Here is a 105,055-nt window from a genome sequence, read left to right as displayed (position 1 = left end):
AATCATACTATGAACATGCGCCTTTATCATTTTATCCACTAGTCCTCATTCTAACCTCCTGGAAAGCCTTCCCAGATATTGGCAGAAACCCAGTTCATTTTTCTAAGTGATTCTGTAATAAATAGTCCATAAAACTGGGCAAGGAATCTAAATAAGCACTTCTGCAAGAAGACACACATGCAAACTGATATTCCTCACTTATGAGGGAAATGCCAGTCAAAACCACACAGCTGTAATCTCCACCTTTGAGCACAGCAATTTTCAAGGAAAAGTCTGTGTGGAAATCTTCGGAGTAGCAAATACCTAAGACATACTGGATGAGAGCCGAATCAAGCAATCAAGCACAGGCAGACTCAACTGAGACAAGGTTGGAGATACTGACTCATCTACTAGATGCGCCAAATCAGAAGCTGATGTGGAGAACTGCTGGCAGAGACAAGCTATCCCAGGAAAGAGGGAGCCTGGCCCGCAAATAAGTATCAGCAGGTGTCTCCTATCTCCACAGAGATGAGTGCACGAGCAACTCAGGCCTTGCTCGGAATTCACGCTCACCAAGTAACCAGCTGATCATAACCTGCTTTCCCAAGAATAGTTGCCTACAGGAAGAGAATGAGTGATATACTCCTCATTGAAAATTAAAATATTTAAGTTTAAAAATATCAGTTACGGGGTTGGAGTGATAGCACAGCGGGGAGGGCATTTGCCTTGCATGCGGCCGACCCGGGTTCGATTTCCAGCATCCCATATGGTCTCCCGAGCACTGCCATGAGTAATTCCTGAGTGCACGAGCCAAGAGTAACCCCTGTGCATCGCCAGGTGTGACCCAAAAAAGCAAAAAAAAAAAAATCAGTTACTGTGACTTGCCTCGAAATGGCATCATTTAAGAGTGCTAACATTCTAGATGTGTGAGGTGTTCTTTATTTTTTTAAAGCATGTTTTTTTCATTGTGTTTCTTTGACCACGACTGATGGTGCATAGGACTTACTCCTGGCTCTGCTTGGGGGACCATGTGCAGTGTTACGAACTTGAACCAGGGTCAGCTATGTGCAAGCCAAGAGCCTTAGTCTGTGAGCTTTAAAGAGCCTTACCAAAATCTGGTAAGTCATTGCAACATTGAGAAACCCTCATTTAAGTGGCCACTGGATGACCTTCTGCAGGTTACACTCAGTTCTGGTACTCTCAGATTTCTGGCTATGGTCCCCGCTAGCCATCTGTGTACTGGGCACACTTGGAATCAGTCCACATTGTGATATACTTTAAGTATAAACAAAACCCACCCACAAAGACTCAGTGCCAAAAAAATGAAGCACCCTTATATATATCTATATATATTTTCTGTACTATTGCTCCAGTCCTCAATAATTATTTTTCATAATGAACACCCTGAAATAATATTTAGGATATGCTGGAGTCAATTTTATTGACATCAGTCCCATCCTTCCCCTTTACATAGAGTGGATATTAGAAAATGGAAATTCACTTTAACAGTGGCTGCGATTATATTTCGATGGGACATGACTCTTTTGTGCAAATAGTATTTCAGCAGTGAAAATAACTGGACTTGGGAAGACACAGAGCACTAAAATCAATCAAGCAGAATTAAGTGACTGTTAATATCTTACTTAAGTAGGTCACTCTGACCAGTACTTGCAAGAGGAGGTGCTGTCCTCTGCAGATCCCAGCAGTGGGGACAACAGGCAGTGGAGTCCAGAGGTCAGAGCTCGACACGGACCTGTACATTAGTCAGGACTCAGCTGGAAGCACGGAGAACTGTGGGTTTTGCCAGAGAACTTCTTGTGCGTACAGTTCAGCCTGAATAAACCTGCTGAGTGAATGCGAGAGCCAAGTTCAGTCTCTGATTTCCTACTAAGTTAGCATTGTGATGTCCGAAGGATTGAGGTGCAATGTAAATACCAAAGATAAAAACGTGAAAAGACAGATCTTTATTCATCAAAAGTTAACAGCAACAGGCACATATTAAAATGAGTATGGCAAAGCCTTTTACAAATGGCTTTACACTCAAGCTTTCTCCCAAGAAAATGGCTGTTGCAACAAACTGTAAACATAATTAATAAACAGTCTTTTACAGTAACAAGGGAAATACAATTGAACTAAAAAGAAAGCACCGGTTTCTCTCAAAACTAGATTACAGTTGTGCTTACTATACATAACACAAATTTAAAACAAATTACAAAAGTGGAATGTTTGAAGTTTAAAATTAGTCCTTAGATTTTTTTTTTTCCTAGAAAATCTGTTCACATCAAAAATCCCATCAAAGGGTAACGTTTCAGCAAAGGGAGGGACAAGAAAACAATGCACTTTTTTTTTTTCAAATCAAAACAAGAAGTTTGGTCACTTAGCTTTGTGCATAGTTTAAGGCAACTGGAGCGATCTGTTACAGCTTACCTACCTTCCCCTCCCCCAGAGTGGCTGCTCATTACGTCACATTCGAAAATAATAAATAAAAGCTTACATTTCAGATCCTTTCCCACGAGGATAAATAGAACACATGCACAGTCATCCATGCGCCAGCATGCACGCAAACACACATCCACACATCCACACAACATCATCTCGCACGCACTGCAGTGAAGGGGCCCGAGACCCCTTTGCTGTGAAGGACACCCTTCCCCATCCCGCTTTATTTCAGATTGGCAAATACCCTGAGCTGATTATGGTGTGTTAAACATTCCACCTTTTCTTGCATGTGCAGGTCAAGTGTACAGTAGTGAAAACAACATGCAATGTCTTCACTGCAGAATCATAATACAGCTAGGACACTGGTATTCTTCCCCTCCCGCCCTGAAATAAACATCTAACAGTTTTTTAAAAATTGCATTGCCCAACAGCACTGGATGAAAGCGTGTGGGATTCTGTGATCAATGCTCAGTTTCCAGTGCACGAAAAAAAACTATAGCGAAGGGGAGGCTTTGGTGGCATCCAAAGTAGAGAAAAGGCAAACCAGGGGAAAGAGCTGCGGTTTAAAAGTTTGATCTTTAAAATTCTCAGTGGTTCCTTCACAATCATGCTCCAAGGCTAATTTAGAACCAAGATTTCAGAGTTGATTTGTAAACATCGGGTCTTGCCAGAGGTGGCAGAGGCTGGGCACTTCACATTTCAGTTTACTCAGAGAGAACTTAGTGGAAGGTACAGAGAGATACGTGGCTGTGTCATCAGACTAGTTAAATTCCAAGAGATTTCTGCTGAGATTCAGTTCAAGTTTCATGGTCTGAAGAGTAAATGCTTTGAGAAGCATGCGGCACACTGCGAAACTTCCTTGGTTCCGCCTTTCCATTCCCTTCTGCTGGGGCTTGCAGAGTCAAGGTTTCACACAAAAGCCAAGCACATATTGCTCTATGTTCACGTCTCAAAATTCTGAAAGCAAGTTCCAATGCTCTGACAGAGCAAATCTTGGAAGAAGTAATGCTGGCCTCATTCACCTGGAAACCTCGGCAGCCAAGACTGAAGCTCTCACCTCAAGACCCCATTTCACATTTCTCGGAACCTCCAGGAGGCAGTCTATCCCACTAACTCGGGGTTATGATAACCGATTTTCCTGAGGTAATAACTGTGAGTTCAACGCAAATGTGGCATCGGTGTCTTCCCGGCTGCGCTGTTCTCTCTGCAGTCCCTTCCAGCTGGCTTTGTTCAGCCCCACGTGTCCGAGCATTGTCTGGGATAGTCTGGTGTTGGAAAACCGGGCCCATTCTGTGAATAGTGGCTCCACTAGGTAAGTCATAAAACCTTCCGAAAAAAAGAGGGCAAAAGAGTATTAATCCATGTTCTGAAATTTTTGAACATTTACAAAATTGCATGGTACTCAAACAACAGGAGACTCAGGTCAATGGAAGGCTTGAGGGACCAGAGGTGAAACCTTAAATGTGTGGCCAGTTACTTTATGACAAAGGGGCTCAGTTCCTGAAGTGACACAAGGAGAGAAGGAGAGCCACTCAACAAATGGCACTGTGAGGGGCCAGAGCGATAGTACAGTGGGTAGGATGCTTGCCACATGGCCAATCTGGATTTGATCCTCAGCATCTCAGATGGTGTCCCCGAGTACTGCCAGGAGTAATTCTTGAGTGCAGGTCCAGGAGTAACCCCTGAGTATCACTGGGTGTGACCCCAAACCCAACAAAACAAAGAAAAAAACCCAACCCCCCAAAAAACCTATGAATACAGGTTAGCCACATGCAAAAAAAAAAATTAAATTAGACCCCTATGTCACATCATACACAAAGATTAATGCAAAATGAATTCAAACCTTGATATCAAACTTATTTCTATAAAACAGAGTGAGGGAAACATAGGTTGAACTGTAAGATTTTGATTTCAATGAGATGACCTTGCTGGTAAAAAGCAGAAATAAACAAATGGAACTACATCAGACTAAAGGGCAATGCAAAAGACATGAAGCCTTATAAGACACCCTCCTGAGAGAAAATACTTGCACATCACACACCAAAAGGGTGATGTTCAAGAGGTAAAATGTCATGCTCAAAGCTGACAACACAAATAACAATCCTATTAAAAAATGGGGAGAGGGGCTGGAGCGATAGCATAGCGGGTAGGGCGTTTGCCTTGCACGCGGCCAACCCGGGTTCGAATCCCAGCATCCCATATGGTCCCCTGAGCACCGCCAGGAGTAATTCCTGAGTGCAAAGCCAGGAGTAACCCCTGTGCATCGCCGGGTGTGATCCAAAAAAAAAAAAAAGCAAAAAAAAAAATGGGGAGAGAAGATGAACAGTGTACTCTTCAAAGATGACATAAAGACTGCCACCTGCATATGAAAAAATGTTCATCATCACTGAGTATCAAGCAAATGCAAATTAAAAAGACAACAGACAACAAGTTATCACCTCACACTAGTAAGGAGGCTCTCAATCAAAAAATCCACAAAACAGTAAGTACTTGCGGGGATGCACTAAAAAAGCAACTTTCACACACTGCTGGTGGGACATTTTCTTGATTCAGCCTCTCTGGAGAATGGTTTGGAAGCTTTTCAAAAAATTAAGAGCTTTCATATGACACTGCAGTTCCACTCCTAGGGATCTCCCCCAAAGAAAGCACAGGAACATTAATCTAAAAAGTCACATGCACATTTATGTTCCGTGCAGCACTATTTACATTAGCCAAGATCTGAAAACAGTCCAAATGCCCAACAACAGCCTGGGGATAAAGAAGCTGTGGGATATATACACCAGAGAATAATACTACACGAGATGGGATGGAATACAACTATGAGCTATGAGAAAAGATGAAATCTTGCAGTTTGCTGCAATGTGGATGAAAGTGGAGGAAGTCATGCTAAGTGAGTGTGTCAGAAAGATAAAGACAAACACCAGATGGTCTTGCTCATATGTTGAGTAAAGCAAAGGATTGGATAGTTCCCAATGGAAACAACCACAAGACAGTCAATAGAACTGTGATCTAAGGGTCCTGGGAAAGGAGTAGGATGGAAGGATTTGGGGAAAAAGGTGGATGAATCCTGGTACTCTGGTGGTCAGCAGTGTGTAGCAATACTGCAAGAAAAAATAATAATATTGTTGGCATTGTAAATAATAATAATAATAAAGAATGAGTTTTACCGGTGGTACTATAAAAGATAAAATAATGACAGTATCAAAACTAAGCAAAAAGAATTTTCCACAAAGGTCAATAATGTATTCTTATAGTCCTAGTTCAGAAAATTAGTGTTACTGATTCTATGAAATCATGTTTTTTATGACCTCTGATGAAATTAAAACGTAAGAAATTTAAAAAAAGAAAGGGTAAAATTTCTTAAGCTAAAAAGTAGCGCTGTAGCACTGTTGTCCTGTTGTTCATCAATTTGCTCTAGCGGGCACCAGTAATGTCTCCATTGTGAGACATCTTGTTACTGTTTTTAGCATATCGAATATGCCATGGGTAGCTTGCCAGGCTTAGTTATGCAAGATACTCTCGGTAGCATGCTGGGCTCTCTGAGAGGACAGAGGAATCGAACCCGGGTCGGCCGCGTGCTAGGCAAACGCCCTACCCGCTGTGCTATCGCTCTAGTCCTAAAAAGTAGCACTGCACTGTCGTAGCACTGTCGTCGATTTTGCTTGAGCGGGCACCAGTAATGTCTCCATTGTGATGTTAAAATGTCATTTTAAAAAGTAGGAATGAAAATAATGTTAATATTTTATTATAAAAATATTTATCTCTTTATCTTACAGATTTATCATTGGTTTATTTTTTTAATTAATAACTTATTATTGTATATACCTTTTCTCAACAAAATTAAAACCAGCAACTTTTCTTTTGTTTTGGGGCCACACCTGGCGATGCTCAGGAGTTACTGCTGATCTGCACTCAGGACTTACTCCTAGCGGTTCTCAGGGAACCATATGGGATGCCAGCAAATGCCCTACTCACTGGACTATTGCTCTGGCCCCAGCAATAATTTCCTAACAAGCTGCCTTTAATTTAATATATAGTTACCAATCTGGATGTTGGCAATAGACTCAGTCTGACGATCACAAAGTGGACTCACGCCCAAATGGTATTTTTTTTCAATATCGCCTAGAAATTAAAAAGACAAGAATTACTAACAAGAATTACTAACATTCCAATTTGGTTCTATAATCAAAGCTTTCTCCAACCTATAAATTCCTTAGTAAAAAACAAACATAACATTACTTTACAGTTACACAGCTACAGTTGTCAAGCTGATAACCTATTTTATCTTACTTACTTGTGTTTTAGGGTCATACCCACTGGTGCTCAGGGATCACTACTGGTGGTGTCAGGGGGACCACGTGCAGTGCAGGGATCACACCAGGGTCAGGAGCTGCAAGGGAACACCCGCTAACCTATCTCTCCAGCCCCTGCTAACCCATTTTATTTATTTGGGGGGCCACACCCAACAGTGCTCAAGGAACACTCCTGTGGGTTCAGGGGACTCTATGGAGTGCTGGGGATGAAACCAGGTGGGGGCATGCAAGGTTAAGTTACCCTAGCTGTATTATCTCTCTGGCCTCCTGATAACCTATTTTAAAAATGGAGGAGGAAATTTTTTTATCAGTTGTACCCCAAGTTTGCAATTTTGTCAACATTTTATTTTTTGATTTGTGGGTCACCTCAAGGTACTCAGGGCTTTCTCCTGGCTCTCTACTCAAGAATCACTCCTGGTAGGGCTTTGGGGACTGTATGGTATGCCAGGGTTAGAACCCAGATCAGCCACGTGCAAGGCAAGCATCCTATCCATGATACTATCTCGCTGGCTCTCTGCCAACATTTTAATTCATTCTCTCTCTGTCTCTGTTTCTATCTCTCTCTCACTCTCTCCCTTCCTTTCGTTTTGGAGTGCTCAGAGGTTACTCCTGGCTCTGAACTCAGGGAATCATATGAGGAGCTGGGGACTGAACCTCTGTGTAAGGCAAATACTCTACCTATTTTACTGTCTCTCCGAACCCCAATTTGATACCAAAAAAAACACATTAAAAACATGAAAGCACAAAAAAACCCCACAAAAAACATAAAAGCACAAAATAGCTGGCAAGTTCCTTGACTCCAATCTTGTTGATTTCTTAAATCAAACATCAGAAGCAAAGGTAACAACAACAATAACTAAAATGGAACCACAACAGACTAAAACCTTCTATGTACAATAAAAAAAAAAAAAAAGAAGAAGAAGCCTGAGAGAGAGTACTGTCTTTGATGTGGCTGACCGCAGTTTGACCCCAGCACCATATATGGTCCTGGAACAGTGCCAAGGGTCACTTCTGAGCACAGACAGGAGTAAGCTATGAGCACTACTGAGTATGGTCCAAAATCAGAAAAGGAAAGCTAGCAAATGGGAGAAGATATCTGCCAACTGTCTACCTGATAAAGGATTAATATTCAAAATATACACAGAACTCAGACAACTCAATATCCAAAAACAAAAATCTGAAAAAATGGCAGATGTAAACAGATTTTTTTAAAAGAAAATATAGAGATGGACACCAATATATAAAAAGGTGTTTATCATCACAAGTGAAAAATGTAAATCCAAACCATAATAAGATACCGTACCATAGCCACAGAATGGAAATTAATGTGGCACATACACACTGTCATCCCGTTGCTCATCGATTTGTTCGAGCGGGCACCAGTAACGTCTCTCATTGAGAGACTTATTGTTACTGTTTTTGGCATATCCTATACGCAAAGGTAGCTTGCCAGGCTCTGCCGTGCGGGCTCCATACTCTCGGTAGCTTGGCACATACACAAATTTTATTTAATTATAAAAAAGAACCTGGCCATCGTTGATAACTCAAATGAACTGCAAGAGAATGATACCAATAAAAAGAACTCTGTCAGACAGGAAAAGAAAGACAGACAGATGCTATACTACATGTGAACAACAATCATTGTCATCCTGGTGCTCATTGATTTGTTTGAGCGGGCACCAGTAACGTCTCTCACTGTGAGACTTATTTGTTACTGTTTTTGGCATATCAAATATGCCACAGGTAGCTTGCCAGGCTCTGCCATGCGGGCTCGATACTCTCGGTAGCTTGCTGGGCTCTCCGAGAGGGGCAGAGGAATTGAACACGGGTCGGCTGCATGAAAGGCGAACACCCTACTGCTGTGTACCACTCCAGCAACAAAAAAAATCAAACTCATAAACAGAGAAATTTTTTCTCTGTTGACATGGTGGTTGACGTAGGCACAGGATGAGGAGTGAATAAAAATGGGTGAAGATGGCTGAAATGTACAAACTTCCAGTTATATCCAATGCAATGTCTAGTATGGTAATAGTTAATACTGTGGTATCATATAGTTAACATTGCTAACTGAGTAGATCTTAAAAGCTTTCCTCAAGGGAAAGAACTGTCAGTCTTGGAGCCAGATAGTATAGAGGTTTAGGCACTTGCCCTGAACATGGCTGACCCAGGCACTACACATGGTCCCTGAACACTGCCAGGAATCAATCCTGAGCAAAGAGCCAAGATCAGGGCCTGAGCACTGCCTCATGTGGTCCAAATCAATACCCCCCCCCCCCAAAAAAAAAACTGCAACTACATGAGATGATTCTTGTTAGCTAGAATTATTGGAAGAATCATTTCCTAATACACAAAGAAATCACTATGTAACATACTGGAAACTCATGCTATATATCCATTACATCTCTAGAAAATGTCTTATAAGTTCATGGGAATGCCTTACATATCTAACAAAGGTGGATCAAGTTCAGGGTGATCTTTTTGTGCAGCAGAATTCTCAGCCTCATCTGTCTATTCATAAATGCATAAAAAGCCGATCATTTCAAAAGAGAATTATTAATATTAATAAACGAGTGCTCAGTTTGTACACTGGTTAAATGAAACATCACTTAAAAATATCAAACTTTACTTAAAAATACCGAACCAACTTTAATGCCAGATTCCTGTAGTGGCTATTTTATTCATATAGTGCTAAAAACGAACAGACGAACAGACGTTCACTTAACACTGTTCACTTGCCTTGATGGAAGAATTCCTCTGTTACTTTTTCACTCCACTGCTTGCTTAATTCCCAGGTCCGACAGGGGTTACAAATATCAGCACATTTCAAAGCCATCTAACAAGGAAAATATGTATTGAGAAAAAAAGGGAAAATCTCAATCACAATTAAATTTTAAAATACTTGTAGTAGTGTTGAAAAAGAACACCATAAAATAATTTACCACCCTTATATTTGTTTTGTGATGCGACTGGTTCTACCAGAGATACCTGCAGAAATGTTAATAAAGAGGCTCTCATACCTACCGGATGTGACTGAGAATGCCAAAGCGGCAACTACACAACTGGAACAGTCCTAACAAAGACATGCAGTTCCTCTCTTTTTTTAAAGAAGACCATATTAAAAAGAAAATGCTTTCTAAAAAATGCAACCACCATGTGATACACAGTTACAGAGATGTTCATGATTGCGTTTCAGTTGTACAATGTTTGAGCTCCCCTCCCCTTCACCAGTGTCCACACCCATCCACCAATGTCCCCAGTTTCCTCCCGATGCCCTGAAATGCTGTTTGTTGACTGCCAGTCTAATGGCATAAAGATTGTTTCCTGTCACAAAACTGGAGTACAAAAAACAACACTGCTGGTGCTCTCCTAGGGAGCAGATTCACAAGAGACAGCTTCTATAAAATGGTTCACCAAGTGAAAGGAAATGGCTCTTTTCCTTTACCTTCTCCTAAAATTATACTATAATATTTCATGTTTATATGAATAGTGCCAAGATTCCCTCTAGAAGTAGGCCCTGTTTTACCTGTAAAACCAAATGCCGGTGTCTGGCATCATCTAGGTGTAAATCACCTTTATCCAAATGGGTCCTAAACAATGACAGATACTCATTCTGGCGACTGATGTCGGTGGCTAATATCAAAGCACCTATCTGAGTTTCCATTTGTTGCCTGGAATGAGAAATAATAGAGAGAAAATAAAAGACTTTCACTTAAATTGCTACTTCTAAATTTTTTCTTTATGTCCAGAAAGTTTTAGAGTTTTAAGACATTCATATTGGCGAGCAACCTTTTAACCTGGCACCAAAATGAATTTTAAAAGAACAAATCAAAATCCCACAAAACTAAAAACAAAACCAATAGGGTTTGTAAGAAACCACCAATAGGCAAACATTATAAAAAAGTGTTTTATCCTCTCCATGACATTGAAGCATCTTTAAGGACAAAACAGCACTGACCATGCAAGTGGAAACAAACATAAACAAATGGGACTACGTCAAACTAAGAAACTTGTGCACTTCAAAAGAAACAGTGACCAAAATACAGAAAGAACCCACAGAATGGGAAAGAATATTTACCCAATACCCATCTGGTAAGGGATTAATATCCAGGATATACAAGACACTTGTAGAATTGTATAAGAAAGAAACCTCCAACCCCATCAAAAAATGGGGAGAAGAAATGAACCAGTTTCCTCAAAAAAGAAATACAAATGGCCCAAAGGCACATGAAAAGATGCTCCACATCCCTAGTCATCAGGGAGATGCAAATCAAAACAACAATGAGATATCATCTCACACCACAGAGACTGGCACACAGTCAAAAGAACAAAAGCAACCAGTGCTGGTGTGGATGCGTGGAAAAAGGGACGTTCCTTCACTGTTGGTAGGAATGCCGACTGGTCCAGCCTTTCTGGAAAACAATATGGACAGCTCTTCCAAAACTAGAAACTGAGCTTCCATATGACCCTGCAATACCACTTCTGGGAATATATCCCGAGGATGCAAAAGAGCACAGTAGAAATGACATCTGTACCTATATATTCATTGCAGCACTGTTCACAACAGTCAAAATATGGAAACAACCCAAGTGCCCTAAAACAGATGACTGGTTAAAGAAAGTTTGGTACATCTACACAATGGAATACTACGCAGCTGTCAGGAGAGATGAAGTCAGAAAATTTGCTTATAAATGGATAAACATGGAGAGTATCATGCTAAGTGAAATGAGTAAGAAAGAGAGGGACAGACATAGAGGGACTACACTCATTTGTGGAGTGTAGGGTAGCATCACATGAGGCTGACACCCAAGGACAGTAGATACAAGGGCCACGGGAATTGCCCCCATAGCTGGAAGCCTACTCCATGAGTGGAGGGGAGAAGGCAGATGGAATAGAGAAGGGATCACTAAGAAAATGATGGCTGGAGGAACCATTTGGGATGGGTGATGCATGCCGAAAGTAGATAATGGACCAAACATAATGACCTCTCAGTGTCTGTGTTGCAAGCCATAATGCCCAAAAGTAGAGAGAGAGTATGGGGAATACTGTCTGCCATAGAGGCAGGGGGAAGGTGGGAAAGGGGAGGGGGCATAACCGGGATATCGGTGGTGGGGAATGTGCACTGGTGGAGGGATGGGTGTTTGATCATTGTGAGATTGTAACCCAAACATGAAAGCTTGTAACTATCTCACAGTGATTCAATAAAATTAAAAAAAAAAAAGTGTTTTATCTTGCCAGGGTAGAATTACTTGCTCAAGAAACAAACAAACAAACAAACAAACATTAGGGATGTGCAGATAGCTCAAGTATTAGAGCGTGAGCCCTTGAGCTGGGTCCCTGCCAGCATACTGCCCTCTGCCCTTCTGCAGCAAATCTATGTATAACGGTGGCAGCCCCCAAGCGTAAAGCCATCAGGCCCTCACAGCTGAGTATCCCGGGGAATGGCGCTGAGCTCCACAGGCATCGCTGGGTGTAGCTAATAAATAACAAAAAATAGGTGTGTAGGGGCTGGAGAGATAGTACAGTGGGTAAGGTGCTCGCCCGGCACAAGAGCGACCTGCATTCAGTTCTCTGCAACTCGTAAGGAATCCTGAGCACCGCCGGGAGTGCTGCTGGGTGCAGAGCCAGGACAGCCCCGAACACCATTGGGTGGGAATTTGGTTTCTTTATTTCCTGACTGAGATTTGAAAAGAGGAAAGGTCAAATGGTGAGACTAACCCACTCAACAAAGAAATCCTAGAGATTTTCTTTTCAAGTGCCAGGGGCTGAAACCAGGGTCCCAGGTTTGGAGAGCATACACCCTCCAAACTGATCTAAAAGACTCCTGACAAAACTCCCCCCCCAAATCTAGCAAAACTTAAACTATATTTTCAATGTCCAAATAAAAAATTATACAAATGTTCGATTTGGGGGAGTGAAAATAACATGTTAATATAATAACAATTAGCATCTTTTAAGTCAATACCAAGTCAAATGAAAAAATTCTTCACTTTTGTTTCAACAGGGCAATAGCAAACAGTATCTTTTATAATATCAATAAGAACTATACCATCAGATTAAAAAGCTCACAATACTTAATATGAATTAAATGAAAAAACAGAAAAGAAAATTCTTGTAGTAATGTTCTTTACTTTCTGTTTTCCTTTTTATCAAATCTAGTAAGACACCAAGGCTAATCCATCCAATACAAAACATCAAAAAAGAATGTATCAAAAAGCATTTCAGTTTGCCTTAATCAAGAAAAGGTAGATTATATATACAAACACTGGTTTAAGCAATATCTATATGTGTACTACAACAATAAACAATTTTACTCATCAGAAGCATTGCCATAACCCCAAACTTTATCCTTGAATAAAGATTTTTAAGAACATATAATAAAGTCTAATGCTCATTATACAAACACAAAAGGCTTTTTATAATTTTTTAATTATGAAAGGGAAAAATGAAAGAATAAGTTAAATTTTAATACCCAAACATATTTTGTGCTTCATCATTTTTCTAATTACAGCTAAATTACATCTAAACAAATTACATAATTTCTAAATTACATTTTCTAAATTACAGTGTTTTTCTTTTATTAGAACACTGATTTACAAAGTTATCCATAATATAGTTGGTTTCAGGTGTTCAATGTTCCAACACCAATCCCACCACCAGTGTGACCCTGCCGCCATGACCTTTCCTCAGCCAACTCACCAACCCAGCAACATCCTCATCCCGCCCCCAGCCTGCCTCTATAGCAGGCTTAAACAAATATACCCCATACTGCTTGTTACAACAAATGGAAAATGTAATTATCAGAAAATAGATCAATAAAATTAAATTTGTAATGACATATTTCACGATGCTGTTACAAATGTCACGGAGGGTTTACTGAGCTGGGCTGGGGCTGGTTGAGCTTCCTGTGCTTTCACTCACTAAGCTTGGTGGGCTTCAACTACACAATTTTTCAAGTTGCTGTGGACTGGGCCGCTTATATGGTGGAGAGGGTCAGGGGCTATCGGGAGGGAGGGAAATATGCCACCTCCGTTCTGAGAACATGGCAATGTTCAGCCTGGAGATCATTCTACCTGGACAATATGGCAGCTTGGTGGCTTTTGGAGGTTCAGTTCTCACAGCTTTCTTAAATACATGCATCTTCTCTTAGTGAGGCAGTAAGAAAAACTTTCCGGACCAGGGACTTCAACTTTTAAAAACAACCACCAGCCTACTGGGCTCATTTACATCAATATTTATGGGCCACTCCTGTGGCTAAGGGCTTACTCAGGATCCCTCTTGGCGGGGCCCAGGGGACTGGGTATGTGGTGCTGGGAATCAAACCCAGACTGTCACCAAGGAAGGCAAGCATCTTATCAGCTACAAAATCTATCTAGTCCTTTCACTGTTTCCTATTACGCTTTCAAATGACCCGCGCAATTTCAAATAGTAAGTCATTTTATCTAATAATTAGTATTTTCTGTTCTTTCCATCCATCATCTTATCCCGACTCCAGGATGATGCTATGGAGGATATAAAGTGTTCTTTCTAATTTCTATATTTGAGAATTTCCAAAAACAGATTTTTAAAAACCTATTACTAATATGAAATAAATATAAAATAAATGTCATATTACTAATATGAAATAAATAAAAGAGAGGGAACTGAGAGGGAACCTGGGCACACTGGAAGGAGGGAGACATTGGGGGAAATCACAGTGTCTTAATAAAAATTAAAAGAAAAAACCTATTACTATACAAAATGTTTGCTTTCTATCCAACTTACCTTTTCATGTAGAAACTAAAGTTTTGGCTGAACATAAATTGAAAATATGTAACACCTACTTATATAAACAGGCAGGATTTTACATTCTGCATTTGAAGTGAATTTATTATTGTTTTGTTCTGGGGTCACACCGAGCGGTGCTCAGGGTTTACTCCAGGCTCTATATTTAGGAATAATCCCTGGCTGTCAGGGGAGCATAATAAAAAACTAAGATGCAAACTAGAGTTGGGGACATGCTAGGCAAGTGCCTTAATCCCTTAATCCCTAAACAATCTCTCCAGACCCTTGTAAAAATTCACTAGAAAGGTAGTGACTATACCGCATGTTTAAATTTCCAATATTTTGATATAAGCTTGTTCTGTATTTCAAAATACCTGGATATAGTAACGTAATTTTAATTTTATTTTATGGGTTTTATTCCGCTGGGTAGAATGGGATAACTCCACACCCATCTTTGCTTGGAGGGATCACATGTGGTGGTGGGGACAGAACCTGTATTGGTTACATGTGCAAGGCAAGTGCCCTACCTATTGTCAATCTCTCTAGCCCTGTGACAATTTTTAAGTTTTAACAATTTCTTTGGGTTTTTTTTTTCTTTTCTTTTTTGGGTCACACCTGGCAATGCTCAGGGATTACTCCTGACTTTGCACTCAGAAATTACCCCTGGTGGTTCTCAGGAGACCATATAGGATGCTGGGAACCAAACCCGGGTTGGCCGAATGCAAGGCAAACACCCATCCACTGTGCTATTGCTCCAGCCCCTGACAATTTCTTTGAGGGCTTAAATTTCCATTGTTTATAACAGCTGAAAGTCTGTTTTTTTTTTTTTTTTTTTTTTTGCTTTTTGGGTCACACCCAGCGATGCTCAGGGGTTACTCCTGGTTCTGCACTCAGGAATTACTCCTGGCAGTGCTTGGGGACCATTTGGGATGCCGGGGATCGAACCCAGGTCGGCCGCGTGCAAGGCAAACGCCCTACCCGCTGTGTGCTATCGCTCCAGCCCCTGAAAGTCTGTTTTAAACAACTTACCTTCTTTCTATCGGCATGTGTGAGAATAAACCAGATTCTCTCAATAATCCCACTGCAGATCTCCAGTGGTGATTCTCCAGTACTGAGGTATTCTATCAAAACAGAAAAAAAACAGTATTTCTAATTATTCAGTAGTCAGTTTCTTTCTGCACATACAGTTATTATTTGTAAGTAATAATCTGGTTAAAATTCTAGTACTCATGGAGAATTTTGTTAATACTCCTACTCAGATTTTTTTTTTGTGGCCAAAAGTCACTTATTCTGAAAGATTAATGGACATAGAAATAGATGTGATAAATGGTATGAGTTAACAATCACTTAGATTTCTTTTAAACAAGAAACATTTTCTAGAATGAAGCATCACATTCTGGGAAGATTTCACTAACCTTGTATAAAGTTGCCAGGTAATGGTTAGTTTTAATAAGAAAAGGTTGATTGACACCTGGGTGGTCCAGATCATGAGTGGCAGCTGCAATCAAGCTCAGCAAGACATCCCAAGGAGTCACTGAATTGGCAAGCTGGAGTGAAAAAGAGTGAGTCTGAAATAAACTCTGTGCCAACACAGTACCAACACAACATTGCATTAGCCCTAAATGGCAGCAGCTACAGTGTCTCTCCTCTTTGTATTTCGGGGAATTATCCTTCCTCCTTCCCTCTCTCCCTCCCTTCCTTTTGATTTTTGTACCACACCCAGCAGCCATGATGCCCAGGGGTTACTCCTGTCTCTGTACTCAGGGTGCTTGGGGACCATATAGGACGCTGGGGATCGAACAGTATACAAGGCCGGCCACTACCTGCTGTGCTCTCTCTGTCTGACCTCAGCTTGCTTTCTAGCTTCACATCTGGCCAAAACTAATATTCTAGTAGAGAAGAGTTTAGACCATTTTCTGCAATTCTCTATGAGACATCTGTATTTCAATGTCATGCAAATGCATTAACTTATACATACAAAATGAAACTTTAGTAACCAGCTCAACATCCCCAAATTGCTCATTTTTCTACATTGCTCCTCTCGTGGACAACTTTTCTCAGTAGTCCAGTTCAATCTTCATGAACTGTTTTATCTACCTCAGTTCCCCAATACACTCAGACACCACATCCTCCTCATTCACATTCTCAGGAGATCTTATTCACCATCCATTTCTCTCCTTCCCCAAGGGGACCTGCCTAGCTTACGCTCTTAATACTTTCATGGAGTACTGACATAGCTCCTGATAGATAATCAAATTTCTGAACTTGTCTGATTTACTCTTATCCATGACCCACAGGCTCCACCTGGCTGTGCTAAGGGCTTACTCTCCTAGTGGGATTGGGGGGGACCATATTGTGGTGCTGGGAACTGAACCTGGCATTGCTGCATGCAAGACAAGCATCTTACCTGCTATACTATCATTCTGGCTTCTACTAGAATTTTATTTTCTTGTCACTTACTCCCCTTCCATAGAGCCTTCTGAGGCTCCAAGAGCTCACCAGGGCTCACATGGAGCCCAGTGAAATGCCTAACACAATATTTAAAATTTCTATCAGGTTTTTGCTTGGACTCCTACGACCTCTGTCATTGATCACTCCAATTTTCCAGTCGGGGCACTTACAAACATAGCCACATCTGGAAACCTGATCCAGCTAGATCTCATTCTTAGGAAGAAAGCCTCTGATTGTGAGTCAAATCAGACTCAAACCTAAAGAAACATATTTAAAAGAAAATCCAAGGACTCTTCCTAAGATGTCAACATCTTACCTTAGGTTCTTTTAAGTAACAATGCATGGCCTGAGTAACGTCTGCAGCATGGACTGCATTGTGGTAAGGGTTCTGGCTGTGATAATCTTCTTGAATCATAACTGCAGCAAAGAAAAAAAAAGACCTTAAAGTAAACTACAAATAGGAGACATGCGTAAGCATGAAAACTGGGGTAGTTATGAGTTCTCCACTCATACCTTTCACACGGCAATTATATTCACACTGCTCAGACTCAAAGATACGCTCTATCTTCTAATCTACATGCAAATCTCTCCAGATTCCTCCCTACCCCTCTAGTCAGGGCTCTGAGCCTTTGCAGCTTTCCCGCCAAGGGGTGCTGCTCATGCCCGACTGCCTGGCTCTGCCATGGGTGAGCAGCAGCAGCAGCGATGCTATGCTAAGCCCATGCTGAGCCCACGCGCCAGGGCACCCTACTTCACGTTTATAACCTAGGCACCACTTTTTTTTTAATCTTGTTTTTTTTTTTTTTTAAAAATTATTTATTAGTGAATCTCAGTGAGGTACAGTTACAGACTTACAACCTTTCATGCTTGCATTTCAGTCACACAATGATCGAGTACCCATCCCTCGACCAGCTAGGCACCACTCTTGGAGCAAAGTCAGAATATTTGGTTCCGCCTTGGGAGGCTGTGTTGCAAGCCATAATGCCCCAAAAGTAGAGAGAGAGAGAATGGGAAATATTGTCTGCCATGGAGGCAGGGGGAGGGTGGGAAAGGGGGATATACCAGGGATATTGGTGGTGGGGAATGTGCACTGGTGGAGAAATGGGTGTTTGATCATTGTGTGATTGTAACCCAAACATGGAAGCTTGTAACTATCTCATGGTGATTCAATAAAATTAAGGAAAAAAAAAAGTCAGAATATTTTTCTCTCTCTGGATCCTAATTACTATGGTACCAACATGCGCTGCCTCCTTTGGATTTAATAAAAGGCAGGCAGAGACGAGCCAGCTGAGGTCCCCACCAAGGCCACTGTGCTGCTATTCTTCGCCTGTTAGCAAATGCTGGTGCACAAACAGGCTCAGACAGACAGACACAGCATTCAGCAACGGCACACACTCAGAAGCTGAACAGTTACGTGCTATTTAAGTCATTCAATCTGGGAATGATAGGTTGTTGAGCTTAATGATATAAAATCTAAATATACAAGTTTTTACATAAAATGTTATTACTATTAGATGCATTCGAACTACTTACCTAAAAATCTGCGAAGTTTCATCATATCTAAATGGAAGTATTCAATTAATCCATGAAGACTAAATAAGTGAAAGGTTAAACTTACTAGACTATTTCCTAAAAAGAAAGAAGGAATATCAGTACAAAATACAAGCTAACATTGCACTATACTTTCAAATACGGACTCTGAAAATAGAGAGCTAATTTTTACTTTTAAATCTATCTAAAAATGTGCATATTCTCAGGCTGGGAATGTGGCTCAATAATGAAGAATATGTCTTGCATGTATGAAACCTGGGTTTGATTCCAGGTACCATCTCGTCTCTTTTTTTTTCCCATTCTAAAAAAACAAAAAAGCTTTCATTGCTATAGCCAATGAACTAGGACACAAGCAGTTTTTAATAGAGCAAATCTTTTAAATGACACCAAAAAATCATTTAAAATATGTTAATAGAAAATCTTGAAAACTGTCTCCCATGGATAAGTTAATTCAGCTTTCCAAAGAAGCAAAGACAAGTTTGTACTTAACTTTCTCTTATCCTCGCCTTTACCACTTTACTTTGAATAATAAAGGCTATGGGTTCAGATAGTACAATGGGTAAAGTTGACCTGGGCTCAATCCTTGGCCCCCAACACTGTCCCCTGAGTTCTGCCTGGAGTGATCCCTGAGTGCAGAGCCAGAAATAACCTCTGAGCACTTCCAGGTGTGGCCAAAAAACAAAACAAACAAACAAACAAATAAAATAATAACCACGGTTAGCAAAGAGCAAATGTTCTTGGCTAAAACCTTCTTAGGTAGAGGTTATTTATGCAGGGTTGGGAGGGTTGCTTTTAGATCAAAAATCAGAAATCAACTACTTGCATCTCCTATACTTAGAGCAGAAAACTTGGTAAACACGGGAAGCACAGAATCCATACATCAGCCGACTAGATAATTTACCAACGCTCCAATCCCGAGTCAAAATTATTTCTTCCTCCCCTATATTGTTCCAATACACACCAGCATCAGATGTGTTCTAGTTTCCCTCATTTTTGAGCAACCATGAACCCTTGACTCTCCTAGTTCCTTTAGTTGTAACTCCTGTCAGTTCCCTTACATAGCTAAGTCTTCTGAAAGAGCTGCCATTATTATCCTCATCTTCCTGTCCTCTGCTAAAACTGGATTGGAAAAACTACCATTTTCATGTTATAAAGTCTCAAAGTTTTGTACACTTCCTCTATAGAACACAGTAACAGTTAAATTATTTATTCATTTATTTTCCTATTCATTTCTTTTTATTTTGTTTTGGGACCACTCCCAGTGTTGCTCAGGGGTTACTCCTTGCCTTGTGCTCAGGGATCACTCTTGGCAGTGCTCAGGGTCAGACCTGGATTGGCTGCATGCAAGGCAAGTGTGTTCCCCACTGCACTATCACTCTGATCCCTGACTGCGTTTTACAAGTGTGAGCTCATAAGTCCTCACAGTATGCAGACCTTCACAAAACACGAACATGAGTCTAGAATTCTCTAAAGATTCTCCAAAGAGTTCTCTATGATTCTTAACATGTACAAAATACTTGCACAACCTAAACATGGCAGAAAGAAATCGACAAATATTGGATTATTTCACCCATGTGCATAATATAAAGAAATAAAATTGATGAGCAAATGAAACAATATAGGATATTAGTCAGTGAATTATCCACAAATAACAGAACTTCAATTATTTGAGGGGAAGAGAAGTAAAAGAAAGAGTGGAGGGGCTGGAAATAAAAATAGTGGGCTTTATTGGTTTTTATTTTCTAAAAGCAAAAAATCTCCACTTGATGTAGAACACCAAGCAGGGTGTTTGTCTTGCATGCAGCAGGCCTGGGTTTCATCCCCAGCCTCCCACATGGTACTCCGAGCACTGAAAAAAAAAAAAACCAAAAAACCAACCCCCTCCCCTTACTGGGAATATACATATTCAGAAAATGGAGAGTATGGAGGTCCTCTAATAACATCAGTCCAGTCAATGTTATTCACTGTAATACTGATGAGAAAAATTCCTGTCTGATAATGGATTAAACCATCTTACCAGAAGACCTGCCTTTTCACTGCCTTTGCATTTAAAGTAAAAAAGAAAAAGTGAAAAATGTTTTCCATAAGGAATTCTATTCCTTAAGAGAATAAAGAAACATGAACTCTCACCCCTCAAAAAACTGAAAAGGGGCTACAACAGTTAGAATCGTGTATAGCATTTTTCCACACCATCCGAGCTCTATAGATTCTGAAAAGCCATTTGGAATGGACTAGGAAGTTCTTCCCCACCTCACTATGGAGAAGCGTGCTGGAAAGAATCACTGTTGTTGATTAGAACACGCTGAACCTCAAGTGTTCGGAGAAAGAGTAAATGCCAATACAATGCTGGATGAAAGAATATCTCTCAAAGGACTGTTCATCTGCTATATACCGGTAGCTAACAAAACTGGATTAGAATGTTACTCTGAATGGCCACATACTTTTAAACAATGACAAATCAGTTGCATACCTTTGACTTACTGTCTATAATAACATTAATCAGGGGAGGCTAAATTGCTAAGAGTCATAATCAAAAACCAAAATTCTAAGAATGATCTAGACTTTAGATCAGTCACTAAAGAAGAGGCAAAGATGCGGCTCCGCCAGCAGAGGGCTCATAAGCTAAGCAAATGAAAGCGAGGCGCCTCTGCTGGTTGTGCACAAAGGCAGAATATACCAAGAATACAGTAACTTGGAGTAAGTCAAATTCTTCACTTACCATTTGTTAGTCTATCAAATAGAAAGATATCAAAATTCCAATTTCCAACTTTTTCCAGCATACACTGCAATAAAAATCAAATATATCTACTGTAATTTAATTTCAATAATATTGTCTTTTATAAAGAATCCACAAAGAAGTTAATAAAAATGGATTGTGATTTACTTTAAGAAGCATCACTTGCCTTATAATCAAGATCTTTCAAAAAAAAAAAGTCCAAAGGGATAAGCTGTATTTAAAAAGCAAATAATTTATTTTTCAATTAATCCAGGTGTTTCAAGTCATACTTAGAATTCCATGAAACTTCAAGAATTCTAACACAAGTTAATGTCACTGAAGTACGGTTCATACTCTGTACAGTCTAGATTTTTTAAATCTAGTAAAAATAAATTATGGATCAGTTATGCAGCCCAGTAGCATGAGACCTGGGTCCAATCCTGGTACCACAAACAAAGAAAAAGGTTATGGACAAGAAAAATAGTACAGAGGATAAGGTGCTTGCCTTGTAGGGTTTGACCTGGGTTCAATTCCCCACAGCAATCGGGCTCAGTGTGACCCCCAAATGAAAGCAACCAAACGTTACAAGAGTCAAACAGTATTGGGGCTGGAATGATAGCACAGCAGGTAGGGCATGTGCCTTGCACGCAGTGGCTGACCCGGTTTCGATTCCCAGCATCCCATATGATCCCCCGAGCACCGCCAGGAGTAATTCCTGAGTGTATGAGCCAGGAGTAACCCCTGTGCACCTCCGGGTGTGACCCAAAAAGGAAAAAAAAAAAGAGTCAAACAGTATCTTCTAGGAATTGTTGAAAGTGCTATTTTCACTCACACGACAATATCAGGCAAAGAATTTCTTTCTTAATTACTTGTACAGCAGAGGAAAATCAAACCAGGGTGGAAGATCAAACTTGGGTTGGTGACATGCAAGGTAAGTAACTTCCTGCTGTATTTCCTGGCCCCTCAAAGATTTGATTTCAAACCTCTTACTGATAGGGAAACAGACAAAAAGTTACGAATCTCGCTCAAAAAAATTATAGTGCTGTGGGGTCATCTAGTTTGATTCTGACAGCAAAGCACTTGACATCTAAACTATCTAGTCTATTTTATATTACTTAAAATATACTCATTTCATTGAAAAAAATATGCATCCACTTAAAATTTAGTCCCAACTTGTACTTTTTAATTCATAAAGTATTCTTACAAAATAATAGCTGTACTACATTAACTTTAGGTGTGTGTATTTATGTCAGCAAATAAACCCCAGTGACCCTTAACACAAAGAGATTACATATATGCACCATATATTCATAACTTGAAATATCTGTATACTTTACTTCCAATAAAAAATATTTTGTATCCAAAAATTCACTGCTGCATACATTTATAAACTGACATGAACAATACTAAGATACAGATTAATTATAATACTAACAGTGATGTACAGATCAATATTCTCAGTCTAAAGAACAGACTTGTGGACCTTCTTTAAATTTAAAGCAAGCATAAACACTTTTCTATTGATTTCTTTGACCAGTCAGGAAAGCAAACTTTTTGGCTTAATATAATCATAAAGGCACCATAGTCCAATCTACACAGACCTACAAAGTCTGGCAATCTTTATTCTTAAATAAAAGAATAATAGTCAAGATTATTACAAATTCTTCTCCCCCCCCCACGTGGCATGCCTACAAATTATTTGGTCAAAAACAAGGTTTTCTTAAACTTCACCTTCATTAAGACATTTCTTTAATACTATATTTAAAAACAATGCTCACATTCACCAGGACTAAATCTTTGAACTATCTCCTTGATACAAGAGACAATGAGACAATGATTTGACTGCAAATCAGACTAAATTCCTGTGCTGGCTTTACTGCTAATAAACAAACAGGGAAAGCTCAAATAAACTATACTCTCAGGCCATACTTCCCTTATTTGCAGAACATAAAAATTAGAATTTACCCATCTTTAGAACTCTAAAGATATAAATTACTTTATTTTGGGTAGCAAATGTACATTATCTTTAAATTCCAGAAGACAGAAATATGGAATACAGGGTTTTAGACTAGCCAGAAATAACTAGTGAATTATCTGAAATCATACTTTTTCTAGAATTATTTGCCACCATAGTTTTTTTTTTTTTTTTAATATCATTGTATCACTGCATCACTGTCATCCCGTTGCTCATCGATTTGCTCGAGCGGGCACCAGTAGCATCTCCATTGTGAGATTTGTTGTTACTATTTTTGGCATATCAAATATGCCATGGGTAGCTTGCCAGGCTCTGCCGTGCAGGTGGGATACTCTTGGTAGCTTGCCGGGCTCTCTGAGAGGGGCGGAGGAATCGAACCCAGGTCGGCCGTGTGCAAGGCAAATGCCCTACCTGCTGTGCTATATTTTTTTAATATAATCTTTTTTTAAAATAAAAAGTTGTCTGAAAAGGCATGTTGCTGTTATTCTTGTCTTTTGTCCCACCATTATCTTAGCTAATGGAAACAGAAGAATGTCTTGGATAAAATATCAATTCAGCAGGTTACTCCAATTTTGACAGCCCAAACTTTTTTTTTTGTTTTGGGGCCATCCTTGGTGCTCCAAGATTCCTCCTGGCCCTGCACTCAAGGATCACTCCTGGCAGGCTCGACAGAGGTGCTGGGGACTGAACCTAGGTCGGCTACTTGCAAGGCAAGCACCTTTTCCTCTGTGCTATGAGCTGACCCCAGACCATCAATACTCATTTCACTGTTCAGATTTTCTGAACTATCTCATTGTTGAAATCCTCTATACTGACCTACCTATTATCTGATGTTAAAACAAAAACATTTTCATTAGTCACTTCATAACTGATCCTTTCTAATACCTAATTATTCTAGTTATTCTAAAGGAAAAACTAGAAAAGTGGGCCAACTGATTTTCACACAAAGTAAAAAGGTTCTATAAATCAAGTATGAAAAAAGGCTTTAATAAGGTCATGAAAATAAGAAAAATTTTGAGCAAACTCTACACACCTTAGCTTGTCCATTATAATCATCATCTAAGATGTTTAGAGAACTTGAAACTGTGGTGCCACGAAAAAAGCGTGAAGATCTAAGATACCGCTGGAAGCTTAGTAACCTTCTTATATTCCGAGCAGACACAGAAACTTCAATTTCAGATTGAGCTGAAATAAAAGAAAAGATGAGTATAGTAAATTAAAACTGCAGTTTTATAGCAAATTAAACAATCTTTGTAATACTGCTTCTATTCTATACAGTGAATCATAATACCACATTTCTAAGAGGTAAGGGATATTTTATTTTAATTGTATTTATTGACTGACTGATTTTTGGCTTTTGGGGTCACAGCTAGCAATGATCAGGGGTTGCTCCTGGCTCTGCACTCAGGAATCACTCCTGGCAGTGCTCAGAGGGTCATATGGGATGACAGGGATTGAACCTGGGTTGTCTGCATGCATGGCAAATATCCTATCTGCTATATTATCACTCAGGCCCCTTTACTTTTATTTTTAACTAAATAACAAGAATAAAGGGGTACATGGCCAATTTTGACAACATTTAGAAAGTTAATGAACACAGCTGAATAATCAGGCTTGTTAACTTAAAATAGTATTAACTTTTGGGGCTGGAGCAATAATACAGTGGACAGGGCATTTGCCTTGCACATGGTGAACCAAGTTCAATTCCCGGCATTTCAGATGGTCCCCTGAGCCTCCCAGGAGTGATCCCTGAGAGCACAGCCTGGAGTAAGCCCCGAGCACTGCCAGGTGTACCCCATGACCCAAAAAAGAGAAATCACCACCTATCATCCTGTTATTCCAAGACACCATTATAAACATCATGAAGTAGAAAGACAACATTTCGATGCCAATTACCTGTCATATTGAGAAGCCAGATGTACGAGCTTTAATAATTATTCAACTGAAATACCTCTAAATCCTCACAGACTTTTGAGGACAGTGATAGTACACTAGGCAGGGCACTTGCCCTGTATGTGGCTGACACCAAGGTCAATCCCCAGCACCCCATAGGATCCCCTGAGTACCATCAGAAATGATAACTGAGCACAGAGCCGGGAGCAAGCCTTGAGCATGGCCAGGTGAGGCCCCCCAAACATAAGTGAACTAATGAGGACGTTAATGAGATGCCCACATGTCGAAAGCAGGGCGGGGGTGCTCTGCCGTCCGGAATCCCGGCAGCGCAGCAACATGGTGACCTCTGGAGGACTGCAGTCGGGTGTGTGTGACACTCCCCACCCCCGTGACCCGGCACCTAAAGACATCTGAGCACCAAGGCATGACCCCCAGCAAGCCATCCAGCCAGAAAGCGCACAAGCACCACCATCAAGGAAGTCACCACGGCTGAGCACGCGTGCAAGCAGAAGAAAGTATGCAGACCCTGACCCCCAGCAAGCACTGTGCCATGCAATGAGCACCCCGCTTTTCAGAAGAGCAACACGGGGCAGAGAAACTTTAAAGAGTTATTATAATTGAATGGTCTGAATTCTCCAATTAAGTTTGATAAAGTTGTTTAAAGGACCCAGGTTACCTTTGAGTATAGAATGTATGGGGGCTGGAGCGATAGCACAGCAGGTAGGGCTTTTGCTTTGCATGTGGCCAACCCGGGTTCGAATCCCAGCATCCCATATGGTCCCCTGAGCACCGCCAAGGGTAATTCCTGAGTGCAGAGCCAGGAGTAACCCCTGTGCATTGCCGGGTGTGACCCAAAAAGAAAAAAAGAATGTACATTTATTTCTCAGTTAAAAAAAAAACCAAAAAACGGGGACCAGAGAGATAGTACACAGTACAACAGATAGGGCGTTTGCCTTGCAAAGGGCCAATCCGGGTTTGATCCCTGGCATCCCATACGGTTCTCCAAGCACCGTCAGGATTAATTCCTGAGTACAGAACCAAGAGTAACCTCTGAGCATTGGTGGGTGTGTGTGGCCCAAAAAGCAAAAGCAAACAAACAAAAAAAAACCCAAAGAAACAAAACAAAAAACAAAAAAAGTCAAAGAAACTGAAAAGTATGGTGCAAACATATAAAAAATTGAAGAACTTTACAGAAACCATTCCTGGTGGATAAAACAAGAATATATAATATCAAGCACCTGTAAGACTCATGTGAAGCCCCAGGTTTGATTTGCAATACTACCAAAAAAAAAAATTGAAAATTAAGGTTCACTAAGTTCTTTTTTTTCTTTCTTTATTTTTTAATAAGTGAGTCACCATGAGGGTACAGTTACAAATTTACCCAACTTCGTGCTTGTTTCCCTCATACAATGTTCGAGAACCCATCCCTCCACCAGTGTCCATTCTCCACCACCAATGTACCCAGTATCCCTCCCACCCTCCAATCCCATCCCCTCCCCCACCCTCCCCCGCCTCTGTGACAGGGTATTCCATTTTGTTCTCTCTCCTTTTGGGTGTTGTGATTTGCGATAGGGGTATTGAGTGGCCATCGTGTTCAGTCTCTAGTCTACTTTCAGTATGCTTCTCTCTTCTCGCGCGGGGTCCCCAACCACATTTTACTTGGTGTTCCCTTCTCTATCCAGGATGCCTTTTCCCCAGCATGTGAGGCCAGCTTCCAAGACATGGAGCCAACCTCCTGGTATTATATACTGCTATTCTCGGGTGTTAGTCTCCTACTCTGTTATTCTATATTCCACAGATGAGTGCAATCTTTCTATGTCCCTCTCTTTCTGACTCATTTCACTTAGCATGATATTTTCCATGTTGATCCACTTATATGCAAAGTTCATCACTTCATCTTTTCTAACAGCTGCATAGTATTCCATTGTATTGATGTACCAAAGTTTCTTTAACCAGTCATCTGTTCTCGGGCACTCGGGTTTTTTCCAGATTCTGTCTATCGTAAACAGTGCCACGATGAACATATAAGTGCAGATGTCATTTAGACTATACCTTTTTGTTTCTCCAGGATATATTCCCAGAAGTGTTATTGCTGGATGAAATGGAAGCTCAATTTCTAATTTTTTGAGAAGTGTCCATATTTTTTTCCAAAAGGGCTGACGGTTCACTAAGTTCTTGATGGGGCGAGGTCTTGGGGAAGGCAGGGAGCTTGTGAGCTCACCTGCAAATGGCTCCTCCTGCTTCTCCCAAACATACCTACAGCTGCTCTACGCCAGCCCATTCAGGGCTGCGCCCGATCCCACCCAACCCCAACCACCAGCCAAGCCTTGTGCTAAGGCTAACTAAGGCTCACTGAGAGTTTGAGAATTGAGTTAGGATCAAGAATACTTGACCTAGGAGATTAAGGGTCAATAATACTTATAATTAATAGCACTGTAGCACTGTAGTCCTGTTGTTCATCAACTTGCTTGAGCGGGCACCAGTAACATCTCCATTGTGAGATTTGTCGTTACTGCTTTTAGCATATCGAATATGCCACGGGTAGCTTTCCAGGCTCTACCATGCAGGTGGGATACTCTCGGTAGCTTGCCGGGCAAGGTAAACGCCGTATCCGCTATGCTATCGCTCCAGTCCTAAAAAGTATCACTGCAGTATAGCACTGTCGTCCTGTTGTTCATCAATTTTGCTCAAGTGGGCACCAGTAATGTCTCCATTGTTACTTGTAATTAATAGCAATTATAATTCATTGAGATTCCTGGATCAATTATACTTGTAACTAATATCTTCTTGCCAAATTGAACCTTTTATCAATGCAAAATGTCTTCTGTTGTCTCTTGTAACTTTCTCACTGAAAGTCTCCTTTGTCTGACACTACAGACACCCTATCTCTCTCTCCTGACTATTAAGTGTGCAGAGTATCAACCTCGTCCTATTACTTTTTTAACTTTTACCATCCCATTGCTTTCAACCTCTTTGTATTCATATATCTAAAGCGAGTCTCTTTATACTGTATATGAAGAGATTGTTTTTCAAAGTCCAGTCTGCCAATCTTGGCCATTTAATGTGATTATTAAGAGCCAGGACTATGGCTCTGTGGCAGAGCACTTGTATGGCATGTGGGAAGCCCTGGGTTTGATCCAAAGCACCACCAAGGAAAGAAAAAAAAAAAAAGCTTCTCTAGTTTTTGTATATGTCATATGATTTTTGTTCCTTTTTTGCTTCTCAGACGACCTTCAATGCTCTTACCTTCCTGTTTACCAATCCTTTCCTCTGCCTGCTGGAGTGTGCTTCTAGAGAATGCTTCACTTCAGTAATTACTGTATCATTATTGCTCCAGAACTTCTTCAGTTTTCTTTTATAATTTCTTTACCTACTGAAATTGAGTATGTATAACAATCCCCCTGGTTTCCTTTAGCTCTCTGGCCATTGTTTTCTTTCAATCTATAAGCCTTTAAAAAAAAATGACAACTGGTTTAACATTTTTGACTAGTTCCACTAAAGTCTGGGATCCCCAAGAAATTGTATCTATGATATTGTTCTATATTTTACGTGTATGGGTTATATTTTCCAGTTTCTTTTGACTGTTTTTTCGTCAAATGAGAAATGTACATCCCATATTCACAGGGGACCTGGGGAATTTAAATTTTACCTCCTCGAGGAGGTTTTGTTTTTTGATTCATTTGAGTTGATTCAAGGAATAAATCCAAGGCACCATTTTTTTTTCCTTTTTGGGTCACATCCGGCAGTGCACAGGGGTAATACTCCTGGCGCATGCACTCAGGAATTACTCCTGGTGGTGCTCAGGGAACCATATGGGATGCTGGGAATCGAACTCAGGTTGGGTGCATGCAAGGCAAATGCCCTACCTGCTGTGCTATCGCTCCAGTGCCACAAAGCATCATTTTCAAGGCTATCTGGAGCGATAGCAGAGCAAGTAGGGCATTTGCCTTGCATGCAGCTGACCTGAGTGTGATTCCTCCACCTCTCACAGAGCCCAGCAAGCTACCGAAAGTGTCTCGCCTGCACAAGAGAGCCTGGCAAGCTACCCGTTGAGTATTCGAGATGCCAAAAACAGTAACAAGTCTCACAATAGAGACGTTACTGGTGCCTGCTCAAGCAAATCGATGAGCAATGGGATGACAGTGATGCATGCTATCGCTGAGATACTCAGCTAGCCTAAAGAGAGTTTAACTCTTTTTGTTTGCTTGCTTTTTTTTTTTTTTTTTGCTTTTTGGGTAATACCCGGCCATGTTCAGGGATTACTCCTGGCTCTGCACTCAGGAACCACTGGCAGTCCTGGGGGACCATATGGTATGCTGTGGATTGAACCCCGGATCGGCTGTGTGTAAGGCAAAAGCCCTACCCACTGTACTATCACTCCAGCCCTGAGAGTTTAACTCTTTAATTTTTAAATTTTATTTTCATAAAGTTGTTCACAATAATTGATTACATTATTTCAACACCAATCCAACGACCATAACTTCGAATTTTCCCACCACCACTCAATCTTGCCCCAACGGCAAATGCTACATAATTTATTTTGTATTGCTTATTAGGAATAGTATGAAGTGTCTGTAAGGGTGTATCTCAGTGATACAACAACAACAAAAGGTATGCGACGTCTGCTCCTGGAATTCTAAATAACTGTGGTCTGGGGCCATCTCTGCAGCGAGCTGCTCAGTTCCAAGATTCATTTGTGAGTCTCTGGGTCCTGGAGGCAGTTCATGGGTGTGACAGCCAGGACCCCGAAGGGTGGGGAGATGGAAAGGGGAAACCCAGTCCCTTGAGGCCTGGCATTTTCAGGTACCGGTCCTGCATACTTGGTTTTTTCAGCAGATTTATTCTCTTGCTTGGGGGGCCCAGGAGGAGCCTGTGAACATCGGCTGTAAGGGTGGTGGTGACTGGGTTCTGGAGGTTTGCGGCTGCCGGGATTCAGAGTTTAATTCCTATTATTGTTGGCCAGAGACATCAGTTTTCTAAATTTCCTAGTTTGCCTCTGTGTGTCTGCCTTTGTTTACTGTGTGTTGTCTCAGGAGCACTCAAGTTCCTGTTCCATCATCTCACTTGTCAGCCAGTGACCTGACACAGATTTCCTTGAATACCCTGGGCCTAAGTAGGGTGTAGTAAGACGAGGTAGGACAATGGAAAAAGGTACCATGTCTAATACAAATCTCCAGACAGGACTTGAGGATAGGGTACAAGTGGCAGAGCACGTAGCATGCACATGTGAGGTCCTGGGTTTGATCCCCATTACCATATGGCTCTCCGAGCACTGATCACCTAGTGTGGTTCCCTAGAAAAAGTATCTGATAAATGCCACAGGTTAATCATTTGGATCTGAAAACAAAACAAACAACTGTGCCTATCTTTCAGGAATCTGCTACGCTGCAGCCTTAAACTTTTGCAAGACAGGGCCCACAAAGATTAGTGTACCCTAAATTCAACAAGACATGCCCTGAACCCAAGGGCCGAGGAATGGAAATGAGCACTGTTTTTTGTTTGTTTTTTCACTTTTTGGGTCATACCCGGTGATGCTCAGGGCTGATTCCTGGCTCTGCACTCTGGAATTACCCCTGGCGGTGCTAGGGGACCATATGGGATGCTGGGAATCGAATCCAGATCGGCCATGTGCAAGGCAAACACTCTACCTGCTGTACTATCGCTCCAGCCCAAATGAGCACTGTTTTAGTTGCCAATTAGCAACAGCCTCTTTCTTCACCATGGTGTGCCCTCCTCATAAGTATCCAATCAGGGTTCAGAGTTCTGAAATACGGGGCAGAGAGAGTCAGAAGGTAGAGCACTTCTCTCGCATGTCACTGACCTGGGCTCAATACCTGAGCACAGAGCCAGGGTTAAGCTTTGAGCACTGACAGGTGTGGCCCCCAAATCAACCCCCTCCCCCAGCCCCCGTGCAAACAAATAATGCACAAGAGTTCTGAACTGGCTGATGCTGGTCTTCCCCACGCACACCAAATAATTTTATTTTGGTGAAAAGTTCTTGCTACTCTTGTCAGTTAAGAAAAGCAACATCTGCCCCCTTCCTCTAAAAGATTAGTTTGGGGAGTAGCTTCCATGAGTTTACTTCCTGCTCAATTTAGGTTCAAGAACTGAGAAAAGCTAAACAGGAGCACTTGTTTGGACAATTACCAGTTAGCACCAGACACTCTAGATATTTTTTAATGAATTTTTTTTTTCTAGGCATGCACATACATATAGGATTTCTTTATCCAAGAGACTGCATAGTATAGTCTTTTTTTTTCTTTAAAGAATTAATGTGCATGTTTTCAAGTTAATAAACATACATATCTGGGCCACATTCTAGTGGCCAAGTTTCACCCCACAAGTCTTCAGGAAAACGAAGGCAGTGTCCCAACCAACGGGCAGCAGTGTTAAAATTCTTTCTTCTCCTGCCACGAGCTTCCTCCCCTCCCTTCCCTCTGCTGCTGCTGGTGTGCTGCCTGCTGGCTGGACACTGGGCCGTGGAGCGCTTACTCCCGGAGCACGGTGCTAGCTGGTGCTGCAGATCTGGTTGTGGTGCTCACTGGGGGCTGTGACCCAGGAGAGGGGATCTCAATGGCAGTGCCAACCGGATCGACCGTCGCACGTGAGGCGGTGCTGGGGATCAAAAGCACAGCCGAATGTAATGACTGCGAGGCAGGTACTCTACCTCGGAATCACATCCTTGACATCTCGTCATAGCCACTCGTTTTTTTTTTTTAATTTGAAATAATTTTTATTGGGATATACAGTTACAAAGTTGTTCATGATTTCGTTGCAGTCACCGAATGTTCCAATACCCATCCCTTCCCCAGTGTACACTTCCCGCCTTTCCCTCCCCAGCCTGTCTCCATGGCAGGCGCCTTCCTGCCCTCTGTCTCTCCCTTTGGGGGCATTATGGTTAGCAATACAGGTACTGACGAGTTACCATGTATGTCCCTTTACCTACTTTCAGCACTCAGTTCAGAGACCATAATACACTTTTTTTTTGCTTTTTGGGGTCACACCTGGCGATGCACAGGGGTCACTCCTGGCTTTGCACTCAGGCATAATATATATTCTTACACTAGAAATCTTTGCACATATCCTAATTGATACTTTGATAGTAAATTCTCAGAAGCAGACAAGCACACAGGAATATGCTTTCTTAAAATTAGAGGTGTTTTCAGAACGGTCTTAAAAAAACCTCCAAAGTATGACCTAAGAAAAAGAGATCAGTAACTCTTTCAAGAACAAGTTGTGCTGGGAATGTTATTTTTATTATTTAATTTGTTTTAGTATGGTGGGGCTGGAGTGAGAGCACAGCCGGTAGGGCATTTGCCTTGCACACAGCTGACCCGGGTTCGATTCCTCCTCCCTCTTGGAGAGCCCGGCAAGCTACCAAGAGTATCCCACCCACACGGCAGAGCCTGGCAAGCTACTCGTGGCGTATTCGATATGCCAAAAACAGTAACAAATTATCTCACAATGGAGATGTTACTGGTGCCCACTTGAGCAAATTGATGAGCAAAGGGATGACAGTGATGATGAGGATATTAAGATGGAAATTTTCATTTTCCCAAGTTTGCTCTTCCTTTACTCTTCTTTCCTCAAGCACACACTAATGCCCTATTGTGAGCAGAAGTAAAAACTTTATAATTGATGGGGCTGAAGTGATAGCACAGAGGGTAGGACGTTTGCCTTGCACACGGCCAACCCGGGTTCGATTCCCAGCATCCCATATGGTCCCCTGAGCACCGCCAGGGGTAATTCCTGAGTGCAGAGCCAGGAGTGACCCCTGTGCATCGCCGGGTGTGACCCAAAAAGCCAAAAAAAAAAAAAACCCAACAACAAACATCTTTATAACTGAAACAAGCAGATGGAATTCACTACGATACTGACTTAAAAAAACCACATCTTTGAAGACTACATAAAAAGTGATACAGGGGGTATGAACAGGAAAGGATAATAATCAGAATTCAACAAGTACTTTTATTAAATCATTAAAATTTCCATCCTTTGAGCATATTACATAAAAATCTGAATCCATTACCAACATTCTCATGAGCTCATCCTGTAACATGAGACACAACATTATTTATTTCACAGCATAGTAAACAATAAGGTTGTGTTTAATATTAAAGTTCAGGTTCCTCTGGGCTAGGACTATTTATTTTAAATCCCGGCTTGTTCTAGTTTACATGGTTACCTACATTCTGATTCAGCTTAGAGAGCTGATAAACTGTGAATTAATCATGTTACTATCATAAAGAACTGTTGACTGTCAAACTCTCCTGGTTCTCTTCCGGAGGAAAAAAAAAACAAACAACCCATCTTCCCTCAAATTAAAGGTATTTTTTTTTCCTCAATGATCTTGATTACTTCCAGTCATCTGTTCTTCATTCCACTGAGTCACACACACACACAAAAAAAATTAAGAAATTAAGAGAGATAGAGAGAGAAGCTGGACTCGAAGTAACCTCAGAAGCTGTGTTTATCTCCACAGGAAATAAACAGGCCATCCACGAGGGAGAGGAGAGCGAGCAGCAGATAATGAACACAACTGCAGAGCCTCTACTGCCGGCTCTCAAGCAAACTGCCATGCAGATGGCACAATAAACGATTCCGCTGCTATTTAGTTTTTAGATAAACGAGGTTAAATTTTTAAAAAATTGGGTGTTTGATCATTGTGTGATTGTAACTCAAACATGAAAGCTTGTAACTATCTCATGGTGATTCAATCAAAAAAAAATTTTTTTTGAAAGTTGGGACATGACCGCCACTTGCTTTAAAAGACCACAAGAGGGAGCCCTACAGCCACAACATTTGTCATCATTCCCCATAAAAATCAAGTCAACGCACATAGTCACAAATTACCTTTAGTTTTTCCCTTAAAATTTTTATTTATCATAAGTTTGGTTCCAAATTTGATTCTATTCTAGGGAAATGTCAGGGGGTATAATAACTACAAAAGCAATAGCAGTTATTAATATAGAATAGGACATCCTATATTCTAACCTTTCCTTTCTTTTTTATTAGTTACCCTGCCGAAAGTATAGCTGAAAAGCGGACAGTTAACAGAAAATAATTACCTTCACCTATGAGACATTCATCAATGAACCAAGTTTCCTTATTAGAATTTTTCTGTTGGGCATGCACAGACGAAAGGTGGTGTGCTGAGGACAATGGCCATTTTGCATTTCTCCCTTCCCTTTGCTACTGCTGTTTTGTGATGACCCGGGGGTGCACTCTCAGACAGGAGAACTGCTGAGACCTGCTCAGTGCAGGTGGGAGCACTGAGGGGCAAACATGGCTTCATGTTTGCAGTCAACCTTGTGGCCACTGGCCAGCCACCAGGGCACTGGCCTTTGTCAGGAGCAGAGCACTGTTAAGTAACACAAGAAAGTTGTATGAGGACTCTGGCACTGTCTCATCCACAAAGTGGGCTTCACAGGGCTGCTGTAAAAATCAATGAGGGTCAGAGTGATGGTACAGTGGGGAGGGCACTTGCCTTGCATGCTGCCAACCCACACCAGCCCAAAATCAAAGCCAAAAAAAAAATTAAATGAGATAATACATATGTCTTTTGGCAAAAGAAATGGCATTTGCGACCAAATGTAGGGTACTTGCCTTGCTTGTGGCCAACCTGGGTTCGTCCCTGGCACCTCGTAAGAGACCCACTAGGAGTGATCCCTGAGTACAGAGCCAGGAGTAACCCCTGAGCATTTTGGGTATAGTCCCCAAACTAAAAATAATAATAATAATAATAACAACAATAAATAAAATTAAATCAAATAAAAATAAATGACAATGGTTAGTTATTCTCATGATCAAATATTTTAAAACACAGTTTACATTATTTTAACAAAGCCAGTTTTATTCTCCATGATGACATCATTATACACTGAATAGCATTATATACTTTTGGGTCAAGACAAACAGATTCTGTAGAGATAAATTTAAATAAAAATTAAACAAGCTATACGTAGAGTATCATCACCTTAAAGTGAATAGATAAAGCTTTATTACATAAATAAATAAGTCAGCTATTCTTAAATCTAAAATTAGATCAACGTTAATGTGAGAATAAAAGGTGTAATACTAGTTCCCTTAAGCAATTCTTTTGTTTTAGTCTTTGGGCCACACCTGCTCTGCTCACAGCTCTGAGGACTGAACTTGGGCCAGTGCCTTACCCACTGGACTATCCTTCTGGCCCCTCCTTAAGCAATTCTTATCTTAGTTTGAAAAATTCAGCGTTCACTTTGTAAAGTAAGATAAAAAAAAATCTGAAATATCACTCTTATATTAAGGGGGAAAAACAAGCCAAAATAAGCAAATGATATTATCACAAACTAAAAAGCTCCTGCACAGTGAAAGAAACGATCATTAAAGCCAAAAAGGGCCAGGGGAGAAGGCGCGGCAGAAGTGCCTCCTGCAGACTCGAGGCCATGTGTTCAGCCTCTGGTGCCACCAACTCGCCGGAGGCACCAGCCCAGCAAGAGCTGGCCTTCTCTGGCACCGTAACGGAGAGAGGTCGAGGCACACAGCTGAGTGTGCACGTACCGTCCGCGGTGCAAGCCCGTGACTGCAGCAGCAGCAGCAACAAGGGAAAGGAGAACAAACTAATTTTTAAAAACTCCTAATGAATGGATGAAAATGCCATGCAGCCCATAACAGGCTAACAGAAAAGAAACTTATGTGTATGTGTTTTAATGTTTAAAAAAATCTCACAAACTCAATAACAATAAATAACTTCATTAAAAAATTTGGGAGGAACAGAGATGCCTCTATACCCCGCACCAGGCTGAGTCTCCTCCGGGGGCACCCCAGAGGGAGGCGGGTGAGCCCCCCCACCCGCCCCAACAGAGCCCTGGCAGCCGAAGACCTCCAGAACCCGACTGCCATTATGCTCACGGCACATCTCCAAAGGCTCGGGATGAGCCTCACCCATGAGAATGAATCTGCTGAAAAACTCAGGAATGCGGGTTTGTGATAGAAATTTCCAGGCTCTCACAAAGTCAGGAATGGGTGACTGCCCCCCCATTTCCCTGTTCTTCTGGGAGTCTGGTGGTCACACCCACGAACTGTCTCGAACTGTCTCTGATACCATAATAAGCTCATTAACGGCCATGGTCCAGAGACACAAATAAATCTCTCAGAAGAGAGCAAAGAGGCACATTCCATCCAGCTAAAATTTTAACTCCAGCTGTATCAACCTATTTAAAATTTTAGAATTCTTGGAGCATGCAGATGCATTTGCAGCCATGTGACATCTCATACCCTACACCACTGATATACTAAAAGTAGCACACATTTGATGGGATGTAAAGTAGAAGACAACCAATCTTGATCACACATATACACACAAAAAACCCAGCACACAAGGCTCAACCTGTAACAACATGTTAGTAATCTCTTATGGAAGGGCTAAATAGCTCCAGGGTGAGATAAAACAATCTTCACACACTTTCCTCTAAGGAAACTTTTTCAGATCACTTTTAGATTATTCACAACAAGAATACAAAATAAATTATTTAGGACCTGCTTCTGGGAAGGCCTGGGTGGTGGTGGGAAAATTCAAAATAATGGTGGTGGGAAGGTGTGTAATGGTGATGAGACTGGTGTTGGAATATTGAATATGATAATTATTGTGAACACCTTTATAAAAATAAAATTTTTTAAAAATTGGGAAGAGCAGGATACTTCACCAAATAATACAGACAGCCCAAACAGACAAGTACAAATATGCTTATTCCCACTTAAACCCAGATCAAAATAAAATGACAATGAGAAATCACACACACTTGTGAGAATGGGCTGTATCAAATAAAGCTAGAAACAAGTAATGGTGAGAGTGTGGGGGAAAAGATACAGATAGCTATCTAGAAAAATGAAAAAAGATATCATATCTAATAGTTCTACTCCCAAGTATCTATTCAAAGAGCACAAAAACAATAAATCCAAAGAGATACAAGCACACCTATGCTCACTGTAGCACTAATCACAATAGTTTTGATCAGGAAGCAACTCGGAAGTGCTTCTAAATACCAAGTCTAGAAAAGAGAAAAAAAGAAACAGTCAGGGGTGGTGTGTTTTGGGAGGGCAAAGAGACGGTGGGATAATGGTGGTTTCCTGAAACACTGCTGGAGGGAGTGGTGTGGTAGCATTACCACTGCAAAACAGCTTCAATAGTACTGCAGACCACAATATCGCAATTAAAAATTAATTAAAACAAACACGTAGCCCTCTATATTACTTAATCAATACTTAATTCACATTCTATCTGACTCTGCAGCTTCGTTTGCCACACTCAGAACACCAAAAGTTGATTTTTTTTTCCACATAATGTGAACAGACACTCAAGAATAACTCCCCACACGAGAATATCTAACAGATTTATCACCACTTGTTTATTTAACTTTTACTACTATGTAACACCACTGGTTTACAGTCTTATGGAACTTCAGGGGTTTGGCTTTAGCTGTGTGTCCCGCCTCCCAGCCCCCCAGGCTCACCCTCTGCCCCCCTCCACTCTCCTTCCAGAGCCACCAGAATCTAATTTACTGTTTCCTGACAGCTTATTTGCTTAGTCATTCATATTCCATATGAATGAAATCATTTGATGCCTATCTTCCATTTCCTTATTTCACAGAGCATAATCTTTTACGTGCCATCCATTTTATACCAAAAGTAATGTGCGTGCACAGGCACGCGTGTGTGAGTGTGTGTGTCCTTGTGTGTGTGCATATGGGTAAGGCAATGCTCAAGAGCTTGTAAGACCATATGGTGCTAGGGATCAAGCCTGAGATTCCAGCATACAAAGCATGGGCGCCTAGTGCCAAGTTCACCTTTTGTAAAAGCAGGATCGTTTTCCACTGAGAATATACCACAGCTGAAGACTCAGAAGCAACTTCATTATCCAATCACGTGTTGGGAGCATTTAGATTAATTCCACACTTTGGCTACACTGTAGTACCATTGATTTAAAATACCTTCTCCACTACTGTATACTACCATTTGTTGCAAATCTAATATGCATAGGTGTGGGGATAATTGGAACTTACAATAATATTTATGTATTTGTTGATCCTTAAACCAGTAATAAACTAGCTTAGTTATTATAGTTTAAAATGTATATAACACTGTAGCACTGTCATCCCTTTGTTCATATATCTAGCAGGAGTAACTTCCATAATGTGTTCCTTTTTTTTTTTTTAAATTAACTTCACTCTTTTTGACGTTTTCAATAATGGGCATTTTATTTTTATTTTATTTTGATTTTTGAGCCACACCTAGCAGTGCTTAGGGCTTACTCCTAACTGTGCTCAGGGATCACTCCTGGTGGGGGTCAGGGGACCATGTAGGGTGCTGGGGATCCAACCCGGGTTAGCTGAATGCAAGGCAAGCACCCCAACTGCTGTACTGTCACTCTGGCCCTGACTGTAAGTTTTAGAATCAATCTGCTGACTCCCCCAAAGAGTGGCGAATTTGCTGCAATTTTTGATGTGGTCTCGTCAACCTGGGAACACTAAAATCTACAAAATACTGGATATTCCATCAATGAACAATAGTATAGACTTTCACTTATTTAGATATTTAATTTTTCTCTTTAATGTCTTATGGGTTTCCTTTCTCTTTTTGGAGTGCTGGGAATCTAACCCAGGGCCTCACGGAGATGAAGCAAGTGCCCTACTACTACATAATACATATCCCTGGGTCCATACAGCTTTCTCTTTAATGTCATATGTATCTTTCATTAGAGCTAGCCCTACATCTTTAGTTGATAAACATTTTAATTATATGCTATTTCAATTTTGTCAATGCTGCTTTATAGAAACAGAACTCTGTGCTGGGTGCCAGAGCAATAGTCGAGTGGGAAGGACATTTATTTGCCCTTCACATGCCAACCCAGGTAGGATCCCCGCATCTCACGTGGCCCCCAAACATCACCAGGAGTAACCCGTGAGCACAGCCAGTAGGGCCCCAAACCAAAACAAACAGAATCCCCCCAAAAGAGGTACATGTTGACTTTGTACCCAAAAAACTTACTAAACTCATTTAATAATCCTACTGATTTTCAAAATACATCATGGTATCCAGAAAAAATGACTTTTGTACTTATTATTTTTCATACTTACCCTTTTTTCCTCTTGAACCACTGTATTAGTCAGATTCCCCAAAACAATATTGTATAGAAAATAAAGGGTGCACCTTGATTTTCATTCCAGAAAGTCTCAAAATCATGAAATATTTTTTCTTCTAGGTTGATTCCTCTTTCAAACATGTGCTTTTCTGGTTCTTAACTTGATACAGAATTATAAACAAAGAGTACTGAAATGTATTCATGATATTTTCCTCATTCTGTTAATGTGGTGGACCACAGGAATTGTTTTATTAATGTAAATCAATTTACATTTCTTTTCTCTTTTTTTTTAACTTTTTTGTTTGTTGTATGTTTTTTGGCCATAACCAAAGATGCTCAGGGGTTACTCTTGGCAATGCTTGGGGGACCATATGGGATGCTTGGGATTGAACCCAGATCGGCTGCATGCAAGGCAAACACCCTACCTGCTGTACTACTGCTTTGACCCCAAGTTACATTTCTTAAAGAATATAAGTGGGAGGCTAGAGAGACAGTACAGCAGATAGGGTGCTTGCCTTGCACATGGGTAACCTAGGATTAATCCCTTGTCACCCCATATACATGGTCTGCTGAACCTGCCAGGAGTAATCCCTGAGCACTGCCAGCTGTGCCCCCTTTTAACCAATAAATAAATAAATAATTAAAGGTAACAGAGCATCCACCCCCAAATAACCTACCAACATATAGAAGAATATTCTCCTATTCTCTAGCAGAGCCTTTCTCCTATTCTCTATAAGAGTTTGTGGGTCTCAATTTATCACTTCTTCTTTTGTCATCCTTTAAAGCTATTCTTTCCTCTGTCTTCTAGCTTCTTGTTTTCTGGAGAAAATGAGCCCATTTCTGGCAGCATTATAATTGCTTTTTTTTTTAAATGTAGGAGCACTACCATTTATTCAGCTATTGATTAAGCTGATTGACATAACTGCTCTCTTGAAGGCTGCAACTGTCTTTCCCCTGCTATACTTAGTAGTTTGGTTTTTTTTAATAATGTAGAAGTATTGTTATTTATTCAGTCATTGATTTAGCTGCTTGAATTGGGCATGAACTCCACAACTTAGTAGTTTTTAGGTCATTTTGTATTGCAGTTATACTCTGCCCCATGGGACCATGTTACAGATTCAGGCTGCTTCATTTCATCTGCATCCTAATGGTTTCCAACAAGCTTCAGCGTTCTCGGCCACACTCTCTCCCAAGATAGCTTCTGCTGTAGTATGCCTCTCCTGGCACCTGCATGACCTCTACATCACTTTTTGTGGCAGACTGAAGAGAGAAGATAAATCCTTTTAAACTTTATTCCCATTGTCGCCCGGGGTCTTTAGGTGAGGTGAGACCCAACAGATCAGCACCTTATGGAAAGGTGATAATGTAGCAGTGTCAACGCCCCGAACACCAGAGACCAGAAGCTCCTCTATGTCCTCTCTCGGAATGCTTGCTCGAGAGGGAGGCAACTGCCCTGTGAGAAGGAGTCTAAGGCTCTGGGGCTGCCAGTTATGGCATTTATGGAGAGAAAGAAAGAAAGGCTGGCCAGCCCCAGAAACTCTAGCCTTCCTGCCTGGCATCAGATATGAGGGGGGAAGTCATCCTGAATGATCCCACTCCAGGAAATGACATGCAGAGAAGAACGAAGGCTCCAAACACATGGTCCTAGTCGGGAGGCTGTTTGAAGCCACTTGGTTGCAGATTAAAAAAAAGAAAAAATACTGTGGAGGACAGGGAGATGGAACCTGATATACCCTGACAGAATTCCTAATTCTCAGAATCATAAGGAATAAAAAAGTTATTATTTTCTGTAGATAAAGCTCACTTTTTATTACTGGGGGAGTTTTACAAAGGGGGCAGGTATCCCTATCCATTCCTGCTGAGTGTGACAAACATGCCATGCTGCCGTCTGCCCTTACTAAGCCATTTCTCAGCGCCGTGTTTAGCAGCCCCGAGAGGATGCTTCAAGACACAATGCGGTCCAGGGGAGGCACTCGCCGCCTGGCAGCACCACGAAGCTGAATCTCAACCCTTTACCCTTCCTAAGAGGCACGACTGACAGAAAATCAGAACGTATCCTATCTTTTCTGTAGTTTTACCTTTTTGCCTCCTTGTGTTTCATTCTAAGTGACTTCTGACCAAAGGTCCAAAACACCAATCCTTTATTCATTTCTTCTTATTTACTGTTAAAATCTTCTCTGAGTGTTCTAATTTAAGGCATGGCACTTTTCAGTCTTCATATTTCTATTTGCTTCTTCAGAAAACCCAGCTGCTCAGGGCTGTGATGCGTTGCTGCTGACTCAGCAGTGCCCAGGGGTCACCAGGCCACACACAATGGCACTCAGGGGGCCACGTTGCGAGGGACTCAGGCCTTTCACACGCTGAGCATGTGCTTCACCGCACTCTGCTCTTCAGCACAGTGTTCAGTTCTCTCTCAAAATCCCTTTTCCGTTTTTGTAGTTGTTTGCTATTTGTGTTTTGGGGGGAAGGGGGCACACGTGGTGGTACTCAGGCTACTCCCAACTCCTTTCACAGGGGTAGCTTCTGGCGATGCTCAGGGGACCAAGTAGTGTCAGGGAACAAATCCAGGTCACTGGCTCAAAAAGTAGTGCACCTGCCCCTCAAGCCATCTCCAGCCCTCTCCTGAAATTTTTCACTTTTATTTTCCCCCTCCATCAACAAAATTATAATTGTCTAGTTATTTTTTTTTGGGGGGGGGGCTTGAGGACCACACCAGGGGGTTCTGGCTCTGTGCTCAGGAGTCATCCTAGATGGAGTTCAGGGGACCATATGTGGTGCCAGGGATGGTACCTCGCTTGGAGGCATGCAAGGCACTGCCTTATCCCCTGTGTACTCTCTCTCCCCCTCCCCCTCTACACACACACACACACACACACACACACACACACACACACACACAGTTACATAAAAGCTTGTACTATAATGTCTATTGTCTGCTGTTGTTCTTCATTTTTGGTCACACTTATTCTTTGATTTTTAATAAAATATACGTTTAAAATTTTAACTTAGTGCTTGATACAAGCATATAAAATTTTAGAAATACTAAAAATGGAATTATAGTACAAGGGCTTTTATGTAATCAAATGTAGGGAAGGGGGGAGGGAGGAAAGCAAAGAGAGAGAGCGCGTGAGTGAGAGGGAGAGAGAGAGGGAGAGGGGGAGAGAGGGGGAGAGAGAGAGAGAGAGAGAGAGAGAGAGAGAGAGAGAGAGAGAGAGAGAGAGAGAGAGAGAGAGAAAATGGACACTGCCTTGCATGCCTCCAAACTAGGTACCATGCCTGGTACCACATATGGTGCCCTGAACTTAGGAAAATAACTTAAGCAAAGATGGAAGACCAGGACCGATATGACAACTGTGGCAGATATAAACACCCAGTTGTGTTTTTTTTTTTGAGGTTTATGAAAAAAATTTACTGTCATCGATTATGAGGAAAATGCAAATCAAAACAACAATGAAGTATTCCCTCACACCAATGAGAGTTGTCTGTACCAAAAAGTCCAGAAACAAAAAGTGCTGGTAGGATTGTGGCAGAAAAGAACTCTTGCCTGTTAGTCTTAAGATTAAAACTTAAATATGGTCCGTATGAAACTCTTAAAGCACAGAATATATAGGCCAGATTAAAATAACTTGAGAAAGTAGTTATCAAATACTGGTTCAATTTACACTTTTTTTAAAAAATATAACTTCACCCATGGAGCACCAGCTTTTGTTTCCTTCTTTTTTTTTTGGGGGGGGGGTGTCACACCCAGCAATGCTCAGGGGTTACTCCTGGCTCTGCACTCAGGAATTACTCCTGGTGGTTCTCAGGGGACCATATGAGATGCTGGGAATCAAATATAGGTTGGCCGAGTGCAAGGCCCTACCCACTGTGCTATCGCTCCAGCCCCCCAGTTGTTGTTTTTTAAGGGTAAAGTGTCTATCAAAATTTTAGCTCAGTTTCTCATCCTCCTTTCACACAGTCAGTGCTTTTATGGGGAAGTAGTCTGAAATGACAGGCTAATCTTTTTGGCTTAGAGCCTTCTAACGAACTTTATATTTTATCTAGTATTCCCTATTTTTTAAAATGGACTGATAATCAAAATAATTTATCCAACGTTACTAAAAGTGGAACTCCTCCAAAAACAGACAGAACATATTTAAGAACTGCATTTCTTTTTACTTTTTTTCCTTTTCCTATCATGGGCCAGATCTAGACAGAATGGACTTTCAAAAACAGTCTCTTTGCCAAACATCTGCAAAGGGTAGATGCATTTTTTTCAATACATCAAAAGAAAACTTTTTTTCCACTTGTCTCTTTTTGCTGAGGCACCATGGTTTATAATCCTGTTCGTGATAATGTTACAGGCCTACAACATTCCAACACCACACGAACCCTTCATGAGAGAAGAACCCCTTTTGAACTCTGAAGTTCCTTTACAAAATGTCACTTCCATGGAAATACTTTATCTGAAGCAATGAAAATAAACCAACTGGAATAAAACAAATTTCTAGTGTCCAGGTGTGGCTCAGCAGCAAATGCACCTGCCATGCCAGGTGACTGTAGGTCTGCACTACATGCAAATCCTGGGACCACTGGTTCCGCATAGGAGTGTGTGACCTCTGTCCCACCATACTCAGGGGTGTGAGCACTGCAGCTGAAGTGCGTCAGCTCTGGCACGCACCACAATTGAAGATGGGTGAGTGCTGTGCCAGGAATGCCACCAGTGAGCATGCATGCAAGGAGCACAGCTAACGAGTGTGACTTCCAGTGGGCACCTCAGCTGAGTGCATGAACATCAAACCAAGACAGTGTGACCCCTGATCATGGCAACAACAAAAAAAAGGGGGGGGGGAGTTAAGCAATAAAAGAAAGTGTTTAAGTATTTTAAGTGCTATAGAGATAGCAGAACAGAAAGGGTACTTGCCCTATGGCATATGGTCTCCTGAGCACTTCCAGAAGTAAGCCCTGAGTGCAGAGTTGGGTGTGGTCCAAAAACAAAAACAATTTTTTTTTGCTTTTTTTTTGAGGGGGTCACACCCAGCGATGCACAGAGGTTACTTCTGGCTCATGAACTCAGGAATTACTCCTGGCGGTGCTCGGAGGACCAAATGTGATGCTGGGAATCGAACCTGGGTCGGCCGTGTGCAAGGCAAATGCCCTACCCACAATGCTATCGCTCCAGCCCCACAAAAATTTTTTTTAAGTATGTTGAAAGAAAAAAGTGTGCCAAAGGAATTTTTTTTTTTTTTTTTTTTGCTTTTTGGGTCACACCCGGCGATGCACAGGGGTTGCTCCTGGCTCTGCACTCAGGAATTACCCCTGGCGGTGCTTGGGGGACCATATGGGATGCTGGGAATCAAACCCGGGTCGGCCGCGTGCAAGGCAAACGCCCTACCCGCTGTGCTATCGCTCCAGCCCCACAAAAAATTTTTTAAAGTACGTTGAAAGAAAAAAGTGTGCCAAAGGAATTTTATACTTAAATCAGAAAGGAGAAAAAAAAACTATCACCTTTTGTATTCTAATACTTTCCAATTTTATTTTGCTTTAAACATTCACTAATACTATATACAAACAAAGCATCACCTGTCATGACCCAGAGTTTTTAAAACACTCCGAATGTTAGCTTCTAAAATTTCTGTAATTTTATGAAAACTTAAGAGTTTATTGAATATCTAACAGAAATGCTGTCTGCCAAGACTTACCATGAAAAATACGGAAATCAATATACGGATGAGACCCTCTTCTCTCTGATTCAAATCCGGCACGACTCCTTACACGTACATCTCCTGGACAGGATCAAGAGTGGAATCTCGGTTGGAAAGGCTGTCATTTGGAAAGATGCTCCCACATGCAACAAAGGCCCACCAGTATCATTTCCCTCTGGCTCACAACATTGTATAAGAAATAAGTATGTAAGGCTTGCTCTTCAAGCCCGTGTGCTCCCTTGAACACGTGTCTTGCTTGCTTGTCTCTATGTTTCTTTGCTTGCATCTCTGGCTAGCAAAGAAATTTCCTCTCTGGCAACACCTGTGTTCTCTTGAACACACATTTCTCCCTTTTTCTTCTCCCCTCACATATTTCTAAGTCAGTTTTAATAAAACCTATTTTGCTTTACAAAAGAAAAATAGGCAATTAAAAGTTGATTTTATTTTTGCTTTTAGGTAGGAGTGAGATTTCTGGGGCACAGATCGTGGTGCTCCGGAGTTACTCCTGGCTCAATTCTCAGGTGACCCTGCAGTGCTCTGAATACAACGCAGGGTCCCAGCATGCAAACCGGGCACTCCGCTCCAGCCCTTTGCGCCATCTCCCTGGCCCACAAGAGCGTATTTATTTAAAGAGGTTTCTAAAACTTCAGTACTGACATTAAGGGTGCATGAATTTTAAGAAATTACATCTACACAATAACTTAATTATCAAATTATTATCCAATTTAATGTTAGCTTTCTGAAAGAGGACTCCATGTGTGGGCTAATCAGGCCCAATATCTTTTTACTAGCTCCATATTACTGGCTCCATACAGGAAGCGCAGGGAGGAATTCTGAGCATAATGAGGAGGATTCACAAACTATCCCTCTAAGAAATGAGGAGTAAATTTGCGTATTGGAGTCTCATAGCATGAATTAAAGTTCAAGAGATCAAGGAGAGTGTGGGTAAAGAGACAAATCTAGCAAAGAGAGGAAGAGAATAAGAATACTACACAAATATTCAACTTGAGTAACAGCTTAAAAATTTAAGAAACAGGACTAGAAAGATAACTGATTTTCAGCATAAGCCAACTAGGAGGAAAACACACCCAGTGAGAGCACTGATGAGGTAATTCAGAGCCTTATATTTGTCCGTATCAGCACAGACAATGCTTAGGCATTCAGCAACTCTACAAATCTATGATTTTTGTGAATAAACACTGAGGGTGCAATTTTACACCATGCACTATGATAATCCCAGTTACCAGGAGAATGTAAAATGCCTCCTTCCTTTATTCATATCATGTTCAGTATTTAGCATATAGTCTCTAAACCTCAATGTAATAAATGATTTCTGCAGCAGTGATGAAAAATATCTAATGAAAGATACCTCATTCTCAAATAATAGATAAAATATTAAATATTGCTCACCTAGCATACGAATGTACAATGCAGTCTGATCAGAACTGTCATAGGAAATAGCTCCACGTCTCTGGAAAAAAAAACACATATTTTAATGCATGACAATAAGTAAATGTGATATAAATTTAATTCAGCAACTATACTTAGTATGTATAAAGCACAATATAAAAGAACCTGGAGATTAAAAAAGAAAGTGGACAAACAGCATCTGCTCTTAAAACCTTTAGATGTGAGGAAAACAATTAACTATGATGTAGCTAAGCATTACCACAGGAGAGGAGTACACAGCAGTCAGGCAATTATCCTGCTGGATAAGTCGAACAAATCCACTTGGGGAAAAACCCACTCGCAAGAAATAAAACAAACAAAATGGCCCAGAGGCTACAAAGAAGTAAGATTAACATTTTAAAAAAGAAGTATACTTAAAGATTTCTGAGAAGACATTGAATCTATTAAATAAAAACACATGATGCCATTGAGAGATTTAAATACACATTTTGAAATTAAAAACAGATACGGGGGCTAGGAGAGGGCTCCCTGACTAAGCGCGAGGCCCAGAGTCCCATGCCTGAGCATGCTGCTGGTGGCCCTGAGCTTATGCTCAGCTGCCCTGTGAGCCCTGCATGTGATTTCTGGCTGCAGCACAGCCAGGAGTGTGAGTTCCACCACTAAAGGGCTGCAATCCCGCGGACCCACAGTGAAGAAGAACATTCGAAACTGTTGCCAGGAATGTGACTCCTGGTGAAAATGTGTGCACGTCACCACAACTGGAGGAATGTGGGCAACCATTCATGAAAGTGAACAAAAATGTCCCACAAAAATAAAATTCTGATTTCCAATACTGGTTATGCGCATAGAGGAGTAGCAGAGAATTCTTCAATGTTTACCTTCCGAACTTCGGCAGCATGTGTCTATTACATATTCATAAAATAAAAAGTCAAATAAGAATCTATGACAAACAAATGTACAAGAAAGCAAGATCTCGACTACCCAGAGATGAAATGTCTTGTGTAAACTTTATTCTGGAGCAGTCACTATAACCAGCAGGTATAAAAAGGCACCACTCACACCTGTTGTTCTAACCCCACCAGGAGATAGTTTATTAGATTACAGGACTCCCCTAAAAGGAAAAGAACTCGGGAGAGCATGCATATGGAAATAAAGATTTTTAAAATCTGTTTTGTTTTGAGCCACACTTGGTGATGCTCAGGGCTTATTACTCCTGGATCTGCTCAGGGATTACTCCTGGTGCTTGGGGAACAATATGGGAACAATATGGGGTCACAACTGGGACAGCTGCATGCAATGCAAGCATCCTACCCGCTGCACTATCTCTCCAGCTCAGAAATAAATATTTCTATGAACCAAGTACTAATTAAATTTAAGACATCCACTACCCATTATGGTCAATACCTACTATCTGCTAGTTGTCCAATAAAAACTTGGATAAAATAATGGTAAAACACATATTCACCTGCTATTTCTGACAATCTTCTTTTGGAACTGGGGGTTGGGGGAGCTGGGCCACACTCAGCTGTGCTCGGGGCTTACTCCGGGCTCTGTGCTTGGGGGACCATAAGCTGTGCCACGGACTGAGCCCGAGAGAGCCCCGTGCAAGGCAAGCACCTCACTCACTGCACTACCTCTCCAGCCACCTGGAACAACACTTTTATGTTACAAGACTCTGTATGGGGCCACAACCCATAATTTTAAGAAATTGGGGCAATTATCCTGAATATATGACATACTGAATTTATTTTTAAGATAACCATTGTAAACTTACTTATAGAGGCATTAATTTAGATATTTAGGTAGTAAGATTTGTATTAATCACAGAACTTGGCATTTACATTTCTTTGTTTCTGGGTCACACCCAGCTGGGCTTGGGGCTTACTCCTGCCTCTGAAATCAGGAGTCACTTATGGAGGTGCTCAGGGAATCATATGTGATGCTGGGGATCCACCCTGGGTCGGCTGCATGCAAGGCAAATGCCCTACCTACTGTGTTATGGCTCTGGCCCCTCACTTACATTTAAGGATGCACAAACTAGTGAAGTCATTCTATTCATTACTAAGTAAATAGCTCTTTGTTTGTTTTTACTTTGGAGTAACTGAATCCCCATAAGTAAGCACTAATGGTGACCATGCAGGGCTGGCCACTGAATCCAGGACCTCACCCAAGGCGAGAGCTCTACTATCTATGTCCCGGCCTGGAATTTAGATACGTATCTTAAATGTCACACTAAACCATAAGACACAGTTCTTATAAAATAGACCCAAATGAGATTTTAAAAGAACAAACTGTAAAATATGTCTTGTGTCTGAAGAGAGGGGTGGGGAGGGAGGGAGAGAGAGAGAGGGAGGGAGGGAAAGAGAGAGAGGAAGGGAGAGAGAGAAAGTTCCCGCCATAGAGGCAGGCAGGGGGTGGGTTTGGGGTGATGGGAGGGAAACTGGGGACACTGGTGCTGGAAATGTACATTGGTGACTGGTATTGGAACACTGTATGACTGAAACCTAATTATGAACAGCTTTGCAAAGATCTACCTCACAGTGATTCAATAATAAAATCTTAAAAAATAAAAATAAATATAAAAATGTGATCACACCAATCACAAAATATATTTAAATGATCCTTTAACACTCCCACTGAGCAATTTTGGTAAAATTGTCAAAAGATACCTACAATATCTTGTTTTGGAAAAATACAAAAGTTATAAACCAACATCAAAATATTCATTTACATGTTAGAATCATGCTATTAAAAAAAGCATCTGAGCTTTACACAGCCTGCTATTCAGAAGACTCATTTGAAAAATCAAATATGATTAAAATTCTAGTTTTGATAGAGACAGTACGAACAAAAGAAATCTCAAAGACTGTGTCACAATGTCAGTCATAAAACACTCTGAACTATCTCATTTCCACCTCACAAGCGAATGGAAACAACCGAGAAGCTGCGACTCGTGACTCTTCTAATTTAGCCATCCTGGGAACAGCTTGTAAAGCAAACTAGTATAGGTCAAAACATGGGCGAGGCTGAGCTAATCAGAAACCGACAGTCACGGCACAAACAAGTTAAATTGTAAGGCTCCCGAGGATCGGCGACCGCAGACAGGTCGCAGTGCCCCGCGAAGGCACTCCCCCTGAATCAGCGAGGATTACTCCTCCCCAACACTGGACTCACTAGGGAAAGCAGGTGTACCCCATAGTAGTTAATACATAATTCTTAAAGGCATGTTTTAAACTGAACAGAGATCATTTAAGAGTCATTATTTTTACATTGAATCTTGTTCAAGTTTTCCTCTGAAATAACCTATTCTGCAATAAGTTTATTTCCCTTACATGGTGAAAGTAATAATATATTATTAGCTAGCACTAGCTGAGCTCCTACTTTGTGCCAAAAAATGTTCTAGGTGCTGTCATACGAAACTTCACAAGACCATTGATTGGACAAGGCAGGTTTTATCTGCACTGTTTTGTAGATCAGTGAACTGATGGTCAACTCAAGTTAAACTCTTCACAGTAGCACTAAATCCTTACACAGTAGCACTAAAAGTTTTTGGTAATGATACTAAAAAACAGTAGCATGCTATTCCAACAATGTGTTGACCCAATGAATAGTATCCTTTCTATTTTCCTTTCCTACTCAAACAATATTCTTTATTGGTCTGGTTCCATCTTTGGTTTTCGGCCACACCCAGCTTTACTCAAGGACACTCCTGGGGGTGTCTGAGGACCATGGGGTACCAGAGATCAAATTTTAGTCTCTTCCATACAAAGCACACACCTTAGGCCTTTCTTTTGGTTCAAAAACAATTTAAATATTTTGGTGATTACTAAAAAAGTGCAAAGCCATTGAAAACATCTACAATTCAACTAGCACAGTAGTAATATTAACTTGACCTTAATTCAATAATTTGGCAAATTCTTAAAAACAAAACAGTTAAGAAGTGTCAAAATAATTCCTAACTTATAAAATACTGAGATTTTAAAAATTTGAGTGCAGTTTTCTTAAGACATTTCTTCAAGCACATTCACTAAGAAAACAGGAATGCTTCAAATTAGAGATAATTAGGCTTTTAAAAAAAGTTATGCTCAAATGTCAAACAGTCCCTATAAGGGTCTAAAAATCTCACTTGAAAAGAAAAACTTAACTTAGTGAAAGCTGTGCGTAGCATACCAAATAGTGATAGCTTTCCTTATAAATTTTAACTTAATTTCTTAATAGAAAAAGGAAGCTGAAGAGTAGGTGACAGATGTAATCATTTTATATAACAAATAAAATAATAATCTTATTTGCTTCTCAATATATAAAGTAAAGCAAACATTTTAGCAGTAGCTAGGTTTTAAGAGATATGATAGAGGGTGGTGTTTAATTTTTTAAAAGCTTATAATTTAGAAATCTGTTAATAAACTTAAAAGATGTAAATTTTCATAGTCTTTATTTCCAAAGAATGTTTAAAATAAATACCCCACATCTACATTGTTTAATAATTGTGTCATTTTAAAAGCAACTTTTTAATAATTAAGACCTGCTTAAGGAAATAATACTGAGCAATCATACTTCAAAACTGAGAAGTGATACCAAGAAAAGGGGAAAAATAATGTGGGAAAAGAAAAATTAGATACCATGACTCTTTGAATCAGAGAAATAAGCAAAAGGAGAAGAAACTCAACTAGCTATTTCATTCCTACCAAATACATAACTAATGATTAAGGTCACAGCCCTAAAAATAAAGCGGGCCTACCTTGGAGGTGATCCACTTGATAAGAACCAGAGCCAGACACCAGATCAATGTCATTCCCATTAGGTCCGTCAAAGGCCCACTACATAATCTCCGGCGTCTCCGAGCGTAAGGAGCACAGAAGCCTAGTTAGGAGTGTGATAAGCACCAGCTGTCCACGGCAGTCGGGGGGACACGGACTGCCTTGAACCTCAGGCAGCTGCCCTCAAAGCAGGATCACCTGACTGTCCCGAGAAAGCGCTGCCAACAGGCCTGCTCCTGGCGTGCGCTTAACGTCACAGCCCTGGGCTGGGGTAGAATGGTGCAAGTAATCTTGTTAAAGAAAGGGCAAGACTCCGGCCAGGGCTGACCTAACATTGTCGCTGAATGGAGCTAAAACACAGTCTAGGCATAACCAGTGTTTTAAAAGAACTCAAAAAAAAAAAAAAAGACTTGGCTGTACTAAAAGTTTCTTAAAGTCTTGCACACAGATCTTCTTCCCTGACATTTGAAAATATTAATGCATTTTACTCTACCTTTTCAACTTTTAACTCAGGATTTGTTTAACTTTTTATTTCCTTTAGAGCTAGAATGACTTTTGAGTATTAGAGGCTTTCAGGAGTTTTATCTGTGTCATTGAACATAATTCACTCATTTAGACCTACTGAGAAGGGTAATCTAGCTAGCATTTTCAAGCAATTCAAAGTTGATTATTTCTCAGCCTCGCTTACATCAAGTTAGCTGAAGCTCCCCAGCACAGCTCTGGACCCAGGGGCCAAACCTGGCTGTGCTTGGGAAGGGGGAGGGGCATGCAGTGCCAGGTACTAAAGTTGAGGTTCTGTGCATTCTGCAGTATTTTTAATGCATGTCCCATTCTTCTCTTGACTGTGAATGAGCTCCTCAAATTCATTTATTTTCATGACCCCTCACAGCAACTAGCTGCCTGTAAGAAGTACTGCTGAGAAATAGCGCTGCATGAAACTTCTTTCAAGTATTCAGAAGGATGTATTAAACACTAAGGACCAGGTCCTGTGCCACACGGCAGGGACATATCCAGACACGGCTCCTGTCCTTATGAAGCTTACCGGTTTCCACCAACGTGTTAAGCAAAGCATGCCACTGCAAGTGTAACTGTGTAATATAAAGTGCAATATAAAACCGAAACTGGAATACCATCTAGCTTGAATCTAACCTAGTTAAAAGGCTTTTACTCAGAGACCCTGAAATTACCCGGAGCTGAAGTGAAGCTGCAAGAACATGAATACTGGAAGAAGGGTCTTACCAACCCAGTCACACAGTGTGGGAGAAGAGAAGAGCAGGGGGGAGCGGACAGGGATGAGGGGGAGCCCAGGAAGGATCTGTTTTTATCCTGAAGCCTGTTGCTACCCTGCAAGTCGAGACTGCAGAGTGAGGTTGGGGAGGGGCTGCGTGGACAGTTAGGAGGCCAATGCAGAAGCCCAGAAGAGAAAAGGCAACGACCACTCTGTGTGGTGGGGATCAGAGGCGTCCACCTGCTGGAAGATCACTCAGGACACCACAGTGTCATGAAACCACGGATCACAAGGAGATATTCACCTGCAGATCAAAAGCACACACCTGATTCTTCTTTAAGCCAGAAAAGAGCCCAAATACTTCAAGTAGGAACTGCCATCACCCATCCACAAAATAAAAGTTCAAGTAGAAGAAAAGTTCATTATAAATCAGTCAAAGGGGCAGGTCAAAATTCATTGGCCTAAATCGAAGATGTTTATAATTCATAAAATTCCCACTGTACCTTATACACTACATTTCACCCTCTCTTTTGGTACTGAACTAGTATTGTATTGTACTAGGTATTGATTTGTCATATCAATCCTTGTACAAAATGAGATAACTTTTTTCTTGGATCAAGAATGTAGGTGTGGGGCTAGAGCAACAGCACAGTGGGTAAGGCGTCTGCCTTACACTCGGCTGACCCGAGTTCGATTCCCAGCATCCCATATGGTCCCTCAAGCACCGCCAGGAGTAAGTCCCGAGTGCAAAGCCAGGAGTAACACCAGTGCATTGCCAGGTGTGACCCAAAAACCAAATCAAACCAAACAAAAAGAATCTAGGTGTGACACGAGATTGTCAGGGTCTTTGGTAACTTGTTCCATTCCTATAAGACTCTAATAACCAAACTCACAGGATGCCCAGCAAAGGGGCAGAGCAGCAAAGTGTGTTCTAGCCCAACTCTCAGAGAGACAATGGTGGCCCTGGAAAGGAGTTCTACCAACGGTTAAAAGAGCTGCATAATCCAAAAAAAACTCCAGTCCAGGAATTCTTTATACTTTCCCCCTCCACTCACCTGCCTATACCCAAGTTTTTATTTTATTTTTTTTTAACAGTCAAGTTTTGAGAAGCAAATACAATGCTGCTATTTTGGTGCAATACCTAGTATTTTAATGAAAGTCTTTTGCATAGTGGCCAGCTCAAAATCTGCACTTCTCTTACTCTTAGGAAGTTGAAAAAAGGACAAGAAGAAATCAAAATTGAGAGACACAAGTAGAAAAAAAAAAAAGGCAGTCCTGGAAGTTCTCTCATTCAAATGCATTTAGGTGAGATTATTTTTCCAGTCTCAAAACTCTACTGGATCTGGAGACAAGGGTCCAGATTCATTTTCCAGATTTACAGCCCAGAGTTAAGTGACCATGTAGAGCCTATCACCTCCTGGATCTTATCTTCCTACCCTGCAAAAGAGCTAAGTAACACGTATAGAAAGAACACCTAGATCATTCTAGGCTCTCCAATTTTTGCAGAATCAAATACTTAAGATCTAAAACTGATAATCTAACCAGATGCTCAGAATGCCAAGGCCTGACTCCTCCAGCTCCCCCTCGCCGGCAGGCCGCACTGAAATCACAGGCTCCACAGGGGAGTCTGCACTAGTGCCCCGAGCGAGAAACTCCCCGAGCCCGGGAAAGGCTGGGGTCTTGGCTTCCACTTTTCACTTAAGGAGCAACTTCTAAAGCACAAATAGTTCTTAAATATTGCTCCCCAGCATCTACTTTTTAAATTGCTAACTGTATGTCTGACACAATGCTCCCAAATAAAAAAAATTTCCTACTTGAATAAAAATAAACATCGAATAATCAAGACTGTATCTACAAATAATAGGTCCTTCATTGCTAATGATGTGTTTATATGATTCTTCTTTTAATTCTTTTTTACCACCAGCGATGGGGATCAAACCCAGAGCCTCATACATGCAAAGCAGTGCACTCTTATTTTGACATATATTTATTAACTTATCTTAATAAATTACAAGCCCTAATATAAAGTTTTCAATGAGAAACAACAAAAGCTGTTACTGAATTAGGATGATCACAAACTTATAGCATTACTCTAATATATTTTGAAAATCCACTAAAAATAATCTTTCTAGAATCACATAATATATAATCCTGTGCATAAAGATTAATAATTATTATATAATTATATAATATATGATAAAACACAATAAACACCATTATAACACATTATAATAAATTATATATTCTATAATCATATAGTATAATGACATATAATTATGTTCTATGTAATAATTATATAATAATAATATGTAATCATGTGCATAAAAATTTATGCACATAAAGGGGTGGGGAGATAGCTGGGGGTATAGTGTTTGCTTTGCCTATATGAGGTCATGGGGTCTATCCTTGGCACTCAAATAAAGGAAAAACTACCTATTTCACATTAACAACAAATGTATTTATTTACATTAGCTCCTTATAGCTATTTCATCGTCTCAAAGAACAAGGCAAAAGGAATAATAACAAAAAAATCACTAGATAATGCTAGAAAAAAATTAATACCTTATACAGTATTATGCAGTTTAGTATGCAGCTAAACTTTTGAAAATGGAATTTGACACTAAAAGAAAATGAAACATTTTACCTTCAGGAAATTCATAAGACCAGTACCTAAAAAATTTAAAGTTCTAACACGAAGACATCATGATATTAAGGAGTATTGCTGATAGCAAGAAAAGTTAAGACTTTGATCATTGTGTCTTAATAAAGTAATTCAAGTGCAAAGTTTTATCCCTGGGGCTCTCTGCTTCTCACAGAACACCTGTCAATCTTGGCAATAAACTTCTCGCTCCATATAGAGACTCAGCATGACCCTCTCTTAGCCAAATTAGGCTAACCTCATCTGCATTGACATCAGTGTCCATTATTTTCTCATGGACAGAAATAGCCTGACAGTTCCTTATACAAACGCTGTGTCAAAAGAAAAGTAGAACCAAATTTATAATAGAAAAAAAATGTGAACATTAAATACCCTCCAGTCATGCTTTTAGCATTTTGCATTTCAGTCAAATGTAATAACAAACCAGGGAATGCTTTTGCTTGTTTCTTTATATAGCAGGGTTATTATTCTTCAAAGGTATGAATTTCAAGAGATACTAAACTAGCCAAAAGATTAAGTGTTTTTTTAATTTTTTTAATTGAATCACCATGTGAAAAGTTACAAAGCTTTCAGTTTCAAGTCTCAGTCATACAATGTTCAAACACTCATCCCTTCACCAGTGCACATGTTCCACCACCAAGAACCCCGGTATACCTCCTATCCCACCCCCCCCACTCCTGCCTGTGTAGCTGATGATTTTCACTTTACTTTCTCTTTCCTTTGATTACATTCAATATTTCAACAGAAAACTCACTATTATTATTTGAAATTTTCTCCCAACAATCAGACCTGCCAAAAAGACATCATTTGATAATTTGTTTTCCATTGCTGAAAATGAAGAGCCTATGAGGTTTTGGATTTTTGGTATTTTAGTAATTAAGTCCAGAGAAATTTCTGCCAGAGTCGCATCACTGTAAGCTCGTGCCTCTGTTTAGTGGGCCTTAGAAGATGGTGGTTGCCACGCCGCCGCCAAAAGGAAAGGCCGAGAGAGAAAAACCTTTCTCCTCCCGAGGCGGCATGGGGCCGTAGCTTAGTTCACAGTCTAGAGGCATTTCTGCAAGAAGCCACTGGGTGCTGAAAGTAGTTAGTGGACCTCCGAGGTCATGGGCGTTCAGGAACGAAGGAGCCGTTCGTGTGCGTGTGGCCGCTAGGGTCACATCTCAAAAATTAAGCTTTTATAACCAAAACTATTTCAAACCTGCACTAAACCTGGAGGTTTTACCAGTCAAGTAAGAACTTTGTGGGTGAGGGAGGGGGACTGTGTGTCAGACTGACTTAAGTTCTGAATAAAGTTTTTGTTAATATTGTTATCCAGGTTGTTGATAGCCTGCAGGGTATGAGAGTAATTCAATCAAAATTGAAGTACTAAAAGCATCATGATATTTCTAAATAGTGATGTTTTCTGGTCCAGAAAACTATGTCTCATGATATTAAAAGAAACTGAAGGTCTTGCAGGCACCATGACTGGAAAAAGATGTTTGAGCACACACGCCTGGAGTTCCACAACTAGGCACATATGCCACCCCCAGTTCCTGCAACATCAACAGACGGGAGGGAAAGGGGAAAACGAAAAATTTAAGACCATAAAGATCTCTGCCTGTGGGACTGGGAAATGGCTCTGTGGTAAGTGCTCACAACTCACATGCTGGGCCATGGAAGAGAAGGAGAGGCGGAGAGAGGGAGATGGAGAGAGACAAAGAGTTGCTTACTGAAACACTATTCACAGCATTTCCTGAAATTTTGGAAAAATGAAAGTGGTCACAGTTTCAATGATGAAATAAGACCAGTGGTGTAAGATTCCACAGCTGTAGACTTGGAAACCATATAACAGGTCTTCGGGAAGTGTCAGGCTGCTATTCGATTAGATTTGGAGACGTCACAGACACAGAACAGCTCAACAGCTCCTTCAGCAAGGCCGCAGCAGTGTCCGGAGGCATCTCAAAGCAATGTAAGCCCCAAACTGGAGTTCGGCAAACACCTCCACCTCCAGGTGCAAATACCCGGAAAAGAAGTACTTGAAACTAGTGAAGGAATTCAAGAGGTTGCTAACAGAACTCAGCATTTTACCCCGTCTCATTTTCAATAATAGAACTCTGTATGTGATCTTGTCCTGTTCTGTATTTTCTGTATTGAGGTGGAGAACAGACAAATTCTGATCAAAATCGAAATCTGTATGTGAACCACTAGGCTTAATTTGATAAATAACAAATATAAAAGAAAAGTCTGCCTTTTTATGTAAAATAAACTACATGCAGAACAAAAGAAATGGAGTTTTCTTAGATGCCTTAAAAAAAAAATTGACTGTTTAAGCTTAAATAGGAATTCTTCAGAGGCACTGAAAGTCAGAAAGTACCCAAGTCAGGGATGTGTCATTCTTCTCAATTCAGGCTATTTACATGAGCGAATTCGGTCCTGAATACCACACTGCATGGTGTAAATACATGGCATTTTAAATGCAAAGACAGATTATATATAAGAACTAAGATACCTATGCAAAAAAAAGAGAGAAAGGTGTCAATCCCATATAACATAAATGGGCCTATGGAATTTATCTATATCCCATATGGTCATAGAAGGCAGAAACAGAACCAATGGGCAGAAATTTGTGGAAAATAGAATTTAAGTCTCTGTCTTGGAAATCTAGGCTGATCAGAGCAGAAAGAAGTCCTCAGCTCTAAGACTGGGGGCAAGAGAATGAAGCCTGTGTATGGAGGGTGACTCCAGTGACAGACAGCGGCACCTCAGGTCTCACCAGGTGCCCGGGCCAGCATCAACGCCCACCTCCAGCCCACACTCTTCCTGCCGCTCTCAACACTGACATATGAGGGCCCAGGGAGAGGCTCATAGCCCGCAGATTCTGTAGCTGGGAGAAGCCTTGAATTCAGGGCACCGCTGAGGGGTGCTGAGACCGTGGCAGGAATACCCATCAGTCACCGGAATTCTCAGAGAATGAGTGCCTGCCCCACTCTCATCAAAGTCATGCATTCCATCGAGCAAAATAACCGTGGGCTTCCCAGTGGTCAGGAAGGGAATCCAGGCCGATCAGAGGCTCCACTGCACCTTCATCTTGCTCAGTGATGGGCCTGACAAGGTGGCTGAAGTGGTGCATTTCCTGAGTGGCAGGTACAAACCAAAGCAGCTGTCACAAATGCAGACAAAAATGCTTGGAAAAGTGTCAACAAGAAGGGGCATCCACTGCCCTGGGGCTCGAAAACTCTGAGTGCATGAAGGTGGTCTTTGGCACTGACACGAATCCAACCAACCACTTCTCTGTGCGTGTCCAACAATAGACCTTCCCTTCTATGGGATGCCAAGGGTGCCACTGGCATGCCACACACTGGCCTCCTGACACACCAAGCATTTATTTATGCAGGACAATGACAACAGCACCCCTGAGCCAAGAGTCTGGAAAGTGCTGAATATGACCTGAATATATGCGGGGGGAAATATTTTATCTCTAGTAAGTCCAGGAAGTTTACCACCAGAAATTTCATGCAGAAAAACAACCTGGAGTACCACAGGTATTCAAACGTGATACTATGAATTATTTTGGGGCTTCATGGCTTCCACTGGACCCAGCAAAGGCTAAAGTCTGCAATTTTTCCCCAAAAATAGTGGAACTGACCCCACTTTCTTTCCACCCTGTATGACAGACACTTGAAGAAACGAGCGAGAAAGAGAGAGAGAGAGAGAGATTGAGAGATTGAGCTGGGCCTAGGTGAGAGAGAGAGAGAGAGAGAGAGAGAGAGAGAGAGAGAGATTGAGCGAGAGATTGAGCCCAGGTTCGAATTTCACCCTTAAATACTCTAGTCCTAATCAGTAAACTTCTAGTGGCACATGCACAGGTTCCTTGCACTGGAGTCTCACGGAGATTCTTCCCTCATTGAGGAAGACAATCAAGGTTCTAAATAATGGACAACTTTAATAATACATCGAATTTTTCTTCGTTCTCTTTAGTATTCTTCAAATGTTCTTCCTCTGAAGAGTTTACTAATTTCATATCATACATTCATGAATGACACTGGACTATGCTCATTGCTGCTTATTGAATTTAAGAATATAAATTTTGCTATTCTGCAAAACAAATGAAATGGTTACTGGATTTTTAATCATACAAAATATTTCCCTCTTCCCTTTTGATGGCTGTTGTCAAGGCTGGGGGTCACACACTTTAGCTAGGAGGATTCCTCAAAGGGCCCTACCATGTACACTGCATGTGGGAGTTCAGGTTCAGACCTGCCTCCCCAGCCCCACCCCGTGAGCCCCTCCCCACCAATAAAAAACAAAGGACCAACAGAGACTCAGAAGAATAGCTCAGTTACTTCCAGTGCCTGCTTCTCTGGCATATGGTTGCAGGTTCAAGCCCAGGTGCCCAGCTCAATCGCAGAAACTCTGCTGTCTGATTCCTGGTGCATAACACATGAAAGCCAAAATCTGGTCCCAACTCGAAAGAGATCTTAAGTTGGAACAAGATTTATTGTAGGAACGGGAAGTAAATGGCTACAACCCTATCTGCACACCAGGTTCCTGTCTTTGTTAAGAAAAAAAAAAACAACTCAAGGAGAAAGCAAAAGATTTATTAAGGTAAAAGCACATCCTCAAGGCGTAGATACAGGCTCTCTTTGTACCCACTGGGTTTGGAGATAAGGATTTTAATAAGCTGCATTAATTAAGGCAGGAAATATTCGTGATGTTGCGGTGGGTACTGGAATTAGAGGCTTGCTCATACATCACATGTATAATTAACATCTCATTATATAGCTAGGAAAAGAGTCTTAATGAAGTTGACAAAGGTGAAATCAGAGTCGGGGTCTCACTGTTGATCACACATTGGGAAGTGGTCAATTCTGAGTGTTTTCATCTTCTCTTAGGTTGTTTCTACCTTTCTACACTTCCTCTTCTACCCTCACACACATAAAAGATACTGTGTTTAATCATCAGAGAAACATAAAAAGTTATCACTATATGCCCAAGGGAATGACTAAAATTAAGACTGACAATACCTAGTTTTGGCAAAGGTGTGGAGCAGTTAGAACACTTCATGGGTTAGAACACTCATGAAAATATAACCAAAAAGTGACCTAAATATGAATGTTTACAGAAGTCTGGTTTGTAATGGTCAAAGCTGGAAATAACAAAAGTATCCACCAACTGGTAAATGGAAAAATACACTGTGGCGTACCTGCACAATGCACCTGAGTAAAACAATTAAACTAATCATATACCAAAGTGGGATAATCTCAAAATATACTGTACTAAAGTGAGGGAAATCCCAAAAAAGTGGGTGGCTTATATCATTAAGATTTTGGGAGAGATGAAGCTAACAATACAAGTTATCTGAGGCCGGGCTGAGGGGCAACTACTGCAAAGGAGACCAAGGGAAGATTTTTGGGCGAATGAACCGTAACATACCTTGATTAGGGGATTTGTTAGATGAGTTTAGAGATTTATTAAAACTTAAGCTGTTTAAAGTACACCTCATTAAAGTTGAATTTCGAAAAGAGAGGGCCCAAATTTATCTCATTCCTCTCCCTCCCTCACCCCAAAACTTAATTTAATGCAGTCAGAGTGTCCCAAGACTGTGGAAGCAACAGAAACTCTGTGAGCCATTATTAAGAGTCTGAATGGGAGATGGAAAGCAAAGGGAAGCCACAGAAAACCTTCAGCTAGGAAAGTGAAGCCTGCTTGTATTTTGGAAAACATACATTTGTTCTCACTTTGGGGAATGGATTAGCACAATGGAATGGCTCTGAGGGAGATTTCTAAGAAGCCTGGTGCTTTAGTCCACAATGAGCTGATGGAGACAGGGTAAGTGATTTTGAAAACGGGGATGGGAGAGGAGGTTTAAGAGACAGCGTTCAGTGTTTCAGGAAGGGTTATACACCCCACAGATGACTATTCTGGAAGCCTCATGTCTCCAGGCCTTAAAGGAAAGTTGTGCTAGGGCAAGAGATTTGGGTTTAATCCTCCATTGACTGAGAACACGTGACGAATAAATTATTAAAGCAGAAAAGATGGTTAAACCCTAATCTTTAGGATCACAGGAGGAACTCGGGGAGGACAAAAGACTGAAACTCCAACATTAACTATTCGAACCTAAGTAGCATTCCCCGTGTTACTGGTTTCTCTCACTCATACGTGTGTGTAGCATTCCTTTCCTGCTCAATTCCATTAATGTGAAAGCCAGTAACAAATATCTTCCCGTGCAAATCAAAAAGCAAAGGCACAATGTGGCCACTGCCTTCTCAAATTAAATGTCCTTTCAGCAATTAAAGTTTCTTCCAAAGTGGGCTACAAAAAAAAAGACTTCAATTCCGCCTCTCAATCTAAACACTTTTAATTCCTTTAGATTTTGGCCTATTAACCTCTTTTCAGGGAAAAAAAAAAAATCATTCCGCAACCCCCTGGAAACCTATCTTCTTGAAGTGAGCAAACAGAAGGTACCCCCCAGCCCCCGCCTGCCCACCAGTTATATCTGAGGCTACCACTGTCCCCTGGTCCACCCCAGCTCATGTGTCCACTTTGGGAAACACTGCTTTAGACGATGAAAGCAACACAATGAAACTAACATTAAAAATCCGTTCACTGAGTTCTGTTAAAGCACACAAAATGAAAGGAATAAATTTAGCCAGCCAAGACAAAAACCTGTGTTCCTATTCCTGCCGCTCCTGGGTCAGGGATGTGGGTCAGCAGGAGGGAATTTGCGTAGGTGATGGTTAAAATTTCTGGCCTCATCCACGCCAAAAAAGAAACCTCTCCTTTTCGCATTGTTATTACTTAAAAGGTGGGGGAAAATTTGATGTGAATGCCACTGCATTTTGCAGAATGATGAACTTGCAGAACTGACTTTACTAACTCAAAACAAATGAAAATACTGGAAAATTTGGAATAGACTGAAATGAACCATGAACTGGTTAAAAAAAAAAAAGAGGAAAACTTGAGGAAAATCAAGTAAAGACAGGAATGTACAAAGCTAAGCAAAGTTCTGAAACTAGATTTCTTTAACTTCAAGATCAAAGTAAAATGAGGTTTTGGGTTTTCTCTGACCTCATGGGTATATGGAACAAAAAAAGACCGAAGTTCAGAGCCTGACCAAAGTAGAGCTCCTCCCAGTAACTAACAAGACTGCAATAAGCAATAACTATTAATTTATACACATTAAAAAATAACTTGAATCAAATCATGTGCAATTTGACAACAATCATCTAGGAGAACATGATACAAAATTTACAGGAGCTCTCAGAAAGACTGTTTCCTTCGGATTTGCTGCCACTTTGATGACCTTAATTGCAAAGAGCAATTAAGACTAATTAATGCTACCTACAGGCTGCCGAACTAGAGTAATTATGTTTAAAAGGCACTTTAGAAAGGTCAGGAGGAAAAAAAATTTTTTTCTCTGAAACTAATATTTTGTTTACATTTAATGAAAGAATTTTGAAAACTTCTGTACTTAGCATATATTACGCTTTAAGATAGGAGAATTAAAAAGGCCAAAATAACTCACTTTGCAGTGAAGTCTGAGACACTTCATGTTCAAAACAAATGCATTTATGATCAACACTACAGAGAAATTTAAAAAATTTGTATCTAACACCGATGAAACGCTCACTGAAAAAATATATTTTCTTCAAGGAGACAGAAAGTAGAACAGACACTCTCTGGGGCTGAACAAAGAGGGAAAGAGCAAGCCACTGTCCCGTGGGCCCCCAGTCTCTGCGGCAGGATTCCAAACCCCAGGGAGTGGAGAGCCCTGTAGAGCACGCAGCACCCAGAATGCATGAATGACCACTGAATTAGACACTTTCAGAAGATTAAAAGTGGTACACTTCAAGTTGGGTGTATGTTAGAATAAATTTAAAAAATACTTATGCAGGCAAGATATTTTCTTCTAATTTATCTCTGGAACTCTCTTAAGACTGAAATCCACAAAGTTTTTTTTTAATCTGGGGTCCTGTGTTAGGCTGTTCTTCCCAGGTTCTCATGTGCATGAGCAACCATCAGGGTGCAAGACACAAGAATTGGGGAGCAGGAGGCAATTTTACCGGCAGCAAAAAAGCAAGAAACTGAGAACGCAGACGATGCTCAGACGGGCCAGTGGGTAGTCGCTTGGGACCTGACTGGCCTTTCTTTCACTGGGTTTCTTTACTGTAGGCCTGGTTTCCCAAATGAGATTAGGATTTATCTAGCAGCTGTTAAAAGGAAACCTGGAGTTTGGGGGGATGGGCAGGCTCCTTTCTGGGTCAGCATTTTCTGACACACGCAGCAAGGGCATGTGCCTTGCATGTGGCCTACCAGGGTTGGACCCCGAGCATCTCATACGATCCCCAAGCACTGCCAGGAGTAAGCTTCGAACACTGCTGGGTGTGCCCCACCCCACACACATTGTTTCAAAAATACAAAAGCCACCAACCAAAACAATAAGGGAGATAAAATCCTATATGGATCAAGGTTAAAGAAGAGGCATGCCAAAGAGCACAAAATATTTAACCCTCTCATTAAACCCTGCATACACAAGGCACATTCCCAGTTCTGCAGCATATTTTCTATTACCGACTCTGAAAACCACTTAATATTTCTCTTATGGCATAAATCTAACCCTATTATCTCATTTTTGCCCTGTAAGTGCCCCAATTCCAAGCACTTTACTCTCAATTTACTGAACACAGCCTGCCATTACCACTTGTACCCTAACTTATGTCGTCAAACTAGAAAGAATTCCCTCCCATTTGGGAAAATCGTGCCCATTTAAAGACCTCTATCAGATAAAGAGAAAAGCAAAATTCAGTCATTTTGGTCATCAGAATGATTTATTTCAAGATCTAGAGGGAAAATGTAATTTGATACACAGGAAGTTTACAATTGATAGATTTCATTTAAAATTCCTCAAGTGTTGTGCGGAAAAATATTTTCAAAATTTTTCAAGTACATGTTTAATTGGTAGCTATCATTCAATAGTATATACAAAAATAAACTTTTTTCTATATTACATTAGTATCACTTTCTTTTATTATTATACTTCACCACTCAACCGAGTTTCTCTTATATCACTATTTCAGTATATAAACTGATACTAGCACTCTGGAAAGCTACTTGGGAATGTTTACCAAAAACCTTAAAACTGGGGCTAGGGGTACATAGCTCAGTGGCAGAGCACGTGATGAGGCATATTCCCAGGCACTGTAAGAACAAAATTCTAAAGTATGTAATGTCTTAACTAACCAAAGCACTTTTAGGAAATTATCATAGTTGATCACACAAATTGAATTGTGGGGTCAGGAAGAAAACTCCAAGGATTGGAGCACAAGCTCTGCATGTAGGAGTCCCGGGTTCAATTCCTAACACTCTGAGGCTCTCCAGGAAATGCAGGAAGCTGGGAAAAGCCGGGAAAGTTCCCACCCCCAAAAAGTTGGAACATGAAATATTTACCACACTTTAGATGTTTAGGCATATTCCCATTCCTTTCTTTTACTTTATGGGATTTCCTCCTCTTCTTGCTCTCATCTCTCCTAAATAAAACTATTTTACTTAAGACACCGCCCGCACCCCAGTTAAACTGCTTTTTTGAATGGCTGGAGAGATAGGACAGCAAGTAAGCAGAGAAGGGAACTGTGTTGCAGGAGGCAATCTCAGTTCAATCCCCAACCCCCAGCACCTCTATGTATCCCAGGGAGTACCAGAAGTGATCCCGGTGCAAAGAGCCACGAATAAGCCCCCAGCAGTCATGTACTGCTCCAAAACAAAAAACAGAAACGAAACACACTCTGGAAGTGATCATAATTTCATTCTTGGGTACTGTTACTTATCAAAATCTTGTAGTAAAAATAATACGGATATTCAATGTGTAAAAAATCAAGTAGAGTTCTAGTTGCTGAGCTGAGGAAGAGTTAGCTGGAAGTGAGTGTAAACGGTAATTTCTATATTAGGAAATCAAGGGATTCTGAAACCATATAGCTGCAACGATGTGAAATACCGCATTTCTGAAAGTCCACTTATAGATGATTTATGTTCTTTGCTTTGTTTTGTTTTTTTAAACCATTTAGGTGCCTTCTCGCCCCTCTCCCCGCAGTTTTTTAAGCCACACCCAGCAATGCTCAGGGTAACTCCTGGCTCTGAACTCAATAATTATACCTGGCAGTGTTCAGGGTGCCATATGAGGTGCCACGGATCACTGCCATGTGCAAGGCAAGCACTCTACCTGCCATATTAGTGCTCTGCCCCTTGCCTTAGCTTCTTTATTATCTTGGTGTCAGGAATCAAACTTGAGGGGGTACAGTGTTGCCCAGCAGTCAATGCACTGTGGACCAAGTGCATCAGCTACCTGATGGTGCCTTCTGGCGTCCTGATACCCGCGAATTGCCACTGTGCCTCTGGCCAGACCCCAACAACATGGGACCAAGTTTCCCAAGAAATTAAATGGCCAAAAGTTAGGTATGTGGGAATCACGCCCGGCTCAGCAATACAAGCTCATATATAGGCCTTGCTTCAGAGACCCATAAATAAACCTCAAAAGTGATCAAAAGTCGGCCATTTAAGCACATTAATGGTCATGATTCAGAGACTCACAAACAAATCTTGGAAGAGAGCAGCATGCTGCAGAGATGCCTCCAGACCCTAAATACTAATAAATTTTAGAATTCTGTAAGCACGTGGCCACTTTTATGGGGCATATACTATTCATGGCAAGCAATACAAAATAAATTATTTAGCATCTGCCTAAGGGGCAGGCTGGGGTGGTGGTGGGAAGATTCAAAGTGATGGTGTTAGGAAGGTGCAATAGTGGTGGGGTTGGTGTTGGGGTTGGTGTTGAAATCACTGTCACTGTCATTGTCATCCTGTTGCTCATCGATTTGCTTTAGTGGGCATCAGTAATGTCTCCATTGTGAGACTTGTTACTGTTTTTAGCATATCGAATATGCCACGGGTAGCTTGCCAGGCTCTGCCGTACAGCCAAGGCAGTCTCGGTAGCTTGCTGGTATCTCCAAGAGGGGTGGAGGAATTGAACCTGGGTCGGCCGCGTGCAAGGCGAATGCCCTACATGCTGTGCTATATTGAATCTAAATAATCACTGTGAACAACTTTATGAAAAGTTAAAAATTTTCTTTTTTTATTTTAAAAAGTAATGTGGAGTTCATGCCTTTTTCAATCAGCTGAATCAGCAGCTGAATAAATAGCAGTACTCATACATTAAAAAAGAAAAAGAATCAAACTTCAGTCTTCATATATGGGAAACATGTGCTCTACCATTGAACTTCATCCCAGACACAGATTTATTTTATATACTGTTGGATTTGGTTTGCTAGAATTTTGTTTCTATAGATTTTCACAATGAGAGAGAGACGTTACTGGTGCCCGCTTGAACAACTCGAACAACTATGTGCCTATAGTCTCAAGAAATATTCATCTGCAGTCTTTCTTCTGTGATATTTTTGTCAAGGTTTTGGAATGAGGTAATAATGGCCCTGGAATGACTTGGGAAGAACATCATTAATACTTGTAGTTAGGGAGCGTGAATATTCTACTACAAAACTACCAGGAAAATTAATTAGTAAAAGTAATAATAAAACGGAAGTGCTATCTGTGCAGCAGACATTGTTGATTGTATTATTCACCACTCCTTTCCATTCTAAAAAAATCACTGCATCACTATCACTGTCATCCCTTCTTTCATCGATTTACTCTAGTGGGCACCAGTAACGTCTCCATTTGTCCCAGCCCTGAGATTTTAGCAGCCTCTTTTTTCTCATCTTTCATTATGATTAAAGACTCTTTCAGGGTCAGGGGAATGAGACAGTTATTATTACTGTATTTGGCATATGGAATATGCCATGGGGAACTTCCTAGGCTCTAAAAAATAAATATATAAAAACCAAAATATATAGGCAGCCATTTGCTTTAGCGGAATGTGGCTACATATAGCCTCAGTTCTGAAGAGTGGCCCCTGACTGGTCCAAATCAATCATAGCAGCTCCATGGCCCTTGCCAGACACTGGGTTAGACATAATGACACAAAACAACTGGGGCAGGAAGTCAGCGGGGGAACTGCCTAGGATAAACTGCATTTGAGACCACCCTTCTCTTCCTTTGCTCGCTGTCATGTCTGAATACATGGAACTATTAAACAGAAGCCAGCATGAGGGCAACTCCAATATAACGAAGTAAATAAGAAAAGAAACAAAGGAGTGGATCAATAGTGATGATACCAGGGCTACTGAATTAACCATAATCATTAAATCTGGATCACATGAGATCTTCCTGGTAAGTATTTTGCTGAAGGAAACTATGATGGTTTTTGATAACTTGTCACTAAAAACATTTCAGTTGACAGAACCAGTTTTGTTTTGTGGTAAGTCTGTGCAGGCAGAATCCATTCTGCACATCTCTTCCCAACAAGTCATTCAGTGGCATTATAGTCACAATTTAAAACCAGCAGTCTGAGTAAGTACATGAATAACAAACACCAGAAAGCGTGATATTTTTCACTTAGAAATCCAGTTGCTATGAACACTAACCATCACACGACTGACACAACTTTATTTTAATTTTGTTAAACCAAGCTTTTAATTCCTGTAATAATAACACAAAATTATTAATACATATATTTTATTTCCTAATGAAACTTATAAATATTATCTGACATGTGTTTTAATATGAAAAGTTACTAACAATATACTGAAAAAAATTTCTATTGCTATAAAACATTACAGCAAGCAAGAGAGAGAACAAGAAAATACACTTAAGTGTCAGAAAAGATGCTAGGACTGTTAAGCTAAACAACAATATTGATACACAGTTATCTCTGGGTAGTGATATTATGGATGAGTTTTTCATTTTCACCTGATGACCTGCCCACTAAGTTTTTCATTATGAACATGCTTTACCTTCACATAAGGATAAAAGTCTTAATTTAAAAAAAATCTTTTTCTTGTTCACAAGCAAAATAAGACAGTACATTTGCTTCCCTTACCAAACAAGACCCTACACAATCTTTTTCAGGTGGTAATACAGCTCAGCTTTTAAAGGAGGTGATTCTGCACTACCATCTATAATACAGAGTCATAAACCTGATCTCTTCAAGACCCTCCTTCCTTAAGTAAATTGAAAGGGTGAATTCTTCATACAGTAATGCTTAAAAGGTTCTCCTATGTGAAATTTGCATGAGATCTGAATTGTGAAATTACATAAATCCTACTCATAAAGATAATGAAGTAAGGGAGCACTGACTATCCATCATTAAATTTGACTTCTAGGACTAGAGATAAACCTTTTCAGCCATATAACCTTGGCAAAGCAACAATCAGTCTCCCAGTATCTGAACCTTCACATTTGTTAAATGTGAAGGATGACATAAAGTACATGAAAGAATCAAGTCAAAGATGGCATTGTATACCATTACCATTACAGATACATCCTACTTTAGGAACAATTGTAATTGGTCCCATTTTGATACAAAAGTGCTATATAACTAGCAGTACTTGATGTCTCCCTGGTAACAAGTTAACTTCCTCTCAGCTCTAAGAATCTCTATAGATGGATCATTTAAAGAAAAACTTTGATGCTTTACTTTCAGTCTCATGGGCCACACCCTGCAACGCTCAGAAGACATTCCTGGACCCTAGTGCTCCTCTCCCTCTACCTCCCAGGACCACCACTGGGCTGGCCCTGGTGGTCTCTGTACCAGTAGATAGAACTAAGCAGCACTTTATTGCTGGGCCCTAGTATCAAACTGTCCAGCCCAGTTAGCCACGTCTCTCTGAGAATGGATGCCAGACCCCCTGAGCACAGTTTGGGTGCCCCCACCACCATCAAATGAAGTTATCTGAGATAGTTTACCAAATTATTAGATCAAAGGTGAAAATCTTATAAGCATTTTAATAGATAACATAAAATTGCATGTGAATAAAATACACTGCATTTGAATAAAAGAAAAACTAATGAAATAAAAGACAGTTTATTATTTGCAAGTGACACATTACCTGCACATGATTATAAAATAAAGGTGGTACTGATAAACCATTAGAAATAATAAAATTCAGGGGGCCAAAGCGATAGTCCAGCTGGCAGGCTGTTTGCCTTGTACGTGGCTGACCAGGTTCAATACCGGGCATTCCATATGGTCCCCTGAGCACTGCCAGGAGTAATTCATGAGTGCAGAGTCAGGAGTAACCCCTGAACATCGCCAGTATGACAAAAAAAGAAAAAGGAAGGAAGGAAGGAAGGAAGGAAGGAAGGAAGGAAGGAAGGAAGGAAGGAAGGAAGGAAGGAAGGAAGGAAGGAAGGAAGGAAGGAAGGAAGGAAGGGGGGGAGGGAGGGAGGGAGGGAGGAAGGGAGGAAGGGAGGAAGGGAGGAAAGGAGGGAGACAGAGAAAGAAAGAAAGAAAGAAAGAAAGAGAGAGAGAGAGAAAGAAAGAAAGAAAGAAAGAAAGAAAGAAAGAAAGAAAGAAAGAAAGAAAGAAAGAAAGAAAGAAAGAAAGAAAGAAAAAAAGAAAGAAAGAAAGAAAGAAAGAAAGAAAGAAAGAAAGAAAGAAAGAAAGAAAGAAAGAAAGAAAGAAAGAAAGAAAGAAAAAAAGAAAGAAAGAAAGAAAGAAAGAGAAAGAGGAAGGAAAGAAAGATTCAGGATGAGGCTGATTAAAAAATTAGCACGCCCAAATCAATAGTCTACACACATACACAATTAACTAGAAAGCATCATGAATGAGACAAAAAGATTCCAGTTATGACTGTAAAAGTAAGCCCAGAGACATAAACAACACAAATGGTTTATTTAAAACAACAAGGGGGGGAACCTCTCTGAAGAAAAATTTAAATCTCTATTGAGGGATCTCAAAAAAGCCTGGATTAGGAAAATTCCTAATTAGCAGTTCCAGCTTTATCAGTCAGGCTCCCAGCGGGAAGCTGAAGGCACACTCAAAGGAGTAAAGAAAGGAACTTCACAAGGAACTATTTAGTGAAGTCGGAGAGGGAAAAGTACACAGAGACTAGCAACAGCATGAAGCTGTTACCTCTGGGAATACCGAACCCAGCCTGGAGGACTCCCACTCTGAGGCAGTCTGAGGCGAGGTCTTGGAGACAAAGAGCCCCTGGAGAAGGCCCTGAGAAAGCACCCTGGCCTCTTCCTGCCAAGCTCACATCGCCTCCAAGTCTGCCCATGGTCGTATCGAACAAAAATTCAGTCAAGAAAAGCCAGTCTCCTTAAACTTTGAAAGAGATGGAATTGAGAAAAAAGTTTTAAAAATTGAAAAAATTTCAGCACGACAGCTAGTCTCTTTTGACTGATAATGCCAAAGTATTCCAAATGACAAGTAATTCCAGTGAAAAAAATACCAACTGAAATTTGTGTTTTGTTTGGGTACTGGGAGGGGAGCATCCCAGGCAGAGTTGAGAAGAACCCCACAGTGCTCCTCTGCCACCTAGGCCTATGGCTGACTGTGAGGGCCCGAATACGGGGTCCTGCTCAGGCTGCATGGGCCTCCCGGAGCTGGGAGGGGGGTGAGAGGCGGGAAGGCAGCTCCAGGCCACACTGACCGGCACGGACTTCTGGGGAGTGAGAGCATGCAGAGGAGGGTGGTTGGACTCACGACAACATCTTCAAGAGTAACAAAACACATATGCAAGGTGTAGATGAACGAATAGGGGAGAATGAATAGTCCTATCAAATATTCAATTATCAATCTAAAATAATTTAAGGTGTTTAATTCCAGCATACAAATAGCATGATCAATGAAATAGGATAGAGCCCAGAAAAAGACCAAAAGTTGCACATATAAGAGATGGCATTTCAAATAGTGGGCATAAGAAGCATTATTTAATGCTTTTTAAAAGTATTAACAAATTTAAAGTAGTAACAAATACTTTAGAGCAAACTGAAGGAAAAAACGGTTTAGATTTTTGCCTTAGTCCCTGTATCTCAAATTCTTTGGAGCAAAGACCCAAATACACAATAAACTACAAACAGAATCACGATAATATGAAAGAATATAAAATAGAAAAAAAAATATGTGGAAACATAGAGCAAAATATTCCTTGTATTGAAAGAGACCCAGAAACCTTAAAAGGTCATAAACTTACTGAAAATAAAACTAGTACAAAATTTTTTCATTAAAAGTTCAAAACAGTCCTTCTGCTTGAGGGCCCCCTGCCCCCCCCCCAAAAAAAAAAGTTCAAAGACATCTTTGGGCTGCAACTCCACCACCACTTCATGACTAATCTCTGCAGAGAGACCCCAAGCTGCAAAAATTTCAGGCACAGTAGTTTTACAGGCTAAGAACTTGGGGGGTCTTCTCTGAGTTGGGGCCAGCAGGCCCCTTCCCCTCCCCCCCATCCTGGACCTTGTGAAGCCTTGGCAGTCATACTCACATCCCACAGTCGCTGCTATGGCAACTCGTCAGCTCAATTCTACAGATCATGAAGTTTCTGGACCACACAGCCTCCAAATTCCACAACACTGACATCCCAGTCATAGCACACCAAATTAGATGGAAAAGTAACATAGAAGTCAACTAAACTCAACAAACAAAAATAATAACACATGAGACTCAACTAGCAACAAGCAGTTTAGTAAATTCTCAGACTAGGATTAAACCCATGGTGAGCTTTAACAATTCCCACAAATTTTCTCTTACGGAAGTATTGTTGATAACTCCACCAGCCAGTTAGTTGTAACAAGCAATATATATTAATAACTTTGTAAACCACAATACTTAAACAGAGAAAAAATATTGTTTTAAATGTGGGGCTGGAGTACAGAGGGTAGGGTGCTTGCCTGACATATGGCCAATCCAGGTTTGATTCCAGGCATTCCATCTGGTCTCCTAAACCCTGCCAGGGGTAACTCATGAGTGCAGAGCCAGGAGTTACCCCTGAGCACCATCAGGTGTGTAGCCCAAAACCAAAACCAAAAAAGCACAAGTGATGATAGCAATCTATGCTTCCAATATCCTGCTTACACTAAGTCCTAATTTATATGCTATATTCAATTTAGAAATTGCACACAATAATTCAAAAGTCACTTCAAAATTTTTTATGTAACACTGAATTGCACTCAGGTCTTTTTTAAAACCAAATGTAATTATTTCAGGGCTGGAGCAGTAGCACAGCGGGGAGGGCGCTTGCCTTGCACGTGGCCGACCCAGGCTGACCCAGGTTCGATTCCCAGCATCCCATATGGTCCCCTGAGCACCGCCAGGGGTAATTCCTGAGTGCAGAGCCAGGAGTAACCCCTGTGCATCGCTGGGTGTGACCCAAAAAGCAAAAAAAAAAAAAAAATGTAATTATTTCAGACATTTTTTTTTGTTTACCCTATCCTTGACAGATAAACAGGAACAGTGAATTTTAACATAAAGTATACTGCTTAATGCAACAGAATAAAAATGGTCATAGTGGGTTCAGGAAGATGGTTTAAGGGGCTGGGGTGCATGATTTGCATGAGGGATCCCTGTGTTTAATTCCGAGCACAGCAAGGTCCCCTGAGCACTGCACCGGGAGTGGTTCCAGAGCACTTTACTGGAAACAGTCTGGCTCAATGCCACTCAAAAAAATTTACCGATGTGTTTCAGATTCCACTAACCTTTACTACTACTTCTTGAGTTTCTGGCATCATACCAAAGAAAAATATACACAATTATATTCTTCACTTTTCCAACTACTTCAGAGTATGTTCAATTTTTTTCTTGTATTTCAACCAAAGTAACTTATTTAACCTAACAAGTTTGGTACATGAGCTGTCTCCTATCAAAGTTACGCACTAATGACATTTGAGCATGTACACAAATGCCCTACCCTTAATCAATCTATTGGCTTCAAAAAAAGTATCTCCCCTTCCACCACACACACAACACACACTGACACACTTTTTCTTATATACAGGGGTCCTGGTAGCACTCATGCCAATGCCTGGCCTATATGTGGGGACCTAACTATTGAAGGCTCAGACCCAGCAACACCTGCTGCTCGGCTTGAGAGTCCTAAGGGCTACCAAGGTCAGATGGGGCAATCTGTGGCAGGATGTGAAGTACCAAGGCCAAAACTCAGGGCCTAAAGCATGCAAGGCATGTGCTCTATCCCTAAAAGTTCCCTCCCCAGTCTCTCCCAAAACCTGCCTCTCACGCTAACATTTATTCACTTATTTATTTATTTTAATTGAGTCACCATGATACACAATTACAAAGTTGTACATGATCAGGTTTCAGTCATACAATGTTCCAACACCATCCCTTTACCAGTGCACATTTCCCACCACTAATGTCCCCAGTTTTTCTCCCACTCATGTTCACATTTAATCTGGATTACTGTTTTAATGAATGATTTTTATAATACAATAAATATCAACACACAAACCCCATATATATATACCCAAAAGCTTTTTGAAAAATTCTATAGTTTAAGTGTGAAAAGTAGTCCTGAAATTAAAATCTTGATTTGTTTTTGTTTTTGGACTATACTTAGCTGTGCTCAGGAGTTACTCCTGGCAGTGCTCAGGGAAACATATGCAATGCTGAAGATCGAACCGCTGTCAGTCACTTGCAAGGCAGGCACCTTACTTGCTGTACTATCGCTTCAGCCCTGCAATTAAAATTTTGTGACTTCACATATCAAAAACCAAACTGCTAGGAATGATTTGTTTACAGCTAGAATGAAGGTACTAGAACATAGGGAGGAGTGAGGTGAGAAAAGAAACACTACAGATGCTAAGTTTATTTTTAGGGTTGGAAAGATAGCTTAAGGGGTTGGAGCACATTGCATGCAGGAGGCCCAGGTTCTACTGCCAACACCACTTGGCCCCCTCAAGCACTGTCAGAAGTGACTGTCCAAGACAGAAAGAAAAGTGCCTGCCATAGAGGCACGCTGTGGGTGGGGTTGGGGTGATGAGAGGGAAACTGGGGACACATGGGTGCTGGGAAATGTACATTGGTGGAAGGATGGGTGCTGGAACACTGTATGACTGAGACCTAATCATGAACAGCTTTGTAAGGGTCTATCTCACAGTGATTCCATAAAAAAAATCGGGGGGTGGAAGGGAAGTGACTGTCCAAGTACTGAGCCAAGAATAGTCTCTAGCATTACCCAGTATGGCACAAAAGCAAAAACAAAAAATTCTTTTTACATAGAATTCAATGTTGTAATGATATCAAGACATGAGAAAAATATAGTTTTTATATCACTTACTTACATATTTGTATTTCCAATATACTTCTATCTACCCATTAGTTAGTTATCCTCAAGTGTCATTTCTTGACAACTTAAGGACTTCTTTTTAGCCATTTCTCACAAGATAGGTCTGCTTGCTCCAAATTCTGTCCTTGAATAGGAATGCAATTATTTTACCTTCATTTTTGAAGATAGTTTTGCTAACTATCAATTTATTAATCAACCAGGTTTTTCTTTCAGAACTTTTCTTCCTTATCATGCTACTGCCTCCAACTTCCAGTATTTCTGATTAAAAACAACAAAAAAAGCAGCAATTAACAATACTAATTACTCCCATCTATGTGCCATTTTTCTCTAACTGCTTTTAAGATCTTGCCTTTCAAAGGACCATGCCTGTGCCTAGACACATCTCTGAAGTCATCCCATTGATGCTCACAAACTTCCAAGGTGTGCAGTTTTTAAGTTACTTATCAAAGTAAACATTTTCATGTGAAAAAACTTAGATAAAGACATTTTCCTATACTTTTCTCTTTTTGGAACTCATGTTGCATGTGTGTTGTATACTTAAATGTTTTTCACATATTTCTGAGGTCGTCTGCTTTTATTCAATCATTCTTGTTTTTGAAAGTAAATCACATTACTTATTAGTTCTTGATCACTGGCAAGAATTATTGGGAAATTCTCCTGTAGAATTCTTGTACTGCATTTTTTCACTTCAGGTATTGTGTTCTCCCATTTCCATCTGACTTTTCAAACCTTTTTTTTTTTTTTTTTAATCAGGTGCCATGGAGATAGCACAGGGCTTATTCAGCGCTTGTTACACTTATAGCACAGCTGACACCAGTCTGATCCCTGACATAATGCTGGGTTTACTAAGCACCACCAGCAGTGATTCCCCAAGTGCAGAGTCAGGAGTAAATCTTGAATACCACCAGGTGTGGCCCAAAAATCAAAACCAAAAAATCTTCTCATTGTGGAGTAAGTTTAGAATTATAAGATGAAAGACTCTACCATTTGATATGTTTCACTTCTCTAAATGCTAATATCTTACATAATCACAGTACATTTTTCAAAAGAAACTAACACTCCTAAAACTATAAAACCTTTGACTTTTTACAGATTCCACAGGTTTTTCCACAATTTTTCCACTTCTGCCTTGTTTTTTCATGACCAAGACAGTTCCAAAAAGCACAGGTCAAGTGTTCTTTAAAAATGATCCTCAAATTTCACTTGGTTTTTCTAATGACCAGGCTTCAGTTAGAGGGCTTTGGAAAAAAAATGTACTACAAAGGCAAAGTTTCCTCTCATCGCACCGTATCATATCAGAGTCATAGTGCAAGGCCAGAATACCCTACTTACAGCCAACAGTGGAGAGGAAGGCAGAAACTGCTGTATTGGCTAAAGACGTGGTATCAATGGAAATCTACTCAGCTATGAAAAAAAAAAAAACACCAAGAAGTCATGCCTTGCCAGACAACATGAATGGGACCTGAAGTGATTATGCTAAGCAAAATAGGAAGTTAAATGCAATTACTAGATGGTTTCACTCATATGTAAAATATAAATAAGCAAAGAAAACAAAGTGGCAAAACACTGACCAAATAAAACTCTCCCGCTCTGAAATACATGTGGCTGATTACCAGAGGGAGAAGGGAAGGGAGGATAGAGAGACTGAAGACACAGGGTCAATCACATAGCAGGGAGCAATGAAACTTTGGGAGCAGATCCGGTGAAACTTTCACAAGGACAGAGGTGTAAAACTGCAATCCTTAACTCATCAGAAAGCAAAGCAGGTAAGGCTCTTGCCTTGTTGAGAGCCAACCTGGGTCGATCCCTGGGCACCACGTATGGTCCCCACCGCTACCTGCCCACCAGCAACACCAAGTATCACCCCTAGGGGCAGAATTAAGAGTAAGCTCCAAGCATAGCCAAGTGTGGCCCCCAAACCAAAAATAAATAAATAGGCCTTACAGTATTGTAAGCCACAGTGAATCAATAAAATAAATTAAATTATACATATTCAATTTCAAGCCTGGCTTCCTAGAGGTTACCCCTCTGCATTAAGTAACCAATCTTTGATTAAGAGAAGTGATACTCAAACACTTATGAAAGGAAGGCTCTCCACTCCCATCAATGAATTGTTTGTGTGTTGAGGGAGGGGCAGGGGATGAGAGGAACTCACTAAGAATACTGTCATATTTCCCTCAGGTTTATCTTTTAAGTTAAGTTGCCTCAATACATTCATGCAACTTCAAGATCAGTAGAAAGCATGTGAATACTTCGGGCTATTTAGAACTTTCCTCTACTTATATGCAGTCTCATCCCCTGCAGCGAAAGGTTCTCCAGTCTCAGACTCAGGAGACTGTAGCTTCTTGCTGGCGATTCTCCGTGACATCCAAACTAAGACAGAGTGGAGTGGAACGTGAACAATCCTGAATTAAAATGTCACAGGTCACCATTTTTATTTCAAGAAAAACAGCAAAATATTTCAATTTTTTTTGTACAACTGACATTTGCTCAATCTCTCAAGTATGAAATGACTGCATTAGAAATAAAATGTAAAAATAATAGGGGCTAGAGAAACAGTAGAGCACGTAAGGTACCTGTCTTCCATGCAGTCGACCCAGGTTTCATGTCTAGCATCGAATAATAAGGTTTCCTGAGTATCATCAGGAGTAATTCCTGAGTGCAGGGCCAGGAGTAATCCCTAAGTATTGCTGAGTGTGGCCCAAAAATTACAAAACGAAACAAAAGCTATATATGGAATGTTAAAATAAAAATTCTATAAAAAATGTTCATATTAATTTGGACTATAATCTCAATTACAGAATCATTCTATGGAAATAACTCAAAATATGGAGTAAACTTCGTGTATAGCATCTTCTTCCTGTATATTATTTTTCTCTTACAAATTGATGTAGCATGTTACTAAGGTCCTAACAATGCGAGGTGAGTAGGATACTATTTAGCTCACCTCTTCAAAGGTAAACTTCCCTGAACTGCTTCCATTCACCCAGGATGAAGTATGAATCGATAGCAATTTACAGACAGCAAACATGAATGAATACCAATATTCTACAAACAATGTAATCATTCAATCAGTTGTATCAATCCCAGGAATTGCATGGTAACAAAATAAAGTTTTACTACTAACAGTAACATATAAATCTGTATTTAAAAGAGTAGTATATTCCAAAGCTACAAAATTAAATGTACCAAACTGATTCATTACTATCTGAAAAATGCAGCTCTCTCCTTCCTTCCTTCCTTCCCCTCCTTCTCTGTTTCTGTTTCTGTCTTTCTCCCTTTATTTCTTTCTAGACCAGACATGGCTGTGCTCACACTTTATTCTTGGTTCTGCACTCAGGTATCACTCATAGCAGGACTTAGGAGACAGTATGAGGTGCCAGGGATGGAACAGACTGCATATATAAATATGGCAAATAAAAATGTGATGGCATTAGTATTATAATTCCCATTCAAAAATTTATATCAATGTTTAAGAATTAATGCTTAAATAGTAATGCTTAAATTAATATTTGTGCTTGGAAATAAAAATAAATCAAATGATCATTTTAAGGTTGAAATTGTTGAATTAAACCATGGAGGCTGCAATTCTTAATACAGAAGTGAAAAAACATATACAAACAAATTAAAGGAATCCTACCCATTTCCATGGTGGTCTAAGTATGAATTCTCTGGCCAGCGGTCTGAATCCTAAGTACCTACCTCATCTGTAATCCAATTGCGTTCATTTCTAAATAAGTGAAGAATTATCCATTCATGGTTCTCAGGGCACTATCTAGCAAATTAGTCTTAATCAAATAAGATTGGCTTATATAACCAAATAATTTATGCTATTAAATAAATGTCCTCAGTCACAAATAACTTTTTTGCTTCATTGTTCTTATCTGTGTTTCTTAAACTAAGGTATCTGCTAGAACCTGACCTAATAAAAAAGCTAACTATATTAACCAGCAGTTTCTCTCACCCAAAAATCTCAAATAAGACAAAAGCTAGACCCAAGTATGTCAAGGATAGCTTTTAAGGTAAAAAATCTTACCTCACCCCCTACAAAAGAAATCAAAAGGGTCTAGGCCCAAAAAAAGTTGCTAAAAGCTTTGCTTTCCTTTCTTATTTAAAATAAACAACCTCTTAAAAAAATGCAGCAAATTTAGAGAGAACCTTGCTATTTCCAAGCCTAATAATTAAGCTTAAGATTTAAATAAGGGAAATGTACAGAACCCCTTAATACACCACTAGAAAATTTCCAATTATAGAAGAAAAAAAAGGATGCCTGAATCTCTGGAACAAGATGTATCTTAAGATATTATTTCTAGAACTGCACGATCCAATGAATCACTTCTAACTATAGAGACATTGAAATGGCACAAGCTGAAGTTGAGATGTATTCTTCAAAAAATATATATATATATATCATTTATAAGTTTAAATTTTGATTACTTTTAAAATATTACTTTGGGATTGGGGGCTAAATAAAATGTCTAAAAATAAATTTTGCTTTATTTAAATCTATTGTTTAAACTATGGCTATAGGGAAAATTTTAATTCCATTTGCTCCACTATTTTTCTACTGGATATCACTAATGATGTACCTGAACAAACTGGTCTGATTTCTAATAGGCAAACCTGCGAGAATGCACAGGTTTCCTTAAAACAGAAGTACAAGGTTAGAAGCAGCGGCACTCTGGAAAGGGGGAAGTAGGGAGGAGTGTGAAAAGCTAGAATTGTTAGTAAGACTGGGTCACTGTTAGAACTTCACTGGGGTTTCTGATACTTTATATATTTACTGAGTATCTACTTCGAGTGAATTACTGGGCTGAACAAAGTAATAAGCTAAGCATGATCTACTCTATGGAACTCACAGTCTACTCAAACACACTTAAAGCAGGACAGAGGTCAATGCTTTCAAGAGCTAATCCTGTGCTGTAATCTTAAAGACTGACATCAAACTTGGCTTAAAAAAAAAAAAAGAAGGTCAGGGGAATCAATAGACAATCAGTGGCAGCAAAGAAAACTCATGAGGCAAGAAAGTTAGGGATATGTGGGAATTCAACTATTTTATAAGTATGATAAACAGGCTCTAAGAACCCTTTGAACTATTATATATTGTTTTGCAATGGCTTGTGTGTACCTATAATAACCTGGAGGCATCAACAGATTATTATTTTTTTTCCATCAGAAGATTCTCTGAGGTGGTGGCCCCCAAACTTTCAATTCATTTATTTATGTATTACATACCTATACTTTCATGCATTCTCTAAAGCAAAACAAAGATCTTAGTAAGGTTAAAAAGTTCTAAAATGGTGATGCTCAGGGGACACACGCAGTGCAGGGACTGAACCTGGATTGGCAGTGTCCAAGGCAAGTGCTTTAACCCCTGTACCATCTCTCTAGCCCCCAAAGTCTGAAGTTCCTATAACAGATTGTTTTTATAACAGATAATGGCGATCACCAAGCTACATTTAGAGTGCAGTTTCTCAGTTGCCATGGGCACGACCTTAAAGAATGTTTCCCACAGGTCTGTCATCTCCTACACCATGCCAGACTCCCACCTACCGAGCACCCTGTTTTTACTGCTCATTGCTCAGGACAGCACTATTCTGTCTAAACACAACACACACACAAATCTGTTTCTTCAGTGGTTCTTGCAAGGCCCACTTAAAAATCCTGCCCTAAGCTGCCCAAACGTAACCTTAAAAGACACTACTGATGGGGAAATGGAGGTGAAAAACTCCAACTAGGTTTTAAAAGCTTTACCTCAAATGGAAATGAGTAGAATCCAATCCCCAAAATCCTTTTTTAATAAAGTAATTCTCTGAAAATAAATTTGGAATACTTTTATTGTGGAACAAAGGGACCTTGAGACTCTGCACTTGCATTAATTTTTTGTTTTTATCTTCAAATTGTCCTCAGATTGTCCTATTAGCCACTAAAAATTTTAAATGTTGGTATTATAAAATTTTTCTAAACATGTATGACTTTAAAGCCACCATCTCAAAGGGCTAAAGCACCTTCTTTTTACACAAGACCCCCATATTTGATCCCCAACACTACAAGCACTACCCAGTAGAAACAAACAATTTTCACCCTCACTTCAAAATGTTTTTAAAAATCTGTATCAAATAGGACCTATACTCCCTGTTCTTACTATAAAATTTAATACTACTTAGTAGATTTTGTAGTTTATTGTTTTAAAAATATTTTGGATTTGGGGATTATACCCTGGGTGCTTAGGGATCCTTAGGTGGTACATGGAATCAAACCAGGACCAGTGGCATGCAAAACAAGTGCCTGACTTCCTATACTATCTCCCAGTCTCCAGGTATAACAAAAATTTTAAATGCTTGCTGCTTAAGAGGGGAAATGTGTGCCAGCTAATTACAAGAGGACAACCGTGCATTCACAGATTTTCAAGTTATTAATATGGGGAGGATGGCATCCCAAGCAGTATTCGGGGGTCCAGGGCCCCCTTCCAGCAATTCTTGACCCTGTGTTGCAAGGACAGACCCAGGGGATGCAGTGTTGGAGACTGATTATTTAAGCCACCTCTGCAGAGAGTTTAGGAGACCTCCAGGGCCACACCAGCAGTGCTCAGGGCCTTCAGGGCTGCATCAAGGTAAGACTATGTGGTGTCAGGAATCAAGTTAAGGGTCAGCTGCACGCAAGGAATGTGCATCACCCTCTGAAATTACTATCTATGCAGCAATCAAATTACTAATATACTTTCAAAGCAAGTTACTAATATACATTTCCAAGAATAAAATCATTGCTCCAATTTCATTCTCAGTGCTGGAAAAGTTTTATTCTGCCTTTTTTCTCTATTAAAAATGTAGAGATAACTAGCAATGTGTTGCTGACATGTCTCTTCAACTTATTAAAATGAATCACTATTATCAAATTAGCATGTTAAAGACAAAAAGTGTACATGTGAAGAAGTTAAAAATAATAAAACAATACATTTACAAGGACTGATAACAAAATCCAAAAACCCTCTCAAAAAAAAAACGGGGATTGCAAATGAACAGAAACTTTTCTGAGAAAGACAAATAGTCGGCCAACAGGTATGTGAAAGATGTTCTTCATCACTTATTAGAGAAATCCAAATCAAGAAAACAGTAAGATACCATCACACACCAGTGAGAATGGCGTGCATCAAAAATATTGGGAACAATCTGTGTTCGTGGGGGTGTTTGACAAAGGACTCAATCCCTCCTGGTGGAAATGTTGTCTGAGTATCTACTACCCCCAGGACTCAAAAACGCTCTAAAGGACATATGCACCCCATTATTCACTAAAGCACTTAGTACAATAGCTAAGATATGGAACCAAATTCAATATCCAACAGCAGATAAGTGGATCATGAAGATGTGGCATACATGCACAATGAAATATTAAGCAGACATAAGTAACAATGAAATCATGCAATTTGCTGCAACATTGATGGAACTGGACAATAGCAGACTGAGTGAAATAAATCATAAGAGCAAACAGAAGGATGATCTCACTTATATAATCTCACATATACAGAATAACTGGATGAGGGAATACAATGTTTAAAGAAGGGACACTTAGATCACTCCTGGTCCCAAAGTATAGGCAGAAGGACAGAGAAGGTAAGAAATTGAGGGGGTGGGAGAGAGAAGAGACAGACAGAGAAAGCAATGGGGAGCAAGAGCCAAGGGAATCTGAACAGATCAGTGATGTAAAGGAGTAAATATGATGTAAAAAAGCTAAATATCCAAATCACAGACTCAACAACACTGAAAACAGAGATTCAAACTTTAACAACCAGACTTGAAAATGTGTGTGTCAAGGTAGCAGGCTAGGGAAGATGGGTGGGATGAGGGGAACCTGGGGACTCTGGTGGAGGGAAGATGACACTAGTGGTAAAACTGGTGCTAGAACATACTATGTCTAAACTCAAACTGTGAATAACTTTGTAAATCATGGTGCTTTAATAAAATTTTTTAAAACACTGAAAACCAGGCAATGGAGAGTCAAGCTATATAAGATAATTTATAAACATAAACTTCAATTTTAATATCAACAATGGAACACCAAAATAGGAAACTAAAAATACTGGCAAGTATAAAAAAAAGCAAGGTCACTTCTTCACTGCTGGTGGGAATGCCGACTGGTTCAGCCCTTCTGGAAAACAATTTGGACGACTCTCAAAAAATTAGATATTGAATTCCCATTTGACCCAGCAATACCACTGCTGGGAATATATCCCAGAGAGGCAAAAAAGTACAATCGAAACAACATCTGCACATGTATGTTCATCGCAGCACTGTTTACAATAGCCAGAATCTGGAAAAAACCCGAATGCCCCAGAACGGATGACTGGTTGAGGAAACTTTGGTACATCTATACAATGGAATACTATGCAGCTGTTAGAAAAAAGGAGGTCAAGAATTTTGTAGTCAAGTGGATGGGCATGAAAAGTTTCATGCTGAGTGAAATGAGTCAGAAAGAGAGAGACAGACATAGAAAGATTGCACTCATCTATGGTATATAGAATAACAGAGTGGGAGACTAACACCCAAGAACTGTAGAAATAAGTACCAGGAGGTTGACTCCATGGCTTCGAGGCTGGCCTCACGTTCCGGGGAAAGGTCAACTCAGAGAAGCGATCACCAACTACATTGTAGTCGAAGGCCATGTGGGGGAAGGGAGTTGCGGGCTGAATGAGGGCTAGAGACTGAGCACAGCGGCCACTCAACACCTTTATTGCAAACCACAACAGCTAATTAGAGAGAGAAAACAGAAGGGAATGCCTTGCCACAGTGGCAGGGTGGGGTGGGGGGGAGATGGGATTGGGGAGGGTGGGAGGGACACTGGGTTTACGGGTGGTGGAGAATGGGCACTGGTGAAGGGATGGGTTCCCAAACTTTGTATGAGGGAAGTATAAGCACAAAAGTGTATAAATCTGTAACTGTACCCTCACGGTGATTCTCTAATTAAAAATAAATAAATTAAAAAAAAAAAAAAGCAAGGTCAGAGAGATAAAAGAGATTAATACACTTGCCTTCACAGATTCCAATTTTATCCCTGGAAAGGCCTTTGGTCCTCAGAGCACTGCCAGAATGAGCACAGAGACAGAAGTAAGCCCTGAGAACTGCTGGATGTGTCTCCTCCCCACAGGGAAGGAAGGAAGGAAGGAAGGAAGGAAGGAAGGAAGGAAGGAAGGAAGGAAGGAAGGAAGGAAGGAAGGAAGGAAGGAAGGAAGGAAGGAAGAAGGGAGTGAGGGAGGGAGGGAAAAAGACTTAATTGGGGAATATTGATTTCCCCAATTGATTTAATTGGGGAATATTCTCAGAATTCAGAAAAAAGTTTGCGTAGGAAAATAAGTTATTTATTTTAGTACCAAAAAAGAAGAAAAACCTGGATAAAAATGTCCTAAAGTATTAATAGTGGTTATTTCTGGGTAGCGATACTATGGATGGTATTTATTTTCTATTTTTTGCATTTTGTAACACGCACACATTAATTTTATCACAAAAATATCTATTTTTTTTTAGGAACCATCTTAATAAATGCCACCCAACTCTTCTTATAGAAACAAATAATAAGTTTGCTATTTTCATCCCAAATGAACAGAGTTCCTATCCTAATTCTGGAATTTCACCTCCCACTCATCAAAAACATCAGCCCCCACAACCAGCACAGTACAGAACTCTCATCACAGAGAGCTACATGCAGATCCTAGAAAAACTATTTACAACCACGCTGCTCTGGACAATTCTGTTTAAACTTCAGTATATCTTTAAGTACAATTACCTAAATCCGGATATTCAGAGTTCCAATTATCACCAAGAGCAGTTTACAAAGCAGTTTATATCAGCAAAGGTACAACTTTTAGAGGGAGTTGAAGGGCCTAAAATTTGGGGTTCAATCTGAAGCATTTACAGTGACAGATAATCGGACATAAAGTGAGACATGTCTTCATTTCAGTACATTTTTTCTTATTCTTTTGTACTAAACACTTCCCTTGTGTATTACTCTAGGGGCACCACTGTGGAAAGGGTAAACAATATCTGCTTCCCAGCCACACTCTACGGTGGCAGAACAGAACTTAAGGTAGAAGCCAGGCAGAGATGGACAAACTGAGTTAATGGCAGTGACATACATAAAGTAACCTAAAAAAATTAACAGGGTGAGAATGCTTTTACAATAGGATGACTAGGGAAGGATCCGCTGCAAAAAGGGAGCATACCTTGAAAGCTGTGAACCCATGGAAAGGTCTGGAGTCTGAGGGCAGAACAAGAGCAAAGAAAAAGATGGGAATGCACTTGGCATGTTCAGAGAAAGCACTGTGACAACTGTGAAAGACGAGAACATGGAAAACTGAGTAGGGATAAGATTATATGGGGCTACATCATGAAAAGGAGTTTGGATTTTATTTTCACCATGCTAAGAACCCACTAATATTTTCAAGCGGAGAAGCTTAGGTGCATTTGAAGGATGACTTTGATCTATGGAGAGGGAATTCTAGCTACAGGAGATCAAAAATACCTTGATCTAGGATCCGTAACACTAATGGTGACAGAAGAAGTAGCAGAATTCCCACAGAGGTTATTTCAGCTTGTCTCTCGAATCAGGCAAAAAGTTTCTTCGTGAAAACACTCCCAGGTCCTCTGGACTCCACTGTACCATCTGTGAAATTCACAAAGTACCCTAAGGAGACCAGGTGTGTTGTATCCTGAAATTATGTATTTCCTTTTCTACTGGACCAAGCCCCCAGAATTAAGGCAGGAGAAGTTTTATCTTCCACAGATAATTAGCAGAGCTCCTAACACATAAAACCGCTCAGCAGTTTCAACCAGTATGTATCTGCTGAATGAATGAATACATTTTAAACAATCAACACCTTTCTGTTACTTCTGTGGAGCTGTTGTAGCAAAATACCACAGTGTGGCTTGAAACAACAGATCTGTAGTCTCAGTTCTAAAGCCCCAAGTCCAAAACCACAGTTGTCTACCAGCGGGAAAACTCCCTCTGAGGGCTCCAGGGCCAGTGGGAGGAGGGGGTCCTCTTCCTTTTCAAAGTCGTTTCTCATATGTCCCAAAGCCTTGTGTTCTTGACTTGCAGCTGCATTACCCCAATTTTCACTCCACCTGCTTAGGGCCTTTCCCCCTCTGTGTCCTCTCTCCTGCAAACTGGTATCCATCTTGAGACTCTGAGCCAGCCCCAATTCCACATGACATCATCTGCGAAGATCCTTGTTCCAAATAAAGGCATGTTCTGAGGTTCCAAGGGAACATGACTTTTTGGTGGGCAGTATTCAATCCTCTGCACAATTAGATGCCACAATGAACCGCCTAACTTCTCAGTCCAAAAATACTCAAGCAAAGGCTGAGTGGCCAAGAGATTTCTGTACTGCCTCTTGTGCTCTTTAATTTCTTTGGTTTCAGTTTACTCATCTGGATGTTGAAAAAAACTGATTTTCATAGTCTAACACTAATGAGTTCCATGAGTCAAATTTTCTTGAGGGCTTTCACATTTTACAGATATGCAATGTTAATACAGAAACCTCTACACTTGAGTAAATTAAAGAAGAAAGCTTACCTTCTTAGCTCAAAAAAAGGGAGAATATTTTTGCAAACTATCAACAGACCTCACGTCAGTTTTCACCCTTACGTTAAAAAATGCAGTGTGTTGGGACCAGAGAGATAGTACAGCAGGTAGGGTGTTTGCCTTGCACGCTGCCTACCTGGATTTCATTCCCGGCATCCCATATGGTTCTCCTGGAATCACCAGGACTAATTCTTGAGTGCAGAGCTGGGAGGAAGCCCTGAGCATCACTGAGTGTGGCCCAAAAAACAAAATCAAAACATGCAGAGTATTAATACATATATTAAACCTCTATACTTCCATCTTGAAGAATCACATGAATACCTGTATGTGTAATCACTAACACACTCTGACCCAGGTAATTATACTTAGAGTTCAGTCTCTTTATAATTTAAAATTCTAATTAAAAGATACTTAACCTATGGGGCTGGAGGAACAGTAGAACGGGAAGACAATGTGCTTGCCTTGCACTTGCCAACCAAATCCTCGGTACCACATACGTGTGAAACTATTAAGACAAATACAAGATACTACACATCTGTCCAAACTCAATGTACATACCAAAGAGGATTTAGAGTAAAGCCAAATGTGAAAGTATGGACTGTGGGTGATTGTAGGTTCATCAGCCCTCCCGTGGGAAAGCCAGTAATAACGGAGACTGTGTATACAGGAGCAGGCAGGTAGCGGGCGGGGGCGGGGGAGGGTGGCATATAAAGAATGAAGGGCTCTACATTTCTCTTCATTTTGCAAAATTCATTTCAGCGAAAGTGAAAGTCTCTCCCATTCCCCAAAACACACACAGACACACACACAAAACCACACACACACACAAAACAAAAATACTGGGCCAGAAGACAGAAAAGGAAGTCAGACTTACTAGCAGCCCACCCTGGTTTGATCCCCAGCACTGCACCTGGTCCCCCAGGCATAGGGAGGAGTGATTTCTGAGTACAGACAGCAAGGTGTGGCCCCAAAATTAAACCATAAAATAACTTCATCATTTTTCTTAAAATATATGTTCATTATAAAGAATTCAAATGAAAAATAAAGTAAAAAACACCTTCAAAAAAAACTTCCAACACTTCCACACCCCACCTCATTCCCATCCACCTTCTTTTTTCAACCAAATGTCTCCAATTTCTCCAGTCACATATCAGTGTGTTTCTGAATCAACTCAACGACCCTGGTCACCAACTTCTGAGTATAAATGGGTTTTAGTCATCCCGACCGAGACATCAATAACAAAATACTCCAAATATAACCCAATGCGATCAAAGTGAAGTCATTAATTAAAATAATCACCTCAAACCATCAAATTTGCTTTCCAGATCCACAAGCCAACAAAATCTAGAGCTCATTTAGAAGACTGTATCCTATTTAATTCCACCAATGAGAGAAGCCAGCTTAAAAATGAGGATGTGAAACATGACAGAATCTTCTCAAAGTTCTTGTTTCGAGGAACTGACTTAATGTCTCTTGACAAAAACTGGAGTAATATCGCTTATCCCAGAGTTTCTGTAAAGGTTAAAAATACCTGATATGTAAATGATATTCAATAAAGGGAATTATAATTATTACAGAAGACTGCTGCAGTACTTTATAAGATCCTGTCAGTATAAACTACTCAGAAAGGCTTTATTAAAATTATTTATCTGAGCAACAAATAATTTTCTTACCCAAAGTCTACCTTACCCTGACTTACCCTCTTCTTTTCCTTATAACCATCTTCGTAAAAAAGAACCATCCCTACCAGCAGGTGGAGGCATGGAGCAGTAATCAAAATCACAACATACTTTTTGATAAAGCATATTTATTAGAAGTATTTATAATTTTGTGTAGGACTTATAATCAAAATTATAAGTCCTACTCAAAATTATAATACAAGAAGCTTCTGATGTCAACCACAAGTCAATGGCATAGTCCCTTAGAAAGCACACTTAAGAAAAGTCATCAAAAAATGTAGTTTCTGTTCCTTTGCTCATGCTGAGTATAAGAACACTTACTCCTAAGTGCAAATATTTAAAAGTACTTATATGTAAATCAGCTTATGATATATTTATTAGTATTTGAAATATTTCTACTTAAAATAAAACTTTAATAAATTTTAATAAAATTCTTCATCCAGACCCCCCACTTTTCAGTAGCTTGGCAGCCACACTCACAAAATGCCCCCAGCGCCATGTAATCCCACCAACGGCCAACAGCCAGAGACTATAAAACCAAGCACCCAGTAGGGAGCGACGCAGAGTCTCTTGCCCCCCCCCCCCTCCCCGAGCCCCTCAGAGGGGACGGGTTGCCTTTCCCTTCCCGCCCCAAGCAGAGCCTTGACAGTTGAAGACCTCCGGAACCCAGCCATGCTCAAGGCCACTCTCCATACGTTTGGACGAGCCTCACGCATGAAGGGACCAGCAGAGGAACCAGGGTGTGCGGGACCCGGGGCTGAGATTTCCAAGCCTGCTCGGATTGGGACTGAGCCTTCTCCATCCAGACCCCCCATTTCCCAGCAGCTTGGCAGCCACACCCACAAACTGCCCCCGGCACCATGTAATCCCACCAATGGCCAACATCCAGAGACTCTAAGACCAAGCTCTGGGAAGTGCACAGCTGCAAAGCGGCCGAGCGACATCTAATTGCCTTGTTCTCCTTCTTGGAGAACCTGACAAGCTACCAAGAGTCTATTGCCCACTCGGGAGAGCCTTGCAAGCTCCCTGTGGCATATTCATATCCCAAATACAGTAAAAGATACATACATACCTCTCGGAGAGCCCGGCAAGCTACCGAGAGTATCCCGCCTGCACGGCAGAGCTTGGCAAGCTACCCGTGACGTATTCGATATGCCAAAAACAGTAACAATAGGTCTCATTCCCTTGACCCTGAAAGAGCCTCCAATCGTTGGGAAAGACAAATAAGGAGAGGCTGCTAAAATCTCGGGGCTGAGTGTAATAGAGATGTTACTGGTGCCCGCTCGAGTAAATTGACCAACAATGGGATGACAGTGATGCAGTGACAGTGAAATAAAATTTAAAGAATCAATACAAAATTCAACAAAAGCAGTCATTTAGATGCAAAAGATACATTCATTTTTCTCACGATAATGAAATAATTTGTAATCGAATTTTTTGAGTTATGAATTGTTCTTGCAGAAGATTGAAAACTGTTGAGGTCTTCTATCATACTAAAGTAAGAATATCCAGCTCTGAAAAGATGATTTGTCAAGAGACATCTAACAATATCAGAAACAGATTCTATATAAATACAAATGATATAGTCTTTAATAAAGAAAAATCTTTAAGGGGATCTGCATATAATGAGGTTTCTTTATCCTCTCTATTTCCTAGGTGTTCATGGCACAACTAAATGACTTTTAATCATTCTATATAAAATTCTGAATTGATGTAAGTTTGTCCATTTTCTCTTTTTCCAACTTCTTTGTCCACAAATTGTCCCATTATTCATTCGCCTAAAAGAATTCAATTATCTAAAATTGCTGATTCTTTTTTGGAAAGAACAGAGAAAAAGAAAAGAAAAGAAGAAAGAATTGACATGTACACTAAAGTATTAGCAGGAATCTTAACTACCTCAAATAGAACCAATGGAATCTCTTTCTCTTTATACATCAAGTGAGTTCCCTAATCTTCCTAATTCCTCTAAAGGGCTTAATAATTTACCTCTTGCAAAACATTTGAGCTTTGAAAAAAAAAATCTAGAGGACCAGAGAGATAGCTCAAAGGGCTGGAGTGCATACTCTGCTTGAAAGAGCCCCTGTTCCCCCTCTCCTTCTTTTCTTTTTTTTAGAGCAGGGGGTGGGAGGGGGGTCACACCTGGTGATGCTCAGGACTTACTCCTGGCTGTAACCTAAGGAATTATTACTGGCAGCACTAAAAGGCCATGCAGGATGCCGGGGATCGAACCCAGGTCTATGATATGCAAGTCAAACATCCTACCCACTGAATTATCTCTCTGGCCCCAAGAGCCCCAGTTCAACGGCCAATACTGCAAAGTTTCTAGAGCACAGCAGGCGGCAACCCCGCCCAACTGGGGTTTGGCCCTGAACAACCAAAAAGCCTTTAAAACTGATGGAACTCAAGGCATACCAAAAAACATAAAATTGGGGTTAGGTTTTAAATCTCCCAAATTACATGCCTCACACTAAACATAAACACATCTTACTCCTCAATGAGAATTGCACTGTAAATACATTATTATGTTTGAGCACATATCTGAAGTATAGTAGCACTGTCATCCCGTTGTTCATTAATTTGCTTGAACGGGCACCAGTAATGTCGCCACTGTGAGACTTGTTATTACTGTTTTTGGCATATCAAATAGCATCATCAATATATATTAGTACAGAAGAGAAAAACCACAATATAGAAGAATTAAACTTAAATCAAAGTTTGGAAGTGTGGAATTTGTAGGTTTTTCAGTTATAATAGATAAGTGAAAATAGTAGAATGAAGCCAAGGTCCCAAACAAACGGGTGTTCGATAGGGGGTAGGGAGGAAGGTCTCAAGAACAGAACCAGTCTCCTGGTGACACCCCACCAAATGTTCAGATTATGCCATATCAGGGCCGTTAGTGTGTAGGTCTGTGAAGAGGTAACTACCATGGGAAGAGAAATTTGGAACAATGTGCATTTGTAAACTGCTGTAATATGTATCTACAATGCCCCTTATTAAGGAGCAGATGCATTGTAGAAATGTCACAAAAGAGAAAATATAAATGCACATACACAAAAAAAAACTTCAGAAAACATACTATCTTGCCTACTGTGAGTCAAAACAAATTTAAGGTATTGCAGTACATCTATTAAAGTAGTAAAACATTCGGGGTCAGAATGGTAGTTGAGTGGATAGGGCGCTGTCTTACACACGGTGGACCCGGATTTGATCCCTGGCACCCCACATGATCCCCTCAGCTCACAAGGATTAATTCCTTAGCACAAAACTAAGAGTAAGCCCTGAACATCAACATGTATGGTCCAAAACCACAAAAATTAAGTAGTGAGACATTTATATAGATGTCTATAAAATATTTATAAAACACTCAAGCTTATATTATTTTACAGTATTGGAACGAATGTCTCATTTCCCATACTGGAGAGGAGAGCTGTAGCTCTCCCTTCCCCCACACCCTCCCCTGGCCACTGCTATTTCATTATGAAAATCTAACTTTAAACATTAGGTCTACTTTTAAGACTTCTTGCCAACCTACAAATTCCACACTTCTGAAAACATAGTTCCTCATCACTGTTTATGTACTAGCTAGCAGTATATTCTTCTGTATCTACAAGAAAGTTTATGCATTACTATAAAGCAAGAAGTTTAAAAAAAAGATGAAAGATATATGAACATTTGTCTTGGCATTGTAACCGGGTAGACAGCACCTTCTGTGAATGTCAAAATACAGTCCTACTCTTGACCCAACATAGTGATTTCATTTTAAGGACATTATCAAACATACCTGGAGGTATTAATGAAACTACATAGATCAGCAAACACCTGAATGTCACAAATGCTCAGCATTTGCAGAATGTGTCACTAACAGATCATGACCTAGCATCATTAAATAAAATACACATCTGCTCTGCCAATACAGATGGCATTAATTATATATAGCTCCTAAGTTCAAAATTCAGTTTCTCTAACACATTTCAAGGGCTCACCTAACTAGAAATGACTAGTGACTTGCGCTGGATACTGCAGAAAACATTTCCATCCCCTCAAACACTTCTGCTGGATACTCCTGAATTACATAAGTGCCTGCTCCATCTCCTCTCCTGCTTACATGTACCCCACCCCATTCCCACAACTAGTAACATCTTTCAGGTCTTCACCTGTTACTATATAAGGTTTTCATAATTATTCTGAAAAACTTTGTTCTCACAGTTTCAATATACCTAGTTACTCTAATACAAAAATCTCATCGCATATAATCAAAGTATTTTTCCTGCCACAATCCTGTAAGTTTCTTGAAGAAGGAATGGACTTCTATCCAAGAGACTTTGAACATATGGGACCTGGCACATAGAGAACCTTGAAAATGTGTCATATACTAAGAATACTTCTAAAGACAAGAGAGACATACACTATGATTATGGCTGAAAATAATTAGGCATAAGAAAAGTAATGCAACAAAGAAAAACTTGGTTAGGTTGGCAGCTAAAACTGATCTGTTTTTCTTTACTATCAATTCTTTATGTTTTCTTAGCACCTAACACAGGAGTTTCATTCACAGGTGTTCAATAAATATTTGTGGAACAGTTTCTGTATTTAAAAAAACAAAGAAGACACTAAAAGGGAACCTGAAGGTACTATACTCTAGCTGTCTCTGGAGAATGATGTGTCCAAGTAGGTTCAGCAATTTTAACTAATCTATCAGCCAGCTAACACCTGAAAGTGTGTGCTGACATCTGGGTAAGCAGAGAACGTATGAGGTCAGAGGAATATATGGGAAATCACTATTATTTTCCACTCAACTGTGTGTTGCAAACTTAAAAATTCTAAAAAAAATCCATTTAAGGATTAGAGAAATAGTACAGTGGGTAGGGCATTTGCATAGCATGCAGCCAACCAGGGTTCAATCCCCAGCACAGAAAATCGAAATGAAATTAATTCCAAATGTAATAGTCTGGTATTCCATAAAAACTTACTTCTACACTTACTGAACTATGCAGAGCACTGGAGACCTAAGACTGAACAATGATTACTGCTATCTAAAGATTCCTTTTCAAATAAGAACTTTGTTATAGAAGACAAATATCTTGGGTCAGAGACAGTGCAAAGGTTAAGGCATTCGCTTTGCCTGTAGGAGGCTCCCCAACACCACTGGCTCCTGAGCACCGCCCCCAAGCACTGCTGGATGTGGCCCAAAACCAAATATCAAAACATGAAATAAATATTAAAATTCAACTATTAACAATACCCATCCTAAAATGGAAAAAAGGTAAATTGCTCCTATTACTCTTCATTTTCAAGGAATTAAGAAAACTCCTATTTTTTTTAACCTGTCTAAAAAAGAAATACATGGCCTGGTTTAAAATGCAAAGTTAAGGGGCCAGAACGATAGCACAGAGGGTAGGGCGTTTGCCTTGCACGCGGCCGACCCGGGTTTGATCCCCGGCATCCCATGTGGTCCCTCAAGCACTGCCAGGAGTAATTCCTGAGTGCAGAGCCAGGAGTAACCCCTGTGCATTGCCAGGTGTGACCCCCAAAACCAAAATAAATAAATAAATTAATAAATAAATAAAATAAATGCAAAGTAATAAATAAATAAATAAATAAAATGCAAAGTTAGCGCTTCATTTACTTGGCATCCTTGTGAGAACTGGTGTTCCACATAAATGAATTTTCCAGTAATTCACACTTGTCCATTTAAACACTAATACTTAAAACCACACTCTACAAACTTTTAATAATAGATCCTTTTAAGTTAAACATTTTAACTCATCATTACTGTGTGATACAACACTTAAGTCCCTAAACCAAATGTCCTCAGGGTGCCTTTTTCAAGCTGCTGCCTTCCTTGTGACCTGTGGCTTTTAGGAGGCTGGCTGTCAACCTTCACTGCCATTAGAATCAATCTCTTAGCAGCCTCCGATGCCCCTTGCAACTTGGGAAACAAGTGGTATCAGAATTTTGCCTAAAACACAAAGGCTTGAAAAGGATCTCCAAATCTATTTATTTGGAGGGCTCAAAGTCTTCTGTTCATTTCCTTTCAAAGTCTGCAGTTACAAGTTGAAGACCAAGTTTTGGAATTATAAATTACTACTATACCTTAATGAATTTGACTCCAAAATTATAGTAAAAATGAAGAATTAAACAGATGACTAGTTTGGGACACACTTTAAAATAAAAAATACTTAACTGTTTTACTTAATGTCTAAAGATACATAAGTTTTAAAATCTCTTCAGTGAAACTGCAAAACCACCTAACATTTTAACAATTTTGGTGGCCTTAGACTTAGGAACTGAAAGTGAAGATTCAAGAGTAAAGAAAAATTTTGATTAAAGAAATGTTCATTTTATAAAGTTCTGAATAAGATTCAAAGACTTGCTCCTTTTTCCTACTGCAAAATCCCATTTAGCCCTAAAAAAAAAAAATCACAATTCAAGGTATGCTTTAATATTAGAGGATACTCAAAGTCTTGATGGTAATAATAAATCTCTACTAAGACAGTGGTAAGTTTACCATAGTTTCATTACTGAGCAATGTTTATCAGAAGAAAGTGTTAATTCATGAAAATTTCTGTCAAACATTTTCAAAGTTCCTCTGCTTCACTTGGGCATACAATTTTTTAAAAAATTAAGAATCAAATATAATGATTCTAAAATATTTATCTGCCACCATCTTGTTTAAAATTCCATTACCCATTTTAGCCTAAAGTTAAAAAAAGAATTTATGACTGGGACTTAAAAATTGGTCTCTGCGGATTAATTAAGACATCAGGTAAAACCCCTGGCATTAGCCTTAATTGTTTTAATTCCCTAGGAATCTCCCACCTCATTTTCTCCTCAGGGAGGTACAAGTAACTTTATTTGTGTTTTATATTTTTATAAATCAATAATAATTAATTTAATTATTTAGACTGAACTGGAAGTCGGGTACCAACTGATCTAAGAAAGGAAAAAAATTAGAAGTGCAAAAAGTTAATATAAAAAAAATCAGTTACTGGCATTAAAAACTGTTCTCATAGACAGAGTGACAGTACAGCGCATAGGGTGCTTGCATGGCAAGCAGCCGACCCGGTTCAATTCCAGGCATCACATATGGTCACCGAGTCCGGCCTGCAGGAGTGGTCCCTGAATACATATCCAGGAGTAACCTCTGAGCACCGCGGGGTGTGGCCCCAAAACAAAAACTGTTCTCAGTCATCCATTCCTCTCTCTCTTGGGCAGTTTTGGAACCTGAAAATGTTTAAGCATAACTGTAAAGGTTGATGCAAAACTTTCAAAATTAGCAATATGGTATTTTAAATTTTGCTTAGTATTTGACAAATTGGCTCTGACCTCATTACAATACTACCCTGTCCTGGGAAATCAGTGATTTTAGTTCACAGTAGCTCAGAAAGAAACCCAAATGTTGATCCCTAATCTTTCTACCAAAGAAAAAAAAATTAGGCAAGTTAATGATAAATATTTACTGAATATATATAATAAGCAAAATCTCTACCAGGTTTATTCACCGATGAAACAAAGCCAAACAAACCAAAAGGAGCTGGATCAAGGGCTCTGCCAACACAATTAGAAAAGATACTCCCAGAAAAAAAATAACATTAGCCAATAGGAGAAAAAAAAATAATTCTTGGGGGGGGCTGTCACCACGTTTTTTCTTCAGAATGTTACATTCTGAAGCAGAAATTAAGGCCACCCAGTTCAGATGTCAACAAAAATCTTTTTGCCTATTTTAAATCTGTCCACCCAAATCAGGAGATGCTAAAAAGCATCAGTTACCCCTTTAAAAAAATTTTTTTCCAGAAGATTCTGGTATTGGAGCCTTCAAAACTAAGTCTTTCCTGAGTGTGCTCATCAGGAGTTTTTCTCCGAAAACCTTATCACATTTCAAACAAAACACACACACACAAACGGAGGCTGGCCGCTGCAGGCGGAGAGCGAGCCTGCAGGCAGACACTCCTGCCCCGGCTTCTGGGCTGGGACCTCGGGTGCATCCCTGCGGGCGCGGCGGCCGCACGCCCGGCATCTCGGCCTATTGTTTGGGGGAGCCTTGAGGACCATCCGACCCCGCGGGCGCGCGGGAGCTGGGGTGGGGGTGGGGTGGTGCGAGCCCGGCACAGGTGTGTGCGGGAGCGGGGGAGGGGGGGCCGTGCAGGGGGTGTGTGCGGGGGAGACAGGTGTGCCCGGGGCCACAGCTAACAGAGGCCCAACTAGCAGGCGGGGACGTGGAGCGAGGGAGGAAGACAAAGTCTGAAGCTGCAATCGCCGAGCGCGGAGGGGGGCGGGCCTGGCGAGGGTCTGCGGGGCGCCCAGCGCCCACCCGGGAGCGGGATCTGGGAGACGCGGGCTGCCGAGCGGACGCCAACGGACCGGGCACTGCCTCGCGGAGACAAGGAAAGGCCAGCCCAGAACAATGAACGGGGCGAAGGGCTCGGGGTGTCGCAGAGTGCCGTGGCTGGGGGGGGGGGCGGGGGAGGGGGAGGATGAAGAGGAAAACAAAAGCCCCCCGAGTGTGGGCTCCCGGCGGCGGCGGTTACCTGGGAGAGCTGTCGGGGATTGGGGCAGCCGAAGAGCGCGGAGCTGGAGCTGAAGCTGATGGCCCCTCGGCGGCTGAGGACGTGCTGGGGGACCGGCCTGTCCAGGGGCAGCACCGGCAGCTGGTAACATACTTCCATTGAAGACGCCCGCCCGGCCCCCGCGCGGCGCGGCCCCGGCCCCTGCTCGGGGGCGCCGGCCCGGGCAAGCCGCCTTCACACCTCCCGGCCGGCTCCACCGCACCGGCCGGCGCCTGCGGGCGGGAAGACGCCGCGGCGACAGTTACGAGCCGCTGCAGCGCGCGCCGGGGCTCCGGGGTGCAAGCGGGGAGCAGCACCAAGTCGGAAGGGGCGAACCCCCCGCCGCCCCGGGACGCCGGTGCCGGCTGGGAGCGGGTCCGGGGACCGCCGAGCGGGGACGGGAAGCCGGAGGTCTGGCGCGACGCGGCCGGGGTAGCCGGCGGCAGCCAGCGCCGAGGCGGGGGGGACGACGCGCGCGGCTCGGGAGCGGCGAGCAGCCAGCAGCTCGGGTGGCCGCCGCCGTCCTGCCCCTCCCCTCCCGGGAGCCTGACTTCACTCCGCCACCGGCGCGAGCCCGGCGTAATTCACACTTTGCGGCCGCGGACCCTGCGCCAACCACGGCCGCCGCCACCGTGACGTCACGACGCCGCGCCGCAGGCCGCGCGCGCCGCAGCGCCCCGGGAGACGGCGGCGGCCGGGGGAGCGCCCGCGCCCCGCGCCCCGCCGCTGCGCCTGCCCCGCGGCCTCACCGGCGTCTCCCCGGGGCCGGCCCCCAGCGCACGAGCCCCAGCGCGCCGCGGCATCACCCCCCCACTTCGCCCCCAGCACACCCCCCCTAGCTACACTCCGGCGCCCCTTCGCGCTGCGGGGCTGGCGGCGCGCTCAGCCTCCTCGACCGACGCCGTGCCAGCCTCCCGACCCCAGAAACGCAGAGTCCGCCAGGCCCTGGCGGCGTCTGGCTCCGCCCGCGGGGTCGCCGCCGTCTTTTCTTCCCGGAATCCCCATTCTCGAGGCTCCGTTCGGGACCGCCGCGGTAGTGACGTCAGCGGACCGCGCGGTCATCATCCTCCCCACGACGTCACTGCCACAGTCCCGTGGCGGGGCGGGGATCGGGCGTGCCCCTGGGCAGGTGCGGCCCCGAGGCTCTCCCCCGGTGGAGAGGGCACAGGGGTGAGGGGGGTAGGGGCAAGAATGGTGGGACTGCGGGTTTGCAGATGGGAGGAAGGGGAATGGGACAATGCCCTGGGGGGTGGGTGCGGGGAGGGAGGCTGGGAACGAAAGAAAAGAGAAGAGACTGCGTACCTTTCTATCAAAAGTGTTTTTGTTTCTTGGCTTTTGATTTTTAGAAGGGGGGGAGAAAGGAAAACGCCCTTGACCTCTTTTGTAAGCTGTTTTTAATGTGCTGGTTAAGCTGGTCAGTTTTCTTCCCAAATTGTAAAAGCTTTTTTTAGCTGAAACCCTTTGTTTAAAATGCAGCCCTGGCATTGGGACTGCAGCCTGAACTAGCTAGTTACCAATGGCCAAGCTGTTAGCTTTGCTCTGGGCACCCATCTTTCCATCTTTCACGTTGCAGTGACCACTGACAAAGTGGCAACCATGGACAGTGAGTTACTCTATGATCTGTACTGATAGCAAATGCACTGGATCCAGTAATTCCACAAACGTCTACAAAATCTTTTCTCTCCATGGCATATTTCTTTTATATAATATTTTTTGTTGTTATATAAGTTTAAAAAAATTTTCTGCCTCCAGGTCGGAGAAATAGTAGAGCGTAAGGCCTTGCACACGGCTGCTCCCTAGTTTGATTCCCAGCTGCGTGTGATCCGCACCACCCCCAGCACCTCTAGAAGTGATCTCTGAGTACAGGTTCATATGACCGAAAATTAAAAATTCTGCCTCCTAGAGCGGGGACATAGTTCAAAAAGTGGGAACTCCTGGCATGATCCCTGCATTTGGGCCTTGGAACCATGGGACTTTTAGCATTGCTGGGGAGACCCCCCACTAAGAGCGTTTTCCTCCTCTGTTCTGCCTGACTGCTTTCTCCAATTTCAAAGAAAACCTTCATTGTGGTTTCCTGGTTTCTGTCTATCTTCACTTGTACCTTAAGCTCCCTTTTAGTGCAATAACTGATCAGCTCATCTTTGAGACTACTGTACACTTGAACGTCTTCTACAAAAACCTCATGAAATGATACTATCTAAATGAAAATGGACTCAAGGAGACTTTCAACTTGCCCTAGATCTTATACAGATAATGTTTGAATTCTTTGGTTTTTGTTTGAGGGCCACACCCAGTAATACTCAAGGTTTACTCCTGGCTCTGCCCTCAGGAATCATTCCTGGCAGGCTCTGAGACCCTATGGGATACCATTGATGAAACCTGGGTCAGTTACATGCAAGAATGTCATGTGCAAGGCAAGCCTTACCCATTGTATTATCTCTCTGGCCCTAATGTTTGAATTTTGTGTACATCTAATTACCTTAAAGGTGGTTATGCACAGCAGGTAGGGTGTTTGCATTGCACGCAGCTGACCCGGGTTCGATTCCCAGCATCCCATATGGTCCCCTGCGCATCGCCAGGAGTAATTCCTGAGTGCAAAGCCAGGGGGTAACCCCTGTGCATTGCTGGATGTGACCCAAAAAGCAAAAAATAAATAAAAGTGGTTTTGGTGTGAAACCAGACATGATATGTCAAAAACTGCTTTTCTTTTTCATCTAGAAACTCAATTTTTATTAAATATTAAGTCTTAGAATAAGTAGCAGAGAGGGAAACCAACATTTACTATGCAATGACTATGAGCCATGGTGTTATGTATACAATGTTTAACAATCTTACACAGTACCCATATAAGTAAAACTTTGGTTTCTATTCTACTTTGGGAAGTCAGGTTCTACATGTTTTATTCCACAGAAGTCTGGTCTATGTGGTTTCAGAACTATGCTTTCAGTCACACCATGCAATTTGTCAAGTCCACAATCTTACCTGCTTTTACTGTTGGTTACTATATTGGGGAGTAAGTTAGGATTACCTAGAATATAGCAACCAAGGGGTGGGGGCAGAGAAATATTTTAAGGAATTGGCTCATTTGATTGTGAGGCTGACAAGCCAAAATTCTCTTAGAGCAAGTTGACAGTCTGAAAATTCAGGTAGAGCTGCTGTCAGTCTAGTTTCTGAAATTGGCAGGACAGGCCAGCCAGCTAAAAAGTTGGGCAGAGTTTATATGCTGATATCTTAAGGCAGATTTAGTTCTTACTCGGGAAAACAAGTATTTTTCTTAAGGCTTTCCACTGATTAGATTAGGTCCACCCACTTTATTGGAAGTAATCTGCTTTGCTTAAGACCAGATAAATGTTAATCATCCCTCAAATACATTCACAGTTAACTTTTAGACTAGTGGCTAAACTAACCAACATCATAGCCTAACCAGCTCAACCTAAAATTAACCATCATAGGAAGCAAACTCTGAGCTTATTGGGGAAATCTCATTACATAGAGAAACAGAAAGCAAATTGTGCCAGGTTCATTCAGAGAGGAGACTTTGTTTAGGCCACAACCATCTCTGCTCTGGGATCATTCCTAGTGGACTCAGGAGACCTTATAATGTACCAGGGTTTGAACCTGGGTGGCTGCATGCAAGGCAAGAACTTTACCTACTGTAATATATCTCCAGCCCTGACAGGAAACTTTTATATGGAAAGTTATAGATGAGCAAGTTATAAATCCAAGTAAACAGATAATTTGAAAAGAATATCCATTTGGGATTAAAAGGATACTAAAAATATCAATTCACTTTAAGATATACATTTATTTTTTTTGTTTTTTTTTTGTTTTTTTTTCTATGGCATTAATTTATTTATTTTTAATTAGAGAATCACCGTGAGGATACAGTTACAGATTTATACACTTTTGTGCTTATACTTCCCTCATACAAAGTTTGGAACCCATCCCTTCACCAGTGCCCATTCTCCACCACCCGTAAACCCAGTGTCCCTCCCACCCTCCCCAATCCCATCTCCCCCCCACCCCACCCTGCCACTGTGGCAAGGCATTCCCTTCTGTTTTCTCTCTCTAATTAGCTGTTGTAGTTTGCAATAAAGGTGTTGAGTGGCCGCTGTGCTCAGTCTCTAGCCCTCATTTAGCCCGCAACTCCCTTCCCCCACATGGCCTTCGACTACAATGTAGTTAGTGACCGCTTCTCTGAGTTGACCTTTCCCCGGAACGTGAGGCCAGCCTCGAAGCCATGGAGTCAACCTCCTGGTACTTATTTCTACAGTTCTTGGGTGTTAGTCTCCCACTCTGTTATTCTATATACCATAGATGAGTGCAATCTTTCTATGTCTGTCTCTCTCTTTCTGACTCATTTCACTCAGCATGAAACTTTTCATGCCCATCCACTTGACTACAAAATTCTTGACCTCCTTTTTTCTAACAGCTGCATAGTATTCCATTGTATAGATGTACCAAAGTTTCCTCAACCAGTCATCCGTTCTGGGGCATTCGGGTTTTTTCCAGATTCTGGCTATTGTAAACAGTGCTGCGATGAACATACATGTGCAGATGTTGTTTCGATTGTACTTTTTTGCCTCTCTGGGATATATTCCCAGCAGTGGTATTGCTGGGTCAAATGGGAATTCAATATCTAATTTTTTGAGAGTCGTCCATATTGTTTTCCAGAAGGGCTGAACAAGTCGGCATTCCCACCAGCAGTGAAGAAGGGTCCCTTTCTCCCCACATCCTCTCCAACAGCGGTTGCTTTTGTTCTTTTGGATGTGTGCTAGTCTCTGTGGTGTGAGGTGGTATCTCAAAGTTGTTTTGATCTGCATCTCTCTGATGATTAGTGATGCAGAGCACTTTTTCATGTGCCTTTTGGCCATTCGTATTTCTTCCTTGGTAAAGTTTCTGTTCATTTCTTCGCCCCATTTTTTGATGGGGTTGGATGTTTTCTTCTTGTAGAGTTCAACCAGTGCTTTATATACCATTGATATCAACCCCTTATAAGATATACATTTAATGTAACCTCAGTAAATAGTGGAACATTTTAACTAGATAAATTTATTCTAATATTATTTAAAGGAAAATAGAAGAGTGATTGGCAAAATTATGGGTAAAAATAATATCTCTATGTTGAGATTGGTTCAAAGAAGTAACATCACTAGTGGTGATGCAGAATCAGGAATTTATTATGGGTTTCACCTGATTGAGAGAAGGTCAGGAGATATAGGGGAAGGGATAGTGGTACGATGATGGAAAAGTCAGTAAATAAAAGGACAACTAGTGAAGAGGTATATGAAACTCTATCTAGTCACTGGACTTAATGTCTCTTATACCAGTGGGGCTGGTGGATCAGAAGAAAAGTTGGATTCAAAGTGGAAGAAAACTTTGACAAATGAAAACTTCTTCAATTTAATCCTGTGTACAAAAGCATGGTGATGACTAAAGCAGTTTTCAAGTTCATAGATGTGGTTTTGATAACACAGTAAGCAGGAAAGGAAATTCATGTCTAGAGTTAAGTATGCAGTGAGGAAAAGGGAGACCTTACAAGGCAAATCTGTTTTTTGTTTTGTTTTGTTTTTTCTGCTTTTTTTTTTTGGGTCACACCCGGCGATGCACAGGGGTTACTCCTGGCTCTGCACTCAGGAATTACTCCTGGCGGTGCTCAGGGAACCATATGGGATGCTGGGATTTGAACCCAGGTCGGCCGCGTGCAAGGCAAACGCCCTACCTGCTATGCTATCACTCCAGCCCCATTTACAAGGCAAATCTGGAACCCAGGAAATCTCACTGCATCTAACCCAGGGACACAAGCCAGCAGAGCCCTCAGCTGGAGAGCTGCGTGTGGTTTTCCAGGATGTAGAGAGACTGAGATGCCTGTGCCAGTGGAGTGAGTCAGCATATCAGTGATTATGTGCAAAACTGCAGCCATGCCTGGGTCCCTGCTTGGATTACCCACAGGATGGCTGGTACTTCATTCACTTCCACTTCTTAACTCTTTTGCACCTCTATATTGTCGATCTATCAAACTGAAAACCATAATGGAAGGTATATCTAGAAAATATTGTTCAGCCTAGAAAAATTGACAGTGCAGGGGCTGGAGTGATAGCACAGCGGGTAGGGCATTTGCCTTGCACGCGGCCGATCTAGGTTCGATTCCCAATATCCCATATGGTCCCCTGAGCACTGCCAGGAGTAGTTCCTGAGTGCAGAGCCAGGAGGAACCCCTGAGCATTGGCGGGTGTGACCCAAAAAGAAAAAAAAATTGACAGTGCAAAACATGCCAGTTCAATGCCTGTCAACCCGAATTTCATAGAACTTATTTTGATCATATTTAATTATTCAGATGTAGATTATAGGAAAAGCACATTTTGCAAGTTTTCTTTCATGTTTTGGGTGATTTTTTTTTCTCCTGATAGTATACTTTGAATGATTGGTTAATTTTAAAATTGTTTTTCTGTTCTCTCCTCTCTCTCTGCTCTATTTCTTTCCTTCCTTCCTTCCTTCCTTCCTTCCTTCCTTCCTTCCTTCCTTCCTTCCTTCCTGCCTTCCTTCCTTCCTTCCTGCCTTCCTTCCTTCCTTCCTGCCTTCCTTCCTTCCTTCCTTCCTGCCTTCCTTCCTTCCTTCTTTCCTCTTCCTTCTTTCCTTCCTTCCTTCCTTCCTTCCTTCCTTCCTTCCTTCCTGCCTTCCTTACTTCCTTCCTGCCTTCCGTCCTTCCTTCCTCTTCCTTCCTTCCTTCCCCTTCCTTCCTTCCTTCCTTCCTTCCTTCCTCTTCCTTCCTTCCTGCCTTCCTTCCTTTTCCTTCCTTCCTGCCTTCCTGCCTTCCTTCCTTTTCCTTCCTTCCTTCCTTCCTTCCTTCCTTCCTTCCTTCCTTCCTTCCTTCCTTCTTTCCTTCCTTCCTTCCTCTTCCTTCCTTCCTTCCTTCCTTCCTTCCTTCCTTCCTTCCTTCCTTCCTTCCTTCCTTTCTTCCTTCTCCCCTCCTTTCCTCCCTTTCTTCCTCCTCTCTCTTTTCCTTGGCCTCATACATGCAAGTCATGCATTTACCACTAAACCACATCCCTGGATCTCTATTTTCTGTTTTTGTAATTTATTTCTGCTCTATGCTTTACCACCCCCAACTTTACCTCCCCCTTCTTTCTCCTACCTCTGGGTTCAGTTTGTTCTTCTAGTTAAAGTGTAAAGTTACATTATCCGTTGGAGATCTTTATTCATTTTTAGTGGGGGGTGGGGAGGTTGTTTTTATTTTTTTGCTTTTTGGGTCACACCCAGTGACGCACAGCGGTTACTCCTGGTTTTGCACTCAGGAATTACTCTTACTCCTGGTTTTGCACTCAGGAATTACTCCTGACAGTGCTCAGGGGACCATATGGGATGCTGGGGTTTGAACCCAGGTTGGCAGTGTGCAAGGCAAATGCCCTACCCGCTGTATTTTTGCTCTAGCTTCTTTAGCGTGTTTCTTTGGTGGGGGGGGTTACTGAGGGAAGGAGGGGTGTTGGGCCACACCCACTCAAGGCTTAATCCCAAATTAATCAGGAATTACTCCTGATGGTGCATGAATATCATATGGGATGCTGGGAATTGAGCCCAGGTGGGCCCCTGTGCAAGGTAATGCCCTACCTGTTATACTATCTCTCTAGCCCTGTGTTTCTCTCTGGAAGTATCCCTCTAAGTCATAATATGTTGTATTTTTATTTTCATTTGTCTCAAGATATTTTCCAGTGTTCTTTATGATTTCTTCTGTTATCACTGATATTTAAGGATATGTCATTTACTTTCCACATATTTGTGAGCTGCCTAGTTTTCCTTCTGTAACTGATATCTGGTTTTATTTCTGGGGTTAGAGAAGAGTCTTTGTCTGATTCCAGCTTTCTGCACTTATCGACTTGTTTTGTGGCCTACCTAGTATTTGGTCTATCTTTAAGAATGTTTCATGTGCACTTGAGAAAAACACATATTCTACAGTTACTAGTAGAGTGGCCTGTATGTTATATATGGCTGTTGTGTATAGCTGTTACACCTCTCTAGTGTTCTTTCAGTCCAGTTATTAGCTTTCTTAGCATCAGAAATTCTATTTAGTTTTATATTATAATGTGTAACTATCTGTGTATATTTTTATTCTGTTCATATGTTGTTTCCCTGATATCCTTTAGTTTTTGTCTGTCTTACTCTTTATCCCTTTAGCCCTTTGAACACATTTTACACAGCTGTTTTAAAAGGTTTTGTCTATTAAATGTGATGCCCTGTGTAATTTTGATACTAGATTCTGACACTTTCTTTTCTTCCTTTGAATGACCATGTCTTCCATTTCTTTGTATGCTTGCTGTTGTTACTGAAAACTGGGCATACAGAAGGGGGAAAAAATACCATCTTTTGTAGACTAATCCTGTGCTGGGGAAGTTCTTTACTAATTAACTGAGTCTGGTTTCTCAACATTGGGATAAAGCCAAAGTTGAGATAAATCCTGAGAAATCTTAAGATCCTTTAAACTCTTTTCTGGGCATGTATCTTATGTAGGTATTTGATTTCCCTATGTGTATAGTTATTTTTGAAAGTCTGATATCCCATGTCTCTCTTCTGGGTCCTGGATAGTTTATTTTACATTTGAACCCACAGTCTCCTACCCAAGGTGTCTGGATGTCTAAGACCCCTACTTCTTTCAGTTTTTCTAAGCCGTTTGTGATGCATCTTCCTGAGATCTAAATGAGGCAAAATAGAGACCAATTTTTCACACAGCCGCAGGCAGGTTAAAATGTTGAAAATAAGATCTGCTGTGCTTCTCTGCAGCGTATCTTTTTTCCTTTTCAGCCTTGATTTGTTTGGCTTTGGTCTTAGGGTAATATTGGCCTCATAAAATACTTCCTTGGGAAATATATCTTGCTCTGTAAAGATTGCATCCAGGAGTTATTATTTCCCATAAATGTCTAATAAAATTCATCAGTAAAATAATCTGGACTTGGACTTCTTTTTGTAGAAAATTTTAAATTGCTAAATCAGTTTCTCTGTTTAAAAAAATTTATAAAGAAATCTCTATATTCCCAAAATAGAAATACCCAAGGTATGTGCCCCAGATGTTAGAAGTCAAGGGATTGTACTTTCCTTTTTTAAAAAAAAATATTTAATCAATATACTTGCACGTTTTCTAAGATGTGCATGTTATTCTA

The 105,055-nt window shown here is 40.9% G+C and overlaps 1 protein-coding gene across 2 annotated transcripts; it reads right to left on the bottom strand.

Moving 5' to 3' along the window:
- Positions 1-1,920: 1,920 nt before the first annotated feature.
- Positions 1,921-96,623, bottom strand: PDE7A (phosphodiesterase 7A). Of its 2 annotated transcripts, none has more exons than XM_055127969.1 (13): positions 95,886-96,623; positions 46,292-46,352; positions 44,879-44,962; positions 24,219-24,370; positions 21,214-21,277; positions 18,477-18,572; positions 17,260-17,360; positions 15,908-16,039; positions 15,522-15,613; positions 10,255-10,399; positions 9,468-9,564; positions 6,460-6,540; positions 1,921-3,744 (listed from the first exon to the last, which is right to left on the bottom strand). In XM_055127969.1, the coding sequence occupies exons 1-13, from the start codon at positions 96,021-96,023 to the stop codon at positions 3,539-3,541; spliced, it is 1,449 nt and encodes a 482-aa protein (XP_054983944.1). In that variant the 5' UTR covers positions 96,024-96,623; the 3' UTR covers positions 1,921-3,538. The 2 variants fall into 2 exon arrangements, with proteins under 2 accessions (XP_054983944.1, XP_054983945.1); XM_055127970.1 differs by lacking the exon at positions 95,886-96,623 and adding an exon at positions 51,030-51,189.
- Positions 96,624-105,055: the final 8,432 nt, after the last annotated feature.

This window comes from Sorex araneus, chromosome 2 (assembly GCF_027595985.1).
Source record: "Sorex araneus isolate mSorAra2 chromosome 2, mSorAra2.pri, whole genome shotgun sequence".
Classification (NCBI taxonomy): domain Eukaryota; kingdom Metazoa; phylum Chordata; class Mammalia; order Eulipotyphla; family Soricidae; genus Sorex; species Sorex araneus.
Note: the sequence above shows the minus strand (reverse complement) of the source record. Positions and strands in the feature narration are given on the sequence as shown.

Coding starts and splice junctions, on each gene's coding strand:
- PDE7A (XM_055127969.1), bottom strand. CDS start 96,023: ATGGAAGTATGTTACCAGCTGCCGGTGCTGCCCCTGGACAGGCCGGTC. Junction 46,353..95,885: donor ATCCCCGACAGCTCTCCCAG/GTAACCGCCGCC, acceptor TTTTTTTTCCAG/AGACGTGGAGCTATTTCCTA. Junction 10,400..15,521: donor CACATGCCGATAGAAAGAAG/GTAAGTTGTTTA, acceptor TTCTCATTCCAG/GCAACAAATGGAAACTCAGA.